The sequence below is a fragment of the Tachypleus tridentatus genome, chromosome 11 (genome assembly GCF_004210375.1).
Source record: "Tachypleus tridentatus isolate NWPU-2018 chromosome 11, ASM421037v1, whole genome shotgun sequence".
Lineage (NCBI taxonomy): Eukaryota > Metazoa > Arthropoda > Merostomata > Xiphosura > Limulidae > Tachypleus > Tachypleus tridentatus.
Genome location: NC_134835.1, coordinates 49,637,013 through 49,781,191, shown reverse-complemented (window position 1 = coordinate 49,781,191; position 144,179 = coordinate 49,637,013). Strand labels below are relative to the sequence as shown.

General features: G+C 32.2%; 1 protein-coding gene and 1 long non-coding RNA gene across 5 annotated transcripts; one reads left to right on the top strand and one right to left on the bottom strand.

Moving 5' to 3' along the window:
* Positions 1-60,115: 60,115 nt before the first annotated feature.
* Positions 60,116-89,068, bottom strand: LOC143232120 (uncharacterized). Of its 3 annotated transcripts, none has more exons than XR_013017382.1 (4): positions 88,773-89,068; positions 87,863-87,963; positions 62,111-62,249; positions 60,116-61,791 (listed from the first exon to the last, which is right to left on the bottom strand). It is a non-coding gene; the product is annotated as an uncharacterized LOC143232120 (long non-coding RNA). The 3 variants fall into 3 exon arrangements; XR_013017384.1 differs by lacking the exon at positions 87,863-87,963 and adding an exon at positions 65,286-65,842; XR_013017383.1 differs by lacking the exon at positions 87,863-87,963.
* A 798-nt stretch (positions 89,069-89,866) lies between these two features.
* LOC143232119 (forkhead box protein F1-A-like) lies at positions 89,867-126,028 on the top strand. 2 transcript variants are annotated; one of them, XR_013017381.1, is made up of 3 exons: positions 89,867-91,907; positions 120,220-122,893; positions 122,944-126,028. XR_013017381.1 is itself a non-coding variant. In XM_076467207.1 (2 exons), the coding sequence occupies exons 1-2, from the start codon at positions 90,671-90,673 to the stop codon at positions 120,360-120,362; spliced, it is 1,380 nt and encodes a 459-aa protein (XP_076323322.1). In that variant the 5' UTR covers positions 89,867-90,670; the 3' UTR covers positions 120,363-126,028. The 2 variants fall into 2 exon arrangements, 1 of the variants encoding a protein (XP_076323322.1); XM_076467207.1 differs by having other exon boundaries at positions 120,220-126,028.
* The last annotated feature ends 18,151 nt before the right edge of the window (positions 126,029-144,179 follow it).

Genomic DNA, 144,179 nt, shown 5'->3' with positions numbered 1-144,179 from the left:
ATGCGCCTGATTAGCGCCTCTGGATTATTAGCCCAAAGATCTCATCAGCGACTCCGACACCGAACAACACAACTGAGGCGGTTTGGATGCCAGAAAACTGCGAGAAACTTAATGGGCCACCTAGAGTGCCTAACACCTCGCACAGACAGCGGCTTGTAACTTCAGTAGATATATGGTCTGAAAGCGCGGCAGAATTGTGTGCGCTTTTGAACAAACACGGTACACAGCGGAAATTCAAACGAAACAAAAATTAAAAACAGATTGAATATGCATATATATGTGCGCTCATATAAATATGTTTTATTTTCTTAACCGTGTGTATACGTTATTCCAAGTTCAAACTTTTGTCAAATTCCATAATGTGAAACAAGGGGGGAACACCTGGATACCAAGGTCAGAGACTTTTAATAATTTTCTGGTTGTACAATAGGAAACTGAATTTATTGTTAAGCTACCAAGGAATTAATTAATCGTCTCAGGACTTAAATAGTTCATACCGATTATTTTTCTATAATATCCCATTTATGTTAATTTATGAAAATACTTCAAAAGTAATGTATTCAGTTTAGCAGCTACATTCGTCAACGTAATTTGTCAGGCTTGGAAATAAAAGTATGGTAAACTTAGTCTGATGTGCCGCAGAAAAAATTCACTTGGTAATATATACAAAAAAAAAAAAGAAAGCTTTTACAATAGGCTTAACACCTCTATCTGTATCAGTATTAATTTGTAACTAAAATGGTATAAAATGAAACTAAGATAAGATACAGTTAAATAGTCGCAGGACATTAGTGTTATTCGTTATAGTTTTCTTATTTCTTCCTTAAATCCATCAAAATACCACGGAACAAATAACAGATATGCTTCAACGCATACACACACAAACATATATACATATATCAATAACAAATTAAGAAACTACATATACCAGCCCTTTCTAAATGTAGATCTTTCTACATTAGGGTCAAACTAAGTCATTATGAAATCAATGTGTGACTTTTAGCCTTACTTATGTTATTTTGACATCATATTGTTCAATAAGCAGACTATTATTTGCGTTTTAGTGGTTACAATTAACGTGTAGATTATTCATTGTTTCACGTACGAATGTATTTTGTCCCTATTGCTGTAATTGTATACTGTTGGGTACGTTATAATGAAACAACTTTGGCGCCTCACCACGCCTTTATAGTCCATGTCGCCACGACCATCATGCTCTGTCTGACGACTGAGCATTTCAAAAATAGCAATAAAATATCATATACATTGTAAAAGGCTCATAGGTCTGGCATGGTTGGGGCACTAAACTCGCAATTTGAGGAGCACAAGTTCGAATCCCTTCACCAAACATTCTTGCCTTTCCATCCTTGAGGGGAGAACAGTATAATGTGACGGTGAATTCCTCTAATTGTCGGTAAAAAACAGCCCAAGAGTTGGCAGTGGATGTTGTTGACTAGCTGATTTCCCTTTAGTCTATCGCTTTAAAATTAGGCATGGTTAACACATAAAGCCCTCTAATAGCTTTGAGTGAAATTCAAAAGTACAACCAAACAAGCAAAAGGCTCTGTGTAAGGCTGTCATTTTCAAAGCACAGCCATCTTTTGCACGTTTTTTTTCAAAATTCATATAGTTTATGAGGACAACGATTTTCAACTGCACTTTTCAACAATATAAACAAATCCATAGGCATCTTGAATAGTATGCCTACGAAAGGAATAGCATGAATACTCATTCATTCCGCCCGGTGCTTGAAGTATGAAATGGTTAAAATAATATGTCATGGAAGTAGTTTGTGTACAAGTGACTTACTTGACCGACTTCCTTCTTCATTATAATGTATAGTGTTGTCTGGGATACGTGGAGCGGCTTTCTCAACTAGCTAACCTTTGTTCGTGGATTTATGCCCAACTTTATTTACCGCATATTAGATACGACTTGTTTGAGTTGTTTTTTTTTGGAGGGGGGTGTTCATGGTACCCCAAGTTGATCTGTATAGCTTTATTTACTAATGTCATTACGTAGTAAAACTATTCCCATCTTGGAAATTCTAAATCTCCAATCCGAATAAGGCCCGGCATGGCCAGGTAGTTAAGGCACTCGACTCGTAATCCGAGGGTCGCGGGTTCGAATTTCCGACACACCAAACATGCTTGCCCTTTCAGCCGTAGGGGCGTTATAATGTTACGATCAATCCCACTATTCGTTTTTAAAAGAGTAACCCAAGAGTTGGCGGTGGGTGGTGGTGACTAGCTGCCTTCCCTATAGTCTTACACTACTAAATTAGGGACGGCTAGAGCAGATAGCTCTCGAGTAGCTTTGCGCGAAATTCAAAAACAAACAATTCCGATACGAAGACATCTTTACGAACTGCGAACATAAATATCTTACTTTGGGAAAGGTTTGTTACATACCTTTTCCCAAAGCAATCAATTATCGATGGTATCACTCCACTTACGTAGGAAACGTAAAATGACGTCAAAACGTATTATTTTTTGTGTAATTTAACTACAATTGCATATTACATGTGGCTGTCATGTAAATTGCTGATTTACATATTCAAACTCGTTTTAATATAACGTACTTCACGTAGTTGCTCTTGAGCACAAATCTGAACAATGAGCCATCTGTGCTTTGCTTATAACGGGTTTCGAAACTAGAATTTTTAGTAACGTTAGTTTGCAGGCTTACTATGTTGTTGTTTTTTCTGTTAATTGTCGTTTTTCCTTTCATTGTTAGTTAGGTTCATTTAGTTTGAAGGTTCTACTAATACACTTGTGTATTAAAGATGAGGGGCCTGGCATGGCCAAGCGCGTAAGGCGTGCGACTCGTAATCCGAGGGTCGCGGGTTCGCGCCCGCTTCGCGCTAAACATGCTCGCCCTCCCCGCCGTGGGGGCGTTATAATGTACGTTCAATCCCACTATTCGTTGGTAAAAGAGTAGCCCAAGAGTTGGCGGTGGGTGGTGATGACTAGCTGCCTTCTCTCTAGTCTTACACTGCTAAATTAGGGACGACTAGCACAGATAGCCTTCGAGTAGCTTTGTGCAAAATTCCAAAACAACAACAACATTAAAGATGATTTTATATGTTTGGTTAGAAATACTCGTCTATCTAAATTTAATCGATTTAACATTTAATATACATATAGCAATCATACAAAATTCAGTACATATTTTATCATAGATATACGAGTTTTGATGCAAGTAGGTAACACTAAATCTGTTTTATTACTACATTTTCACCAGATTTAAGTATATTTTATTTAAGTGTGAAACCTAAAAGTTTCAATTAATTTAGTCCAGCCTGCATTTCGAGTTTAATTGGTTTCTTTTTTGTTTTTGCAGGTTTGACCCAGTTTGGAGTTTTTACTATGAAACTTGTTAAATTCTTAAAGAGAGGTTTGAACAGAGGAAAATACCAAAAAGTTATATAATTAATTCAGCTCTTGTTGTGATATACGAACGGAATGTTTGATTTCGCGCATAGTTACACGAGGTCCATCTGCACTAGTAGTTTAAGACTAGAGGGAAAGCAACTAGTTATCATCACCCACCGCCAACTCTGGGGCTACTATTTTACCAACGAATAGTAGGATTGCATGTCACATTATAAAGCCTTTACGGCCGAGAGGAAAAGCCTGTTTGGTGTGACGGGGTTTCAAGCCCATGACCCTCAGATTTCCAGTGAAAGCTCCAACCACTTGGTCTTGCATAACTTACCAATAGATGAAAATTCATTGAAGCGACGAAGTTACTGGATGTAATTCTCGAGGCTAATCCCTCAAATGTTATAATATATATTTAAATAACAAAGGCCTGCGAATTTAAACTTAATAAAAAGTATTTTGAGTTTAATAACGGATTTTTTATAATTCAACTACACAGATTTTGAAAATGAATTTTTTTCTATAACAGAGGTATTTTTTTAAATCGGGAAAGTAACAATATCTTTAAAAAATATTATTTCGTTTACTACAAAATACATACTTTTATCATTAAGTTTGGGTTCTAGAACGATCGATAAGAATCTCACGTCGCGATTGGTCTATAATGAATGTCAGTGGTTGTCAACATTTTAAGCATAACAAAATGTGATCCGATTTAAATGAAAATTATTCATTTATGTAAAAGTACGTAAGACGTTTTGTGAAAATTTGTACGTGGTGGAGATAAATGGTTATCATTTTCAGATTCAGTGTACTCGGACTACTGTAAAACATGTAAAAAGTTCAAGATAATGAAACAATCCTCAAAATTATAATGTTGACACCTGGAGTTTTCAACTACTCTAACATTCTTCACAATTATAATGTTGACACCGAGAGTTTCCAACTGCTTTAACATTCCTCACAATTATAATGTTGGCACCGAGAGTTTCCAACTGCTCTAACATTCCTCACAATTATAATGTTAACACCGAGAGTTTCCAACTGCTCTAACATTCCTCACAATTACAATGTTGACACCTAGAGTTTCCAACTGCTCTAACATTCCTCACAATTACAATGTTGACACTTAGAGTTTCCAACTGCTCTAACATTCCTCACAATTACAATGTTGACACCTAGAGTTTCCAACTGCTTTAACTTTCCTCAGAACTTTGTTGTTAAGTTTCTTACTTGAGAATACAGTTACATTTGAACCCTATTATTTTTAGGATTGATTGTAGAGAGGTAATAAGTAAGTTACTTTATGACCAATCTATGTAACTTTAAAAACAGGTAACTCAGACTCAAACTAATGCAGAATAAAAATTTAAACGGTAATAACTCACAGTTTATTAGAAAAGACATCAATACACCCATGATCAAGTATAATACATGGCAATAAAACAGCAATATTTCAACTCCTCCTCGTTAAGAATCAACAGGATCCATTAATTACTACTATTACGGTCCTCATTAGTGCTACAGACAAGACATGTTTATTAAAATGTGTAAAATGCGTGTGCTTATTTAGTAAAATGTTTTGTTTATTATTAATTCAGAATATTTTCTGTCAATCAAAACTTTTGAAGTTTCAATTGTGCTAAGTTTATACACGTACAAAATATCAGTAATGTTTAGAAAAATAAAGTTAGTATGAAATAATAAGTTGACCCTAATCCATCATTCACCAGCTCTATCTATTATACTTTTATTAATTAATGTCACATTTGATATTTGGTATTGTTAACATGAGCTAAAAGGTCAGGTCAGTGACTTTGGCAATTTCTAACTTCAATCTCTGAGCAGAAGGAGGAAAACCACAAACTATCCTCACCGCTTACACGGCTACTTCTTTAACTGAATAGTGAGGTGTATTATCTCAATTTTAACATCTTCACACACCAGAAAGTACGAAGCGTGTTTAATAGCGCATTACGGATGGAACGCTAACCACCAGGCTACTTTCTGTCTATTTAAGAAAGAAATGTACAGTTTTAGTTACTTCGTTGTAATATTTCCAATAAAGTTCCTTTTAGGGCCATCAGAAGACGCTATGATCAGATTTAAGAGTGTTCAGTGTTTACATAACAATTGTTGTTAGGAGAGGTAAAGTCACTGGATCTTTAAACAAAAGTCCATAAAATTGTGTGACGTCATAAAGTAAATTGTTCAACTGTTGGACTGATGATGACCAGACGAGTAGTCGAAATGTCATAAAATTAAAATCTGTGTCTTTGGGTTTTTATGGTCACAGTTTATGTATAGGTTGGTTCGCTTGTAATATACTCTCCAGCGCGGATTTAAACATTACAGGTATCAAAACCGATAAACCGTTAGACTTGTCACTGAGCCACCAGGAAGCGTTTGTATAGAACAATTAAGAAATAGAAATTTGAAATGTTAAATGTGGACATAGCATTCGGAATGTGCCAGAGTATATCGTTCTTAAAACACATGTTACAAAAAAAAAGGGTTACATATACATAGTTCTTCCCCAGTGGTAGAGCAGATTTACATTGTAGAATCTGGGTTTTGATACCCGTGGTTGGCAGAGCACATATAACCATTTGTGTAGCTTTGTGGTTAATAACAAACAACAGCACATACATAATAAATAATGATTCTTCATTCCTTTTTAGGTGTAAAACATCTGAATAATTCTCTTTATAAGAAGCTAGTGTTTTTCCTTTCATTATTCTTGATATATTTGTATATTATTTATGAATATTCACTACTGTAATATAACTGTGATTATAAATGTAATCAGGATAAGTGTTTTTATATTTCATCTAAAACTCAGGAGCAAGCAATTGTTATTTGTGTATTTTGTAAATAACGACGTACGTACGATACTTCATTAGTCGCTAGAGTTAATTAATATTGTTGGTTATAATGCTGAAAATAATTTTGAATATTATTACAATAATTACTATTCTACCATTGCTTTTCATATGTACAGATATTATTTTGTATTATTAGTGCCGCCTATTGGCACAGTGGTAAGTCAGCATGCTTACAACACTAAACATCATGTTTCGATACTCGTGGTACACAAAGCACAGATAGCCCATTACATCAACATTGATAGTACTAACGAGGCTATGCAGGTGTTTATTCAGTAGATTCTAATCGTTATTGGAATACGCCTTCTTCTGTCGATACCAATATGTACTTCTTGATAATTTCTTATTGATAATTAGCTTTGATAAAGCGTTCTTTTAGACTTTAATATATACATAGTTCAATTGATTTTGACCAGAAGCTATTAATTATTATTTAAAAAAGTGTTAAAAGCTTTAAGGACTCCTATTTCGGACGTTTTTGAAAATATCAGCAAACATACTTGTGAGGCCCTTATTACAGACAGAAAAACGGAAGGAAAGAAAGTGGAAATTTTAAAATTTCGATTGTTAATTTTTATATCCTATTGATTATATAGTATCAAAAATAGTAAAATATATAAAGCATAGTCAACAAAAAAGCAGACCAAGGAAATAACAGTTTCATCATGTTAACCTAAAAATATGTGTAGGTTATTGTTTTATTATTAAGGTGAATATCCCGATTTCGGAAGCCTATCAAAAGAAAACGCATTTTCTAACACCAGCAAACATACTTTATAAATCAGATTTCAGCAGATAGTTTACGACGATATGTTCACTTTGATTTCCATAGCAACCATCGTTGATAAAGGTGTGTGTTTTCTTATTACAAAGCCTCATCGGGCTATCTGATAAGCCCACCGAGGGGAATCGAACCTATGATTTTAGCGTTGTAAATCCGTAGACATACCGCTTTACTAGCGGGAGGCCGTTGATAAAGGCATGAAGTACATTGCCTTGTAAAAGTGTTTACACCCTGCACAGTTTTTACATTTTGTTGCCGTCTATCAAGTGAGACTTTAAATTTAGTCTATAAAATCTACTCCAGACTGAAAAAAGCCAAAACAACAACAACAACATAGATATTATGTAAGTTACTTAGATTTTCAAATAAAATTAGTATATTCTCAATTGCATAAGTAATCACCTCCTTTGCTTCGGTAATTCTAAGTCAGTTAAACTGCAAAAGATTAGTTTGAATGGTTACAAAATTAATGTAATGGTCTCTGTTCTGTGTGCTCAAAATGGTTTAACTTGACTTCGGAGGAAATACATCTGCTTAAGTCACAGCTCCCAGAGCTAAGTTTGATCATTAGAGTTTTGAATAGAAACAAGTTCATTCACAAAATGTTTACATTATATGTATTTCATCAAAATACGACATTATTGGTAGGAGTGAATACTTTTGCAAGGCATAGCGGCTTTACTCTAACGAGAGGAATTATTAATATGAACAAACAGTTTTCAAATTTTCACTGCTCAGATAATAAATACTATTGGCTTTGATCAAAAATGTGCTGGATATTTCTAATTCTCGCGTACAGCAGAAAGAAAGGTTACTTATAGTTACATAACTTACTGTAACACAATAGAATATATTTGCGTGTAGTTGGTTAAAAGGCCTGTATAGTTGTTTACCTTTGTGAAAACTCTAATAACTGATTAAAACCTAGCTGGCCCAGCATAACCAGGTGGGTTAAGGCGTTCGACTCCTAATATAATGTCGCGGGTTCGAATTCCCGTTACACTAAATAACTTACATCTCTTTCAGCCATCAAGGTGTTATAATAGGATGGTCACTCCTACTGTTCATTGGTAAAGGAGAAGCCCAAGAGGTGGCGGTGGGTAGTGATGACTAGTTGCCTTCCCTCTTTGCTAAATTAGGGACGGCTAGCGCAGATAGCCCTCGTTGACCCTTGCGCGAAAGTTTTATGTGAAGACTTTTCTGTCCTAAATGGTTGGGGCCTGGCATGGCCTAGCGCGTAAGGCGTGCGACTCGTAATTCGCGGGTTCGCGCCCGCGTCGTGCCAAACATGCTCGCCCTCACAGACGTGGGGGCGTTATAATGTGACGGTCAATCCCATTATTCGTTGGTAAAAGAGTAGCCCAAGAGTTGGCGGTGGGTGGTGATGACTAGCTGCCTTCCCTCTAGCCTTACACTGCTAAATTAGGGACGGCTAGCACAGATAGCCCTCGAGTAACTTTGTGCGAAATTCCAAAAAAACAAACAAACAAAACCTAAATGGTTCTTGAAAATCTTATTTGTAATATATATATATTTTTTTTACTTTGTTTATCCTGCATCTAATAAACTAAACACCAAGTAAAATTTACTGCTCATTCTTATTACTGTACCGAGAACTCTACTGTATTTTAAATTACGATCCCCCCTCCTGGAACAGTGATAAATCTACGGATTTATAATGCTAAAATGAAGGATCAGAACATTTTTAATTACATATCGCTATTTAATATAATTTCACATGTTTTCTCTAACTTATTGAACTCATGTTTTCATCAACTTAATTTCATATTTTTTCGCTCGTTATGTTTGAATCCCGGAAGGTCCCAGGTTTGCTTCCTGGCAAGCACACTTTGCCTTTCGTCCCCCAGTGGCTCAGCGGTATGTCTGCAAACTTACGACGTTAAAATCCGTGTTTCGATATTCGTGGTGGACAGAGCACAGATAGCCCATTGTGTAGCCTTGTGCTTAATTCAAAACAACAACTGTTTGAATTCAAGTTACCCTATGTGGCACTATCTAGATTCATAAAACTCATCATGAGCTAAAGTATATTGTTTCTAATAATTTAAAATAGTCTTTATTTTATTTAACTTTATACTATAAATGTATTTAATGCTTATTTTATCTCGTTAGAATTCATTTATCTTGCTCATAAAACTTATTTTATCCGTTTGGCCATTTTCAATTTCAAACTTCAACTGGGTAAAAGTGATGATGTCAGAGATTTCAGCTTATTTGATACTCCTAAACAGCTCATTAAATACACCTAAACATCTTATTAAATACACCTAGAGTACTTTTGATCCTAAAATAAGACAATGACAAGTGTTTTAATACCTGTAGAGCGATATGAAATGCATTAAGCGTGTTTATTTTGGGTGAAGGCAATCTATTAACCAGTAAGGACTACTTCATTCTACGTTATCTCTTAAGGGCCGGGCAAGGCTAATGGTTATTGTGCTTAAACTACGAATCCGGGCATTTTTTATTCGGAATTCGTAGTCGCAAAAACGCAGTTCTCACTTTGGAGTTTTATATGCACTTTTAGCACTTTTCAGACAGAAAGCGTTAGAAATGGGTGCTGCTATTTACATGTCTTCCCTTTAACCTATCAGCGTAAAAATAGTTGTTGAAAAGTTTTGCCTAATCTGAAATAAACAATTAATATATCATTATCGGTATGTTTTATATTGTTACAATTATTTGTTCATGTACTGGTTGTTCAATTTGTATTTGCCATATTTCTCTAATATTGAATTACTGACTGTTTTTAAGATACAAGGAATATCTTATGATACCGCCCGGATTCAAACCCTGTTCACCAACTCAACGTGCTTCCCATTGGCGCTGTGGTATATCCGTGGACTCACACCACTAGAAACTGGATTTCGATACCCGTGGTGAGCAGAGCACAGATAGCCTATTGTGTAGCTTTGTGCTTAATAAGTAACAAACAAACAAACAAACAAACAAAAAACAACTCAAAATCCGACTCACGCCTCAGGTTTTCTAAGCTTAGATAACATTATATTGAGACAGATGTAATTACTTTTCCATAGTACATTATCATTATAACGATAATTGCTATTATGTAAACATAATAAATATCAAACTTATTTTAAACAAGTTCAATTCAATATTTTTTACATTAAGGGTAGCTGGAATCTCCCTCTTGCTGTAAAATGGCAGTCTAAGGTTATTAAGCAGGCCATGGCCAAGTCATTAGCGTGTTTGGCTTCGGATCGAAGGGTCCCAGATTCGAGACGTGATGCTGTTAAACGCTCTTTGTACGTTAAAATGCCTCTTATTTTCAACTTCTACTTAGATACATAAACAATTTATTGTGTCATTAAACGGAATAAAATACAACATATGTGTGTGTGTATGTTAAAGTGTGAATGAAAGAAAGAATACAAATCAATAGGATTTCATTACAATAAAACTACTGAAGTTTCACGTCTTATAAAAGAGAATTATGTATAATTTTAAATCAACTTAACCAAGAGTAATTAGAGTTCCGGTATCAAACGTTTAGAATAAGAGGAAAATAATAAGTTATTATTTATATACTTTGCTATTGTTAACTCAAATTAATTTCATGATTTTGCTTTCGTGATAATTACAGTCCATCTTCATCTCTGAAGAAAATTTCAATCAACTCGTTTAAAATGAAATATATATTTTTTGTTGTGTTTATTTAAAAGTATAAAAAAAAAATAACTTATTCTTTTGAAACCTGCTACTGGATGGCAACACATTCAAATAAACTGGTTTCAATTTGAACTTTTGTGCCCGTAAAGTGCCGCCATCTACTAGGGAACTTTGCTTTTAAAATGCCATACTGCAAAAATATATACCTGTTGTAGTGTTATTTGTTGTTTTTCTCTAGTCACAGATGAAAATCTGTATATGTTTTGATTTATATATATATATATATATTTAGTAAATACTTATCAGGCCAAATAATATAAATCTTAGCTTGTATCATTAGTGCCTCACTACTTTCTAGTATAGTGACGTAACTAATATTATAGGAGTATTAACGTCTTCAGAAGAGTTACTTGAGCACATTCAAACAGTTTCTCAATTCAAAAACTAATTCACTGTTTATAAGTCCTTTGGGTCGTGCGTGCTCTGCTATTTAGTATTTTTTGCCAATGAATTCGACGTTTCGCATCCTTTCCTACCAAAAAGCACTTCATAGGTGCGCTAAAAGAGAATTGCCATAAAATCCATATTGAAACAGACTAGAGTTGGCGATAGGTGCTGTTTTTCTTTTGTTTAGCGTTATGCAAAAGGTCTAATGAAAACAAAGAGAAAATTAAATTCTACTGATGTTTATAGTAATTCCATGTTGTCATTTCTATTAGAATATTTAAACAGATTAATTATTACTTGAACGTTTATGTACATTGCACATTTTTAATTAGAAAAAATTAGAATGTCTCATAAATATTTAAGATTCTTTATAATCAATCTATATCCTTTTTTCTGCAAAACTGTGGCTTTGTACAATACAAAATACTGTGATGGGTTTGGCTTGTTTTGAATTTTGCTCAAAGCTACACGAGGACTATCTGCGCTAGCCATCCCTAATTTAGCAATATAAGACTAGAGGAAAGGCAGCTAGTCATCACAACCCACCGCCAACTCTTGAGCTACTCTTTTACCAACGAATAGTGGGCTTGACCGTCACATTATAGCCCTCGTGTAGCTTTGCGCAAAATTCAAAACGAAGAAATAATCAAAATTAAAATACCAACAAATAAACAAAAACGAACAGAATAATGCAACAGGTTTAACAATATTATACAAGTTATTCAGAACTTATTTTACTGTAGTGAAGCTGTGTTATTATTTAAAGTTGGGAGATGATTTATAATAGATAAACGTTTTTAATTAAGAGCTTAATATTGGATGATCCAAATATGATCACTTTGAAATTCGTAATGAAGGTGTTGCCGTTTCTACTATGGTGTTGTTGGATATTAATACTTTAGAAATGTTTTTACTCTGTTATTATTGGATATTAGAACATTAGAACTGTTTTTAAATAATTAAAAATTATCGTTTTTAATAAATAGACCAATATTAAATACTTACAAATACAGGCCTGGCATGGCCAGATGAGTTAAGGCGTTCGACTCGTCATCTGAGGGTCGCGAGTTCGAATCCCGGTCGCACCAAAACATGCTCGCCCTTTCAGCCGTGGGGGCGTTATAATGTTACGGTCAATTCCATTATTCGTTGGTAAAAGAGTAGCCCAAGAGTTGGCGGTGAGTGGTGATGACTAGCTACCTTCCCTCTAGTCTTACACTACTAAATTAGGGGACGGCTAGCGTAGATAGCCTTCGAGTAGATTTGTGCGAAATTCAAACAAACAAGTTACAAATACTTTTCATATGGGCTCAAACTAAAAGAATAGAAAATTAAACATTTTTTCAACACAAGCGACTTTTAAAAGATTAATTCACAATCTTGTATATACTTATGTGCTAGCTACCGGTATTGTCTTTATTTATTGAAGAAATCCAAGGTAACATGTATCATATCATTACAACAATTTCTGTTTATAAAGTGTTTATTTTATTGACGAAATGCATTAATGCCATCTATGAAGAAAGACTCTGTCATCATCTTCAACATTATCATAAATACCTTAAATGTCATTAGTTGTTAGTTGCGATAACGACGTATTGTTTTAAGTATTTACTCATTACACTTTAGTACCCGCCTTTAAAACAGCAAATTTATTATACACATTTTGATTGGCATTGCATCAATTCAGGGCATTTACAATGTTAAACTTAAGAATCAACCTTTGCATTTTAAGTCGAAATTCTTCCTATCAATGTTGCGATAACCGTCATAAATTCAAATGATCTTTCTGGGGGTAAAATAAAACCTGGTGATTACACTTCCATAAAATGTTTTCGTCATAAGAGAGGGCGTATCTTAATTTATCTTTGATATAAAAAAAACATTACATGAGAAAAAAAATTTATAAAAATGCAATGTAAATACAGAGCGTTTCGTTAACCCTAATTCGACGTATCTTGACATTAAACATGCCTTCATAATATTGTAAAATAAGAAAAAGACAACTAAGACAGTGGACAATAAACATATGAAGTATTGTCAAGAAATTAAGGCAATCTTATTAGCTTCCCTGGAAATATATTTGTGTAATGATTACCGTCTGTCTACCTTCCGTTCTCAAAATATGTTATGTGGAAAATGCCTCAAAAACCACGATTTTGTTCAAAATAGAGGAACTTGGAAATAATAAAATAGCTTCCAATTTACTAAGTTCTTTTCTGTAAACGTGGTCCTAATTGTTACTAACAGCTTAAAACACATCTGTAAAAAAAATAAAGACTATAGTACTATGTTTTAAATTCGTTTTATCTAGACGACCAAGAGAACGTTATCATACCAGCAGATATACAGGAATACAGAAATTCAGTGCCTTGCAAAGGTATTCACTCTTCTAAAACTTTCTACATTTTGTTCCCGTCTGAATCTGTAATCATGAAACTTACAAATGATATTTTATATTTAGAATTTACACAATCTACTACAAACTAAGAAAGCTAGAAAAACTCTGATATTATGTAAGTTAGTTTGATTTTCAAAGAAAAGAAAAGCAGAGAGATTTACAAACAAATCAGGTATAAAGTTGTAAAGAAGCACAGATAAGGTTAGAAGAGAATTTCGAAGTCACTGATGATCTCTTTGAGTGTTGTGAAGTCCATCATTAAGAAGTAGAATATACTTCATACTACCCAGTCACTATCCAGATCAAACAGTTTTTCCAAACTAAGCAGTCGGACAAGCAGAAAACTAGTTAGGGATGTCATTGTAAAGCCAACAATGACTTTGTATCTCAAGACGTATTTAAACTTTTATTAAAATAAAATGGAGAACAACGTTTTGACCTTCTTAGGTCATCTTCAGAATCACCAACAATGACTTTGAAAGACTAGCAAAGATTCATGTTTGAGATGGGAGTCAGAGTTCATACATCGACGATATCTTGGTCGCTACACAAAGCTGACCGGTATAAACAAGTGGCAAGAAAGAAGCCATTACTGAAAGATAATTATGTTAAATCTTGTATGGAGTTTTTGGCAAAATATGTAAATAATATTGCAGATATATGAGAAGATTTTGTGATCAGATGAAAATAAATTGATCACTTTGGTCTACATTCAAAGCACAAGCCCAACAAAGTACGTTACTCAATCAATACCATCTCAACTGTCACGCATGGTGGTGGCAGCACCATATTATAAAAATTCTTCTCATCAGCAGGAACTGGAAAGCTTGTCATGATTGAAAGGAAGATGGATGGTGCATATTACAAGCAAATCCTAGAAGAAAGTCAACTTGAGTCAGCCAAGAATCTAAAACTGGGTCAAAATTTCACATTTAAGCAGAACAAAAACGGAGTACAAGGTCAAAGCTACGCTGGAGTGGTTTATAGAGTGATTCATTTAAAGTCCTGAATTGAATGCAATAGAAACTTCATGGTAAGACTTGAAGATTGTGACCATCAAAGATCATAAAAGAAAATTACAGCACCCATTGTGTAAAGATGGTAGATATTTCTCCAAAATGATTCACAGCAACAATTGTTACTAAAGGCGCTTCCATCAAGTACTAACTTAGACGGCTGAATATTTATTGAAACAGCAAACTTCAATTTATAAATTTTCTTTGCAGGTTTTAATGACATTTAGCCTTTTTACACATAACAGTGTTAACTTTGATTATTAGAGTTTTGAATTAAAACAAGCTCATGAAAAAATGTTTGCATTATTCGAATTTCATCAATATGGGACATCGTTGGTAAGGGCGAACGCATTTGCTAGGCACTGTACTGCTTTACAAAAATTACATTATCATAACAACAAGAGTGTTGGAAAACTGCATGCTTACACCCTTGTGCAAATTAATTGAAACAAGACGGAAAATTACGATTTTTTCAATTTTTTGCTTTTTATTTCTGAGAATCCAAAAATTACTCACAAATGAATACATAATATGACTGCCTTTATTTTTCAGAAGATCATTAATCCGCTTTGGCACAAGTTCACGAGTTGACTGCAATCTTTACTAATTTTTGGATCGCGGTACCACACCTCAATTATGGCCTCAATTAGCTTATCTTTCGTAGTAGTCTTTTCCTCGAAGTCTTTCTTTACAAATCGCCCAAAGATTTTAAATAGAATGTAAGTACGGAGAGTTTCCAGGCCAGTCCAATACCTTTATTCGTGTTGTAGTCATAAGATTCTTCACAAGTTTCGATGTGTGACACGGAGCCAGATCTCGCTGAAAAATACCAGATCCATCTGGAAATCTCTTTTTCAATTCTGGAACGACTCTACTCTGCAAAACGTCAATGTACTGTGACCCTCGCATCATACCTTCTACGATATGTAAGCCTCCGACGCCTTAGTAGCTGAAAAAGCCCCAAAACGTTTTCTTCAAGGGATGTTTTACGAACTGATTGATGTGAGATTCTCGAAGTTTCTCACCTGGAGATCTGCGAACATGCAGACTTCTTTGACCCTGTACGAATAAATGAATCTCGTCACTGAATAACACCTTTCTCCATTGTTCTTGCGTCCAGTTCTTGTATTTCAGACCCCAATGATACCGTTTTTTCTTCACTGAGTTGGTAAGAAGTTGTTTTTTGACTGGTCTCCTTGCCCTTCTAATGCAATTTAGAATGACGTAATATTTCTCGAAATTTCGTCATAAGTCCCAAAAATAGATCGACCGTACTGCAAAACACAGCTAATGACACTGTTTGTGTGAAAAAATGACTGTTAAAGGAAATCAGCGGGTCCAGCGAGACTACACCGGCCGCCATGCTGAAAATATTGTGAAATGACCATTTGTTTCAATTAATTTGCACAAGGGTGTAGGATAACAATATCATATTAACAGGAATACAGGAGTACTGCATGATCAGGATGACGTTATCATACTAGCAGGAATACAGGAAAACTAGATGATAAGGTTAACGTTGTGAAACTAGCAGGAATACAAAAAGACTGCATGAACTTGCGTATTTGTTATTTCTATAAAAGAGAAAGACAATAAAATAAAAGGTTGTGTTTATACTTAAACGTTTTCGCTCATGTGCTCTTGAATCATAACACATAACTTGAACATGTTTGGACTTAATATAGAAATGTGGGAGCAACTGTCATAACAATACAAAACAAACACATAATTTAAATACAAGTCAATAGATGGCGCGATACCCTGTCCAAAAAATTATTTATTTTCAGAATTTCACATAAATAGTAAAACTAATTACGAAAGAGTTATCCTGGCAAACTTAACTTTAAAATGATAAACAAAAGGAAAGAAGCTAGCTATCAGCACCCACCAACAACTCTTGGGTTGCTCTTGTTGAATCGAAAAGTTTAATTTGACTGTCATTCATACATTGCACCAATACCCTAAAGTGCAGAGATGATTTCACCTAACCATGAATCCTGGGCTTCAGAGTTCCTACAGGGTCGGCATACTAACCTTTGGGCCAAGGCCGGCTCTTTTGTTTAAAAATCTTTCATCTAATATTGGCGGCTACACCCCCAGTGGCTCAATGATATATCTACAGACTTGCAACTCAACAAACCGGGTTTCGATACCCGTGGTAGGAAGAGCGCAGATAGCCTCTTGCGTAGTTTTGTGCTTAGTCAAAAAAACGACAATGGAAGGCAATGTAATGAGAAAAATAGTTGAATAAGAAATGGTTTATGAAATATAAATGTAGTTGTTTTTTGTTTTTTTTCAATGAGAAATAATAATTTTTTTTTGCTGTTATGTATTTACCAAAATTTATTTACAATAGTATTTAATTTTTCTATCAAAAACCTTTAACGCAAGTTAACACTACTGAGGTTCATTCTTCTAGATTTTTATGTTGTGTTTATAAGCGAACAACCAGTTTTGCTTTTATTATACTTTAAAGCAATAATTTGTTTCTTTAGAAGAACGATCAAACCTGCTAGCACGGTAGGTAAAAAAGATCTTAAAAATGGACGCTAAGAAAACTAAAACATTTATTTGTTCTAATTATTTTATAACTAGAGTTAAATTAAAAATAAGAACAGTTTTGTAAAACGTTCACAATCATGTACATATTTAATAAAAACCAGAGGAAAGAATTGCTCAACGTTAGTTTCACGAACTTACAACGCTAAAATTGAAGGCTCAGTTCTCCGCTGTGGACGGAGCACAAATGACCCACTCTGTTGCTTTGCATTTAAAAAATGAAATAAATAAACACATTCAAGATTACCCCCGGTGAGCTTGAGGGTTTACATATTTGGGTAAGACACCCAAGGTTTTATAGAACAACGCAGATAGCCCACCTTGTGCTTGAACACATGGTTAAGATCAATATTTTGTTAATGATTATATATTTACGTCTGAAATTTATTTATTAGATATTCTTATGAACCAGAATGACGATAGACTGAATACATTATCTGAAATTGACCTTGGCAGACTATATATTTTAACTGTTGACAGATTAAACCTGGATGTTGACGGACAGGACATTGCCACTGAAATTAGTTGTTTTGTTTGTAATTAAGCACAAATCTACATAATGGGTCATCTGTGCTCTGTCCACCACGTGCATCGAAATCGGTTTCTAGCGTTGTAAATCCGCAGACATACCACTGTTCTACTAGGGGAAAATTAGTTGTTTGGTAAAATGATCAGATTAATAGAACTTGTTTGTCAGTAAACTAAACCTGATTTTGATTGATCGGATATCTTTTGTAGGACACAACTTGTGATGGAATTTGTTTTTTAAAAAATTAGACCTAGTTGTTAATAAAGTAGATAATTCGGTCGAGCAAAACTGATTATAGCCTGAATGACTTAATTAAATCTAGTTGTTAATAGATTAGACAACTAAATCGAACATGATTGTTGGTGAAGTATATAGTTTAATTAAATGTGACTGTTTAGGACGGGATATTTTAATTCGATCTTGATGAAAGTAAGATGAGTATGAATAGTGTAATTAAGCATGATTGTTGATAGCTTGTCATGTCTTTGTTTGATCTGGTTCTTGTAACTTAATTGGACTACTTATTGGAAGACTGAACCTGACTTTTGATGGATAAATATTGTAACTAAAATTGATTGCTTTATGTAATTAATTGTTATAGACTGCAATTGATTTGTTATTTACTTTGAATGAAGAGTCTGTTTTCATATAGAATGTCTTTGCCATATACGTTTTGGACTAATTTACGTTTAAAACCATGTGGAAATAATCCGAAACTTCGCTCAAGAAATTATTTGTCAAAGCTGGTTATCAATAGAACAGATATCTCAATTGGACTTAAATGTTTTGCAGACCGGATTCTTCAAGTAACTCTGCTTGTTAGCCAATTGGATTCCTTACTTGGATTTAGACTAGGCTGTTTACAGATTGGATCCGGTTGTTAGAAAAAATTAAAAAGAAATTTTAAATAAATGACATGTATAGAATATCTTAAATTATAAAGATGTATAGATGTGCACTAGACACAATCTTATTGAGCAGTTGTAATCCTTAGAACTAATATTATAGTTTGGAAAGAAATGTTTTAGATGAAAATGTTAAATAATAAAAGCAAAAAAAAAACGCAATTGAAATCATGTGTTATATGATGAAAGTAAAAATCCATCATTACTCTTTTGAGAAAGTATCCAAAGAAAAAGTATCCGAATTTAATTAACTTATTTGAAAAACTGGAACAAAGAAACATACCAAACACTCTAAATTAGATTCATGTGCTGTAAACATAATTAAAGGTAACTAGTGATGAATAATACTATTTACAAGCAGCAAAAGTGTGTAGTTGTATCAGATTTCTCCGATAGGCTTGACAAACACGTGGAAGATGTTGAGTGCTGACACTATGCTATAGCTGACACTACCTATACCTGTTTTGCTATACAATTTAGGATGGCTAGATGCCCTCGTTTTGCTGTGGCAGCCCCCTTTTTTATAGTTTGTCTCAGTGACCCGAGAAAAGTCGTGGGACGCACAAAGAAGTTTCGATTTTATCACGAAGACATTGAACTGTCAGTCAAATCTAATCACGAATCTAATACGTTTAGTAGATTTGCTTATAGTTGTATTATGTATTTTCCTGCCGCCAAACTATCTAGAAAGTTCTGTCTGTGTGTAGTGAGAAACCCAGATCTGCGCATCTTTTTAAATTAGTAGTACTGTAATTTTGTGTGTGTCTGTGTTTTCTTATAGCAAAGCCACATCGGGCTATCTGCTGAGCCCACCGAGAGGAATCGAATTCTTGATTTTAGCGTCGTAAAACCGTTGACTTACCGCTCTACTAGTGGGGGACACTGTAATAGACCTCTAGCAGTTGGTTAATGTGAGTCTATCACCAGAAAATGTAGTTGAAGTTATTTTATAAACAATGCCAATATTAATGTATTTGGAAATTGTGTGGAAAAGTTCGATAAATTTAAATGAAGTTAAGTAAAAGTTTAATTCAAATTTAAAATTACCATTTTAAAATTATGGGCAGGATCTGGGTTTTCTTGGTTTGTAAATCTGGTCATACTAACCCAGTTAAACGTTCGAATATTAATACTGTTTGTTGGTTGAACCTGGTTCGAATCCCTGTCACGCCAAACATGCCGTGGGAGCGTTATATAGTGCGGTCAATCCCACTATTCGTTGGTAAAAGAGTAGCCCAAGAGTTGGCGGTGGGTGGTGATGACTAGTTGCCTTTCTTCTAGTCTTACACTACTAAATTAGGGACGGCTGGCGCAGATAGCCCTCGTGTAGCTTTGCGTGAAATTCAAAATAAACCAAACGAATAAACAAAATAAACGAAAGGTATATCCTGAATAGTTTGTTTGTAATTAAGCACAAGGCTACACGATGGGCTATTCGTGATTTGCCCCCGAAGGGTATCTAAAACCGATTTCTAGCGTTGTAAGTCTGCAGACATACAGCTTTCATTAAAAAAGGAAATGTGGGAAGACATATGTTGTTCTTGTGGTAAAAATCAAGGTTGTAACGAGAGTCAGGTGAAACATATGCACATATAGATAAACCCTAATTTTAGTAGATGTCATAAGTATACCAAGGTAATATGAGAACAAAGTTAACCATACAGAAAATATAAAATGTTGTTTGATAAAAACAAAAAACAAAATTCATGATCAAACCAGAAGTTCAGACTAAGAGTGACGTACGTCATTCTGTGTGTCTGTGGTTTTTCTTTTTTAAAAGAATTTGTACACAAAGTTAAAGAAAAAGCTATCTGTGCATGGTCGTTTCTAACTCTGAACTCAATTGGTCAACAGTACTCATCGCCAGTTCTTGGAGTTCTCTTATTTATTCTAATTATAGGAGTTGACCATCAATTTTATAATTCACCTAGATACGGCTCCAAAAGTGAAACGAGATATTGTTGCAGTAGATCGCGAAGCGTAAATTATCGAATTCACAGTTCGAGTACGTTAACTGCTATTTCGTACTCGGTCTAAAAGTAATGAAGTAACGTTATGTGAAATTTGAACAAAAAATTCATTGTTCGAAAGTCAAAACTACACTTTATTGATTTATCGTTCTTACAGTACATAAAGAATACAGATCGCCCTCACACTCCTTTAAAACAATATATACTCAGATTGCTTCACTATGTAAAATCACCAATATTTCTGTTGAGTATTCGAATTGAAGGGATATAGCAATATCATTCGTCTTCATTAAATAAGTGTTGAATCCATACGTCATCCACATAGGGATGATATAGTGAGACGTCATCTTCGAAGAAGATTACTAACCATACCATCCCAATAATAATACATAAACTGTCACATAGCAGTTGACAACTAACTCACAAAGCCATGATGTCAAATATAAACAGAAAAGCATGGCTTTAGTACTTCTTAGGGCGCAAACTTTGGCCCACGATTGATCGAAAGCGTGGGATACGGTCTGTTGAGATTGTGTTTTTTTTAATGCATTGACAATATGGTAAAATATCGAGAAAACTATGAGACAACTGATTTTGCTTGTTTTATTTAACAATATGGAAGTGGTTAATGGTATGAGAACAGTTCTCGTGGCTAGGGTTGGGTTCTTTAATTCCTTTAGATAATAATAATAATACCAACTTCGTAGTTCTGCCTTTCCAGTCTGATGGACAAGAACTTTTCCAACCATCCCATGAGTTTGAAGTGTCTGATGCCAATTTGGTAAAAGACAACCATGATTTTTCTCATATTTTTGGGCCACTAGAAACAAGGAATTTGTGTAACACTGTGCAAATATGGGCTGAGCTTGAATGCTGCTGTCGTCTCTTTCATTTTTTGTAGTGAATCAATTCCTTAGTGTGCTCTCTAACAGATGAGCTATTATCAAACAGAATACATTTTGGTATATTGGTGTTCATGGTATTTACTTGCAGACTGTTATCACAGTGGAAGGTGGCTCCACCTTTTATTAGCTATTAAATCTAATAAAATTGACAGTGTAAGTAAAACTGTGCACAATAGCATCCAGTTTATCATTGTTTGTTTTATTCGGGTAAAGAAACAAAATACAGAAAATAATTTTTAAAAATTGTCCATAACTTATAAACGCTTCTTGTACGTTAGTTACAAATAAAAAATAACTATAACAATTTTATAACATTTAGAATCGTGACGGCAAACATAATATTAAACAAACGTTCAAATAAAACATATTCCATTAAGGTTTAAGTTCTTTTCCGGGTCATGAAGTATACACAGATCTTAAATACGTTATATTAAAACTATTTTGGAGCCTTGCCACAAACGGTTATGCAGCTGTCGGATGACGGTACATCTTGTAACAGTTTTGTAGCGCAGTTTCGTTAAAAAATCTCTGTTGCTAGGCTGCCACGTTCAAGCCACACTCCTCCTTCCTGCTAGTATTACATCTTAGAGTTTATCATGGTTTAATTGAGTATTATGAATAAATACACATGCTACCAACTAATAAAAGCTACAGATTTGAGACTTTATTGAGTTTTTACACCCATCTTGAAGCTCAGTTGCACTACCCTCTCGTTCATTCACATTCTTATAAGAAGTGATAAATTTTGTGTACCTCATGAAGGCTGGTATGATTATTAAAACTTTTATTAAAATAAAGTAGAGAATAATGTTCTGATAAATTTTGTGTTTATAAAGTGTCAATAAGTACGTTCAAATAATTTTAAACGGTTGAAAACACTTAAAACTGTGAAAACGCAATACATAACGTTTTCATCGTTTATAACGGTTTTGTTATATGAAATTGAATCAGTTATCCTTGATACTCAAATGATAGGTCATTTGAAAAATTAACATTTGTCCTGAATAATTGTATAATAAATCATTCGTAAATTTAATCGCTTAGTTTAATTACTTCCATAAAAAGTTCTTTAAATATTTAATCTCTTAAACTGGTTATTTGCATGTTAAATCATTTGACGATTTGAGCTTTTATCCTGGTTACTTATATGGTAATCTCTTCCTTTTTACCGTAGGTTTGTCATGGCCAGGTGGTTAAGGCGTTTCAGTCAGCATCGGAGTTTTGTGGACTCGAATCTTCTTAACACCAAACATGTTCATCCTGCCAATTGTGGAAAATGATAATGTGACTGTTACTCCCTCTATTCGTTGGTAAAAAAAGCAGCCCAATAGTTGGCGGTGGGAGTTATGACTACTTGCTTACCTTTTAGTGTTACACTGCAAAATACAAAAAATCTATAATTTTCTTTTCTTTGAAGTTTAACTCGATATCCTGAGTATGCAAATAATACATATTTAAGGATTCAACTCTTTATCCTGGTTATTTAAATACTATTTTTTAAAGATTTAACTATTTACCTGGTTATTTAAATAATAATGTTTTAAAGATGAAACTATTTATCCTGGCTATTTAGATAATAATTTATGAAGACTTATCTATTTATCTGGTTATTTAGATCTGGTTATTTAAGGATGTAGCTATTTATCCTGGTTACTTAAATTACATTTTTTTAAAGATTTAACCCTGATTATTTAAATAAAAGCTTTTTAATGATGTAACTCTTTATCCTAGTAATTTAGATAATATTTTTTTAAAGATTTAACTTTATATGATACTTACATACCTGATATTTTGTAAAAAAAGATTTGTCCTGTGGTGGAATAGAGATAAGTTTGTGCACTTATAACACTAAAATTCTGGGTTCGAATCCTGCTGTGAATACAATAGATAACCTAATGTAGGTTTGTAGAACCATGAGATAAGATATTAAAAAAGTAAACTTATAAAAATTATATGATTAATATTGATTCATAGTCAAAGAAAGTTACTTAGATAGGTAAATCTTATATTCTCCTCTGTGGAAGGTGTGAAAGGCCAATAAAAATTGATATGGTAAAAATTATCACCAGTTTTTATTGTGCTACAATGTCACACAAACTATCAATATACATTTCAAGCTTTGCCAGGAAAAACGTTATATAGCATAAAACAAATACTGTTTACATACAAAGATACAAAACCCTATAAACAGAAGTGTTTTAGGAAAGTAGATATTTTTCCTTTAGAGCCAGATAGTCCCTGAAAAAGGACCAGCTTTCAAAGGCGTCCGGGTTATAGAGTTTCATAACTTTGTATTAAATTTATTTCTTGATCTACGTGTTTTCTTAACGTTATCAGTATTGTTCAAATATATAATTGTCAACGCCAAAACAATCAATAATACATTGTTAGTAAGAATTATAAAGTTTTGTATTTATACTAAACCATTAATAATTGTTAAAAGATTTTTCTATCGACATATTCTAAGACATAACTAATAAAAATCGAAGAACGAATGAGTTTCTTATTATAATTGAGTTTGCGATATGTAGTCCAAAACTCGAATCTCGGAACTATGGTATTCGTTATCACCAATCATAACTGGAAAATATTTTTATAACTAGGCAGTATTTTTAAAGAGCAATAAATAAAGCAATTGAAATTTCCACAAAAATGATATATTTCAGATTTAACCAATAAAAATTACAAGAAAAGAAGCAAATTTTAAATATAAAACAATCAAAAACATGCTTCAAAAATATTTGTTTTTCTTTTGTGAAAATCTCATGAAAATTGCAAAAAGAACATGAAACTTTCACTGATAATTACGTCCACAAAAAATACTTTAATAAAATTTACTCCGTGATTTAATGTTTTTTTTCATGGTGTTTTTTCTTATAGCAAAGCCACATAAGGCTGTCTGTTGTGTCCACCGAGGGGAATCGAGCCCCTGATTTTAAGGTTATAAATCCGAAGACTTACCGTTGTCCCAGCGTTGTCAATGGTGAACATTATTGAATATCAAATATGTGTGTAGTGTTATAAAACTGTTAGACAATTTCATAAAAGGCCGCAGGCCTAATAGCCATCCACAGGAACTAGCAGTTATACCTTCCCGCAGCGTGCTAGTTGATTAATTTAGTATAATGCGGGAAAACTAAGTTACAATCTAGCAATTAATTAATTAACAATTAGCATTATGACAAAATTAGCCGTATTATAGAAACTTCGGTAACAACATACTTTTACCATTTTTAAATTGAAGAGTCTTACCGGAACTTAACTATACAGCTGAAGCATATCCAGCTATATGTGTTAAACCATCAGAAAGTGGGTTGGACATAGACCTAAAAATAATATGTCCAAACCATGAATTCGAGTTTTATCGTCTGTGTCCTTTTAACACAAAAATGTGCTCTTTGCCTTGATATTTTCTTGTTTTATAAGAGTGACAGTAACATTCTATTATTTTGTGAGTTACAATTAGCCGAAGATTTGGGGTTGGATGCTATTAACTAGATGCCTTTCTTTTAGTTTATCAGCTCAAAATTAGGGCCAGGCTATGAAAAAATAGCATTTTATGTAACTTCAAGCGAAAATTATGAAACAAAGAAACACTATAATGAACAGCAAAATTAAAAATACAAATTAAATACACAAATTAGGTGTATTTCAAAAGATATAGGCCAATAATTTGGCGTGTTAAGGCGTGCGACTCGTAATCTGAGGGTCGCGGGTTCGCATCCCCGTCACGCCAAACATGCTCACTCTCCCCGCCGTGGGGGCGTTATAATGTTACGGTCAATCCCACTATTCGTTGGTAAAAGAGTAGCCCAAGAGTTGGCGGTGGGTGGTGATGACTAGCTGCCTTCCTTCTAGTCTTACACTGCTAAATTCGGGACGGCTAGCACAGATAGCCCTCGAGTAGCTTTGTGCGAAATTACAAAACAAACAAACTTTCTTATACGTCACTTTAGATCAGGTTCCACAATGATGTGTCTTTTGTAAGACTTTTCATATCGATAACTTGATATTTGAAAAGTAATTAACAATTTACTGCAAATTATTTTCTTGTCTATGAAACTGTTTTTCTTCAAGAAACAAATATTTGCTTACTGAAGCAATCATATATATCTTAAGATATATTCTGCGTTTAACAAGAATATTTTCACTCATGGTTTGCAGTAATAACTTTCCCATAGCGATAAATAGTCTTAACATTAAAGCTTATAGTTAAGAAAAAGCGTTTATGTTTTCTAGCTGTTTTTAATTTTTAAAATTGAATTTCTGAAAGTCAATACAGAATCATCCTGCAATGAATCAAAATTTAACACAAATATCCCTCTTTTTTTAATTTTTGTTTATACCAAGTTGTATCTATGATGTCATTTACACATTGTCACTTGAATTTCAAAGCACCTTACAAAACACTGCAATGGAAAATAAAAAAAAAACATTTTCTAAATATATATATATATATAGTGTGTGTGTGTTTTTCTTATAACAAAGCCACAGCGGGCTATCTGCTGAGCCCACCGAGAGGAATCGAACCCCTGATTTTAGTGTTGTAAATCCACAGACATATCGCTGTACTAGTGGGGGGGGTATATATAGTGTACCATGGTAACTGTTCGAGCGCTCGTCTGTTTCGCGTTTACAGCGGACGCTTCCTGCGTTGCGAGGCTCAGCATAGCTAGGTGGTTAAGGCACTCGACTCGTAATCCGAGGGTCGCGGGTCCGAATCTCCGTCATACTAAATATGCTTGCCTTTTAAGTCGTGGGGGTGTTATAATGTGACTGGTCAGTCCCACTATTCGTTAGTGAAAGAGTCGCCCAAGAGTTGGCAATGGGTTGTGATGACTAGTTGCCTTTTCTCTAGTCTAATACTGCTAAATTAGGGACGGCTAGCACAGATAGCCCTGGTGTAGGTTTGCGCGAAATTCAAAATAAACCAATCCTGCGTTGCGTTTGAAAAGCCCAACATTCACTTTTGAAATGACGGGAAAAACAGGTACGAATAATGTTAATGCCAAATTACGTTAAACAAGCAGAATATTTTACACCGAATTGTTAGGAAGTTATTACACTATTACTAACATTTCAAAATATGGCATAACTTAAAGAATAATAATGTAGGTTACAGTATGTTATTGTTTAACAGCTTTTGGCATAACTGACATGCTCAACAACTATATTTTGGTGGGCATGCATAAGAAGCTTAGATCTCTGACTGTGAGTCAAACAAAAAACGTAACACAGCTAAAATTTAAAAAAGTCCATGTAATAATTTAAAATGATATATTAACTTAAACTTTTCCCGTCACTGGGTGCGAGAACTTTTGATTACATTCAATAAGTTTATTGCACGGGAAATAATAATAATATTTACATCTGCTTGTTTACTGCTGTAATAAAATATTATGTTTAAAGAAATTAAAATAGCTTAACGTTAGCTTTATCAACTGTTTAGTATATTGTAATGAATATATAAGTATATGTTAAACACTTTTCTTAAACTTTACTAGAATTTATGAGATAGCTATAAATTACTAAACATTAAATAATTCCTTAGTTTTGTACAATTCATGAAATGTAACAAAATCGAGGAAACTATACTAGTTGTTTTAAATAGTGAGTTTTCATTAAATTTCCACTTTGTTTAATTTATACCGTGATATTACATTCCTCATTTTCTACAAGGCCAACATTGCAAATTGTTTTTGTTCCTACGACAGCTATTGACAAAACATAACTTACATTCAATAATGTTTATTTCACGGACAGTTAAACAAAAGATCCGTTAATAAGTAGTTTTCGTTCTAAAATTGCTTTACCAGTCTCCGGTTACGTTTTTTATTTCATATTTATGTAACTTTAACTATTCTGTTAATCTTCAAAGTATTTTTTATAAATTTCTTATAAATTGTTTTATTTTACAAGTAACTGAACATAGCAGTAAGAAAATTCAATGTAATTACTCTTTTAAGAATGTCCCCACCTGATACAGAGGTAAGTCTACGGATTTACAACACTAAAATTCAATTCCCTTCGGTGGACTCAGCAGATAGCCCCATGTGGTTTTGTTATAATAATACACACACATACTTATAAGAATTTTGATGAGACATTAGAATAAATCGCTACCTGTTTTCAATATATTCTCCACTATACGTGTAATATGTTGTTGTATTTCACAGTCATATTTTAATTTTTTCACATTTACAATCTTAAAAATAACAGCATTTACACTCTATCCTCCGTGTTGGTTTATCAAACACCATTTATCGAGACACGCGATAGTATGTAGTAAAACAACCTGCAGGACTCTGTGTTATAAACAGGATAGTTTAACGATTTACATGTTCTGTAGCTCGCACTGTAGTAATCCGAACTACCATATTTTCAGTGTTTGTGCTCTACATGGCCCTTAGTTCATATACTGATATTAAAAGCAATCCATAAAAAATATACGAGATATAAAATCTCAAATTTGAATTAATTTTTTCCATTTGTTTTATTAGCACCGAAAATATGGAAATTGATAGAAAAAGATGAAAACTTTTACAGATTTTTTTTCAAATTTGGTACGCTGATAGATCATTCAAACTTACAAATAGGTGTCAAATTTGATCTATATTCATATGTATGTAAGTTACATGTGCAAAATTATAGAACAAAAAACGTTTACACAAAAAGACACGAGCTATCGGGTTGTTTCAGCTAATGTCAAATTAGATAATTTTTACATTTTTTTGTCATTCAGATCAAAGACGACTCATTTAGAGCAGCAAAACTACACTGTGAAAGCACGTACAGTTATATAAGTATCGGTTAGGTCAAGAACTGGATTGACAGTTTCTTGTTCAAATTTTCAAAATAATCATATGGGTAAACTATTATTATTCATTGCCAACTTTTAGCAAAATTTCGCTAAATGTTATAAAACTATTATAATTAAAGAGGGTTTAGCTTCGTGTCATATTAGCGTAAATAGTGATGATTTATACAACTTTACCGAGTGCATGCGGTGATAACAAGAATCTGTCAATCTAGACTCTATAGCGTTACTAATAAAGATGTTATTATTATTGTTAGTGAAAACTACCATAATATATTTTAAAGGAACTGGTTGGTTGTGTAAGATTAAGGTCTGTTCTGAGTAATTAGGTTGGGATCCTAAAGCCGGTGTTGGTTACTATTGAGTGTCGCTTTCTTGTTGTGGTTTGTTGGTGTGTATTAAAAAAAAAAGTGAAAAAAATTATGCCGCCAAAAAAAGACTAAGCGTGCGATTTATGGACGAATGTATGGTTTACACTTAAAAAGAATAGAAAGTGGCCTGTATCCAAAGATTATTAATTCAGTCATACGTAAGGGCAACTTTACCTAAAATTAGACAGTACAGAGAGAAGAAATGATGAAGAAAAGTAAACTTTGAGACGAGTATGGTGTTGGAACAAGGTTGTTTTAATTTTAGACTAAATATCAAATAAATTCTTATGTTAAAAATAATAATTTATTTTAACATTTTTCCGCACGTAATACAGCTTCAAAAACAAACAATTTTTATTTGACTATGGAGTTTCTCATTAATTTCATCAGGTAATTTCTAACAAAGTCCAACTAAAAGCCTTGTCCCTTATAACTGCTAACAGAAACCATTAGCTTAGATATCCTCAACGTCAAACCTTATAACTACTAACAGAAATCATACAGATTTTACGTTGAGGTTATCTAAGCTAATGAGGTCAAATCTATATGGTTCTGTTAGTAGTTATAAGGTTTGACGTTGAGGATATCTAAGCTAATGGTTTCTGTTAGCAGTTATAAGGGACAAGGCTTTTAGTTGGACTTTGTTAGAAATTACCTGATGAAATTAATGAGAAACTCCTTAGATGAATAAAAATCATTTGTTTATGAAGATGTATTAAGTGCGGAAAAATGTTAAAATAAATCATTATTTTTAACATAAGAATTTATTTGATATTTTGGTACATATAGTGTTAAGGAATAAAGATATTTTCGTTTCAGGTTACAAAAAACAAATTTTGAAGGGATGAGACAATAATTGTCTGCTGTAAATTGAGCAATCAAATTGGGAAGATATGTTTATCAAATTCGAACATTTTAAAAATAAATTCTCATATTTTTAATATAAACATTTTCTTTATAGAGAAAAGGATGGCTGCAAGTAAAAATCCAGGTCGGCTCATAAAGGACATAAAAGATAAAACTAAAGAAAAATATTAGAATTGTAAATTCGGAAATTGGAAGAGTTATAGACTATCACTAGAGTTGGCAAAATAAAAATTTATGGAAAAGATATATGGAAAAAAAGAATATAAAAGTAAATAGAAATAATTCCTTCAAGTACAATAAGGGTCAGCAAAGTTTGGGAATGGTAGTAGAGCCATTGAGGGATGATGCATGAAGATGATTGAAATAAATTAGATAGGTTATTAAGCTTTACTTTTTCCCAATTTTACAAATAACGATTTAAGCAATATTTATCACCTTGAACAAATGTTAAATGGAAGCAAGATGATTACATTAATCTTGAACATGTTAAAAGCAAATACGAAAACGTAAAGAACGATAAAGTTTCTGGACCAGATAATAATTACCCAAGTATTTTGAAAGAAATTATGCATTTAATACGTAAGGTGCATACTATTATTTTTTCTGTCATTGAATAATGGGTAAATTTCAAAACATTTTAAATGGAGGTATTGAAAATTGTCCCAATAATTATAGATCTATTAGTCTCACATCAGTCGTCGGAAAGCTTTGAAAGACGTTTGTCAAAGCTTTTGAACAAAGTTTAAAATATTATTGAATAGTTGATGTGATTTCGCTAGAATAAAATAAATCTTGTTTTAATAATCTTTTGACATTCTTTGAAGAAGATGAGAAGGTAGATGAAGGTAAGGGTGTAGATTTTGTGTACATGAATTTTCAAAAAGCAACTGACAAGGTTCCACATAAAAAGCTTTTTCTTAAAGGTTATCTCTGTAGCTGTAGAAGATAAATTGGTTAATTGGGTAAAAAACTGGCTGGATGGAAGAAATCAGAGGGCTATTATAAATATAATTCAGTAAAAATGGATTAATGTCACATGTGGGTATCTCATGGTTCAGTGTTAAGACCTTTGCTCTTTTTGATTTACATCAATGACATACTTGAAGGAATGGGCAATAGATTATTCGAACTTGCTGAATTAGGTGAAGCTAACTGTTAAAGAAGGTGCTACTGCTTTGTAAAGGATTTGAGTTATTTGGTTGTTTGGGGAACTATATGGCAGACTATTACACTTTGAATTATAATTATAGCTTTAGTGTAAATTACCTTAACACTGTTATGAAAGAAAAATATCTTGGTGATTTGTTTGATAAGTCTCTTAAAACATCCAAGAAATGTGCTCTTTTTAGTGGCAGAGAAATAGGATTTTAGATTGTATCTACAGAAATAAACACAAATCTAAAGAGTTGTATTGTAATTGTACAGGTTGTTTAAAAGGCCACATTTAAAGTATTGTATTCAGTCTTGAGCACTTTACCTTGCATAAAACATTGAACTGTTGAGAAAGATAGACGGGGAAGAATACTTAAATGGAAAGATTGTATACGAGGATAGATTAAGATATCTTAACCGGTTTTATCTTGAAACAAAAATAGCGAGGCACTTATTGAGACATTTGAGATTATTAAGATAACTGATAGTGCTGATGCATATTTGTTTTATATTTAATGGTGATAATGGTAAGACTAGAGGAACATGCATACATTTGGGAATGGAAGAGTCGTCTTCAGCCAAGACAACTTTATTTTTCTAACGTGGTGGTTGGCTTTTGAAACAGGTTGTTTTTGGATAGAGTTAATTTAAGAAAATTTAATGGTAAGTATGGTAAATATTTGAATAGTAATGGTTACCTTTGAATTACTGTTGTTTAATTTAATTTTGTGGATGGGATAACTCAGATGTATGAAAATGTCCTTATAGTCCTTTATTGCTATATTAAAACAAACAGATGTCGTCTATAGCATAAGGCATTATGATATGTGTCAATTACACAACCACATTGACAATTCACAGTAAGGATCAAATATGAATACATTTGTGAATGAATTATGAATTGTTGTTTCTTTCTGTTAATGACGATAGTTTTTGCTTTTCGTTGTTCCCTATCTTATCAGCAGAAACGGTTTAGCACATTGTTGAATTAATATATTTAAAATGGAAAATTCTTTCACGTGTTGTAATATGATAAATGAAAACTACGGTCATATTGTTACGATAAAGTATAGCATTATAAAGTAATACTAATAAACTGTGACTTTGTTTGGTTTTAGAACTTTATGCTAAACTATATGTTGTTACTTGTACGTAACCAACCTTATAATTTTGGACTGATAAACTAGAGTTAATGACACACATAGTCAGCTCTTGGACTACCCTTGTTTGTTTGTATGGAATAAATTGACCTTATCTTTTAGAACGCACCTAAAGCAAAAAAAGTTGTCACGTCATTGGGTTGCGAACGCCGAATTATTGGTTTCTCAATGTAAGATATTAATCACTAGATCACCAGAATTAGTAGATAATATGAAGCTTCATTAAGAATAAATTCTTGAATATGATAGAGAAGCTATTTCATTAAAATAAAAAGAAATAACACCAACTTTCTGAAATAGCATCTTGCAAACAATGTATTTTTATTAAAACCTATTACACTACTGATATGATTAACTGCTGATTCCATTAATATCAATTTAAATAAGAACAAAGTATTGTTTACATTTAAAACCATCTAGAGACATTTAAAAACTGATCTCACCAGCTTGTGCAGGGAAAGTATATATAGAGTATATATAGTTTTATCATATAAATGTACATGTCCAATCTTAATATTTACCAATAGTTATAAATAGATATATATATATATATTTGACAGTTTTTCTAATTATAGATGGTACGACATGGTTTGGTGGTTAGGATTCAAGCTGCGGGTCATTGACATACCACTAGGGGTAACCAAATGTCAAGGAAAACTTTCAGTAATGCAAGATAATATATAAATCTCAAAAAAAAAAAAAATTATTTGGTACCATCCAATGTTTCTGTTTAGATTAATATTTAGTTGAATCTAGTAAAAGTGGTTTTCACAAAAATGACATCAGTCCTGACATCAAATGGAAGAAAATCGAAAGTTTGTGATTTTAGAGATATTAAAGCAATTTCCTTAGATTACATTATGAAATTTTTTATCAAAATCATTGTTACCGGTATGATTTTTTCCACTCTGCATTGTTGCCGGTAACATTACTAACATTTTTGCATGTATAAAATATATTATCACATAAGCGTTATAGTTAAATGTCTTTCTTTGTAAACATTTGTGTGTTTAGTTGATTCACTGTCTTCGTGTAAAGTGTAGAAAAAAAAGACTATTGTTTTGTTAGGTTGTTATCACGAGAAATTTATGTTTCAGAAACTTCTATTTCAATTGCCTTGAACTAAATATCGAAACACGTGCTAGAGTGCATATATCTTTCTTGTACACATACTTGCACTGTACAGTCATTTCAACAAAGCTTAACAATGGCTTGGAGCTTAGTCCTTTGAAGTACAGAAACAAACATTTATTTAAATAAGTGAGTCCTATTTCATCCCAGAATCACTAAGCTGTATACATTTTTATCATTTGCACTCTCGATTCTTTTTTTAACATCCTACTGGATTTCGGCTATTGAAGTTACTAGTTGTCCATTTGTTTCGCACTGTCTTTACAAGTGTCCATGCCGTAACGAGTAGAAACACTCATTCCTTTCGGAGCGACCACCAAGGAAGAGACCACGTGGTCGCCAAAGAACCACCCACAGAACACAACTGTTACCGACTGCATCATCAAGGTCTGTTCTCCCTCTTAAAACAAACTTTGGTTCATCATAAATAAAAATGCACCATTCTTTGACATCCTCCGAAATTCAAAGTAAAAGGAAATGCGTTTACTTCCTTACGGCTAAGCAGCTGGTCTAATGTGTCTAATCCGTTGTGTGTGTGTGTGTGTGTGTGTATAAATTTAGCCCTTCAATGTGAATGGTCTCCTTCTTCTGGTAATGGTCGCGGTAGCATATTAATGTACCCTGTTCCAAGTTCCCTGTGCCGAGGCTTGCGCTGAAAGATAGATGAACACCAGATCACCTCGTCTTTGTTTGTTCTCTGCAAATTCGAGCAAGGAGTTGTGGATGGCTTCGTTGTTCGTGTAACAGTAGCATTTAGGACGTCTTCTTCTCATGGCCTTCTGTTCTTTCAATATTAGATTTCTAGACACATAGTTCTCTGACTTAAATACCTTAAAATTTATAGTAATACCAGAATACCATAACCTTCTTCATAATGTAAATGGTGACACTATTATATAATATTAAATTATTATTTTGAGAATCTATAAATTTATAAAGTTGACATTTTTGTGAAAATCTATCATGTACGTAGTAATGTTTGTAATTGTTACTAAAGATAGTATGTTTAGAGAGACAAGTTCTAGGTTGTGTATGTTGTATTTGAGCTACAGTTGATAAATATAAGATTGACACCCTGAATGATGAACTCTTTACTTGGTACAGGAAACAATCCTCTGTAGAGGAGATATTAAAGTAAAATACCTTTTGCTTTCTAGGTTGGCATTACTATTATCTTTATTAAAGTGATTTATCATTCATGACTAATCTGTGTTCTCAGGACGTACAGTAATTCATATTCCAGTAGAATACAGGTGTAATAGGAACCTTTCTTTTATAGCGGAGTATAATGCAGACTCCTCTTTGAGCAAATGAGCACAGCTTACTAACAGATCTATCCAGGTGTGATTCAAACTAACAGATTCCTCTTTGAGCAAATGAACACAGCTTACTAACAGACCTATCCAGGTGTGATTCAAACTAACAGATTCCTTTTTGTGCAACTGAGTTAAGCTTACTAACAGACCTATCCAGGTATAATTCAAACTAACAGATTCCTTTTTGTGCAACTGAGTTAAGCTTACTAACAGACCTATCCAGGTATAATTCAAACTAGCAAACTTCACACTGTATACCATACTGTCGTATGATGCTTCATTTGTATATTATGATACTATTAAGTTATAGCAGACTCTTGCTTGTATACTATGACGACATTCAGTTGTAATAGAAATAAATCTCTGCGTAACTGAACACAGTCTAGAGGCAACGGCCCCTTTGCAATACATAAAGATATTATTCAGACATTCAAGATTCTTCACTGTGCACTCTACTGTTTTTTGAGTCATAACAAAGTCGTCACTATGTATCGTACTGTTATTTAGTAATAACAGCCTCTTCACCACGTATAAAAGATGAACGTCGAAGGCTTCTCAATTTTAAATGGTTTGCTGCAGGTTTGTAATATCAGTCGCGTATGTTGTTTTTTCCTTAAACAAACTTGAAGGATAAATCCAATAAAACGTTTCGAGGACAAAATTTTGTTCGTTTAGTTAATAACGGCAGCTTAAGCTAGTTTATTTTTGCAATAATTGAGGATACTCTATTATTATTTATTCTTTGATGCAGTAACTTTACGATGAGACACTTTTTCTTAAGTTAATCACAACTAAGCTACTCTAAATGTAAGAAATGTTCCTTTTAGGTTTATAGAGTGGTATGGAAAGTTTTTTCTATTTTTATATGTTTTACCATAGACATTAGTATTGCATCTAGCAAATATTAAGGCCAGAGTTTAGGTTTCAAGTTAACTTTTCTATAAGAAGTGTAATGCTGAAAAAATCCACAGGGAGGAGTCGTATCCATAAGTTTTTTAATTAATATTCACTTCAGCCGGTTGATTTCGCCACCATAACGGAAGGCTAGTTCTCTCATAATACGCTCTTGTTTCATAAGATCGTACTTTACAATTTATTACGTTTATCGGATTACGCTGATAATATCCTCTCGACTGTCAGAACTATCATTTCTCTCTTTCATTCTTTTTCTTATCCACTTTTCTTAGACGGTAGTACTTGTTTTGAGGACACGAGTGTAGACTTACACCTTATGTATACTTACAGATTGCAGGGTTTGTAGCAAGAAAAGTTGCCGTTCCATTATTCATCAGCTGTTCACTTCATCTCTAAAGAGAAGGTGACGACACTAAGATAAAGATATAAACATATGTGGGTGGCTTTAGCATTTAATGGCCCTGCTGCTCGGTATTTTTTTAATTTGTTGTCATTACAATACTTTTGCCCTAGGTGCTTCAGTTGAGCGCCCCATTTCACTCCCTAGTTTCCCCCCACTTTTACTATCGTCTTTGAAACAAATTCCTTAGGGCTAGAGAAAACCCGACAGACAGACAGAGGATATCATGTTTGATATTAACCACATGGCTTTAGCATGCTCACCTCTTACACACTTTGCTTTAAGACAGGAGAAGGGAAAAGAAAATGGCCACGTGACGAGGTCACATTCTTATGTAGGTGATGCGACTCTGCCTGCGTAGTGTGGAATGATAATAGAAATGTCTTGGTTTGTCTCTTTCAAGAAGATCTTTCTTTAAATCAGTTTACATTCCGACATTAGCCATTTTCAAGGGAACATCTGGCGTCATTCGAAAGCCGATTTTCATGGAACAGTGTACGTTTAATACTTTTGTTTTGGTAGTAATTTTCTTAGAAAACTACTCTTGTATGTTTGAGTTTCTATCGGTTGTACATACTAAACGTTTGCTTATTTTATTCGTGACGTTTCACCAAGCTTACGTCGCATTATCAGATGAAATTCATCCAATGAAAACCTGTGTGATTTTTTACAAAAGAAAACATTGTTCTTTCTAATATTTAATTTGTTTTTTTGTATGTGTTGATTTGGACTATAGTGTTAAATTTTAGTTCTTAGACCTTTTTTTAATCTAAAGGTGTATGTAAACAGTCAACCTTTTTCAAAATACTTTGCAAAATAAGTTATTGTAAAAATAACCTCATTTTAATTTATATAATAAACTCAAAGTATGATTATGGAAGCTAAACGTAAGTCAGTATTATATAAAAGAAAAGGAGAAATCAGAACATGTTCACATGATCTATTTCAAGGCGCGACAGACATTTTTTTTTTTTAAATACTAAATCACAAGAAATAAGCAAATAAGCATTGTATTGCGGTACGAGTTTACCGTGATCGAAATAGCAAACGTGTAAATAAAATATCAGAATACTCGCTCAGTTTCAAATATACGTGGTCCGTAAATATTTCAGTTGTTACTATAATTTAGGCCCGGCATGTTAAGGCGTTCAACTCGTAATCTGAGGGTCGCGGGTTCGAATCCTGGTCGCACCAAACATGCTCACCCTTTCAGCCGTGGGGGCATTATAATGTGACAGTCAATCCCATTATTCGTTGGTAAAAGAGTAGTCCAAGAGTTGGCGGTGGGTGGTGATGACTAGTTGCCTTTCTTATAGACTATGAGTAATAAAATCGAATCATGTGTATAGTAAAAATAAAAAAGAGAAAATTCCAAGTGCCGCCGTCATTAAAAATTCCGTATTTTTATCTTTATTCATTTCTACAGTTTTGTGTTTATTTTCACAGAGATTTGTTCGTTTGTTTTGAATTTCGAGCAAAGCTACTCAAGTGTTATCTGCGCTAGCCGTCCATAATTTAGCAGTGTAAGAATAGAGGGAAGGCAGCTAGTCATCACCACCTACCGCCAACTCTTGGGCTACTCTTATACCAAAGAATAGTGAGATTGACCGTCATATTATAATGCGCCCTTAAGAGTTTTGGAAAGACACTTTGAAGAATATATAAAGTATCTTAAAAGGATATTCTGCTACATGACCTCTTCAATCATAGTTTCTTGTATTCACAACATACAGAAAAAACAAAGAATACTGTTAAAATCGTGACATTACATCACTATGACAAAGAACTAAGAATGTGCTTAACAAAATATGGAAATTAAGTTAATGTTGTTTTGTTTACGTTGATGTAAAAATAAAGGTAAATAAGAACTTGGTAGGCGATTTGCTAACGCCATCTATGGGCTTCTAGGCAAAATGCACAATAATAAATATTTTTCTAAATGGTATGCCCATCTTTACCTCAGTAATCAGACAGTTCACAACTCTAAAAAATCGGTTTTAGAAATTCATGGTGGGAAGAATACAGGAAGTCCGTTGTATGACTTTTTCTCACAACAAACAAACAATTCTAAATGAAATAACTAATAAAATGACAAAGTCATGAAAAAAATCATCTTAAATGAAATATATGAGATCTAATGTGCTTTACTGGGATACTCATGTCTCTTCCTACAAAATTGTGAATTTTTTATTACTTTTTATGTGTTATTTACAGTGTAGCTCATAAAGATGTACCGAAACCATATTTTTCATTCATTTTAACTAGATTATGACAGTTTTCTTGTCGTGTCTAAATCTAGGTATTGATGATCTTTGGTAGTTCATAACTCGGTCACATATCCTTTCTTTATCTTCTAAAGCCATAAAGACCCCCACACCATTCTCTGAACCACACGATAATCCGTTCTGATTAATGATACTGCCCTGTTGCATTTGATTAAGAGTCTTTTCTTTAGCCAGTGTTGTTGTTTTTTTCTGCATAATAATTCCTGATTAGGGTGTTTGCTGAATTTTAACGGTCATCATAGTTTAATAAAATTGCTGTTATAGAAACAGGCACGGCATGACTAAATCAGTTTTGTGCAATAGCTTAACTACTACGAGTGTTAAAGTCACACAAATTGTCATAGGTGTATTGAAATTCTTTACATCTTTGTAAGATCAAATCTTTTATTACACATCTAGCCTCATTATCATAAGCATGAAATTACAACTGGGAGAACGTCATTTACGCCATCATGTAGGATAAGTGGTGATTCAAGGTTTTATGCTCATAATTTACTATTACTGTAGCGGTAATTCGGGACACTTTCTAGCGGTAATTCGGGACACCTACTGGTCTAAATAGTGCTCCAACTAAGCTGAGAAATTATTGGATTGTACTTCTTTCTTCTTGATATATTTTACTACGCTCAAGGTCTACTGATGAGTAATAAAATTGAATCATGTATATGCACGTCTCACGCTTGATATCGTTGGCACACAACAACAGAGCTAATAAAAAGTAAAAATAAAAAAGAGAGAATTTCAAGTGCCGCAGCCATTTACAATTCCTTACCTTTATTCATTTCTAGAGTTTTGTGTTTATTTTCACAGAGATATCGGTATGTCTTAGAATGTTGCTTTTTATTTTATTTGCACAATGGACTATTTGTTCTATGCTCACCACGGATACGAAGTCCAGATTTTAGTGTTATAGGCCTTCAGACTTACCGTTGAGCCACCACCGAGGGGCTCTTTTTATTTTGATCATCTACTTGTTTTACTTAACCCTCGTTTCATAGGGACCATTAGCTGAAGTACATTTCCGAAAATCTCGTAAAATATTATTGTGCCAACAATGCGATAACCTTTACGTCTATTCACACCTTAAGCCTTGCGTTAAACTTTCAAGAGCATGGATCACTGCATTTATCATGTTGAGCGGTCTAGTCTCAGAAAAACCTTGAAAAAAGTTCTGAAGACACGACAGAGGAATGGGGAAGCGGAGGTGGGTATAGCACTTTTAAAGAAGTTACTGATAAGTTTTTTCTCAAAACCATCTCGACTGACTTTGAGATAAAATTTGCGCAATAAGAGGAATGGTTTTCACTTGTTTGTCAGTGCTTCAAAAGTCGAACTATAGCAAATTATGGGGGTATAAATTTTCTAATTTATTAACCCATAGTGTTGCTTATCGAGTGATAAATACGAGAATACCTTAGACGTGACCTGTGCAGTATTATCATATGTTGGTAGAAATGTGTTAATGATTATTATGGGGGAGTTTAACGATGCATGTATTAAACCATTTCTAATATTGAGAAGTAAGACAGCTCAGTTACTAAATCATGTCATTTTTGCCATACCCTGTAAAACGCTAGACCATATCATATTCCCTCTGGTGGAGAAATATATATATATATATATATATTGTGGCAGTTCGTACTGAGATACAGAAAATAGTTAGGTATTTTTAAATTCCAAGTCAGACTTGCTTTAAATGTTTAACAATAGCTATTAGAGATCAGTTGTACAGTTGAGCAGTTTAAATTCATTAAGAAATGTAAGATATTTGCACATTATCAAAGAACGAGAGCATCAAATTTTGTATAATGCTTTTTTATTCAAGATGAAAGCAGTTACCATTCGCACAAACAGATACAGCTTCTTTTTTACTCAAGTCATATACAACTAATAGCACATTTGTGTACAAAATGTTGGACGACAGATTATACAACTAATAGTACGTTTGTGTACAAAATGTTGGACGACAGATTTTACATTTTTTCAGTAGAACAAACTTCACATTAGGTTTGGTTTATTAAGTGTAAGGACGGACAGTGGTCAATCTCTGTTATGCGTAGCTTTGGAATCGAGACCCACTTTTAGCGTTACAATCTCTCAGTCTTACTGCTGAACTATGGGGGGTTACAACAGTTCATGTTGGTTCTACGTACAACTATAGTCGAAAGTTTGCAATACAAAAACTTCAAAGGAACACCTAATCAAACATCACAGGAACACCTAATCAAACAGCACACTCAAGAAACAATTTCCATAAAACACGGTTTTTGCACCTACTTATAAACAAAATTCACCAGCTAGCCATGGCGTAATGGAGTTTAGTATTAGAACAAATGTTGTTGAAAATATATAAAAAGTAACGTTTATTTTCCTTTTCAAAATAATGTATTAGACATCCTTAGCATAAATTTTTCAATAATATTTATAGATCTGCATATAAATGAACATTTTTGAAACAGAAAATACCTAGAACCAGGAGGTTTTAAACAGATAAATCAATGCATTCTAGTTGTTTTATATATATATCTTATGACACCGCGTAATGTTAGTTAGAACAGTATATTAAATTATATTAGTTATTAGGTTAATTTTTACCTCCGATTAATGTAACATACATACCTTGTTTTGATTAGAAGTTTGTTAAATATTATATTTTTCTCTGGCTTTAAGCTATACATTCGATCTGTTACTTTATATATATATATAAACATAGAGCAAAAAGATATATAATATTAAGAAGAAATCGTTCAAATGTATATATTATACATGAAATTAATTCTGTAATTCTGTGAAAAGTTTGAAACTATTATTAAACGAAATCCACTGCAATTCATACCTATTGCGTAAGGTGAAGTAAGTTGTAATGTAAATCACGATATATGTTCTAATATATTCATCAAACAGCGTTGTTGATGGATTTTGTTCGATGGACCTTTGGATACTATTTATCACCAAGAGCAATTCAAAGTATCCTTCCATACATAAGGCAAATTAGAAGAGTTACAGGCCCAGAATGACCAGGTGGTTAATTTAATGCACTCGACTCGTAATCTGAGAGTCGCGGGTTCTAATCCCTATCACACCAAACATGCTCACCCTTTCAGCCATGGGGGCGTTATAATGTTATGGTCTATCTCACTTTTCGTTGCTGAAAGAGTAGCCCAAGAGTTGGCGGTGGGTGGGGTTGATTAGCTGCCTTCCCTCTAGTCTTATACTGCAAAATTATGAACGGCTGACGCACATAGCCCTCGTGTAGCTTTGCGCAAAATTCAAAACAAACCAGACGAGTTACACTAACACTTATGTTTAAAAGCTCTTGCTGTTTCTTTACAGAATTATTTTCCTCTTCAATTATTATTTTTTCTTTAACTCTGAGGCAAATGTATGGTGATGATGAAATAGGTTTTCTATTTAAATCAATGTAGCTTTGAATCAAAGTAAACACACAATCCTGTCATAAGAGCCATTGAACCTAACAGTTCTTCTGTTATGTTGAATATCGTATCATTTTGATATATGGCGTATGGAATTATTTTAAAGATTACAGTAATTTCTTTCTGACTATATCTATAAACTAAATGTTTTCTACAGTTTTCATAATTTATTATTTCCTTAAAATTTGAGTTGTTTAAGTAAAAGATATAAATATAAAAATAAGTATATAATAGTAAACCCGTCACATAACGAAGAAATATTTATTATATAGTACAAACAATTTGTAATATATCTTCATATATATTTTCCTTGTATTTTTGAATAGCGTTTTATAAATAACTTTCCACATGTGGACCCGGCATGGACAGGTGGTTAAGGTACTCAGCTCGTAATTTGAGAACCACCAGTTTAATCTCCCTCACACAAAATTGTTCGCCCTTTCAGCCGTGGAGGTGTTATAAAGGTACGATCAATCTCACTATTCGTTGAGAAAGAGTAGCCCAAGAGTTGGTGGTGGGTGGTGATGACTAGCTGCTTTCCTTCCTGTCTTACTCTGCTAAATTAGGGACGACTAGCGCAGATAACCCTCGTGTAGCTTTATGTGACATTCATAAACAAATTCTTTAGGATATGTAATTTACTTTGTTTATTCATCTGTGCGTTTATTTTTAATCTGCAATGTGCCAAAGTGAGCCAGCAAACAGTATTCATTAATTAACTGTTATTGTTCATGGAGTTATATTTATAATTAACTGTTATTGTTCATGGAGTTATATTTATAATTAACTGTTATAACTATTATATCTATAACTGTTTTTGTTTTTATAGTTTAAACTGGTTTTCTAAAGATGTCAAAACACTGGTCTGTTTTATTTCAATATTTGAATAGCCATTAGTGTTAACAAATAGAGAGAAAAGCTACTGGTGAAGTTCCTAATCAGTTTATTAAGAAAAATGAAGTACGTTCCAAGACGTTGAGAATTGTTCATTATACATCTGATGGTGCCAAGATAACTATGTTTTTATCCTCCTAATCTTGGAATATTTTAAGTTGCAGAATATCTCCTTAAAGAAAATAATTATATATCTTTGCAACTTTCATCAAGTCTTCTGGATATTTAAGCTTATTATGACTGTTTAGAGTTTATAGCATAGAGCCAAAAATATTACAAGTTGTTCTGTTAGCAAACTGAAGTTTTTGGTTCCTTGCACTTATTCCAAAACGGCTGAGTAAATATTGTTTAAAAGATATACTTAACAGATGTTTGGTGTTAAAATGGACAACCTACTTAATAAACTAATAATGAGATAGTATTTGGGCTTACTGTTGTAATAATTGTTTATTACAAGCTGTTAAGTATTATGAACTTATTAGGACATTTTTATGAAATCTACTGCTGACTACACTTTGCAATATAAAGTGTCTTAATGATCTTTATCGCGTCTTGGCCGTGAGAATGTGCAACTGCAAAATACTGTTTCGTTTATAGTAAGCATGAATATGCTCTACCAAGTGGTACTTATTGTAAATGTGTGAGTTTGTTATATAGTAAGACTTTAACTCATAATCTTATCTTTAGTAGGTTTATGCACGAGTGTGAACTACTTTTACTTGTAATTCGGCTAATTACAATTTCCTAAATATCGTAGAACCTCTTACAATGTATTGCAATTATAAATAAGTTTTCCAAAGCTGTTAAAAGCAGATAAAGAAAGAATTAATGTAAATCTACTAGTTTGATTTTCTAGAATGTTCCTCGCTGGTACAAAAAATCAATATAGTATACGGATTTACAACGGTAAACTCAGGGGTTTGATTCCCCTTCGTGGACTCAGCAGATATAGTCAGATGTGGCTTTGCCATATGAAAACACACACACACACTCCTGCAAAACAGTAGGGCAGAACAAAGGAATTCTGTTTTTTCTTACTCTCAGCAGGATATCAAATAAGAAACTACTCAATAAAACCTTGTAAGGACAAGTAGAATACGTTTTGTCTCCTAAAGGTTTTATAAAACCTTGTAATAATTAAGAGCATAACTGAATATTTTTACTTACCTTTGACGTTAATACAAACATTACTAGCACAGAATCGAGTGTGTTATATCAGGACGATTTTGGAGCTTCATCATTTCTTTACAGCTCATTTCGCCTGGTTTGGACATACCATATCAGACGACCTTGCACCTTGATAGTAAACTTGAAGATTAGTTTCCATTGTAAAAGGTTTCATCATAAGGCTGTAATGTATAAAGCACACCTTCAAGCTGTGCATAGTTTCCATAAGTCATCTAGCACACAGTAACTATTGTTTCTCAGTGCCTGTTTCAACAGACAAATTGCATCAAAAAGCTATAAGGTGGCCGCTATGTCTTCGTATAGGAAAGCATGAATGTCTGTTTTATTCCCCAGCAACTCTCCGTACGCAACGGTTAAAAATATATACTGGACTTAATTTCTGTACACGTAACTTGTATTGATGTTTCAAGAGATCCTTCTTAAGTACTTTGCGTACTGTTGCCTGGGGCACGCGGATGTTTGCTATTGAACTACGTATTCATGGCTTTGCTTAACACGGTTGGGGTTCTACTTGTTACAGGTATTTTTCTAGGTTGTTCTAGGTCCCCAAGACGATCTTTGTTGGTTTTTTTCGAAGCCTATTAAATATAAGAGATATCTCAATGATAAAAAATCTAAGTGCTCCATCTGAATTCATCTTTATGATCTTAATGTATGATTATTTTGCGATCAATACTTGGTGGTATGACACTACCCACGAAACGTAAAATTACCAAAACGTATTTCTGATACATTTCGTTACATCGCGACTTTACATCGGTTGTGATTGTCAAGTAACTTGTTGACTTAAGTATTCAATACTGTGTTAATATAATATATAAGTACAGGAGAAAGAAAAAATATCCACTAATATAATCCTGACTTCTGTTCTGAAAATATGAAGTTACGGAGAAAGTAATGGAAGTGAAAAGAAATAAAGCCGTAAAATGTTTTGAATTACCGACCGAACTTCGCAACGTAAAACAAAATTTTATTTTGTTTTTGTGTGAAAGTATGTGAACAGAAGACGCTATTGATAATGTTATAAAGAAATTGAATTCCTTGTAATATGATATGCTTCTCCAACTGGTAGTTTAGCTAAGTGTATGTGTGTTTTTTATAGAGTACGATGATAACGTATGAGTAATTTATGTATTCTCTAACTCTTACTAGAAGTAAAATAAGAAAACTAATAAAGAGAACTTTTAATAGTGAGAAATAATAAATGTTGTCTTCTGAAGGTTTTTAAAGTAAGGTTGTTGGAATTGATTTTATAACTAAAGTACTTTCGCTCATTTCTGAACCGGCCCGACATGGCTAAGGCCTTAAGGCACGCGACTCCTAATCCGAAGGTCGCGGGATCGAATCCCCTTTATATCAAACATGCTCGTCATTCCAGCCCGTGGGGCGTTACAACCTACGGTCAATCCCCTTATTCGTTGGTAAAGAGTAGCAAAAGATTTGTTTGTTTGGAATTTCGCACAAAGCTACTCGAGGGCTATCTGTGCTAGCCGTCCCTAATTTAGCAGTGTAAGACTAGAGGGAAGGCAGCTAGTCATCACCACTCACTGCCAACTCTTGGGCTACTCTTTCACCAACGAATAGTGGTATTGACCGTAACAGTAGCTCCCCCACGGCTGAAAAGGTGAGGATATTTGGTGGGATGGGGATTCTAATCCCAGACCCACAGATTGCAAGTAAAGCCCCCTAACCGTCTGGCGATGCCCGGGCCACTCCCTTATCGATCATGTTCGTATTTTCAGCCGTGGGAGCATTATAACGCGACAGTCAATCTCATTTTTAGTTCTTGAAGAGTAGCTCAAGACGTAGCGGTGAGCGGCGTTTGTTAAATGATTTCCCATTAGTCTATCACTTCTAAATGAGGGATGGCTAGCGCGAATAACCCTCGATTAATTCTTTTCGTGAAATTCAGACAACAAACAGACGATCGTAATACATCAACAGTCACTCATTGTAAGCTGGACAGGACCATATCTTGTCTTTGATAAGTGTGTTTACATGTATAAAATTTGCGAACATCTACTCTTGTCCAAAAGACGAGGAGCTAATGTTGACAGCTTGAAAGAATACTTTTAAGAATAAAATCTGTTGAGGTACCTTAACGTTCATTATTTTATTCTAAAAACTAGAACAGGAAATAAGAAAATGTTGTGAAATTAAAATTAATCTAAACATCTGGATGACCAGTTAGTGAGATATAATAAATAATTTGTTATGACAAACCGAGAAAGACTCGCAATCCTTATCACTGGAGCGATGATTAGACGAAACAAAACCTTTTTTCTGCAACCAAAACATGTAAAAGTCTCGTTTCATCTTGCTTTTGGGCGAGTTTGAGACAAGTAATACGGCTCTTGTCACTGGAGTGTTTACTAAACAATATATTATATAATATTATTAGCTACGGTAATACCACGGAGTTGAAAGACATTATTAATTTTAGTGAAAGTTGAAAGACATTATTAATTTTAGTGTTTGAAAGATAAATAGTTTGTTTGTTTGTTTGTTTTGGAATTTCGCACAAAGCTACTCCAGGGCTATCTGTGCTAGCCGTCCCTAATTTAGCAGTGTAAGTGTCATGGAAAGTTGAAGGAGCATTATAATTGTTATTTTTAGCAAAGAGCTTCAATCAATATAGGAATCATAGACCTGAATGAGGCCATGAATGTAAGCATCATTAATAATCCTGGCATTATCAGATAATTTCTAAAATTCAGTAAATTTCATGTAACATCTGTATTATGTACTCTAAGTCTTTTAAATTACCTATCATTTTTTGTTTTTATGTTTGGGCACCAAGTAAACAGAAATTAATAATGTATGTAGTTGATGTAACTTACTTTATACGATCTTGTGTTTGTTTTTGTTTTTTTTTTGAATTTCGCACAAAGCTACTCGAGGGCTATCTGAGCTAGTCGTCCCTAATTTAGCAGTGTAAGACTAGAAGGAAGGCAGCTAGTCATTATCACCCACCGCCAACTCTTGGGCTACTCTTTTACCAACGAATAGTGGGATTGGCCGTCACATTATAACGTCCCCACGGCTGAAAGGGCGAGCATGTTTGGCGCGACGGGGATGCGAACCCGCGACCCTCAGATGACGAGTCGCACGCCTTAACACGCTTGGCCATGCCGGGCTTACGATCTTGTGCTTTACACACTTTATACGATCTTGTGCTTTACATGCTATAGTTGTTGTAAGCTACTTTATACGATCTTGTGTTTTACATGCTATAGTTGTTGTAAGCTACATTATACGATCTTGTGTTTTACATGCTATAGTTGTTGTAAGCTACTTTATACGATCTTGTGTTTTACATGCTATAGTTGTTGTAAGCTACTTTATACGATCTTGTGTTTTACATGCCATAGTTGTTGTAAGCTACATCATACGATCTTGTGCTTTACATGCGAAAGTAGTTGTAAGCTATTTCATACGATCTTGTGCTTTACATGCTATAGTTGTTGTAAGCTACTTTATACGATCTTGTGCTTTACATGCTATAGTTGTTGTACGCTACTTTATATGATCTTGTGTTTTTCATGCTATAGTTGTTGTAAGCTACTTTATTCGATCTTGTGTTTACATGCGATAGTTGTTGTAAGCTACTTTATACGATCTTGTGTTTTACATGCCATAGTTGTTGTAAGCTACATCATACGATCTTGTGCTTTACATGCCATAGTTGTTGTAAGCTACTTTATACGATCTTGTGCTTTACATGCTATAGTTGTTGTACGCTACTTTATACGATCTTGTGTTTTTCATGCTATAGTTGTTGTAAGCTACTTTATTCGATCTTGTGTTTACATGCGATAGTTGTTGTAAGCTACTTTATACGATCTTGTGTTTTACATGCCATAGTTGTTGTAAGCTACTTAATACGATCTTGTGCTTTACATGCTATATTTGTTGTAAGCTACTTTATACGATCTTGTGTTTTACATGCTATAGTTGTAAGCTACTTTATACGATCTTGTGTTTACATGCTATAGTTGTTGTACGCTACTTTATACGATCTTGTGTTTTACATGGTATAGTTGTTGTTCGCTACTTTATACGATCTTGTGTTTTACATGCCATAGTTGTTGTAAGCTACTTTATACGATCTTGTGCTTTACATGCTATAGTTGTTGTAAGCTACTTTATACGATCTTGTGTTTTACATGCTATAGTTGTAAGCTACTTTATGCGATCTTGTGTTTTACATGCTATAGTTGCTGTAAGCTACTTTACACGATCATGTGTTTTACATGCTATAGTTGTTGTAAGCTACTTTATACGATCTTCTGCTTTACATGCTATAGTTGTTGTACGCTACTTTATACGATCTTGTGTTTTTCATGCTATAGTTGTTGTACGCTACTTTATGCGATCTTGTGTTTTACATGCTATAGTTGCTGTAAGCTACTTTACACGATCATGTGTTTTACATGCTATAGTTGTTGTAAGCTACTTTATACGATCTTCTGCTTTACATGCTATAGTTGTTGTTCGCTACTTTATACGATCTTGTGTTTTTCATGCTATAGTTGTTGTAAGCTACTTTATTCGATCTTGTGTTTACATGCGATAGTTGTTGTAAGCTACTTATACGATCTTGTGCTTTACATGCTATAGTTTTTGTAAGCTACTTTATACGATCTTGTGTTTTACATGCTATAGTTGTTGTAAGCTACTTTATACGATCTTGTGCTTTACATGCTATAGTTGTTGTAAGCTACTTTATACGATCTTGTGTTTTACATGCTATAGTTGTAAGCTACTTTATACGATCTTGTGCTTTACATGCTATTGTTGTTGTACGCTACTTTATACGATCTTGTGTTTTACATGCTATAGTTGTTGTACGCTACTTTATACGATCTTGTGTTTTACATGCTATGGTTTTTGTACGCTACTTTATTTAATCTTGTGTTTTACATGCTATAGTTGTTGTAAGCTACTTTATACGATCTTGTGTTGTACATGCTGTAGTTGTTGTAAGCTACTTTATGCGATCTTGTGTTTTACATGCTATAGTTGCTGTAAGCTACTTTACACGATCTTGTGTTTTACATGCTATAGTTGTTGTAAGCTACTTTATACGATCTTATGCTTGACATGCGAAAGTTGTTGTAAGCTACTTCATACGATCTTGTGCTTTACATGCTATAGTTGTTGTAAGGTACTTAATACGATCTTGTGTTTTACATGCTATAGTTGTAAGCTACTTTATGCGATCTTGTGTTTTACATGCTATAGTTGCTGTAAGCTACTTTACACGATCATGTGTTTTACATGCTATAGTTGTTGTAAGCTACTTTATACGATCTTCTGCTTTACATGCTATAGTTGTTGTACGCTACTTTATACGATCTTGTGTTTTTCATGCTATAGTTGTTGTACGCTACTTTATGCGATCTTGTGTTTTACATGCTATAGTTGCTGTAAGCTACTTTACACGATCATGTGTTTTACATGCTATAGTTGTTGTAAGCTACTTTATACGATCTTCTGCTTTACATGCTATAGTTGTTGTACGCTACTTTATACGATCTTGTGTTTTTCATGCTATAGTTGTTGTAAGCTACTTTATTCGATCTTGTGTTTACATGCGATAGTTGTTGTAAGCTACTTTATACGATCTTGTGCTTTACATGCTATAGTTTTTGTAAGCTACTTTATACGATTTTATGTTTTACATGCTATAGTTGTTGTAAGCTACTTTATACGATCTTGTGCTTTACATGCTATAGTTGTTGTAAGCTACTTTATACGATCTTGTGTTTTACATGCTATAGTTGTAAGCTACTTTATACGATCTTGTGCTTTACATGCTATTGTTGTTGTACGCTACTTTATACGATCTTGTGTTTTACATGCTATGGTTTTTGTACGCTACTTTATTTAATCTTGTGTTTTACATGCTATAGTTGTTGTAAGCTACTTTATACGATCTTGTGTTTTACATGCTGTAGTTGTTGTAAGCTACTTTATGCGATCTTGTGTTTTACATGCTATAGTTGCTGTAAGCTACTTTACACGATCTTGTGTTTTACATGCTATAGTTGTTGTAAGCTACTTTATACGATCTTATGCTTGACATGCGAAAGTTGTTGTAAGCTACTTCATACGATCTTGTGCTTTACATGCTATAGTTGTTGTAAGCTACTTTATACGATCTTGTGTTTTACATTCTATAGTTGTTGTAAGCTACTTTATACGATCTTGTGTTTTACATGCTATAGTTGTTGTAAGCTACTTTATACGATCTTGTGCTTTACATGCTATAGTTGTTGTACGCTACTTTATGCGATCTTGTGTTTTTCATGCTATAGTTGTTGTAAGCTACTTTATTCGATCTTGTGTTTACATGCGATAGTTGTTGTAAGCTACTTTATACGATCTTGTGCTTTACATGCTATAGGTTTTGTAAGCTACTTTATACGATCTTGTGTTTTACATGCTATAGTTGTTGTAAGGTACTTAATACGATCTTGTGTTTTACATGCCATAGTTGTTGTAAGCTACTTTATACGATCTTGTGCTTTACATGCTATAGTTGTTGTACGCTACTCTATACGATCTTGTGTTTTACATGCTATAGTTGTTGTACGCTACTTTATATGATCTTGTGTTTTACATGCTGTAGTTGTTGTGAACCAGTTTATACGATATTGTGCTTTACATGCTAACTGCTAGGTTGTCAACTTTAGATGATATTTCTTATCATTTTTCTTTAATATGTTTTAACCTATTGACCATTTTCAGAATTTTTTGAAATTTTTGCGGAATCTCTTAATATTTTTAAAATTTTACATGTTAAAAGGGAAGTGTTTATTATCTTGTTACATTGAGCATCGTTTATCAATAATAAGTTATAATTCTATTACTTGTTTTTGATATGAAGTCAGTATAGATTTTGCTTAGTTACAAATAGCATTGCTGAAACATTGGTTGTTAAGAAAGCGAATATGATATTGAACATTAGAGTTTTTCTTACTTCTTCTGTTTTCCTCTAAAACTGGTTTTACTTCGACATAATTTCGATCCATAATCAAAATGCTTTATTACAATTGTAATAATAGAAAAAGTAAGAGCTTTGTTATATATTAAACGAAATATAACGTTTGCTGAAAAAAAAAAACACGAAAAATGTAAAACAGTTGGAATGTTTTCGGCTATCTAGTAGAAAATTTTATTTTTAAGAGATATTTAAGACAATTCGATTATCCGGAAGGAGACAAAAGTTTTGTTCAGAAACATATTTCTATAGTATACTGAGGAATAGTGTACTTTAGGGCATTGGCTTTATTCGACTCCTAAAAAAATGTTTGTTTGGACGACTGTAAAAGTTTGTTTGTTTGTTTATAGCGCAAAGCTAAACAATGCACTATTTACTGTTTATCCACTGTGGGGGATCCCGTATTTTAGCGGTGTAAGTCCACAAACTCTTACCACTATCTCAACAATTGGTGTTGTGGTACAGTAAGTACCTGAAGAAAAGTAGTTTATACCACTTATGAACGTTTGGCATGTCTTTCAATCTCTCTTTATTTTTAAGAACTAAATAATATGATTGGAACATACAACATAAGTGTTAGGTAGTGTTAATGAATAAAGCAAATATTGAAGGGTCGAGCATTTAAAGTATGAGAAAATAGTTGGCTGAGCCTAGTCTTCAAAAATATAAGAAACTAAATATTCATATCTTCAGGTTCTTTAAAATATCTATGGAATGTTATCGATGCTAAAACAAATTCGTTCAACAATAATGTCACTAAAATTACTTCAACATAAATAAAAAATATTAAAATTCCGGTTTAGGATTTTCAAGACAATGAACAGAAAATGGTCGCAGTCAGCTGTTTTTTTTCCTTGTGTTTTTTAATGTAATGTATCACTTACTCCATCTTTCATTATATATTATTGGCTATAACGTTGAAAATAATTTTGAATAATATTATAATATATTATTGTTATTAGTTTGTATGTTTATGAAGGTTATTGTGGATTGTTAGATTAGTATATATATTTCAGACAAACCAAACCTTGCGATACATTACTAGGATTCTTGTCTAATTATTCAAATCATTATCAATGTTAGTTTTGTTGCATTTTACCCTATAGTAATCAGACATTTTGTTCTATAAAATTAGCGTCTTTATTTTATAGTTCAGTTTTAGTTATGATCTATATAATGTGTTGTTAAAAATTGCTAATGAATATCATAATAATACTCGTGCTGTATTTACTTGTATATTGTTGAAAATGTTACTTTTTACAGTCAGCTCTTCTCTGCTTATCGAACAACATAGATTGAACTGTTATCGAGTTTTAGATGTCTGTCCCATTTAATTTATCATATTTTATTACAAGTAACACGTGGTAGTACATAACACAAAAATTTCCCTCCCAACAGTATTTCGCACACCATAAATAGAAAATGGAAACCGATCTGTTTAATGAGTAGTACCATTTTCATACCAAATTTGTGTGTACTTAAGCTGCATTGGCGATTATCGTAAGGTTACAAACATTTGCTAACACACAGCATCACAAAGTACAGCACTAACTTGTCTAGTAACACAGAAGTGCTTATTATAAGAATACATAAATCTTAATCTTCGTTCAAGTCGTTAGTAAGTGCTGTTGTATTGTATATAGTTGTGTAGGTATAGACACTGTAATTCTTCAAAATGAGTTCTAAGGAGTATTCACTCTTTCAACGTTATGACTGGATTATGTGAAAACTATAATTGCTCTATATGTATGTTTACAAAATCGTATCCGCACTATTCATTTACACATGTTTTCAGTCATTTAATTTTTGTTCGTTGAAGGTTTATTAGGAAATCTTAACACATATAATCTAAAATCTGTATTAGGTTAAGTTATGGAGTTGACTAGGTTATAAAAATTTTAGCGAAGAAACATTTCCATAACTTATCGATACTTTTCGAAAATACTGACAACTAAAGATATTTAATTGTATTACTTGAAGGAGTAGTTGTCTAGAATATCTTAAAACATGTTTTACTCATTTTTCTTTTGATTTGAGGTATATCAGTTACACGTCCGTGATATGCTCTTCAGTTCAATACTTAACATTGCTTTGGTTTGTGAGAGGAGGTTGTGAAAAACTTAATACAACTGAACGGATTTGCAAGTTTTCCGTAAGAAAACCCTAAACGTTATGCAGTACTAAAGTAATTGGCCTCCAGTTTTCTTCACTTTAATAATTTAACTTCGAAAATATAGTGGCCCGATTAATTAATTAAGCAACACAGTATAATTACACTGACATCATATTGCCAACTAAAGACTTAGACAGTGAGGAATAAACGTAATTTAAGTTATTGAAACGTTATAGAAACGACACTGAAGAAAGTTGTCGAGTAGTTCTTATTCACGCCATCTACTGTTTTTTTGCGAGATTAATTTCTCATTCCGCTGATAACATATAGTTGTAACAGTTTTTGTTGCTGAATGAACTATTTTAAATCATTCATTATAAAAGTTCAGTACATTTAATGATAGCGAAAGTGTTTTATTTCTTCAACTATAGGTTTTGTAAGTGGCTTAGTTACTGTTCATTAATGTTCATTCATTTACTGTGCAAATTATTTAAGAATTTATAACTTTCATCGTGCATTTCCTCATAATAAATTGTTTTTTTTTTATGGACATGCTTGCCCTTTCAGCCACGGTTACGTTTCAGTCTAACGGTGAATCGTACTTTTCTTTGGTAAAGTTTGGTTTGTTTTGTTTTGAATTTCGCGCAAAGCTACACGACGGCTATCTGCATTAACCGTCCCTAATTTAGCAGTGTAAGACTAGAGGGAAGACAGCTAGTCATTACCATCCACAGCCAACTCTTGGACTACTCTTTTATCAATGAATAGTGGGATTTATTATCACATTATAAAGCTGCAATGGCTGAAAGAGCGAGCATGTTTGGTGTGACGGAGATTTTAACTCGCGATTCTCGGTTTACGAGTCGAGTGCCTTAACCCCCTGACCATGCCGGGCCTCTATGGTAAAATGTAGCCCAAGAGCTGGAGGTGGGTGATGTTAATGAATTGTCTTTTCTCTAGTTTACGAATTCAATATTAGGAACAGATAGCTCTGTTATAGCTTTGTACAAAATTCAACAAACAGACAAAACAATGCCACTGACAGAGTTAAGTTCCGAGTAAACACTAACACAATACTTTTATCTAAAGCCAATTTTCTCTTACATACTTACTTCTTGTATCTCTGATTCTTTGAAGAAAGATAAACTCAGTATTCATAAAATAGAACTAACTGACTCACTGGCTGACATTTATAGACAAACAAACTAAAAGATTAACCAATTTGATAACTATTCATCACTTACTCTATCTTGACCATGATTGAAGAAAATTCCAGACATTTAGCTACGCTTTCATCACGTGATGTGAAACTTGCCTTTAAGTTAACACTTAGACTAAAATCCAGTTTAAAACAATATAAGTCATCAGTTTTAATTATTAAAGAAACACCTTTTCCATATTAAGTTTTGAAATGTTCTGATCAATTCAGGAACATGTCTTATTATGGCTTATTTCATAATCTACCTCTCCTTAGAATATCGGTTTTCAGACTTAGACTTGTGTCACTGAACGTTTTTTTAATTAAGAGTGTTTTAGTTTGAATAAGATTAATATTCATTTTAGAAACGTTCGAGTTTTTCCACTTTAATTTTAATTTTTATTCCAGGCTTAATTTCAGAGATGTTTAAACATTTTGTGTTTTACTGCCTAGGAGACCTTTTACCCAGTGCCTCTACGCTCCCGGGGAATAGCGAAAGCTTTTTATATACGCGTCACAAAAGCTTTAAAATTAAGTTGAACGACGTAAGTTGATGAAACATTGAAAAACAAATAGGACTTTAAGAATAAGAATATATAAGCCATGCTTAAGTTATTTCATGCTCTCAAAACTATGAAACTTATAATAAGAAAGAATGAACTAAGATCTAGCAACCATGAAACTGTCCTATCAAATGTTAAGTTAATTCTTTTTAAAACAGTTAAGTAAACTATTTTTTTAGAAACAAAGCACTACTTTTGGCACTTAATACTCAGAGTAGTGTAACATTTCGAACATATAATTGTTTAAACTCATAACGTATACTAAATTATCTTTGATACAACCAGGCTATGGCTCTAGGGGTTGCTAAACAAGTGTGTGTATAATAGCGACATACGAAACAATGAAATGCAAGGACCTTTGAAAGCAATATTATATCTCTGTATGTTTCAAATAAACATACGTAGATTGAGTCGTTAACATTTTTGGTGGTAAGTTTTATGTGAGAAACAAAAGCATTCGCAACATCTTGAAAAGTGGTGGTAGCAAACCAAAGCACTGAAAGTGAAAATAAATAAACATCACATGAGAGATTACTACACTTGAAGTAAAAGTTCGTGTAGAAGTAAATAATTAGTTAACACACTCAAAGACTGCTTTATCTTTATTAGGTCTGTTTGATGTATTAAAAAGAAATGTAATGACAAAATTTAAATTGAATTATCACCAGTAGCGTTGACTTCTACACCTACATATAGTCAGATAAAAGTGTACGGAGTGTAACCCTAAAGACTTGTGAATGTTGTTTGCCTGCGAACGGACACGCTTAAAATAATAAAAAACTAAAAGGGAAGTAGATGGCTTATCCATAAACATTGTTGATAATAAAAAATATTAAATAAAGGTTTCTCGTAACATCATGTTAATTATACATCAGCGAAGCTACTAAATTTGGTTTGGCTAAATAAAAGATTCCAAATTCGAAAGTTATTCGGTTTCAATATCCTGTTATATTCAGATTTTCAACTTCAAAACAGTATTAAAAATGACAAAAAAATCCGTGACACTGTGTTAATCAGTAATTTTGCTGATTACTAAAAATAATAAAATTGTGTAAACAAAGCAACTATATATAAATATGTAAAGCGTTATGTTGAACAGGCATTATATAGACATTTTAAACAAAACTATATATAAATATGTAAAGCATTATGTTGAACAGGCATTATATAGACATTTTAAACAAAACTATATATAAATATGTAAAACGTTATGTTGAACAGGCATTATATAGACATTTTAAACAAAACTATATATAAATATGTAAAGCATTATGTTGAACAGGCATTATATAGACATTTTAAACAAAACAACTATATATAAATATGTGAAGAATCTTGTGGAACAGTCGTTATGCAAACACTTTAAACAAAACAACTATATATATATATATATATGACTATGTAAAGCGTCATATAGCAACTATATATAAATATGTAAAGCTTCGTGAGTGATGAAAAATCATCGTATAAACATCTTAAACATAAGAACTATACATAAGTATGTGAACGCCATGTTCAACAGGCATCAAATAAGCATTTTAAACAAATCAACTATATATAAATGTCATGTTGAACGGTCGTTATATAAACAGCTTAACCACAGTAACTACATACAAATATGTAAAATGTCATGTTGAACAGGCGTTATATAAACATCTTAATTAATGATATATTTATCATTAGAAAGAATATCTATATCATTTATCAGATACTACTTTCTTTGCTGAAACAAGCATTGATAGGCGGGTTGAAGAGATGGCAAAGAACGTTAGAATGTTGCTAAAATTAATAAACAATAATAATTAAAATAATGGATTCATATCATAATACAAAGTGCGCTTACTACTAGTTCATTATGTGTAAAAGTAGATAAATCAATATATCTCAATAATTTCTCCCTGGAATCAATTACATGACCATAATTTTCAATCAAAACAATAGTAAAATTCCAATACTCTGTTTATGTGTTAAATTAAAATGTAACAATCTGTTAACGTAATTTTGAATTATTAAGTGATGACGACAACCATTCTTGGAGAATTATCTTCATTGTTTTCGTTAACTAATATTCAGAGACACTAAAGTACAACTATCGACATATTTAATAGAGATTTAATCATGAGTTCATACGTAATGTCGCATTTGGTCCGCCATCCTTCGACCTTACCATCCTTAAAATCATCTTCTGTCATGCTATTAATTTTTCAGCACTGAGACGGTCACTGTAAGGGAAACTTTCCCACGAGTACAAAGATAAGATGGCAAAAACAGGGAGATGTCTCAAAGGAGATTCTAATAGTGTCCACAGATGTCAAGAGCTGTTAGCAGTCAATAAAAATGTTACCATTACCCATAAAAGACTGCATAGACTTATAGCTTCAGCCAACATCTTGAAAAGAAAAAAAAATTCTTATAGCGCCGACATGACCTTTCTGCCCTAGGGTGTAGAGTTATGGAGACGAAAAAATGCGCAAGTCATCAAACTTATCTGAAACTCTAGAATCCAGGATAGTGATACCGATAATATCTGAAACTCTAAGAATCCAGGATACCGATAATAAAATAGAATATTGCAGCTCACAGAAATAATGCAAAATAAATATCTCGTTTTTACTCAGGTGGCCTTGATAAACGTGTTTAAAATGTTAAGTATTTATTATGCAGATGGACTGATAAGTAGACAAGAAATAAGTTAATAACGGCTCTACCCAATAACTGTTTTTATCACTCTCAATGGATGTGTATTTTGTTTTCGTTTGTGTAAGCCTATTATTACTTTTTACTTTTATGCAATGAATTAATGTTATATAATATATAAGGTAAGTGAAATACGTTGTCTATGTGTAATATAACATGGTATATAATGTACGTGAAATGGATTGTTTATGTATAATATCATATGATATATAATATGAATGAAATAGACTGTTTATCTGTAACTGATTCACATTTTTTTGTGATTTCATTTTAAACATTTCAATAGTAACAATGCTTGGGTAGAACTTTTTACAGTAAGACACCAAATGCACTCCTTAAAGTAAATTTTTATTGTGATATCGAATTACTTTACGTGATTCTGATTTAAGGTATTATTTTTGTTCGTCGTCTTGTTTAAAAACAAACATTCTGTAGACAGATGTTTACTTTTGGAATTTTTAATATTAACGGTCTGATGTAAGTTTTGTTATAGCATAAGTTGCAAACAGCTATAAAAATGATAAAGAAAAGAAACTATAAGAACAAATACCGTTTTGTGTCTGATAAATAAAAGTAAAACTTCTTTACATTTAGTCGAAATCTAAGATATTTCATTATGCGTGTGTTTTCATATATCAAAGACACATCAGGTTTTCTGCTATCTTTAACGAGGGGAAATGAAACCCCGACTTCAGCGTTGGAAGTCTGAAAACTTAAAGCCCTCCTCTCAGGAGAGTAAAACGTGTTTCAGAGTAATACGGAAATATTTTAACATTAATGATGTGATGATATATATATATACATGCGCTTGCACAAGGTGTTTGCTGATATCCGTGGTGACCCATAATAATAACATCCTGAGATAAAATCGGTTGAAATAGCGTTAATTAATAGTCTGTGTAGGAAAAATATATATGTAAAAACAGCTCGTTTGGGTTGAGAAAATATTTTACGTAGAGGAGCGAACAACGTTTCGACCTTCTTCGGTTATCGTCAGGTTCACAAGTTATGCTAGTTCAGACATAATAAAGAGTGTATGTCTAGATTTTGATGTAAGAACATCTCATCTGTTTTACTTTAGTCCAATTAAAAACATCCATCAGAAAGCAGAGTTGATCATTCTTTTATGGAAAAGAAGTACATTGTTTCGAAAATAATATCCATCGCATGATAACCAATATAAAGTTATCACTTTTTAGGTCCAGAAATTATTTTTGGATTATTTTCAAGGAATGAAATTAACAATTCAGAAAATTTTAAACTTTCCTTAACGAATTTTCTCACACTTAAAATGTTAAACCTGCATTAGAAATCTATCAATATAATTTCACTTTTCACACTGAGCTCAGATATTCATTTGAATTGTTAAGAGATTTTTCTTCTACTTTACTAGAACTTGCCTATACCAGTATAAAACCTGAACTTCTTAATGAAGTGTATGTGCTAAATTCAATCTTACCTGACAGAAATATTTAACTCCTAAGACGTTAAAAAAGTGTTGCACATAAAGCAGAAGACAGTAAATGACATAAAGTTCATTTAACATTAATAGTTGTAAATGCTACTTGCTTTTTACTCAACACATCTGATTATAATAACATGCTTATAACCGGTCAACGCTTTTTCAACTAGTCTTTCATATTATTATGCAACTTAAACTACTTTATCAACAATTCACATTGTTTACTGTTGTATTACATTTTCAGACCTATAGTTTTTCTTTAAAAGCAGCATTGAGAGTTTGATTGTTTGTTTGTAATTAAGCAAAAAGCTAAACAATGGGCTATCTATACTTTGTCACCGCGGGCATCGAAACCCGGATTCTAGCGTTGTGAGTCCGAAAGACATGCCGCTGTACCACTAGGGGCAGCTTTGAAAGAGATACGTACCGTTTATTGTGCTGTACAATACTTAATGGTAAAGCACGATAACAACACAATATATTTACAAGATATGTAATCTGAGTTTGCAAAATTGCACCGAACACCAGTTGAAGCACTTGTATGAAAGTATCATTTGAATGGGATACTTTCGTAGGCAACGATCAAGAATGGTTTACAAGTGCTTAATAAGTTTCATACCTGATAATTCTCCTGGGCACAGAAGAAAGGCAATGTCCTGACTTTTAAACCACCATTTTGTAATTCAAACTCAATGAGTAAAATCCACATCCTGCACCAAAATACTGCACCGTATTCTGTGGTAAGCTGATTATTGGTGTAGAAGATCTTACTCGAGAACAGTATTCTATCAAGTAGTAGTATCCCTTCCTTCGCATACCGCTAGTTGTGACCGTCCAATTAATTCCCCAAATTAAATCTACACCATAACATCAACTCTTTCTTATTTTGCGATGACTTGCAAACGGTTCAGTAAAAATTACTGGGAAAATAGTCATGAAATTCAGCTGCGTCTACTGTCCAAGAATTATGCAAATCTGGATTCGTAGGTGAAATAAAAAAAGGCGAAGTGTATGCTCGCATCTATGATGCCCACTAATTTTGCATGCGATACCGTGTTGAGTGAATTCCATATTTACTCTGCCATTGCAGCCCATCTTGTGAAAGTAGCTTTTGATAGTATTGTATCACTCTTACACATGCCCTACCTAGTTCATTCTCTACATTTCATTACGTAGAGTCTGATAAACACTGAAGTTACAACAAGCACTCTATTGACTGTAGACAGTAGTATTTATTGCAAGAAACTATAAATTCCTGCCTCTCGTTTGTGGCGTGACTGTTTGTATTTTGTAGTATTTGTTGGGTTATTTGCAAGTGATATCATAGAAATGATTGATTTATGTTATCGATGTGTACATTTATTTACGGATAATAATAATAATAATAATAAATTTATTAAGCAATAAATTAGACACAAAAAATCAAATATCAATATAAAACCATCAACAAAGAGTTAACTCGTCCTGTGATGGTTAAACACATAATAATGTAAAATCAAAACTTACAAAATCAATATAAAGTTCCCAGAATATTATCATCAGTATTTAAGATCCATTGTTTTAAGTATTTCTTTTGATTAACACGATTAATAGAAGATCTTATACTATAAGGAATAAAATTATGAATACGAGGTGCCAAATAAAGATATTGATGAAGTGTAACTGTTTTACGTGGTGTGGGTACATTAATTGGAAAAAAAGCGTGTTTTTTGTCTGCTTTTTGAAATTTGCGCAAAGCTACACGAGGACTATCTGTGCTAACCGTCTTAACTTTAGTAGTGTAAGACTAGAGAGAAGGAAGCTAATTATCACCATCCACCGCCAGCTCTTAGACTACTCTTTTAACAACGAATAGCGGGATTGACCCTCACTTTATAACGCCTACACGGCTTAAAGAGCGAGCATGTTTGTTATGACGGAGATTTGAACCACCTAGCTATGCCGGGCATGCGGGTAACCTTCTCTATAAATACACATATGAGGTTATGTAAGCTTCCGAAATCCTCGTAGCACCAAACATGCTTGCCCTTTCAGCCGTATAGGCGTTATAATGTTACGGTCAATCCCACTATTCGTTGGTAAAAGAGTAACCCAAGAGTTGGCGGTGGGTGGTGATAACTAGGTACCTTCCCTCTAGTCTTACACTGCTAAATTAGGGACGGCTGAGTAGCTTTGCGTGAAATTCAAAATAAACCAAAAATAAAAGCTTCCGAATTTTACTCTGGTGTAGAATTACAAGAAACAAAGAACTTTCAACTATCTTATAAATCTGATAACAAAATACAGTACGGACTCCAAATTACGCATAGAAACAAATGAAGACGCCTAACTTAGTAATTCGAAACAAATATCTTAATTTTTCCTAAAGTATCTAAATTTATAATTCATAATTAAATTACTTACTTTTGTTAATCACTTTACGTGTTAATGTATTACAGAATATGTTTACTGAATGTAAGCTTTAACCGATTGTTATTAGTTGCTCTATTTTATACAACATAGAATGTTAAACATTAATTTTATAAGCATGGAACTATACTAAATAATCGTCGTGATCTCATTTGATAAGTATAGCTTTACAGTACGTCCGAAATATTTTTATGTATTCCTATTTAGAACATAAAAAACCTGATAAAGGGTTCTTTGTTTTTTGTTGTTAAGCTCAAAGCTGCACGATGAGCTGGCTGTCTGTGCTGTGCCCACCACGGGCAACGAAACCCAATTTTTAGCGCTATAAACTCAGACGACTCACTATTTAGCAAGTGGGAGACTGTTCAGGGTACATAAAGATAGCAAATCCTTCTTACTAGATCAATTTTTATTATTTAAGTTCTCGTTTATTTTGTTAGAGTTTATCGGATTGTTGGATGTGTAGTTATTCAAGGTTTTCTAAAGTTAGATTTTGTATAAATTGTCGTAAATTTAATTATAATAAGTGAAATAATTCTAGCCTGATTCCAATCTTCTTCACAGTGTATTACTGATATGATTTACTAAATACCGGTTGAAGTAGTTCTAAGAAATTACCAATGACATAGGCATATTATGGATGACAATACACTCTTGTAAAATATTTAAGGCACGATGTATACACAAATTCATTTATATATATGTATATATGCACAGTGTACATACACTTTTATCCGTACATGGAAGCATAACCTATCATGTTCCTTGTAAATCTGTCGAAATTACCAGAACTCGATATGATGAAGTAAAATTGTGAAACACGTGACCTGGATATTTCCAACTCATTCGTATCTTTCACGATGTCACGGAACGACGTGGGTGGGCTCTTTTGACTCACGAGGATGCGATCTCATCATTCACGATCTGTGGGATGTAACTATTCATTTTGGTTCCACCCTACTCTCTGATTGGACACTCCTACAGGAAAAGAAGAAAGGACTTGAAAAAAATCCTGGACCTGTTCTTGAGAATGACAGAGAACTCTACAGCTTATATAATATCAAAGCGACATATCTTATTACTTTAACATGATGAATACATTTATGTATTTTTAAAATGAAGAAAATGAATATGATATTTTGTTGGATATCAAAGAACCCAATATCTTGTTAAATTGTGCAAATGAAAAAATAACTATATTTTAGAGTAATTATTTATCTAAAATTGTTACTTACAAAATATTAAAAGAAAAGTTGTAGCACTTGTATTAGCTTTTTCGCTAATTTTAATAACTTACACAGTGCAGAGTTGTTCCCCATTGTTACTTCGACCTCAGTAATATTCTTTCTAGACTAACCAATGGACCAACCCATTGGAATTCGTTTCTTACTTTAAGCCTATGTATTTGACACGCTCTGTGTTGTTTCTCAGGCTATCTAGGTGAAAAACAAGAACAAATAAGCTAAATACGGAAATTTTCATTTCATTTTCAAACTAGGATTAATTTCCACTTGGAAATATATACAGTGGAGCCCCTCACTAACGACCCCCTTACTAACGACTTCCCCTGTCATACGACCGGAAAATTTTTGACGGTACCCTGTTTGCATTAAATTGACCCCTCGTGGACGACTTCCCCTCAAATGCGACTAACGACCTACCAAATTGAACAATTTTGATTATTTTTTTTGGATGAAAATTCCCATATTTACCGAATGGGCCAAAAAATTTAACAACAAAATGAAACTTCAGAAACGCAATGTTCTGCTTTTTATCGACAACTGCACTGCCCATGTTGCAATTCTTCTATCTAATGTAAAAATAGTTTTACTTCCTCCTAATGAAACTTCTAAGCTACAGGCTTGTGACGCCGGAGTTATACAGACCGTCAAACTGCTGTATCGCAAAACATTCTGGAGACAACTTTTGTTTCACATGGATAACGACCAGACGGTTACAGGTCCCGAGTTGTGCAAAAAAAATCACTCTTCTGAACGCAATTGTGTGGTTACGCGTCGCTTGGCTTCGAGTTAAGACTTCCACAATTCAAAAGTGTTTCTTGAAATGCGGCTTTAACTTCTGTTTAGGCGAAGTGTCAAACGAAAGTGAAGACAATGTTTCAGAAAACCAATCTGACCCCGACTTCAGGCCTGTCTTGAATGGTGTATCTCTTGGCGAATATGTCAACTTCGACAACGAAACTCCAGTTTGTGATGATTCAGTTTCTGACAATATTATCGCGTGTCCTGAAGAAATCGAGAGTGATGATGGTGAAGAATGTGACGACACAACTGTAGAGTCTTTCGAGCCAATTGACTGTGCCACTGCAATGTCATATGCAGAAAAACTTTTATAGTTTGGTCTCAAACATGGCAAAATGGACATTGTAGATTGCATGGTAGCAGTGAGCAAAGACATTGAAACTGTACAATTTTCGAAGAAAAAACAAACAAAAATTAGTGATTTCTTTAAGAAAATGTAGTTTCTTATCGTATTTTAAGTCTGTATTTGATCATTTTTGTGCGTGTGTAGCATTTCTTCTACAGTGATTTCTTTATAAAAATGTATTTTATCATCGCATTTTAAGTCTGCATGAGCATTAGTGATTTAAGAAAATGTCTTTTATGATCGTATTTTAAGTCTGCATGAACGTTAGTGATTTCTTTAGTTTACGATCGTATATCCAGTCAGTATTTGAACACTTTTGCGTGTAACATTTTACAGTGATTTTTTTTAAGAAATGTATTTTAGGATCGTATTTTAAACCTGCATTTGAACATTTTTTGTGTACAGAATGGTGAATAGACTTGTGTTTAAACATTTAATAGCCTCATAAAATCAAGGTAAAGTAGTGAGAACTAGTGAAAATATATTTTGCATTACATATTACCGCATTTTTTATTTCGTTTTTAAATACTCCATACCCTTAAAATGAACAGAGACCGATTGCCTATTATAAAAACGTACATAATTTAAATCTTGGTAACGAATTGGGTATCCACCCCTCACTAACGACTCCCCCTCATTAAGGACCTTTTTGTCGAGGCATTTTTGAAGTTGTTAGTGAGGGGCTCCACTGTAGTTGCATAGTTAAAAAGGCAAGTGCCTCCCAGTGATAGCCCACTGCGTAACTTTATGATTAGCTTCAAACAAATAAAAGGTAAATAAACATTGCTTCATTACAATTTCTTTCCTTATATATATTTATATTAGAAAAGGAAAGATATTTAGCCAAAAACACCGCTAAGATCCCAACTGATTTCGTCCAGTGACACAGTGATATATCTGCGTATTTAAAACGCTAGAAACTGGGTTTCGATACCCATGATGGGCAGGGTACAGATAGCCCATTACGTAACTTTGTGCTTGATTACCAACAAACTAACCCAAATGATAGTTCAAAGTCGAGTGGCTATAGAGGTTTTGTGGTTTGCCTGCTACTCATAACTAAGCCTAATTATTGTTAATTGTAATGTTTATTGAATACGTTTAATAATTCTTCTTGTATAAGTTGTTGCATAATGCTTTATATACTTTTCTGTAATGGTAACAATTTTATGATACAGAGCCAGAGATTTATTTACTTTTGTCGGACAATAAGTAATGTAGATGTATTAAAACTTCCTATTTTACTCTAATCTGCTCTTAGTTCTGAACCAAGTTTTAATTTGAGGACCACACTAAGTTAAGTTTGAGGATTCGTAGTTTTCAGAAATCTTAAACATTTCACCAATTTGGTGCTATATGCTACTAACTTAAGGAATCACGTAAACAGCCAGAAAGTGATGTTTTAACTAAGACTTCAGTTGTTCGTTGTCGAGACTAATGAAAGAATGAAATGCCCAATCAGTAGTGTCCCTCATGGAATTATTCTTCCAGCAAAACAAATAACAGAAACTTAACATCAAAATATTACAAACTATTTGTATTCTTAGTTTTGCTTAATCACCCAGTAAAAGAAAATGTTGTATAAGTTACAAAATACGTTGTTATTATGGCTGCTAAAATATACGTCCTTGTGTAGAATAACACAACGGTATAGTACCCGTATTAGGTAATAGATAAACTCATAAATAATGATATTTCTTGAAAAATAAAGCTACACATTGTCAGCGTTGTATGCATTAAAATGAATTTACAAGTAAAATAAATGATCAAAAGTAGCTATTACAGATTTCAAATTTTTCAAGTCTTATATAAATTACGTTATCATACTAATATAAATACATAGTGAAGAATATAACTTTTTGTATTGTATCAGGCTCATCCTTCTTTCTTAATTGCGTACTCTGGTTTTCATGCTTTTATATCAAACCAAACAATTAATTTTTAATTAATTATACACAAATGTAGCAATTACAAATTGAAAAAAAAATTCTGTACGTGATTAAAAGTAAAGCTCTTAAAACATAATATATTCCAAAATGTTATAAATAAAAATAATGATCTTAAAACTTCATATATTTACCAACCTTTAACGGGCGTTCAGCAAGAAGTGTGAATTACTGGCATTTTAACTACTGTTAGTATAGCCTTTATTCAATACTTTCCTTGTGTCTTTACAAGCGAGTATTTCTTTATAAATAAGAGGAAAGCAACTGGAGAACAACAGGCTTACAGTTAAGCTTATTTATTCTTGAATATAAGACAAAAAAGTTTAACTATATTTTTCATGCTTTGAATTTGATAACATAATGTTTACACCTTCCACTTCATATAAAAAATGTAATATCTGTTTAATAGAATTATCTTATTGCTCTCCCTAAAACATAACAACGTCTTGAAACTATCCGTCAGTCTTTAATCAATTCTTCTGAACGAAACATCCCAGAGGTATGTTGATCAGGCGCCACCAAACTCTCTCCGAACTTCTAACAGATTTGTCCTCTGACATGTTCGGGGCAACTCGATGACGCGGCGGCGGTAACAAGGTTTTGGATCGAAACAAGGGTCGACGTGCCACTTCTGGATGTACCAGATTAACAGTCCTTTAGATTCTCTTCATCAGTGTCAGCTGTCTGGATCTCATCTGTCGACATTTCATTATTTTGTCCAGCGCAGGCGCAAAGAAAATTATTGGAAGGTTATAATTAATATCTGTTAGTGTAGGCCTTTATATATATATATAATTTTTTCAACAGTCACGAAAATCTACAAGAAAAAAATTCAATCATAAAGAATCATACATCAAATTATAATTGGTCCACTTGAGAATCAAACGTTGAAAATACGTGTAACAGTGATGCACACATATATTTTCATAAAAGTTAAATTTCCTAGTATTACTGAATTTAGATGTATAAAAATCAAGCTGAGTGTCTAGAGTTTGACAAATACATAATAACTCTTAACACGTCTTTAATTATCCTACCAGAATTTCAAGCAAATGACATAGTGATTAACTAAGCGCAAAAGTCAAAACGAGCATTAAAATATGTTATATGTTTGTTGTATTTAAATTTTATAAAGAATATTTGTTTTGTAAATAGATAAAAGAAAGATACCTCGAATATCAAATAACATAACGAATTAGAAACGTTTAAAAAGAGAAATTTGAAAAAAGTGAAACTAGGCTTATGAGGCATTACTGTTTTAGGAATTGTTAAATGACGTATCCCCAGTATGTCAGCAGTAATTTTACAAATCCATTACGCTAAAATCTTGGTTGCAGAAGCTTTTTTTGAAATCTAGTAGAACGAAGCTGTTTTTCACAAAGATTCATTTAGACGCCTAATTTATAATTTATCTATTTTAGAAGCACATGATCTGTACAAAAATTGAATTTGTAAATCTGGCTCTAAGTTGCTTTATGATTTTATAATTTTTCAATGTTGAGAAAGTGGAGATTTTTTTTATAACGTGTAACAAACGAAACAAACGTTCAATGTGGGATTCTTTTAACATATGTGAGAAACAAGGCGTTAACAGTTTTGCAAATTCCCACCAATGGTTAACCACACGTCCGCTTGCAACATATCGTGTGGTCTGTTTCTCAAAAAAACTCTATCCCGGAACCACATTACATGCACAAAATACTGAAAGTATTCCAAGAACTGATCAGCAAACATTTCTCCATTGAAACGTGACGTGTAAAACAGTTGAATTCTGAAATTTCCTGTGTTACTAGCAATACACGTATTTGAGATATACCATTATCATTTACCAGAATAATTACAATAGAATGGCAATCATAACAACTTAACGTGTTTGTCACAACAATACAACATGTGTATACGCAAATTACCATCAGCAGGAACATTTATTTCTATTAGTAAGACTATTAGCGCTCTCTGTACATGAGTGTTTATAATTACAAAGCTCTCTATACCTGTGGTTTCCTTAAACGTACTATAAATAATCTATGACGAACTCTTGATCTCTAATAACTCTAAAAAAGATGTATGAATAGTTTAAACACAATTATTAACACATTAATTTCGAACCCAATTGCAAATGCAAAAATATATATCATTTCTATATTTTCTCTAGAAAAATGTCAATTTGTTTAGTTTACTAGGATATAAAAATACTTTATTACGTATTCAGAAAGTAGTTGACAGAATCTGATTATTTAATTTCAGATAAAAAGTTTCAATTTGCATTTTTCTGTTTTTACTCGGACCGTCTCTTTCCTGTATGTTCATTATTTTCATAAAGATTCATAACACCATAAAGAGGAGTTTTCACCACACTAAACCACATTGGAAAAGTTTTATTTAAAAATAATACGTTTTGTAAAGAAATGCTATTATACATGTATAAAACTAATTTATATGCGTTAATAATGTTAGTATTGTAATATGAAAAGTACGATTGTTAGTAACACGATGTTAGAAAATATGTTTACAAATATGGTTTGTATCGGGTTTATGATTTTATAGGATTAACTGAACAACATAATTTTATGTATTCTTCTCTGCAACTAAACATATAAATGAAAAAGCTGATTATTACGTATGAAATTAGATGTGAGAGGGAAAACTATCATATCTTGTGGACAAAAACTAAGTGAAATGATCCTGATTGAAAGTGAGGAATTGCAGTTCGGATTAAGCTAGTGAAATCTACAAAACTGTTTATACTTCTATACTAAGATAAAAAATAAGAAGTTCTATGTTATAAGCGATAGTCTCATATGATTGCTCTACTCTCTCTCGTTTTATATATAAATGAAAGATAAAATTAATTTTAACTTTCTATAAACAACATATGCATATTTCTCTATATCTTACATGTGATAAGCATACTAGAATTTCACAACCGTATGTAGTGTATTTTGCTATTTTAAATCGTAAAACTGAATAGTTTGAACATAAAAATGTAAAACTTGTGTTTCACATCAAGCACTTTAAACATATTATTTCAAGTCAACACGAAGAAAATCGGTATAATTTAGTATTGGCAAAAGTTTTCTTTCCCTTCGTTTGCTAACTTCACGCAAAGTCAGTACATGGACTTTCCGCGATGTGTTTATTACGGGAAATCAAACCGTATTTTAGCGCTAGAAATTCACGAACTTATCGCTGATCTACCGGTGGGCATGAGAATTTTAATGAAAGCCTGTTGTTAAGATTTTATGGTTACAAACTAAATAATAGTAATAAATGTATAATAATAATAGCTCCAATATATGTTATCTGGCATCTTTCAACCTGAATGTCATCTCATATGATTCATGAGCCACATCTCATACTCAAAGACATAATATTACCGTCCCTGGTGATCAAAGGGAGAACAACTAGTCAACAACACTCGCTTTCTGTATGGCTGCTCTTAATCGAAAGGGGGAAGGATTCTATAAAGCACCCACGTTTAAAAATTGCAGCACTTTCTAAGATATTTCGCAGACTAGAATTATCTCTTATCCACAACCATATCTAGCCTTCATACAGTATGAATAGAAATCTTGATGTGATAAATGAAAAGGGAACTGTGTTATTTGAATATAAGCTGATTTGTGTTTCGTACGCACTACAACATTCGAAAACAAATAATTATAAGATAGAAAGTTTAAAGTCATCTGTGGTTTCAGAATGTTAAGATTTTGTTGGCGTGATGCTAAAGTTTAACACTGGAACTGGCAGAAAAAAATAATATGACTGAACATGCCGAGAAAAGTTAACATTACACATTCACGGATAGAACTAATAATAGGAGACTAAAGAATCATAGAGATAAATGTATCTCATGCGTTTAAACATATTGAAAGTAAAGTATATATATATATAAATATATATGTAAAAACCGCTGGTATGGGTTGAGAAATTTTTGTTATGTAGGGAGCGAACAACGTTTTGACCTTCTTCGGTCGTAAAAATACTTAATAAATAACTAAACATCATACATTAATAACTAAATATATTTTTGTATGAATCAAAAGTTGATTGTGGAACTCAAAAGGGTTTTTAATCACATTTCTATGGACTAGGTATACCTGGTAGTTAGTTTGTATGGACTGTAAATACGAGGGCTCAATGCTGCTGTAAAACAGCAGTTGGCTACAAGAATGACGATCTTGTACCAAGACAACGCTGACCAAAGATTTTGTGAGGGGTGTTGTAGACTAAAATCCCTCTGTATAGTTTAGGAGTACAACATTATTAATAGTCATGCGTAGATAGCAATTGTGTCAATTTGCGTAAAATTCCTATACACAATTGCACACTGTACTTGAATTTGTAATCTGATTTCTGAAGCGTTAACAAATTTTGTTTAGTGAATTGTATACGATAAGATTTAGGACGTAATGGTAAACTGTTAAACACAATACACTAATAAATTATTATTTATGCTGGCATAACACATCATACCGCATGTTGTTGTGAATAAGTTGCATTTTAAATGTGAGTAGCAGATACAATTGGAATATCTCAACAACAAGTAACTAATACAGCACATCTTAAGAAATATCATACGCGTATAATAATAAACACTTAAAATACATTTCAACTAATGAATATTGCAATTCTATAATAAAACAAGCGTCATTTGTTAGACAAATCGTATTCTCAAGAATAACAACAGAATATAATCGTAGCTTTACTACGTTAAATGTTATCGTTCTAAGCATTACCAAACTATTACGGTTAAACTCTGCTTTAAATATTACACAATTAACAAGAAAAGTGCGAATAAACATTGTATGATATCCTTATTAAAACGTTTAGGGATATTACACATTTATTTTATAAACAAAGATAATATTTTAGTGCCAGATATTGTAGTGCTATATTTATTGCTTTTATTTGATAAAGAATATTATATATCTGGGGTTGAAGCGAAACCTGGTGTTATTTTTGAATACTAAAAAGCAGTTAATGCAGGAAGGAAAATAATGTTATATTACGTTTACTTCTTATAATGAAACTGTACCGACGAATATAGTATTACAAAAATTATTTAAGACAGTTTTCTCATTGATTTAGTACCAGAACTCAAAGAATCTCTGTATGATATCACTGCTCTGTGTTATTAAGTTCAGAAGATTATATAAATCAATGGTTTTTCAACATTGTAACGTCTATAATGTTTCTATCATCTTTTATCAAAATATTATAACAATTTGAGTAATCTTAAATGCTCCTTAATAAAAAATATACTGTTTTGGATAACTTTTATAATTAAAATGAAATTTACTTTAATACATATTTCCATAATTTTCTTACAAGATATTCATTTTAACTTTTTACAAATCGTCTATAAAGTGAAACTATCTGTATTTTACTTTCTTTCGACGTTGTTTCAGCCTTTAAGTTATGGTTGTGTTTTGTCGAGTAAATGTTTTTGGATTATTACTGTTGTTAAATTCTGCCATTAAAACTATTCTCCAGTGGCTCATTGACAAGGCTGAGAGCTCATAATATAACACAAAAATGAAGTTTCGATACCTGTGGGGCGCAGAGCACAGACAGCACTTTGTGCAGCTTTGTGCTAAACAACAAACAAATAAACCCTTCCTTCCTTCGTAGACATTTAATTGATACCGTCATTTACAGTTGCTTTATGACATGTAACATTGTAAATACAACATAATAATTTCAGTATATGAATGTATATATACATACATATAAAATATAAGTTATGATTATATATATAAAATATAAGATCTGAATATATATATATATAATATAAGATCTGAATATATATATATATAATGAGGTATGAGGTATGAATATATATATATATTATATGTATATAATATAAGATATGAATATATATCTATAAATTTCAATGAGTCGTAAGTATACTGGGATATTTCATAGCTATGAATACGGGCAAATTCAAACAAAAAGACGAAAAGCTTTTTTAACGATATACTTACTATGATCCCACGATGTAGATACTCCAAAAACAAATTAAAATGTGAACCGTTTTCATCATTAGAGACTTATCAGTAATAAATCACTGGTAATACAAATTCCTGTTAATATTATGACCTTAAAACAAAATTACGTTCATCTAATATTTATACTTGTTGTTGAATAGCAATTATCTTCATAAACTATAATTTTTGCACCATACAAGGTTTATACAGAACTTTCGTGGAACATTTAACGAGTTATCTACAAGAGAGAACATAATCCTAGTCAATATATCCATTACCGTGATTGGTCTTTCTGAGAAAACGTAATTTTGGTAGAATAATATTAATATAGAATTACGAAATAATAAAAATAAAGAAAATTCATTGTGCTAAACAACAAACAGAAAAGAAATGTTATGGCTGTTAAAGCAAAACTGACTTCCAACACATTTCGTTCAACTTCAGGTATGTAAATTTAATTATAAGTTTAACTCTTCTAAAGAAAATTATTGATGAGTTTCATATCATTTGTTATGAGTTCATTTAAAAATGGCCCCGCATGGCCAGGTGGTTAAGGCACTCACTCGACTCGTTACCGCACCAAACATGTTCGCCCTTTTAGTCGTGGAGACTTTATGATGTTATGGTCAATCCCACTATTCGTTGGTAAAAAAGAAGCCCAAGAGTTGACAGTGGGTGGTGATAACTAGCTGCCTTCCCTCCAGTCTTACACTGCTAAATTAGGGACGGCTAGCGCAGACAGCCCTTGTGTAGCTTTGCTCGAAATTAAAAAACAAACAAACAATCATTTGGTAACATTTAAAACTGAATGATAGTAGTTAATTTATTTGCTCGGTTTTCATTACATTTAACCATATAGTTGAAAAAATTATATGCAATGAAAAATATATATTTGTCTCTAGTGTGTTTTGTTGAGATTTCTTGAAGATCCATATAACTTTTTGTTGTTTTTGAATTAAGCACAAAGCTACACAATGGGCTATCTGTGCTCTGCCTACCACGGGTATCGAAACCCGGTTTCTAGCGTTTTAAGTCCCCAGACATACCTCTGAACCACTGAGGGGCCCGTATAACAATCTTGTGATCAGTAAGGATTTCTTTAAGATATATATATATATATGTGCTTTCTTTAGTGGAATATGTTATAATAGCTGCAACCATAAGGAATAACATTCGTTGTTTTTACAGTCTCTATGTGTAAGAAGTAGGTTATTCCAGTGACAGAAATATTCTGGGTATTATCAGTTAGTAAATTTTTCTAGCACATTTGAAACTTTTCACACAATGTGAATGTTTCACACAACATATGCTTGTATTAAACATTATTGATTATCCTTAAAAGGTGCAGGAAATACAAAATTTTATGTTCGTATACCTTATTGTTTGTATGGTGGTTTGGATATCATCGAAGACTTTTATCGAGCGCCATTTTGAACGTTGTTTGAAAGCAGCATTTCAGTCTTAAGCGCATATTCAGATACTCAATACTCATGCAACCCTGCACTAGTAAACCTAATATCTCGTGTGGTTCAATGAAATGTTGAAGATTTTTAAATGGTTATAACTTATAAACATAACTTGTTAAACTAAAGTTTGATAAAAAAATATTCTTAATGACTGGTTAAACTTCTGCGAATTATTGCATTACTAAGTAAATTCACTAAAATGGTAAATAGTGTTTACAGGAATATTCTATAATCTAAATAGTAGATACCGAATATTATTAAAATATTGAGTCATTTTAACCAGTAAGTATATTTAATACTGATAATCTTCAATGAATGCTGCGCTGGTGCACATAAGTGTAAAATAACTAATCAGATTTATAAACAAATACACAGAATTACACTTACCAGTTGATTAAAAAATTAAATGGTATATAATATATATATATTATATATATATATATATATATAATAACTTAACACAACACGTTTTATAGTTTGAATAATTACATACGAGTTATCTGTAAATCAGGCTCACTACGTTCGTTAAAATCAGAGTTATGTTAAATGTGTTAACTTTGTATTAATGATTCAGTTCGATGGTTAATTACAGGAAAAATTTGAGAGAATTATTGAGATATTTAACGTCTTCCTTGACACTAAGTTTTAACTCATATTCACATCTTTCCTGGTGTTGTAAGCCTTACATATTTTAATAACTACGTTATGTAATAACCTTTCTGACGACTTTGTGAAACATTTTTATGGGTCGAATTCACCTACAAGTCTGTGCTTCCTTATATGGATGAAACAACAATAATCGAGCTACATATATTTATATATGTTCAATAGTATAAGAGATCACTTATGCTGCAGATTAAGCTATTAAGCTGCAAGTTATTGTGGAATTATCATAAATAAAGGTAGAAGGTGAGATTAATTGGTGCATTTTATAAGTTCTAAACGACCAATGTTTTCTTTAAATTCATAATGTAAATTTAAGTTAAAAAGAATGAAAAAAAATTGTATAAGGAAAACGTCCTAAAAGTTTATTCACAATATTTTTAGTTCTCTTGCTGCTGTACTCTTAGCATCTCATTGGTTATATTCAAGACTAATAACACTCAAACTTAGAGTTCGATTCCTGTAGTGAGCACAGTGCAACTTGTCCATTATTGAGATTTATAACACTAAGTAAAGAAGACAAAATCCTTGTAACTGTGCAAATTTATGTAATGATTATTTCGTTTCATTATCTCAAAGTATAAAAAGTATTATGTACAATACACAATTTGATGTTTGATAAATCAAAGAGTGTGAAGAGATGTTGCCTTGAACGGCCTCAGGCGTGAACCAAGAATGCAGTCTAAACAATAGAACTCTAACAATCAGGTTATTATTGTATTTCTATGCGTAACCGAGCTTCGTATCTCTGAACTTGATAAACAACAAAAACTAAAATATTGTTTTCAAGATCTTAAATCAAATATTTAAGATTTCGACATTTCTATTTTTAGGGCAAACTGTTTTTTAGAATTTTGTTAGTCCTTATTTCTATTTTTTATTATTATTTCAAATAAATTATGCGGTTGTCTGTAATACTCACTCTTTCTTCAGTTTTTCAACTAACTCATGTAATTTATATTGCTTTATAAACGCTGAACTATCTGAGGTGTGAGATCTTATCTGTATAAACCATTTTATCAATTTCTCTCCAATAGCATCATCTTTAAAAGTCTACGGATCGGTCAGTTACTTGTTTAGAAGAATATATGTCTAAAATATTGTTGTTGGCTTTTAAGTAGTTAGTAGTGACGTTCATGACGTTAATACGTCAGTAAATTAGCAAACAGTCATTTGTGAACGCCAACATGTTTCGACAGTCTGCCTTCTTCAGGTACAATTAAGGATCGAATGTAGTATATATATGTCTGTCACGTTTGCGATATACAACGGCATGGAAAAACGTAAATAAATATTTTTTTGATAAAAGTGCAATCAGTCCTGCATTGCATTAAAAGTAAAAAATGTGGGCTTATGGACGTATTTATCACATATTCTTCCACTCGAATGAATAATGGCCCTTAATTCATACTTATTTATTTAAAAAGAAGAACCTGAAGCTGGTACAGTTTTGTTTTAGATTAAGAAAGTTCTTAAAATTTCATAATATTCTACATCATATTAGCTACTCCTTTTTCAACTTAACGTTCTTTGTTAACATTAGTCACGTAAGCAGTTAAGTTTAGTATATACATATATATATATATGTAATGCATTTCCATGTGTCTAATACTTAAGTGTTAGGTCAAAACAGTTGAACTCTGAAAAACTTATTTGGTGCATTTAAGGACCATTACAGCCAACAGTCTAATGACAAACAAAGAATGAAGATTATTCTTTATAAGTTCTCTTCGTGAATTTACATAAGAAATTAAAAAATAAACAATTTCATAATGATAATACCAGATCAATGAAAATCTTCATTATCAGTCAACAAAATAAATAAACAAATATCTAGTATCTACATTAGTTGTTTTTCAGAAAGCGGAAAGATTGTTTGTTGACGTCAAACATACCCACTTAATCACATTGCAATTTATCAGTAATCTTTGTACGCTGTTAAGTTGGAAGACCTTAACCCTGCCTAGCTGTGATTATAGTCTGCATTTCATGTTTTGATATCATTATAATCCATTAGTGATTGGTCATCTGCATGCTATACTGGTTGTGAATGATACACGTATATATTTGAATAAATGACATGGCATCAACCGAATTTATAAAAAAATGAATTTAATTAAAGGATCAATTATTCGTTTCATTTAAAACAGGATATCTGTTCAGAAAGTAGCGATTTCTCTTTATCAGTCATACATTTAGGATCATAGCTGTTTCCAGATAACATATTTAAAGAAATGATTATGATGAAGCTTAAATGTTTGTCTTTGTCTTTTAAAAAGTTACAAAATTACTTCTTCTCTTTAGTTATTTTAAGAAACTAAATTTTATATTCGTCAATTTAATTATGGATTTTTATACAATTAAAAAAGACGTTATCCCGAAATAGGAGAGTTATATTCAAATTTACACACAATCTTTAGGTATTTCATTTCATTTTTACAGGATTTTACATCAAAATATCAGAAACATAAAAATAATAATATCTTCGAATCCTTTCTTTTTTGTAACAGAAACTACTTCTAATGAACACATTTTCAAAGGACAAACAATTTCTTTGTTTGACTTTTCTCATTCCTCTAGCAAATTAAGAGCAGAAACTAATATACGGTTATCAGCTACTACTGAGCAGCTAACAGTATCATAAAAACTCTCAAAATAAAAATTGTTTCCTGAAATAAACACAATGCGGTCAAGTAGCTTTCCTTTTCTTTCAGTTTCATGATTGTAGTTAGTTTTTATGTCTATACACATATATATCTGAGCAGCATGTCTTCACTCAATGCAGGATCATTTCCATAAGGAAAAGGAAAATTTTGTGTTGCAACATTGTTTATCTGATAGGTAAAAATTAAAACAAAAACACATACGTACATTTTCATCGATGGACTTTTAAAACATCTGAAAAACTGATGTTCAATTAAGTTTTATTTTTTGTGATATAATACATTTGTCTAAGATCTTGTGGTGTGGGTGACTCATTTCCCATCGATGAATTTTAGGTAAAATAAGAAACCAATATTTTCTAAAAAAAAATCATAGATGTGTATCAGTTTTATATAACTGAAGTTAAGGACAAAGCAACACAATGTGTAATCTGTGCTCTGACCACCACGATATCGAAACCCGGTTTCTAGCGTACCGCTGTGTCATTGAGAGCAACTTTATTAATTAATAGTTTTCGCCAAATACATTATTCACATCTAATCATGTTTATTTATCATTATGTTGATATTTTTAAAATATACTTTTCAAATTTAATTACTTTTATTTATCATTATGTTGACTATTACTAATGATCAAATTATTTTGATTTTACTAAAACATGTAATAACAAGTAGTTTGTAGTGTACCACAACATCATAAAAAATGTCAAATCATTTGAAACAATGATAAAATATTTTACTAATCCACCTATAGTTGCTACTCATAACATTCTCTTTAATAACTTTTGAAGGCCCGGAATGGCTAGGTGGTTAAGGCACTCGACTTATAATCCGAGGGTTGCGGGTTCGAATTCCCATCACACCAAACATAGTCGCCTTTCCAGCCGTGTGAGCGCTACAATGTGACGGTCAATCCCGCTATTCGTTGGTAAAAGAACAGCCCAAGAGTTGGCGGTGGGTGGTGATGACTAGCTGTCTTTCCTCCAGTTTTACACTGCTAAATTAGGGACGACTAGCGCAGATAGCCCTTGTGTAGCTTTGTGCAAAAGTTAAAACAAACCAGTAAACCATGAAAAAAATGATCAAACATTTTTTTCAACAAACTGATTGCTGGTTCTTTATATACACGCTAACAAAATATGGTCGACTTTATAATTTTGTTTACAGAATCCTTTACAAAATATAGTTAGTTGTCCCGAATTGCTTGGATGTTTCAGAATTAGTATCGAACTACACCAATACTGTTAGTGATTGAAGTAGAACTAAATTAATTCTTTAAAATAGAATTATTTTTCTATCCCACCATCTTGGCACAGGAAAAAGGTTTCCATTAAATGAAAAATAAAATTTGTTTTTTATCATTAATTTGTTGACTTATTGCAACAGAAATGTCTCTGATTGGAATCAAAAGCTGAAGAGAAGTATATATGAAATTATTACCACACATATTAAAAATTTATATTCGTGTCAAGGTTTTTTTTTCAGAACACCGCATCAGTTTCAAACCAAATGTACAATTATGCACTTGCCCGCCATGCCCAGGTGATTAGAAGCGCTCGACTTTAAACTTTAATGGTCGTGGGTTCGAATCTTACTAAACATGCTTGTCCTTTCAATCGTAGACATTATAATGTGACGGTCAATCCCGCTATTCGTTGGTAAAAGAGTATCCCAAAAGTTGGCGGTGGGTGATGATGACTAGTTGCCATCCTTCTTATGTTACACTGCTACATTACGGACGGCCTCCGCAGATAGCCCTCGAGTAGCTTTACGTAAAATTCAAAACCAAAACACATACAAACTATTATTCAGCGGCATTTTTTGTTAAACTATTATAGCTTTATTATTTTCTGGTGAATTCAGTAAAGTTATTAAACGTTTCAATAGAGCATGAGTAAATAGTTTAGACAGAAGATTCCAAACTTTAAGATTACACTATCTGGAATCAAAGAATAAAGTTCCGAATGTTTAGAACAGAAAGACTACAAATATCAATAATTTATTTGATAAAGGTTAAAATATTAATCTCTACGTAGTAGAATTTCATCTTTCAAAAAACAATAACAAATCTTCAACGATCGTAGTATTTTCATTTGTTTGTTAATTAATATTCAAGAAGTCTTTTTTTCTTTTTGAGCTTTTTCTCTTAAATTTAATACGTAAACATATGTATTCTGCCAAGGCTTTCCATTGTATATACGTATTTTTCCTAATATTATTTTTACCTGTACGGGTATTGTTGATCTTTTCAATATAGTTAAAACATCACTGTGTTATATAATAAGTGCATGTATATTTTCTTATAGCGAAGCCACATTGGACTAACTCCTGTGTTTGTCGAGGCGTAATAGCTCATGTGCACGAGGGAAGATTACATACAAATAACATAAATGCGTTATGTAATATGTGTCCGTAGCTTGACAGCCCATGTGTACCAGGGAAGATTACATACTAATAACATAACTGTGTTATGTAACGAGCCTGTTACTTGATGGCCCACGTGAAAGAGGGAAGATTATATACTAATAACATCACTGTGTTATGTAATGTGTCTATTGACTTGAGGGTTCACGTGAACGAGGGAAGATTACAAAACTGTGCTGCTCCAACAGAACATGTAGTTTATGTTTTAGAAGTTCCATTACTCAGCACTGTTCTTTGTTCAACCAAAACCGATGAGACGTTCTTCATCGTTCTGTGAGCAATCTAAAGTAAATCGTCCTACCACTACAGCAAGCTTCGGCATCAAGTGTTGCTTTCCCAAGGGAAGTGACGGACAGCCTGTGGTTCATTAATAAAGACAGACCTAATCTTGTCAAGAACGATTACTCTGTTACCATTTAATTAATCTTGACATTCTCAGCAATCTGGCTATCTATAAACTCACATATTTTTCATGTCAATGACCAAAAGTATACGTACTGTCAGTAAGACCCACATTTTAGTAACTGCCTCAATAATACAATAAAAAAAATTAAGGTAACTGTATTCATACATGTATATACACACACATGTGCATACGATGCGAACAAAAGTTTCACGTAACGTTATACACATTCTCGTTTTTTAAATGTGTTATTGAACTAAAAATGTCACTTATTGAGAAAAAGGTTAGACAAGATACGTATATCTATATGAATATAAAACACACCACTTTCAAAAGAGAAACTAGAATGAAATTACATACAAGTACACATTTTCACAAACCATAAATATAACTTTTCTAACAAGGCTACCAGCTTCGAAAACTTTGCGTTTAATAAGTGCAACCCATGGTTATGTGTTAAGTCCAATGGCCTAAAACGCTAAAAATGGAGTTCAAAACTCGCGTTGGACAGAGCACATAAAACTAATTATGTGACTTTGTGCTTAATAACAAAAACAAATCTTAATACGTTTAATTACAATTGAGCGTATTGTTATTTACAGTCTGCATAATAAATTAGCGAACGACTCGAAGTTGGTTAATTACATGCCTTATCCGTTTATGATGATATTTTAAGGGCAACAGAATAATTCAAAACCAACAATACCTAAACAATTTATATATATTTTATAACACAGAATAGAGATAGAAAATGATAAAATGACAACTTAAGTGTATTTGTTTAGTAAATTTTGCGAAGGACCTGGAATGATGCAAATGGAGTGAAGAAATACATTCTGCACAATAGCTTAAGTTTGAGAGTCTCAATGAGGGACTTTGATAAAGATATCGATATGGAAAGGTATTAAAGCTAGTTGAGTTAGTATCAAAGAGTTAGTATTTCTGGTTTCTCTCTGCTAAAATTAATGTCTGTTTGCTTTAGAGGAAAGCCACATTGGGCTATCTGCTGCGTCCAGCGTAGGAAATTGAACTCCAAATTTTAGCAATGTAGACTTACTGCTGACTTTTCAAGTGTCTCTACAGCTACAGCAATAAAGATAAACACCATTTTTATATACTTAGATAGCTTCGTGAACATGTTGTATAAGTCAATGGGCTGAATATCCATCTTTTGTTTGCATATTTTTTTACCACAACATAACGGTAAAATAAAGTTTTCAGCAAACCTAGGAGCGGTTAGTCAAGAGGAATCATCAATTATTTACACTGATTGCATAGCCACACTTATTCACGAAGTGAAGTTTGTTTTCTGCAAATATCGTGGATTGAGGGTGAAAGGTTAACCTGCAGATAACCTAAGAAGGTCAAACATTATTCTGTGCTTTATTTTAATTAAAGTTTTAATACTCATACAAGCCGTCTTTAGAATACTATAGTTTTCCAATAATTTTATATAATTTATTGAACACCTATAAAAATTAAAAGTTGCACAATTAATGCATTTGTTTACATGCTGTTCATAAGTATGTTGGCTATTCTAAAATTAATTTTAGAATAAAATTTTAAATTAGGATATTTATAAATGCTGGTCAATTGAAGTATTAAAAGTATAAATAAAGAAAATTCTTATAACTTATATTAGTATATTGTTAACACATTGACTTATTTGTCGGCATTGCCGTGAGATCGTTTGATTAGGCTTAAACAATACATGTGTTATAATGCAAATAATACCAATTTTTCATCTATTGTCAATTTTAAGAAGTTACAAAAGTAGTGGGATAAACTTCAAACATTTAAGCCTAAGAATCTCTAAACTTTCGGTTGGCATATTCAATCCAGATATTATTAGATTTGGTTTTAACTAATGTCTGTAAACTCCAATCACATAAAATAGAACCAACAATAGCATCATAACTAGAAAAATGCCTACGAACTTCCAACACTTAGTTTAATATTAAATAGTTCAGATCGCTATTTATCAAATAATCTTCTACAAATCACCGGGTTTCATTGTATTTAGTTTAGTTAATTCAAACTGTAATGCCTGCATCGACCCTCACTTGAAATTGTTGAATTTAGGTTAACAAGATAAGAAATATTTCACGATACATAAGACAGCGCCGCCTACATTTATTCCATAAAACCTGAATATATATACATATACAGAAACATAAATTGTTATGTTAGTTACTGTTGAACATAGCTTGAATCCGAGCTGATAAGTAAATATTTAAATCGGTTAAATTTTACACGTCGAGGTTTTGGTCTTCTATAGCAAATGGATTATTTTATTACCTCTTGAATAGTTAATGATTGGCATTCTGGAAAGCTTTTAGAGACGTGTCGCCACATTGAAACGTCAATAACCCTGTGACCCATCTGAAAAATGGAGATATAGTAGCACTATATAACGAATATTTGATATAGTACGATTTTTTTTGTGATGAAAAAAATGCTACTTAGTTGAATACAAAACACGCTTTCTTCGTTGGCACTTAACAAAATGTTTATAATAATTTATTATTTCTGCGAAATAGTTTAATGTTAACGTGTGGTGGTGTTGGCTTGGCTTCCATTAAAGTTCCCAATCTTGCTAGTCAGACACAAGATTAAAGTTTCGTATAGCACAATAATAAGATAAGAAATCCATTGAAAAGCATATGATGCCGAGGAATGTAGAAAATTGGTACTGAACAACTATAGAAGTATGATATTCAATTCACAATATTTCAAGTTTCTTCGGGTATAATAATAAGATATACAACTGATTACCAAGTTATGTTTACTTAGAATCTAAGCATGCAGCAGCGAATATATACCGAAGAAGGTGTAAAGTTCTCTGTAAGGCTCTGTTTTATTTAAGATTTAATCAGAAGTAACCATGTAAACTAAAAAGCAAGTAACAACAACAAAATGTGAAAAGAAATTATTGGATTAACGTTAATTAATGTAACAGCATAAATAAACAGATTTGTAAAAATACAAAAAAAAAGATAGTTACTTAAATGAAGCTGTGAAATGTCACAGATTAGTAAGTATTCCATTATACTGAAAATCACGAAAATCTCAACCAAGGTATAGAAACGGCATACTATTATTTATGTATTATTAATGTATGGATGTGTGATTAGAGCGAAGGTGTGTAAGAAAGAAATACCAGGTTTTCTCCAGAGATTAAAAAGTATTCAGTCAGCCTGATGTTTTTATCTTCCTACTCATTCTTAGGTACCTCCAGAGTGAGGGGAAGTATTTTGGTCGTTACAACCTTTGTTATCGCAACACAAAGCATTATTACAAATAACTTTTACAACTGGAAATGAATTTTATACCAAAACATAAACCTATTTAGTTGATATTTGTCAATATAGTAAATATCTTGTAAACATACCGGCTGTGACTTTTCCTAGTTTGTATAAGTTGGACTCTCTTTTTCGAATATTTTCTCTAAATAGTTTTTGTTAATATAATTTATGTTTACAAGATTTTAGTGCTATTACTTAAATACAATCGTATTTGTTGTCGAAAAGATTACAGTTAAGTGGAATGCTAGTTTTTAAGAAGTAGTCAGTGGTTGTGCTTGTTGCTGTGGATTGTCGTGGTACAATAGCGCTGAAAAATATTTGATGATTTTGTGAAACGTTTCGTTCCAATACTTATGTTGGACCTTCACCATTAAAATAAGCAGTTATCACAACTAAGCTGGAAAACAAAAATTACGATGAAGAACATTGAGCTTTTGTTGGTTGTCGTGTAGTAACATTTGTCATATCTGCTTAACTTCAGAAAAAAAAAACATTATCTCTACGTTTAAATATGATACAGTTGTTATCTAGACTGTCTCTTCTCATTATTTGTCACTATTAATTAAACTGCTAGTGTTATATTTAAAAATATCACTAATAACAAAACTTTACACCAGATTGGGATTAAAACAGTTCTGAGGTTTATACTATTTTTATGCAATACATCAGTTAAAAAGTGAATTTTCTCAAGATTATGTAGGGTTAGAATAGCCACGACTACTCATAAATATCAAACACTTGAAAATAATTTCAACTCATTTCTCGAAATATTTTTAATTTTCTATATCGATATATAGTTTAAGATATATTTAGTTATTTTTTATGAATTTCTTTTATATTAAAGAACTACATAATCATTCGGTTTGACACACACACATACACGTACATGCTGAGATCATATATCATGATTTCAAGCTGTATGTACATACATAAACACATGTTTATTACATTTTAATGAAAGGATATGTGGTGCTAAGAAAAGATATATATCGAAAAGAAATGTTAGTTTCTTATACGTATACACATATACTTAAATGTAGTTATTCTATTTGGTTACACTGAAGTAACAAAACTGTATACAGTCACACTTTTCCACAAATAACGCTCTATTCCAAAAAGAACATGAACCAATCAGATAACAAAAACATCATAGAATAAGAATGTGTGTTCATGTTGCTGTTATTCTTCAATACAATAGAACGAAATTGGCGTTTTCATTTTGAGTTTGGCTCTTTACATAAAGTATTTTGAAGAAGACATCAACTAAAAATATGTTGTATGGAAATGGTTAAACGCTACTGATAAGAACTTCGTTTGATTACATCATTATTCAATGACAAAATTAGCTAATTATAGAAAATCTAAGTATATTGTTTCGTCAACATAATCCTAAAAAATATATTTAAATTCTATTTATAAGTTGTCACCGTTTGAGCTTAATTATTAAAAATTACGATCGAGCGTAGCCTTGTAGTTCATGTTCTGACTTGTGAATCCGAGGTTCTGTGGTTTGGGTCCCGTTGCCGCAACATTGTCCTTCGCATTTTGTGGTCGTGCGTGCATTATGAAAGCGACGGTTAAGTCTCCTTATTTAATAATACTAGCCCAAAAACTTGCTGTTGACTAACTGCCATCACTCAAGCCTTTCACTTCAAAATTCAGGACGTGCACCACAAACAACGAAACATTCCTTCAAATAATGATTAGTATTTGTTTGTTTTGAATTTTCGCGCAAAGCTACACAAGGGCTATTTTCGTTAGTTGTCCCTAATTTAGCAGTATAAGACCATAGGAATGGATGGCAGCTAGTCATCTTCACCACCGCCAACTCTTGAGCTACTGTTTTATCAAGGAATAGTGGGATTAAATATCTCATCATAACGCACCCACAGCTGAAAAATCGAGCATATCTGGTGTGATGGGGGTTCGAACCCGCGACCCTCGGATTACGAATTGAACGCCATAATCAACTGTCTATGCCAGGTCTAACGGTTTGTAATATACACGCATATTTTGGAATGTATGAAGTGTATTAAAACACCAAACTGTATAATATTTTGTGTGTTCTTCACATATTAAACCACTAAATTTCATAAAGAAGAACCAGGAATGTTGGGATCAGCTGTATCAAAATATCATCAGTCTCTAAACTTAGACATGAAAAGTTTATGTTTGACACAACTGGAGCGCAACGGTTTTTACTTTTTGTGAGAAGTAGTTTTAATGGCAATAAACTGTCTTTAGTTTAACTCCACATAAAGCTTTTTGTCATGCAGACTGTGAAGAATTCTACACTAGCCAAGCAGACCTCCTTCAGGCGAGGAACAAAAATTGACAGATTATAAACTAAACCTTACACTAACCTAGGTAATAACAATCATCAAATCGGGTTCAAGTTGAGATGTTCACTATCTGGCTGATAGAAAATTTCCAGACAAACAAAGTATTAAACCCTTTCCAAATTCTGTGATACGCTTCATGTGGTGAACCTCTCTGGTAAGGAAAACACAAACAGATTTCAAATTGTGTTGTAGAAATAGTTGTATTGTAAATTAACACAAGCTTTGTGTTATTTCAGAACAGCATAAATTGTGTTACTCAACTACAGACGTATGTGATTCATAATCAGTCTATTATTGTGCAATATAAACACAAGTTATATATATATTTTTAATATCACCAACGATGTGCAGTTTTTATTCAAAATATGTCTATTTAAATAAATTGTTATATTGTGCTGTCAATTTTTTTTCATATATAATGTATACGATAAAAATGAAAGATTGACCATCAACCAACAAAACTGTGATTAGTTTGTTAGACCCCAGTAAATGTGTCATTTTTTAATAGTGTTACTTTAAATAAACGTTTTCTTTACAATTTGAGATATTCACTACATCGCTAATGGAGAACTCCTTAAGTTATAAAAGAAAAATTATTATTCCAAATTCAAGTTTACATGTTAAGGGATCCACAAACAAGGAAAAATTAAACTTATGAGAAAATGTTTTTTTGTTTTTGTTTTTATTACTTATATGAGCTTGACAGAGTTTTACAGTCGTAGAGAGTTTGCTATTAAACAAATTGTAGATGAAACCCTCCACCAAGCTACTAATATAAAATAAAAATACGGTTTCACATTTTCTTTTATTCTACCAATTACTTACTACTGGTCGATTACGCTGTTTTGGTTATTAGCTGCTTAATTCCTTTTAGTATAAATCAACTTCATATTAAGCTTTTACTATATGTAGTAGCTCTTTATAAAATTACACTTTTAACTACCAGAACCAGTTTTGCATTTACTTGTAGAAATAACATTTGGAGGAACATAATTATGTTAGCCTCTCTCACCGGACAAAATACTGATAATAGTAGAAATTGAAACTCTAACTGTAACCGGATATCCTTGTTTGATGTATTTTGCGAAATGTTTCTATGCTTTTGAGAGTTTCAATGCAATTAGAGCTATAAACCTAAATTTCAATGAATATAAACAATGATATACCGTGAGTTACTATTTTCGCAACTAGTATTCTGAATGTGCCAAACTTTCAGTGTTACAAGAGTAGTGTCCGTTTTTTGTACTTTTACCATAATAACACCAAACTTTGGGATTGCTCTAGAAGGCTACCTTGTGCCTTGAACTAGGAACGTACGTACACGTATGTCCTTTTCCATGTTTATCTTAAGTTACATAAATTCCATCCTATATGTTGTATACACCAGAACACAAGCGCTTTCTGAGATGCAGTTTATTCGTGTTCCAGATATTATTTTTGTTCATCGATGCTCGTACATTATTTTGTTTTACTGTTTGTTAGTACAAGTGACAATCTCGTGTTTTCCAGAGATACCATCAGATGAATGAGTGTCTTTAAACGGAGTGTAGTCTGTCAGTTTGTTGTGGCACGTGCAGGCCGCTCGTGACAGCCTTATGCTGTATCAAGTCTTGGGACGCCGGAAACTCTTTCTCCTTTTTTTTACATTTTCTGTCAGAGTACAAAATTTGAGGAGACAGTAAAGAGATTCGTGAACCTGGGCAACGTCCTGCGCGTGACGTGTCTGTGCTCTCTAACCTCCTTTGCTCCTAAATCTAAAACTCTTTTGCCCTTAAAATGCCGGAAAGAAATATGGAACATTAGATATAAAACTTACATTAGATGTAAACGTGCAAGTCAATGCGTACTATAAACGTTTATACAAGTATATGTTACTTTTGAAATTCTATACAGTATTGAATACAAAAAAAACAAACTTTACGTTATAACGCATAAGGTTTAATTTGACATCTTCCATTGGTTAACATAGAAAACACGATATTCCTCTATATCTGCCTACTGATTGTAGTAATAGAAGCTTCTGGAAGAAAATTCCGAAGCATCAATCATAAAACTCCTTTATATTCTGAAAACTATCTAAGCATTACGCTTTAGCAATGAAATATAAATTTTATGTAGATTTTTTTTTTCGAATCTTTAGTTCATGTTAATAGACAGCTATACTATAGAATATTGCCTGAAGAAATTTACGCTAGCACATTGAAATAAAAGGTTAAAACATTTACTTCAATAACACTTGAAACATTTTATAACAAAAAACTCGTGAAGAAAACTGAAAAAAACTTGTTTCAATCTAGAATGATCAGTAATAACAAAAATATAAATCCACTTCTAACCCCGTTGAAATTAAGATTACTTTAATCACATATGAGTACTACTGGAATTAACACGAGTTGTAAAAAGCATAACAGGGCACATAAAACTTGTCGTGAAATGACTGTACTCATTTCTGAGGTATCCTAAGCTCGTCTGATATTCACCATCACTGTCGGTTTTTATACAATGTTATACTTATGAGGTTAGTGTAAATTCATTCAGTAAATGGTTTCAGGTATATTTGGTTGCAAAATCACAATACGTGCAAACAGCTTGCTGTTATATGTATTCATGATCGATACACGGCACTTCCTACAAATTATTTACATGGTTACTCATAAAGTTCTACGTGCGAAAGTGAACTCTTTGGAAAGCAATTCTTACACTAGAAAAATTAATTCAAGAACATTATGTTGGCTACTTATCCGTTTTAGAAGCTACTATAACAAGGACACACATAGCTGTAATCAATATTTTGCCAAGAAGGTTATAATGGTATATCTACGTTATAATAAGTTACTGTAACGATAACATACAATATCATAAAGTTGTAATAACTCCCATATATATGTGTTTACGTTATTACCGTGATGACTGTAAAGTCATATTTAAAGTGACTCTAACACAAGTTTCGTAATTTCTTCATTAACAAGTGAAGTCCAAAACTTTTACAAATACGAAAAAAAGTTGTTTCTTTCCTGTATACTTTCTTCAGATTTCTTGCATGTTTCATATCTGCAGATATATGCACATATTGCTGGGTCTACAAACAACTATTTCATGAATGTCTTAACGAACGTTTTAATGTTCATGATGCGAGATGATTTATACATGTAAACCAGACCAAGCTTGGTAACTAATAAGAGACTGGATAAAAAGTCAGTATTAGCGAAAAACTTAACCTGCCTAGTTTGAGATAATCGAGTAAAATACTGCAACTAACTATGAGATTTTTACAGGCTATATCACATCTAAAACAGTGTTACAAAAACATTATCAAGCTAATGTTAAGTTTTAAACCCCCCTCTGTACCGACATTATTAATGTGCTAAAACGTTTTTCTGGATTTGTAATTTGACAAGAATAATCAACTGTATCTTGCTCGTCAGCTTATAAAAGGTGTTTACACTATAACAAAATTACTTGAAAGGTGTTTTGGACGATGTTTCCAGCAGCTGTCACATATCTTCATCAGGTTCAATCCCAATAATAAATCCCAATTTATTGTCCTACTCCAAACTCTTCTGTAAAAATAAAAAGTGCACCACTGGAACTGAATGTTTTCAGTTCATTCTTTCTTAAGTGGAGAAAAGTTTATAAAAATTGATGTCTTACATTTTTACTGGTGAAATAGCATAAAACGTTTGACATAAGAAAAGTAGCAACGACAGTGAAGGATATCTAGGAGCATTATAACTTTTTAGGACTAAACGATTATTCTTTCATTCTATAGCACTTAGTGAAATAACCGTGGTACTAAAGATTTTTAACAAAAACTCAACCTGCTTAGTTTGAGATTATGAAGTAAAATAGTGTAACTGATTGACTAACTATAAGATTTTTACATGGTACACCACACTCAAAACAGTGTTACAGAAACATTATCAAACTAATGTTAAGTTTTAACCCCCACTCTGTACCTGTATTATTAGTGTGCTAAAACGTTTTTTTTTGATTTGTAATATCGTGGTACTGATATCCTTCTACATCCAGGTGATAAGAACGTAACCTAAACAATCTGATAACAGAAAGGTGACCATAACATATATATGCATTGAAAATATTCTGACGCTAAAACGCTTTTTTATATTAGCATCATCACAGTATTAAAAATCCCTGATCCATTCTCGAAACTTTATGCCTAAGTAGAAGACATTTGCTACTGATATAGTTAAGATGTCTTACAAAGAAAACTACTTTTATGTATGGTTAATTGATGGCATACATACTTCACGAAAATTTTTAGAACTGTTATAATTTATAAACTCACGTGAAAAACGTATCATCTTTCATCTTATAGAAAACAAATCACTAAGCTCCAAGATTTACTTACAGTCGTTTAGGTGCATCAGCTAAATCAGTTAATGTGCTGTACAACAGTGTTGGCTAACACGATGTAAACTTGTTGCATAGAACACCGTTACCTTGAAAGTTTAGCTTTCAGGTTATATCCTGACTTCAGCGAGAAATACTTTGAACAAAAGGATGAAAACACATGTAATCGCTCTGAATGCGCATGGGTACTGGTGAGTATACCCATAGAGAAGGCATATATTTACATATCCAGGAGTTCGTTTACTAAGAAACGTCAGCGACTAGGCCTGACCGCGATCCTCCAAAGTTCAAACTCGCGTTTCATCTACAGCGCTTGAACGTATACACGTCATCCAAATATAATCAATTACTACATATTTCGTCTGTTTGAAGCTGAATACTGTACTTATTTTTGTCAATCCCATAAAAAGGGAACTGTAAATACAATAAAATTTTAAATAATTAAAATAAACTTAATGGGTCGGCAATGTGGTTTTGAACTGAGAAAAAAAACAACACATAAGGTTTGTTTAATGAACGCTAGTTTTGTGTCGTAACTATACCGAAATAGAATTATACCATGCTTATTTAAAATGATAAATTGGGAAAAATGTGAAGATACAACTGTAAAAATTTTTGTGTCCACAACTAGCTAGTTGTCAATTTTAGGAAACTTAGAATAACAGATTAATAATTTCTAAACAATGGCTTTAATACTTGCAAAACAATGTCTAGTTCAACACTAATATGACGTCACTGAAACGTATTTTGTGACGTTTAACAACTTAATTTAAAATCCAATCAAACATCGAGAGAAGCCACATCTAATTTGTTAAAATACACATGACGAAGAACGTGATATATTAAAACTTGATAAGTAGAAAGAATTTCGTTTCTTTTCATCTGAAGCTACTTGTGTCTACCATGATTGTTACGGACACGTTGCAGGTCTAATAAAGATAGATTGATAAGTAAACTTTACGGCCTAATTAACTTGCTCAGTTAGAAATCATTAAGTTACCGAGACACAAAATGTTAATTAGGATATTCGTCTATTGCTTAGACGCCATGATGTTTCGTTGCCCCTCAACCTCCCACCCCACCTTGCCTAGGTTGTCAACACAAATTTTTCGCGTGGCAAAAGCAACATCGGATGGTTGGTCCTGTAGGAGGGCAGGACATAGGAGGGTTCAAATATGACACATCCCACTGCTACACTGTGATTGGAAGAGTAGAACAGAGCAGTGTTTGACACAAATCCTGTTCCCAGGCTATACATTTCTCGTGTAAATATAGTCGTTGAGCAAGTTTAAGAAAGATCTACGAATTTCCTTTTCCGTTCACTGGATAGAGTGCAAAGAAATCAATGTTGAACACAAGTAAATTTAATGAGATGATAATGTCGGGTTAAGAGACCGTCCGAAAAATTGTGTCGTCATTGCACTGAAACGCTGAACTTAAGAAAGTGGGTGGGACGCAAACGTAGGTAGGTGATTTATTAAGAGCACGCACGGAGATTGGAACTGATCGCAACCGGTAGAGGTAGATTGGAGGAGATAGCATGAACGCAACAGGACCCTCGGCTACTGGAAACAGCTGGCTTTTCACAGAACCTTGTTATGGTCAAGGAGGGTATTTAGAAACGCACGGCTCCGTGTGTTATGTTATGGTTTAGGAACATGTGATATTGAAAGTAGCGCAAGCTTCTGACGAGGAAGGTTCTACTGCCATTAGCTCTCTTGTCTGTTACTGTATAACATTGTAAGTACAGTCTGTGCCTTGTTCGTGAGAGTGTGAAAGAAATCTTGTGGATTACTTTTATGTTTGACAAACAGCTAAATATTTATATTCGTGCGTATTATCAAAAAAGTTAATTTGTTGTATTTAATAGTCGAGTCTAGTCACTTTCTGTTCAACATGAAGATGGAATCTACTGATGGTCAACCTCAGATAGTGACGCAGGAAACACATTATAATGATCAACTTGGGTCAGCAACGCTAACTCCTGTGTCTTCTTCGGCAAATATTTACGAAAATGGATTGAACAGCAACCTGTCCACCTCACCTACGTCTGGTCCTGATAACGATTCCGGAGACAAAGTGGTGTCGACCACAAAGAGAAGTGGAGCTGGTATCAGGAGACAGGAGAAACCTCCTTACTCTTACATTGCTCTCATTGTTATGGCGATTCAAAACTCGCCAAACAAGCGACTAACGCTGAGTGAAATCTATAGTTTTTTACAACAGCGTTTTACTTTTTTTCGGGGCTCATATCAAGGTTGGAAAAACTCGGTTCGACACAACCTTTCGTTAAATGAATGTTTTATTAAGCTTCCTAAGGGCTTAGGTCGTCCTGGAAAAGGTCATTACTGGACGATTGACCCAGCTAGTGAATATATGTTTGAAGAGGGATCTTTCCGTAGACGACCTAGAGGGTTTCGAAGAAAATGCCAAACTTTAAAACAATATACAGCTTCTTATCAAAATCCTTCTCAAGGAATGCTTGCTGCTCACTACGATATGCTTGCACAACAAACCCCGCATTATCCATGCAGTACGGTCATGGGCCCATTTTCGGGCCAAGACCCTTCGGTTATAGTGCCAGCCACCCAGGGTATCATACCTGGTACGGAAAACCAGACCATGATACACAGCTCTTCAGCTCCTATAGCGTCTTCCCCACCGAGTGGATATAATATTGCAGCTCAAGGCGCCAACATAAATATGGGTATGGGAGGGATGAACATGGGTATGACCAATGGTCACTATCAATCTAGCTGCTCATTTTCAAGTAACGGAACACTTTCAGCTTTGGCAGCAACTTCGCCTCCGTCAGATTACGGTCCCATGGCAACTAACCTACAAAGTCAGAATTCTAATTATGGGCACATCCCTGGTTTAATGCCAATTAATATGGAGCCATACCCCTCATGGACAACACCATGTTCCATAAACAGCGTCCCATATATGAAACAGCAGCCTTTAAGTCCTAACGGAAGTCCAGGAGCTTCTTCAATCCAAAATATGTCTCCCAGCTCTCTGACAGCGCCAAGTGAGTCTTCGCATTATTCTGGGAGTCCAGCCCATCTAGGTTATCCGATGCTGTCTGGACCTCCTTGCTCTCTCGAATCCATTGAATTTGGTATTAATGGCGGTAAGTCAATATCAATGATAATATTGTTGTTTAAGCATAGACCTCAATGCCAATTCGTAATGTTGCTCAAATATTTGTGAACATTTTTGCGAATTTTTTTCTGATGACTATGTTGTCCACTGAGCGAATGCTGTCACTTTCCAGGTGACTAAGTTCAGGTATTAATGTGGATTTCTATACAATAACATGCATGCATAATATGGGCGATGAATAATAAAAGACTGCTGACTGAGATTTACAAGGCGAAATATTTATAACAATCCATTGGCAACAAAGTTTTTTCTTCTACTGCTTCTAATAATTTAAATGATTTAATGTACATTGGTTTTCGTGTTGAACTAAAAATACATCATAGGTTTAAAGTTTGTATACTAATTCAGTACAAGTTTTCCGAATGATAATAAAAATATCTGAAGTTTGTCTTTAATATTTAAAAGGCAAATATTAATATTTTAATTACTGGTAACGGTTAAAAATAATACAATATTCAACAAGAGGTTATCTGTTATTTGTGCTTGCTAATAATGTAAATAAAAAATGTCTTAGTTACAAGCATTTGGAAAGGTAAGATCTTATTTATTTAAATGTATTATTTGAGTCATCCTTGAAGACATGTTCAGTTTGCGTTGTAAAGCAGTAGTTAGGCCTCTAACTCCTTTACGTTCACCACGAGGTAACCATCTCTAATTGCTATATAAAATCATAATGATGTGTGCAACTTTTTAAAACAGAATTTCTTTCTTTTAGAATGTCAAAAGTATCATCTTAGCATTCTATGTAAATGCTAATTGTGTATGCAGTGACTCCTTTTCATACCAAAAATTATAACTCATTTTAGGGTCAACATAAAACACCAGGTTTATCTTTTCAGAACCCATATATAAAAAGTGTTTTGTGTACGAAATACATACATATATATATATATATCTATATATATACATATTATTTATTAACTTTAATCATCGTATGATTACTTTTTAAAATAATTCTAAGGTTTCTTTGTACTTTGATTTTAGTGTATAAAATGCTAGTATTGTTTGAATTTTTCTATAATGTATTGTGCGACTTCTCTAACTATCCAGACAATTTACACTATGAAGATACTGATATTAATATTTTTGTAGAAGTATTACATTCATTATATATATATATATGTATTCAAAACGAATCAGACGTTTCATGTGTTACTCCGTTCAGCACCAGATCCATAAGAAGTTAAAACAACGAGTTGTATTTTCTCGTAAGAATTCTAATCATTGTTGCTGCGTTCATAAGGAACTGAATGGTTGTAATCAACGTTCATTTACAAGCACAGTTTTTTACTGTTATTACAATGTACTATTGCATCTATCAGTGTAATTGTGACAACGAGTGAAGGACAAAACTGTTACATTGATCGTCCAGTACGACTTGACATATTTTTAATACTTTAGTATTCACTTTCGTAGCCTAATTTTAGACATTTTTGATTATTTAAGATTAGAACAATTAATATGCTATTTTCCCATTGTAGTTTTTATATCTCTTACAGTTTAAGATAATTTTTCCGTCCAGTTTATACATCTTTAGCAATTTAGTATGATGCCTTTATGTTTTACTTACCAGTAAAATTTTGTAAATCTATGACATTTTAAGGCGCAATTCATCATTTCCTACACTTGCCAGTGTAGTTGTAAACATCCTTGGCATCACTTATCCAGGTTATATAATACATTTGATAGTTTGTGGTGAGAGCATTACGTATCATTTCCCAGTTCAGTTTGTAACAATTGTTACATCTCTAGCAGTTTTAGGTGAGGTTATTTTATCTATTTTTATTTCCATCTTTTTACATCTGGAGGTTACGTATAAGGCGATTTTAATAATTTAACGTTACAACTTCATAGTCTTTCACGATTTAATGCAATACTAGTATTACATTTCATCTGTCGCTCCAATTTTCTATTTCACTGAATCTTTGTTTCCAGATAACTGATCTAATTTTTGTATTTTTACCTCTTTAACAAAGTTATTATTACATTTCTTTAGCAGTGTAACTTCATATAGCTCTAACCATTACAGGGCATTTCTCAGTTTTGACTTCATTTTTAAATTTAGAATATTTCATTTTAAATTTAGAATATTTCAAACACAGTCAAGGAATAATATTTGTATCATTTGTACATACTTTGCTGATGAAAATATTCGAATATATTTTTATACAGTTTTGGGAGATTTAGAAAAAGCAAGATGATAAACTATAATAATTTTATGTAGGTAAGCAAATTATATTTTGGGAACTCAGTCAATATTGTAGCTTGAGGATGGTTTAGTGTTTAGCTTTCCTGGACTATGAAACAAGGATTGACGTAACTGCACTTTTGATGTGTTGTAAAAGTGACGGTTAACCCCCCACTATTCAATTAGAGCAGACTAAGAGTTGGCTGTAGGTGCTGTTGACTAACTGTTTTTTCTGTAATCTGCAACTTCAAAATTAAGATGACTTTTGTGTAGCTTTACGCTAAAATTAGAAAATAACTCAACATTGTCAATTTTTTATTATTTTTCACATTTTGAGCAATCTGGTACATAAATGATCTAGAAAAATATGTATAAAAAGTCGATGAATACGGATCCTACTTGTAATGATTAATATATCAAATACTTAACCCTCTGCCATACGTATAATATACGTCATAATATAATAAAATTTATATATTATTATATTATATTAAAATGTTCTATCTTATGATAGAGTAAAAAATAAATAAAATTGAAACAAAGTTTAAAAATCTTGCTCTAATTTAAACATTTTATGTCAAACCTTGCGCTACTGTTAAAATCAGAAGTCCAAATTGCTTTCACCTTAAATGACCAACAACGTATGAAAAATAATACAATTACCGCGACCTCGGTTTCTATTCAAATTATTAGCTTGAAAAATATAATTACATTAATATCCTTTACTTTGTACACACTTCCACAATAGTAATGACTTAAACCTCCTATGTCTAGCATGATGACTATCAGGTGATTTCACTTGTCAGTTATATTTAAAATATAACTAATTGGGAAGTTATAAAATTTTAATAATTCACACTTTTTACCATATACTACATTATCATTAATCGTTACGTAATTCTAAATCGCTCAGAAACAAGCAGTTGGTCTTGAACGGACAAATTTACTTGATAATTGTCACAACTACTTATCACCCTGAAACCCTAATGGAGAGACGAAGTTAATCACTGATCAAAAGTCTAACAAAGTGATTACATAATTTAATGATAACAAGGAACATCCAAACCATTTTAAATTTACTGCTTCCACCAGTGATGGATTTTACTTACTGGTAGCTCATTGCTCAAAGTAACAGCTTTCGTATAGGAAACGAATATAATTGATTTCAGGTATTAAAGAGCATGCGTACACACATACAGCCAAAATCATTACATTTATTTCAGTTTATAAAGTCTTTCGTTTTACTTAACTTGGATCTTCTCATTTGATTACGATTACTTTGTTTTCAGAAAAAAAAGGACCGAAGTTGTTATTTTATTATTATTAAATTATTATTTAATAATATTATTATTAGTGTATTATTAGTTATTTTATACTTGTATAATTCTTGAATAAACCGAGTAACCTTTATATAACTATGATAAATAAATTTGATAGAATGGATACAACAAAAAAAGACACTGGATGAATATCAGATGATGCATATTTTTTTTTATGTTCCCACAGTTTGTTTACATGTTCTCTTCTTATTTTTTCTATTCAACAGTTTAGTACAGCATGTAACTTATGGAATACTCTGTTTGCACATTATAAACATATTAAACAATACAAAGGACATATCATGTTTTAGATCCAATTAACATACATTTTAATTCGTAAATTATAATTTGAAAGTTGTATATTTTGCATTTTAGAACTATAATACGGTTTTTTATAGTAATACAGTATCATAGTATTATGCAAGTACGAGATTTACTCCTCTGAAAAATTTATAACGATTGATATAATTCACGAAGAAAATATTTTCGAAAATTACCTATAGAATTTTCAGCTATGGTGCTATTATATGTATCTAAGTTCGGAAGAAAAATATTCTAAGCATAACTATAGGTTACTTAAATTGAAAACCGTTCCAACATCCAAAGTTTAAGAGCATAAACACTTTTCTCTGGCAAGTCGAGCTGAGCATACTTTCCAAACTCACTCAATATATAGACAGTTTATTCTTGCATGAAGGGTTTATTTCGCCTAAAACCAATGATAAAACGTCTAATAGTTAATTATTTTTCAATTCCCAAAGAGCCCAAAAACCGTGATTACACATGTTTGACCACATAGGAACATCCAGGCTGCTTCACTGTTTACACATTCTATCAAGAGAGAACGTCAAATGTGATAACCATCAGGAAGAGATTTGTTTTGGCTTTTAAATATACACTCACAGCTTTAGAGGGCGTTTTACAAAGCGTAAACTTATATGTTTTCTAAATGAAATATATATAAATAGTTGTTGCTTTTTCTTCTACGATTTGGAAAACTTGGTGCATTTTTTAAAACTATACATTAAGTTTTATTTGCAAATGACATTTATTGCAATAAAGTCGAAAACAAAAACCGTAGGCCCAGCATAGCCAGGTGGTTAAGGCACTCGACTCGTAATCCGAGGGTCGCGGGTTCCGATCCCCGTCACACCAAACATGCTCGCTCTTTCAGCTGTAGAAACGTTATAATGTGATAGTCAATACCACTATTCGTTGGTAAAAGAGTAGCCCAAGAGTTGGAGGTGGGTGGTAATGACTACCTGCCTTCCTTCTAGTCTTATGCTGCTAAATTAGGGACAGTTAGCGTAGATATCCCTCGAGTAACTTTGCGCGAAATTCAAACCAAACAAAAAGCGTGTGTAGCACATTAAAGACCAACTAACACTTCAGTGTAAATTACAACATGGAAAGTGGAGTAAGGTACAAACAGTAGTAGCAATACAACTACGCCAACCATCAGATTGTTGCCTTGTATCCGGAACAACAAGTAAAGGAATATAAGAACACTTAAAGCATAGAATAACTGATAAGATTCACTTCGTCATACATATAGGACTACACTTCATCATCTCTACTAAGTTATTAAAAAGAAGCTCTTTCTAATAAAACCGGAGCTATACAGCGGGGGAAAAAGTTATCTTCAATCCCCTTAATGGTTGCATACTTGTATGACAAGACCTAAGATGCTTAGACTAACTTTACAGATATCATTGGAAATATGAATGGAATTATGTCGCCAAAACTCCAAACACTTAGCAATAACAGAATCAACATCTTAATTACTATCAAATTACGTTTAACTACCCATTAAGGTTTCTGGAATGCTAAGAGTTTCACTTTTGATCACGAGCATCATGAGGTACTTACGTAACATAATAATCTTGAACGACCTTGTTGGAATTTTGAATTTTTTGATCGATTCGTTTATCAATACACTAACAAAACTGCCTGATTTAAAAACACTTTATAATAACGTATAAAACATTTTCCTCGTTCCTGCATTTGAAATTTGAATATTTTTATATTCATAAAAATTTTATAATACTTACAAATTGTTCTAATAATTTTGAAAGTTTAAATAAGTATATATACATGTGTGTGTATGTGTATGTTGCATGAAAATTTCTTTTTGAAGATTTTCTTCAACTCAAATGTATTTATTTTTACTTTCGGTTAAATAGATTATCTAGTTAATTTAAATAACTAAAGAGTGGTCGTATTACTATAGCATGTTTTGCTGAATTTAAGATATAAAATATTACAAAATCTAACACGCAAACATGCTACCTACATTTATACATAAAATTAAAGAGTTCAGTTCAAATAAGTATTGTGACAAGTTCGAGAACAGTTTATATGAAGTTATGTTTTTTATTCTCTTAAGAGTACCATTATTTTGTTTCTAAGCAAAATATCATAATTCATTTTTACAGAATTTGTAATAAAACGAATAGTTGTTTTCTAATGTGTACCACGTGGTTGCAAAAGTTAGCATAATGAATTCAACATAAAAAATTAAAAAAAACAACAACAAATGTTTATATAGGTCACACTGATCTGTTTTGACGCACTACTAGATTTTGTAATCAACATATGCATGCCAACTATAAAACATGGGTAATTACGTTCTTTCGTCGAGATGGGAGCACATTTTAGCAGCGTATTGATTAGAATGGACAGCTGGATGAGTTCTTTCTTGGAACTTTTGTCACTGTTTGAATTTTAATTAGTGAATATAAAAATAACAAAAGAACTATACTATATCGTTACTTTGATCTACATACACAAATATAAATGTATATATATTCTTATTTTACATTTACTGGGCTAAGTCTCAAACTGAGAATCTGAACGCATGCCCACGACTCTGTTAACAAGACGAATAAACTTGATCATCATCTGAACGGCAACGACATCATTTATTCTGATTCTCTTTATTCGAACACTATAGTTTTTGTTATTTCATTTGAAGAGCAGGTTCTGATTTTCATTAATCTAATTATAACAGTTTCCAACCGAGCTTTCTGAGAGCTTATTAAGTTGTAGCACCTTTTTCGTTATTTTGTGTGACTTACTATTTCACACGCTTTTCTTACTAAAGTAAGGGAGTTGTTAGGTAAGAATTGTATGCAGAAAAGTAGATATCGTGGGATGAGAAAATGGTTAGTTTTATCCAAGTATATGCACATCAATGTATTCTACTAGAGAAATTGTATTATCTTCTGTGCACATTGATGAATATCATTAAAGAACTATTATATGGACAACATTCTATATACATAAATAGAAGTTTGTAAAAGTGAGAATATAATATCAGAAAATTGTTAATAATAACATTTATCTGATCTAAAGTTAAAAAACACCATATTTTAAACACAGTATTAAATGCTCTTAGACATTTAAGATTGCCATATTCTGTTCTTCGTGTGTTATTAAAGCCTGTTAAGTAATATTCAGATGAATATATTCAGAGTAAGAGAACTGATATCACTAGAGAAATATTAGAAGGGATATATCCAGTTGAACAAGTTTTTATCACCAGACTAATAACTACTTTTTAATCATTAATTATTCTACTTTCTTTCAGATGTTTTCGAACTGATTTTGTTTTATTTGCTTTTAAATCACTTGTAAATAATTTGCATTCTTAAACTTATTAATCTCTTTATATGTGTATATGTTGTTTCACAATAAATTAAAGTTAGAAAAAATCCGTATGTTTATTTCCATTTATTTTCCCGAAACATTTAAAAATGATTTTGTAATGCACTTTTTATTAGTAGTGGTGAAACTAATCTATAGCACTTTATAAAATCAATTTGCTGAAATGTATTTTAATATTACTTTTAAAGTTTGAAATTCCGTGGTTTTTGTCTTATAGAACAGCAAGTTTTCAGCTACATAACAGCAAAATGAGGTTAATTGTGGTAATGAGTAAAATCAATTTAATTAAAATGTATGCTTTTTAAAAATAAATAAAATCGCTATATATTTAGTCGTAATGTTAGCGTCATAACCAAAAGAAAACACATTTTTACGTATCTTCGTAAAGTAAAGATCACACTGAAGTCACGTGATTTACAACAATGGAAAATACTTCAACTCTTACAAAAGAAACACAAATGATACATACATACATACATATATACATAAATATAACTCTTTTATTTTTTTAGCCAGTCTTAAATCGATTAATCACATACGTCTTTAATTAAGTCAGTGTGTTTATACATGTAATTTAAGACTAAATTATTCTTATCTTATTCTTTAGGTATCAATATTTATTTTGAGGCACATAAAAAATGTATCTATTAATGAAGACCTATAATGAGATTAAATTAATTTAATTATAAATTAACCCACTTTTTATCTGAGGCGAGTTTCAGCCGTTGCTTTTCTAATATGATGTAGTGTTATAAGATATTGTAATTTGTCCTATGTAGCTATAACTAATATAATTAATAGGTGGAGATCGTAGAGACTTGTTGCTAAAATATTAGCATATTTAATAAAAAATGTTGAATATAGATCATAGAGATGTTTCAATAAAAATAATCATAAGTAACTCGAATAATGATATACATTATGTTGGATAACAAGTTAAATATCAGAATTTTTATTTAACGTTTATTAAATTAATTAATTGTCACATGCTTTTCAAACTTTAAACTGTCTGTTCCTAATTAACCAGAAATGGTTAGAACTATCTTTCTTAAGTTATAAAAAAATAGATGCACTAAAAAATAACGTTTGTTGCAGTTGTAAGATATCCATTGTATCTTTAAATAAATAGTGCAATTAATTTTCCTTACCTAGTTTTGTAACACGAAAGAAAATTTTGCAAAGAAAACAGTCCTGTAATGTTGGGACTAAATATATAATTCTTAAGGTTAAAAAGTGCTTTTAATGCTTATTTGCTAGTGACGTTTAACACAGAGTTTTCGATTTATAATTACACCTGTTCCAAAGATGGGATTATCAAGTAGCTTGTGGGTTCAGTATTTATCAAATAACTTCTTGGTTCAGTATTTATATGTTGGCAGTTCACTTCTGCAAAATATAGGCCTACCTTCTGAAAGCGCTAGAGTTATCAGGTTTCTTAATTTGCGATTCATCTAAATGTTTATTTAGCTCGATATCGTAGTACCACGAACATATAGCACTTGAGTGTAATTAAACATCGTAGCCACTAGACAAAGATATAAGTGTTGCATTGGCCTAAGAATGTTATGTGCGAAATGATAGTGGTAAACATTGTAAGGGTATTATAGATATTATTGAAACTCTCATAACAGAACTGAACTTATTAGGTCGAATTGTTATAATCGTTAAAACACAAACAATGACTTAGTAAGATAAAATTATGATTGACAAAACTATAAGATGTGTTAATTTATTATTACAAATAAACAATAATTAGTATCTTATTTAAAATAGAATAATTAGCCTTAGTAGATATTTTCAAACTCATGATATGACTTCGTTTTCAAGGAATATTTCAACCTTTAAAATATTTTTACTGGTTGAAATTACGAAAAAATATTTATATCCTATCAATCACTAATTGTTTATATATATTTCAACGTTTTCTGTAATAATAATAACTTTCTGTTTATGAAGAATTTTAAATAACGTTCTAATTGTACTAGTAATATTGGGTACAATTATTAGTTACATATATCTTATTTTTATATTACTTGGACGCCTTCATAATTATTTCAAGTTTCAAACTGTAAAACTGTATTATGATGTGTAAAAGAGAGTAAACTATGGTTACTGTAGATTAAGGTTTTTGAACACATTTTAAAATTACAATATATGTACGTAAATACGTAATACAGTGAACTGCAGGTTGTACTGCATTTTTCTTAATGCATAATATAGAACTATTTAGAAATGTTATTGAACAATACTTGAAGTTTCTAATGCAAGAATTGCATGTACTTCAAATATTTCTAATATCTTTCAACCATAGCTTTATGTTGCGAATGTTAATTAATCCATTGTTAATTTGAACAAGTTCTTTTGAAGACTACTGCCCTCACCCCTCAGTTGTTCAGCGGTAGATTTGTAAGATCATAACGCAGGTTTCGATCCCCCTGGTAGGCAACAACACAGATAGCGCAATGTTTGGGTTGGTACTTCACAATAACAAACAAATAAATTTGAGGCCACTATTTCTATAACCACTTATGTGAATAATATTATATCTATTGTGTGCCCCGGTCACACATTAGGCACTTTAGAAATACTTAATGAATTGGTAGTTCTAATGTTCCCCGTTAGTACAACGGTAAGTCTACGGATTTACAACGCTGAAATTAGGGGTTAGATTACCTTCAGTGGGTTTTACAGATATCACGCTTTAGCTTTGCTATAAGAAAAACACACACGTGTAGTCGTAAAAACATAATAAAATAAGATGATGCATAGTTAAAATAATTCGACTCCTTCGTAAGTTATACTTTTATTTTCGACGATGTAATATGATTCATTTCTATATCTCGCCATGCATGGACTACAGAAGTAATATAGAAATATCACTGCTACCTCTTATTCATTAGTTGACTTTTCAGATTAATTAACATTGTTGTATGAAATAGACATCTTTAGATATATATGAAATATTCCCTAATGTTCCCAGTCGGAGTAAAAGGGGAGAAAATTGCTGGATTGCCATTAAAATAATTTTTTATTAAACATCGTGCGTAGGAATCAGCTATGAGTAAACTGGTTAACTGTCCACACAAGTGTTATGAATTACACGTTACAAATTTTATAGTCAAGAAAATCAATTTAGAAGGAAAATGATACAATATAAAGAATATTCGACAAAATGGAAAAACAATAATATGTTATAAATTAAAAAACAGTTAAAATTTCAAGAATGGTCAATAAAAACAACAACATGAAAAACCAAAGAGTTAAAAGGGAAGATGTGTCGGAATATTATGTTACAAGGAAATGAATATCTTTTAATATATTTGTTTGTAGTCCCGTTCGTTTCTATTGATAAAAAATGTTACAGAGAAGTGTTCTGGAGAATGGCCGGGGGTTTTACATACCTTGCCTTAGATTTATCCTGATTAGACAGTCTAGTTTTTTGACACGTTCTCGGGCTCTCTTAGGTAGTATTGTTACATCTGTGCACAGATTGATACAGTTTTCATAGATGACATAATATACTATTAATTATGAAGGACAATGAGGTTCTTGGTCCATGTACTAAAGGTCTTTGTCAGTTTAAAAACAGGTAAAGCAACGTCGTTTACTCTACAAGATGGTCAGCGCCTAAACAGACTTTCAATAGGTGATGATTTACTAAAGTAAGTCCCTGGTAAATACTGTTGAACTGTCAGAAAGAGGTTTGCAGTATTAAGTAGAGAATGATACTAAACAGGTTATGGGTACATATCTAGGAGATGGTTAAACCGCAGGGGGAAGAGATTTATCAAAGCAAAAAACAAGAATTAAAGCACATTGAATACCGAAATAAATATGGAAAGAATAAAATAATTCAATGAAATACAAAGGTAAACAAAGAACAATATACACAGTTCAATGAAGATTTTCATATAAACATTTTAATAAGAAGAAACAGTATATTTACGAAAGTGCATAGAATTGACATATAAGTTTAGTTCAAGAATTTGTGTAATAAAAAAGAAAAATGAGAAGATATCGAAAAAGACTATAGACATTAAAAAAGGGTGAAGGATTAATGTGAAGATATATATAAATCTCCAAACAGAAAAGTAAAAGAGTTTGAGAAGAAATAAAAAGTGATTGAACCACTAAATAACATTGGAATCACAAGACACTAACAACATACATAATAGTAAAAGCATCTGAAGAGACAAGATTTAATATGACACACACAGCTATGAATAGGATACGGGGAACATATTAACGGCCGGAAGATTACAGGTAGAAGTTTATTTGTACTAATATCGTAAAAGGAGAAAATAAAAAATTGTGGAAGTTGACTTAGTTTTGCATACAAGTAAAATATTACTAAACATACTGCAGAATATATTGGCAAATAAAATGAAGACCCTCAAGAAACATTAGGAAGGAAGAAGATTTTTAGGAATGAAAAGAAGACAGGGACCAAATTTTCGACCTGACGCTGGTTATAGAAATGTGTAAAGATAATAGAATGCTATTATACATGTGTTTCATTGATCCTACGTTCGGCTGTGTCTAACGTAAGAAAATGTGGAAGATGACGGAAAGATAGAATTTCTCAGACATACAGGGTGTTCGGAAAGTCACTGTGCACTCATATATTTATTAACAGACATGTTTCAATATAGAATATAGGAGGTAAATATGAATGGCAATTATAAACAATGTTGAAAGTGACCCCCGTTGGCATCAATACAGGCTTGTATTCTTCTTATTTTGTTTTTAAACACCGCTATCAGTACTGGCTTGAAATAGACTGAATAGACATATGATTACAAAACTGCACAGTGACTTTCCGAACACCCTGTATTATCAGTATCTTAGCAATTTACGCAAAGAGTGTGAAATAGTGGTAAGAAATATAAATGGTATTACAAATTGTTTTAAAATTGCCAGAAAAATACGTTAGTCAGGGATATGAGAGATTTAGAAGAGTTTGATGTGGGAAGCAAATATGACGTGAAACTAATAACAGAGTTAAATTATGTGGATGCTACTGAAACAAACAGTGAACAATAAGAGTACAGATTAAACTTTAATGATAAATTGAAAAAAAGAGGTTTTGTTGATGATTAAAGAAGACAGAGAAGAAATCGAAGAAGAAATGAAACTGTAATATTTAGGATCCACGGTTAACGACATGGGAGACTGTTGCCTATAGAATATGGAAAGCTTAAATAATAAAGGCAAGTCAGAGTATACTAAAGACGATGTCTATGTACAAAGGTCAAAAGTTTCTAATATCATTAAACTTTTGTTTGGTTAGATTAGCTGTTTCACCATTAGCTAATTATGGCTGTTGAAGGTGCGAGGAACACAAAAAGTTTTAAATTGGGATGGTATAAGAGAGCGCTGAGGTTACCATAATCTGAGAAAAAAACGAATAAAGGTGTTCAGGAGGGTGTAAAAGAAGATACCATAAAAAATCTATTATATTTTAAACATATTTAAAGAAGAGATTGAATGTACCTGGATAAAACCATCATAAAAGAAATATTTCAAGAAAACAAAATAACATTTGCTATAAAATAGAGTGATACATTAATAAGGTAACTTGGAATGTTGATGATAGAAACTGTAAGAAGATCAGGATGGTTGAAACTCCAAGGCAGTTGTAAATACTGGTTGCTTTTCGGCTACTGTGCACTAGTAAATTTTAAGTGTTAATCATTCCCGCCCCACTTTATTTGAAAGCATCGCCCCAAGAGACTTGTTTTCTTTAACTCTCTTACCATGAAAGGATTTTGCTGACAGACCCTTTTTTTTCACTTTCACGTTGAAATTGGATAATTGTGTAACGAAAAAACATAATTATAGATTTGTTTGGTTTGTTTTTGAATTTCGCGCAAATTTATACGAGGGCCATCTGCGCTAACCGTCCCTAATTTAGCAGTGTAAGACTAGAGGGAGGAAATGCAGCTATTCATCACCACCCACCGCCAACTTTTGGGATGCTATTTTACCAACGAATAATGGGATTGGTCGCACATTTTAAGGCCTCTATGGCTGAAAGGGCGAGCATGTTTGATGTGATGGAGAATCGATCACGCGACCCTCAGATTACGAGTTGAGTGCTTTAACCACATGGCTATGCCGGACCACACAGTTATAGAAATCACTCATTCTGCATTAACGTAAAAATTAAGAATAATTAACTGCCAATTTATTTCAGTCAGCCTTAATGTCATTTTTGTATTAAGAAAAGATAGTAGGAAAAGATGTTCCTGCTTTGGATCATATGGAAATTTCTAGAATTATGTCAATAATTTTGACGCTTTATGAATGTCAGGCGATTTTAAATGTGTTTTTTTGTACTTTAAAAGATACTTGTATAGAACTCATTGAATGTAATAACGATTTGTAACGTATTTAGTACAGCCACACTTAAAGGAATAGGTTTTTATGTCATTAGTTTTCAGAATTGTAATCATCTTTATTGAGGCCTAGTTGGCATAAACAGGATTATCACGTTTTACATGAATTAGGCGATTTGACCATAGTTTAGTTTGATAATCTGTATGCTATCAAATGAAATATTAGTTCGAAAAAATCACACAAGAGGTAGATGCATGATATGTACTTAAGCCCAGTGTAAAACTAATTTAAGAACTTGATGAGATGAGGTTTATCAACCACACTGCATCAGGTACGTAGCGTTCATTTATGAAGAAAAGGCTTAGTGTTAGGAAAACGTATTCCCAAAACACGTTGAAACTCACTCTTTACTGGTAAAACAGATTATTTAAAGAAATTCTCCGAGTTTAATAAGGATCAAAGGTTTGTTACGGAAACGACTCAGTAACAGTACACATAGTGGTATTTCGGGCTCTAATCTCCTGTGTAACTGTAGCTAGTAATAATCAATCGTGAGATGATTTAAAGTTTATAAAGCACGATACTTGTCTATGAAGTAAGTTGGAAAGTTTTCAGCAAACGAAACTATGATGTCTATATAAGATGAAATAGTTTAAATGAGGCCATTGCAAGTAGAGACAGCAGCTCCAATAAGAAACTTAATTTGTGAACTTCGAGTACAAAAATGAATATTACTAGTTTTCATATCAAAGTTTGTTGCTATTAAGTTTATAGCAGATAAAGCAAACTGATCTGCGTCAACTGGTCAATATTCAAGGTGTCTCTAATGGTGTTTTGATATCGAAATAACAATTCGTATTCGACTGGCAGGTAAGCTGTGGTAGCTAAGTTTGTGTGCACCAGACTGCAAAGACAGAACCTTTGAGTATTGGTCTGGTAATATCATCTTCAAGTTTTTACTACAACAATGGTCAATGAGATAATATTTCGTTAGTCAATGTATCTCTGGTGGTGCATTGGCTAAAATCAATTGTAATTGTTTCATTGTCACATATGGTGTGAAGATAACATTTGGTGACGCTTACTAACTATTTTGTGCTAAAATTTAAAGAAAATATGGGTATGATCTATTTCATTTGTTGTGCATTCAAACTTACTGTTTTGGGTTTCGTCCTGTTATTCTTAGTTTTTAAGATTTTCCTAGACCTACTGAAATGTACATGAAGCCTTGGGCGTCTGCGAAATAGTTGAGTGTCATGTTTGGTGTCAAATTCGCTTAACCTTACGTGCATGGGTGGAGTCAAACTACATAAGCCATGACCTTTTACAGAGTCCCATTAAATTTGGTATGATGTATTTGATGTCAGAGTTATCAACTATTCATTTTCCCCTACATTTCTAATTTAGGGACAGAATAAGTACCATATATGATATATATATATATATATAGGGATACTAAAATAACTGTTTATGTGCAATTTTAAGGTTTTAAGGGTTATGAAAATGCAGTGTGCAAAGTGTATCACGGAAAAAGATATTTTTATTATTTGCATGAATATTACCTTCATGGCAGCATGTTAGAGTTTGAGTCAGACTGATGTGATTAATTCACAGACATATCGTAAGTAGAAATACCTCTGTAATTCGATTGATTTTTCAGACACACAAGAATATTACATTTTAATAAACATCTGCCATTTTTCGTGTAGGTACACTAAGTAAATTTGCAATTATAGTCAATATTCCTTTTCCAATACAGGATCGATCCACTGAAACGATTCTGTGCCCATTAGATTAATGTCAAATGTGTAATACAAACTTTAAGCCTTTTCTCAGAAAGATTTTGAGTTATAAGGAGAAGGAAGATCAGCAAGATAGTGAAGATATATAATGGTGGTGATTTTCGACTTAAACTCTTTAGTTGTTCTGTGAATATTTTTAGCGACATAAGAGACCAGTTGATGTATAAAATTTATACCTAAAATATCCCATGTAGCTCAGAGGTAAGTCTCAAGATTCATAAGGCTAAAATCAGGTTTCGATACCAGTGGTTGGTGTATTGCAGATAACCCACTACTTATTTTGCTTCTGAGCAACAAACAAACTTCTGAAAATGGAGTGGTGGCGACAAAAGAAATGTCTTAACACCCGTTCTAAATGTGTTTAGGTGTACAGATAACCCGTTCTAAATGTGTTTAGGTGTACAGATAAAATATAAAAGAACTATTTTGATTTGCTTGTGTGCTTCTCTTTCACCATTTTCAAAATTCATGTATCAATTGCAAATTGTCTGTTTCTAGGAGACGTTGTACAAATAAAAAATAAATGATATGTTTTTGAATGGTTTCAAATGGACTACTCCTGCCTTCTGGTTAATATTGAAGACGACGCTTTGGACTGTTTGTACATGAGAAACACAGCAAAGGCAGCGTCAGTCTTCATGATATTTTTCAAGTCAATACACTCTGTAAAACGTTCGTGAGATATGTCACTACATAAGAAAGTATTATTATATAGATTTTAATGATAATTAGGTAAGTGTTCTTAATGGGAATGTAATGATGATTAATATACGTTCTTCTTTCTTAGGCGGAAATTTGTGAATTGAAATTCCTGAACATATTTTGACTATAAATGAGCCAGTAATAAAACGACACAGATGATTGTTCTGTTGAATTCCACTTAAACACAAAATACCAATGTTTAACAGTTTAAACTTATCTGCAACCGTATCATAAGTTGCAAACTCAATATGAATTTTGGCATATGTAATTTTTCATGCTTTTTATTAAGTGACTCAGAAAAGACTGTGACACCCACTGTGATACTCCAGTTATTGTAATTATTATGTGCTAAAACATTGTGAGTTTATGGAGAAATAACTGAAAGTTATTCACCTTAATATCTAATCTACTTCCCAAGAATGTGCCATACGTTTACACTATAGACATAGGAAAATTAAGCCTATCATTGAGCTTTAAATTTTATCATGTCATTAAGACACAAATAAATCTATGTAAAAACCACAATAACTGTGAGATAAACTATTTCATTAATCTACATTTTTCAAGAATATTTTGTTAAATACAGAAAAGATATATGTAATTTTAATAACTATCTACATGTACCCAGAGTTTGAAAATAAGGCAAGCATACTATTGAAATAGCCTTAATTGGGTAGTGAGTAACAAATATAGTATTAATGTTTTTCATAGTCGTATATAACAATAAAACTAGTTAAGTATCTGTAATAGTGACAAACGGTTTCCTCTTAACGCTTGCTCTTTCTTTTCATATTATAAATAATAAATGAAACATTAATTGTTTTTTATTAAATCACATTACTTTACAACTCCCGACTTTTTCCAATAGCGATACAGAAAAAATAGGTAGTTTTTGGTTGGGTAATAAGCTCAGTTTATGTAGCAGCTTATACTTTATTCTAGTTTATTTGAAACTTTAATTAGTAACTTTAGTGAATGTTATTTAGTTTACTTCGGCACAAATACAACATCATTATTCCACGTTGCTTTAGTTTTGAATAACGTGGACGAAAGTATAAAGAAGAGTTGAAATAGGTGGCTGAAAACACTAATATATATAAAAAATTAAAAACTTTGCACAAGTGATACAATTACTTCACTTTGAAATACATGTGGCAGTTTTAAAGCAAACCCTTGAAAAACCACCCAAGGTTTTCAAAACTTCGGTTTCTCCAAGAACTTTTTTACTTACAGATGATACAAAGTGATTCATCGTTTTCATTTCCATAGTAACGAAACATGTTTCTTCTGTAACGTGACTCATGAAGAACTTGAGTTATCTGCAGATGTAGAGAAATACGATTTAGATGTGTTTTCTTGAAAGTGTAGTGTAAATATACACCCAGTTTAATATTCGAAAAAGTGTGCCAAAATAAATAATTCTCGCGTTTTTACGCATATGAATTAATTATATGTTTTAAAGTAAAACACAAACCAAGTTTGCTCTATATTTTGACTAAGAAGGCTTCTGGCTACACAATTAATAAAACAAAAGTGAATTATGTACATATATATATATACTGGAGGGATATGTTATTTAATTCTTTATTAGTTTAAAATGTGTACAAGATAAAGGTGGTGTATGTTATGTAATTGATTCTGCAATTCAGTTTCTTCCAACAGCAAAAATCTGAATACATTTAACATTTATTCTGAGTCAGTTTCTTGCCTTAGTTATTACGTATAAGAACGACTTCGTGATGTATTTAAAGCGTATTACAGTTAAAAGTCTGTTAATTACATGACTAAGGAGAAAATAGTCAGTTCTCTAATTTATTTTATCCCTCCTTGAACAGTATTCTCCTGTAATCTATAAAATGTCAATTTAAATTTATTCATATTCTAATAAATAATGGTTGAAGGTGTGAAACTGATAAGGAATGCCCTGATGGCGCCGTTAATAGTTTGCGATGAAAATGTCGAATTATTTAATAATGATATGCGTGTTTAAAACTTCTACACTTGTTAGTTATCCGTACAAAATGTAGAGCCTGTAAATTAAGGTTTAAATATTAAGTTTATTTTTTTTTCATTTAATTTTAATTCTTCAAAACCTTCAGCTCGAATTAATTTCTCTGTATCTGAAACATTCAATAAAAGTTTGCTATCTTGTATGGGAAGAAAATGTTAATATATTTTTAAAAATTAAAACTAACTTTTCTCATTTGATAGTTACCTACAGTTTCAGTCGATAATTATTTTTATAGATTTAATGCAAATAATGAGATGTGTTTAAGTAGGGAAAATGTAATAAGTGGGTGTCGTTAATGGGAATATTGCAGAATATTGTACAGTCCAGTTACAAAGTTAATTGTAAATGATACTAAGAAAGTTGGTTATCCGTTAATTTTCTGCAAACGATGCTATAAAGTTATTATTTTTATGTGTAAATGAAGAATTATTCTTTATTAGCGGATGTTATTTTTTAGTAGGGATTTAAAAATTTTCTATTACATAGGTTATGCTCGTATTATAACTTCTAGAGGTTTGCATCGAAAATTTTGTGGACTTACACAAATATATCTCTTATTTTATTTTATTCAAATTATTTTTAAACAGAAATTGCTTTTTAAAAATTAAAAATAAGTTGGTTTAGTTAGAAAATAAACAATCTAGTTTTTGTTAAAGCTTGTGATCAGATGCAATTAAAGACAATGTGTGGTTACGCTAAAAGTCTTTATATCTGGATATAATTCAATTAATTTTAACCCATTCTTCTGTATATAAATATTGAAGTCAACGAGATTGAAGTTGCTTAACAAGTTCAAAGTGTCCATATGAAAACCCTCATTTAACATTTCGGTAACACAAATCTCTGCACAAAAGCGCTTCTGAACGTGAAACTTCAGATTTAATTCGTATAAACAACTTTTGCTTTTAATTGGTTATGTTGTTCGTTGGTTAACTATTTCATAACAATGTTGTTATAGTCGTGAAACGTGTTTGTCAATACGTACTATTTGTTACGAGTGTTTATCACGCAAACCATGTTCACCACAATAAAAGAAGTAATTAGGTTTGACCTTACCAATTCTTTTTGAGTCGTTAGACAAGTTGTAGACTTTATTTTAGAGTTTTAATGATTAATTAATTCCTTTAAGCTACTACACGTTTAAGACAACAGATTTGGTTTCTTACGAAGTTTTTTTTTACAATTTTTGAAACCTTATAAATGTATTACTTCTGTTATTAATGTTTTTATTGATATAATAATTGCAATATTTTATAGCATAACAATAAATGTTATCCCCACCAAAAAAAAGATAGCGTTTTCTTAATAACTAAACTGTACAAAACTCTGAGAATGATCAATGAAGTAAATAATGTAACATCACAAACATACAAATCGCTCTTTGTCCTTTGAGACTTTTTTAAAAAAATATAATTCAAATTGTTTTATCGTGGTTTGAAAGATGCCAGCAGTTCGGAAGAGGTTATGTTTGTCGCCGAAACATTCAAACACTTTTGAAGCATTCTGCGTCCTCGTCGAGCACGAGGGTCTGTCGCTAGCTTGTCCTAAACAAATAAAATATAGCTTTTAAATTTATTGCTGCTCTTCTGTGTTTGAAACTGTGATAAGTGTAAAAAAACAACACTTTAAAAAAGGAATAGGTTTCGGAGAGACAGTTCGTTGGAATTAAGGGTCTTTTATCTGGATGCTGACCCCTAGGGACGGATCCTTTTTCAAATATGAAGTGTAAACTTGATTTAGCTGTTCGATAGTGCTGTTGCATAAGAATTTATGGTCATTGTGGTGGGGAAGAAAATAGTTGAACCCGTAGGACCTTGTAGGAACATGTTATGGTTCCCTTTATTAATTGTTATGTTTCAAGACTTTATTGTATATACAGCACGAAACGTTAGCTTTAATTAACTTACTTGCAAATTCTACTTATTTTTCAAATAATCTTTAACCTATGTACATTATTCATCATTCCTCAGGTTTGTTTCAGAAATTTTTCAACGTTTAGGATACTTTTACACTAATATATATTATATATGTTGAAACAAAGGAAATGTTATTAAATCATGTCATAGGATGACTAGAAAAAGGGCAAATCGAGGTTTTTTATAACAATCGGAACGGACTAAACTCAATAGCACTGGAATTTATAATGTTATTTGCAAACGATACTTTTAAAACATACATTATTTTTTTCTTAAAACTGTAGTCATGTATAAGTTAATTTTCAACACAGTAATCATATTATTAGAAGACAATGCTGTTAATGAAAAAAATAATTATTTTAAAAACTTCATTATATTTATATGTGTGTATGTATATTGTATTAAATATGTATTAAAGCAGGAAATTAGCATTTTAAAAAGAAATCAAAATCGATATTAACGAAACAATAAGAAAAGAGCTACGTAAGTCTAACCAGCCGATTATTCATCACTTAGTTTGTTTATTTTTTAATCTATAAAATAATAATTGGGGAATCATATAGGCACTTAGAAAATTGCATAGTTTTCAGAGAAAAAGTTTGATATGTTATTAAGATATATTTAAATATTTATAAATAAGTGGTGTGCTTATAAACTACAAGACTATTTTACTTTTAAAATATTTTCATCCCTAAACTGACAAAATCTGGTAAGGTATTAATGCCGAAGAAACTTTTATTAATTAGAGTAAGTGATGAATAATGTATTCTAATGATTATACGTTGTATGATATTAACACTTCTAATTATGCTGGAACATCGAATTATCTACAGTATTTACTGTCTTAGTGTTCAGATGTATATAGATAACTTTCTTTGATAAGAAATTTATGATAACTAATACAAAAATACTATTACATCTCAACACACTGTATAGTTTCTGTTACTGATTGTGGACGCCAAATAATGCAATGTTTTCTGTAAAACGTCAACACAAATAGAAAGCTGGTTTATTAATCATATTTGAAGGTTAAGTAGGTGTTGAAACAATGATTATAATAATTTAAGGTTTTAAATTACTGCAGTAATCATACCTTCATTATTGTTAAATTCGTCTCTGATCCATTTTATTTCTTGAAAGAAATTCTGAGATTACATCAATTTGGTTGTTCATCAACAGTACCTGTGTAACAATATCCTAGACTCGTTACCTCAACTGCCATTAATGCCCTATTCTAATTAAAACTATATCATAACTATGAATAAATATCATATTAACTTCAAGCTTAAGAGATAAATGTTTTATCTTTAAATATTTAGTTCTAATAACGTTTGGTTAAATACACATTTTTCAAAATAGAAACTGCAATTCCCTAATTTACAAAATGAGAAAATCATATTTTTTCTTTTTTTGGCTATATCATTTACTTCAATGAATGGATACTTTAATCTATTACTTCTAATGTGTAATACACTGTAAAACGTGGACTTAAAAAGCTACAGTTGAACTTCGTGAGATTTGATAGAAATTGCTACATAACTATTCAACTGAATATTGATTTCATTATAATAGTTATAAGCTTTCAGTTTCCCATCAGTTGATTACACACTATGAATTTCAAGTCAGTTTCATTCAAAGTTAGTTTATTAATTCTGACCTATATAGCTAGTATATTTTTGATCACTAGTTATCAATAACTGCTGAAAGGGTCAATCCTTTTTGATATATAAGCTTTCTTTTCATGTTAATTGGATTGAAAAAGAAGGCTCGGTGATGTCCCACTGCGATGGTGCATTACAATGTCTTTGAATTGAGTCCAAAATCTTTTCAACACTAAAGTGTAGCTTCCCTAGACAACACTTAGCGTGTTCTACTTGGCATCGTTGGTGGCAAGGCCAGGGATTTTTACCTCTCAGCCCTCACCGGGCCTTATCGTAGCCTGGGCTCCCCTGCTGTTGAGAGTATATGGCGTTTCTAGTGGTAGGATCAAATTTACCCAGAAAAGTATTCGGTAGTGATTATTTCAGTGACATTTTAAAGTAAAATAATCCTGAAAACGTGTCTGACTGTGGTGTTTAAATAAGCAGAATACTTACTCATTCACAAATAGTGCAGTTTTGGGTTTATTGGTTACGTTTTAAATCAGATTCTCAAGAAAAAAACATTTTTACACCTGTGTATTCCAAACAGGAAGGATATTCTGTATTGTTATTTTTTGACAATGTTTTAACTTCTATGAGCTTATGAAAACTTAGTTCTGCATATTATTTTAAAACAGTAAGTAAAATATCTTATTAGGTTATATCAAACTTAGCAATTTCACAATTATCTTAGGCTATCTTGACATTGACAAGAATTGAGAAATAATTCGTATGTACAATATTAATACAGTAGTTAGATACACAATTGTATACTTTCTTATTTTTTGCATTAGTTGTTTTATCTTGAAGCGCACACAGAATCAACAGTTTAGATACATCGTTCGTACTGGAACTGCCTTGTTTAGTCTCTATAGAAGTGTTCTTGACGTAAATTTTGTTCTTCGATGAAACAAAAGCAAATAACAAGATTCTTTACTACGTTGTTGTTAAACCAGAATAATTGTTAAGAGAAACTTTAAACACAAGGTTTGTTACTACGTTGTCATTAAACCGAAATAATTGTTGAGAAAAACTTTAAACACAAGGTTTGTTACTACGTTGTCATTAAACCAGAATAATTGTTAAGAGAAACTTTAAACACAAGGTTTGTTACTACGTTGTCATTAAACCAGAATAATTGTTGAGAAAAACTTTAAACACAAGGTTTGTTACTACGTTGTCATTAAACCAGAATAATTGTTGAGAGAAACTTTAAACAAGGTTTTCCCTGATGCGTTGCGTAGTTCGCTTTTTAAAATTAATATTATTTCAGAAACTCTAAAAGATAGTAGCACTCTATTTCTTTAAAATACTTTCGTTCTTCTTAAAGCGTTGTAAGTTTTAAAAATATAAAATATTTTTACAACAAATCAAACTCCTTACTGAGTCACGCTGTATTCTTCCCTGCAACAGCTGGAGTGAAAGTTTATGTACCATGCTTCTAGAATTGCATTGATTAATAAAAAACATGTGGGAAGGTTGGAAAAAAATCTGTGCTAAAATGTATAGTAAAAAAAACAACAACAACGTGAACAAGATTTCTCCCATAATCGGAGAGCTCAGTGATTTCTTTAACCAGCATGTTGTAGATGTTTAACATCTATACTACACACTAACGTTAACATATGAAAAAGTAAGCAACGAAAAAAACAGTTTATATGTTTTTGAAACAACTGGATTGAAGTGACTCTCTTAATTAGAAAGTTTACCTATGAAAATAGGTTGAAAGTGACATAAATCACCAATGTTGTTTAAAATTTCGGATAACAATATGACTTATAAATCTCTACTGATATAATTAAGCAGTTATTTATTGCTAAAGAAAAATGAAGTTGCGAAACATTTGAGAAGTGCCTCGTAGCAATAGTTATATCTTTACACCTATCACACCTAGGTACCAGACATGCGTTACAAATAAAGCTCCATTATTTGACCAAGTTGAACTCCATTTCGTGTGCTCGAATCCAGACAACCGCTTAAAGTTAAAACTTGAAAACTGTGTGGGCGGGAATGCCAGTCTGTTTTGAATGACTAAGTTACGCGCTCGACCCTCGCTTCCCGGGTGACTAATTACTGCTCAAGTTGATAAAGTATAGCTTTAACTGATTATGACGTGTCGACGACCAATTGAAAGTAAGGGAGACCGTTTAGCCAAGACTGTTTTCAAATCATCAATTCCCTGTGGGGGTCTCCCCCTAATTTCTGAAGACTGATTTTGCAGTCTTGTTACAGCTCTCTTTAAATGGTTCTTTTCGTCTCCTTATTTTCGATGTTTTTATCCAAGTTATTTTGTAAATGAAATCTATGACTAAAACTGAAGTAGGGTCTGTTTGTGGAAAAGAAGTCTTCTCAAATGATCTGTGACATCTTCTCTCCCACCAAAAACTTCGAGTTGATACACACAATGTAAACAAACTACGTTTTGATTTACTAAGACGATTTAGGGTGAATAATTTTTGTTGTAACAAAACAGCTACTGGTAGTACGTTTATAAAACCGAAATGATAGGCATCTACCAACGTAATATAAACAAAGGCCGCTAACAAGCTTTTATAACACAATTTGGAGAACTTCTTACACAAACTTAAATCAAATTTATTTAGAAGTTTTAGCGTTGAATAAATGTCAGTACAATATTTGAGCGTTTTGGTAACAATAGTCATTACACTTGCTTGAAACATTATTAGCTAAAATAATCTTGAAACATGTAACAATATTTTGTAGATATATTTTTGTTATATGACTGTGTTGTGTATGAGATGTTCTATATAAAGAACATTGTTAACACACTATTAGCGTTACTATAAATAGTACTGTATAAAATCTTGGCAACTAAGTTTCAAAGCCTTAATGATTTAATGGTTTTTAACAACATATTATCAGTCAACAATGCATTATAGTGGCTGAACGTATCTCGTAACATAAACGGTAGCTTTTTGCTTCATTACAGAAAGTATAATAACTTCCTCATTAATTTAAAGACATTCTATTTACAGTTGATATGTGTTTCTCGAATAAACTAGTTGTATTTTTATCTTTTTCTGTGGAGATTAACCCTATATACATTATATCAATAAATTATACTACACAAATAAAATCAGTTTAACATCCACTTGATCAGAAGGTTAGAACAAATAGATATTTAAGCTTAACGTCCATACAACATTTCAGCTCTTATTCATGTCATGAATTTCATTAACTAAAACTTTTAAAAATAATTGCAGAAGAAAACAGTTCTGGTGGTTAATGTACAACTGCTTAATGACTTGAAGTCTGAGTATTGTTTCGTTTTGTTTATATAGAAAATCTACCAAACCTCTGTTTAGGAACGATGTTGTTTGTGCGCAAATTAAACCAATATATATAGATACACAACTGGCCTAAATCTTAAGACCAATGAACATAAAGAAAAATATGCATTTTGCGTTGTTAGACTCAACCACTTATTTGAGTAGAGCATCGAAAGATGAAAATAAGAAAAGGGAAAATAGAAATAAAAAAACACTTTTATAGTATATAATAGGGAATATCAACAAAAGATTAGCAATAGATTGCATTTTTGAAACGTTTTTCTATTTTTTTTAAAGGCCTCTCTTGGCCAGGTGGTGAGGGCGCTCAACCCGTAATCTAAGGGTCGCGGTTTCGAATCCTCGTCACACCAATCATGTTCGCCCTTTCAGCCGTGGGGGCGTTATAATGTTAGTAAAAAAGTAGCTCAAAATTTGGCGGTGGATGGTGATGGCTAGCTGCCTTTCCTCTAGTCTTACACTCCTCAACTGAGGATAGCTAGCGCAGATAGCCCTCGTTTAGCTCAGCGCAAAATTAATAAAACAAGCAATTTAATAAGAGTGTTAATGTATCAGAAATCATATATACATGTTATAAACGAAAGTTATTATACTTTTTGTAATGAGAAATAATAATTTAGATAACTCTAATTAATATATTCAGTAGCCCTTTTCATTCAGTGTGAAACATAATTTTATGTTGTTGGTGATAGATAATTTACCATATTAGTTAGTAAATGGTAGCTTTCTATTTTTTATGATACAAATTTGCATTTACGTTTGTTGCATATCCTGTTAAAGAAATTAGGGAACCTAACTTTTTTATTTTGATATATACATTACACATATTTTAAATTCTGAAAGGCTTACACAAATGGCTTCGTTTGATTTTCAAGCAACATTATTCAAGATAAAACGAAATGTTTTTATAAAAGCTTCGCATCATGACATAAACATTACTTGTTTGTTTTTAATTTCGCTCAAAGTTACACGAGGGCTATATGCGCCAGCCGTCTTTAAGTTAGCAGTGTAAGACTAGAGGGAAAGCAGCTAGTCATCACCACCCATCCACCAACTCTTGGGCTACTCTTTCACCAACGAATAATGGGATTGACCGCATATTATAACGCATCCACGGCTGAAAGAGCGGGCATGTGTGGTGTGACGGGGATTCGAACTCGTAACTCCCAGATTACGAGTCGGGCCTCTTAACCACCTGGCAATTCTGAGCCAACATTACTTGAAAAGATGTGTTTTAGTTGCTACATAAATAATAATATTGTGGCCATTTTTGTACAAACTCGCACAAATAAAATAAAAGAATAATTTTACGAAAATGAATTGTTCTTAGAGAATCTGAAATATTCTTTAATATGATTGTTTAAATATGGAAACCTAAACATTTACAGCAAAGAATTAAGCTCACTGATGAAATATGCATTATCTTAGAAATACTCTTCACTTCCATCAAGACCAAATGCGAAGAAAATCTTTCTCTATAAAACCCAAAGCGAAGCATTATCACTAAACAAACAGAGGGTAATAGTAATGTTAGTGTCATAGGAAGAGACATAGAAAAGAACATGATTTAACCACGTGGTGTGGTCGGGCTGCTTCTTAAATCACACGTTTTACGCCATAAAGACCAAGACGGTTCTTCTCAAGCTTCAACGAAATGTTTTGGTATTGGATTTCTTTAGCCCTTAACGGAGAATTTAATGCATTTCAGCCAGTTACCGACAAGACAGTACCGCTGTCTTCGCTTCTCCTGCCGCTATTTTATAGGTCGCACGTTACACGTTGTACCAGGACCGACCAGAAACAGACTACAATAGCCATGTTATGGTCGAAAAGAAGCATTGCAATGTGTGTGGCCTGATACACGTTTTGGGATTTTCGTTTCTCTTTAGATCTTCCCGCCGCCCTGGGAAATGTACCATACTAGTCGCCCAGCACTTTAGGAAACACATGTTTTGTCTTCACAGCTGTACAACATCGAAGAAACCACACGGATTCTCTTTGCAACGCAACGTAACGCTTCCAAAACTATACACACCTTTTGGCAAATTACTTCAGTTTTTCAGAGAATCATGCGTGGGCCATGGTCTAGAAGAAAATCTCGCGTGTTCCGTCAGGTGATTTCAACCGCAACTGGTAACTAAAGTACTCTGGACGAACAGTCAGTAGATTTACCATGAAACTGATTTTGCATTTGCCCAAAATTACTGGTTGTTTCAACTGTTACTTTGTTTACTCTTTTAGAACCTTTAATATACTTTTATGACCATTATCCAATTTAAAATAGCTCTTTTTTTTATTCAAGTTATTTATTTATTTGTGGCTTTTGAAACTATTTGTAGAAAACTACATTTTGTTCTTGAAAATTATAGAAATAATGTACAACTCCACTGATGTCATAATTGTTTCATATTCCAAAACTGAGAGGCAGATTTATTGCGCCTGTTCGTATCTCAGTTGTTAAAAGAAAATACCACATTTTAATGGTACACAATAAGTACTTGAAAATGGAGCTGTCTCCATTTTCAGTCATTTATCGTACAAAGATAAAGACATTGAGAATGAGCCCTCACGCCCACCCGTGTCTTAGCAGCACGTTTTGAGGCATATAACGGTAAAAACCGGGTTTCATTTCCCTGGTGGGCACATTACAGATAGCCCATAGTGTACTTCTGTGTTTAGTAACAAATAAATAACAGCAAAAAACAAACATCGAGACTGGGAACTTGTGTTGATGAAGCAAAACATAAAAACATATGGAGTGAACAAGACAGTTCTCATGCATGTTCTTTATATAGCAAATTACTGAGTAAATGTTTTATTGTATTTTCAGATTGAGGACAGTGATTTAAAAATATTGATTATCATTAAACGTTGTTTTTTTCTTTTAACAGCAGTGTTATTTAAAATTTGCACATATGTAATCTTACTCTTAATAGTACGTATTCCTGTTGTATTTTTCAGTTTATGTTAAATTATATAAAGGTGTCATTAAGATTATATGTAACAAACTCACTCTTAGAAAGATATAATATTTAATTATTATAAATGCATAGCTATCCTAACTTTGTCTTAATTACCTTTGCCAAACAATGAATGACTACAACCTCACTATTAAGAAGTGGCTCGATTATAAATACATTCTACAGTTTAATAGGACTATCACGGAAGGATAATTAGCATATATGTGAATGTGCGTGGCTTCTTAAGCAAATCCACTTTTTTGAATGATAGCGTGAGATATAGATTTTTTTCCTTAATCTTTCGATATACGTAAATCAATAGAAGTTAATGTTGACACAGTACACTTTGTAAAAAGAAATGTATTTTTATCGCATTTTAAAAACCTTTACATCCATATCTTATATTCTATTTATACTTATATCTTTTAGGTATCAGATTCCCTGGTGGACCATGTGACAGAAAGCCAAATTACTCCACCATGTCTATGCCTTCCACAATATCGCCACCTACTGGTAACCTCCCATCTATGACACACCTGAACTCTTCTGCTTCTACTGGATCATATTTGTGAAAGCAAATACAGAGTCTGAGAAAAAAGGGAAAAAAATGGAAAGATTTTAAAGACACTTATATCAACGCACACGTGTGTGCATAGAACAGTGGTCTCAGTAGTATGGTTGAATTTCTATTGCTTTACAAGTGTTTGTTTTCTAATTGCATTAGAAAAAATCTTAGTTCCTTCAACGTTGGGGATATAGCATTAAGTTTTTACGTTCATTTTTGTCGGATATATAGCTTATTTAACATGATCATTTCATTTTTTTTCATATATTGTTTCATTGCATTAAGCAGGCTTTTAATTTTATTACATTACAGTTCGACTCCAAATATTATTAAATGAAAGAAAAGGTCTATTGTATGTCATAGATTTAACTGTGTTTTGTAGGTCAATTTTTGTAAAAAAAAAACAATAACACCAATATATCATAAATGTAACATTACAGGTTTCATATTAGTTTTTAACTCAAGCTATTTGACAGGGTAATGAAGAGCACAGTATATATCATGAAATATACCACACTTCGGAAATACCAGGTAATATTAAGCTATTTTGTATAGCGCAAAAATAATTACTGGTACTTCGTATATACCATTTATAATTCCAAAGAACCTTTAAATTTAAAGTGTTTTCTGATTCACGGCTAAGCCTGTCCATTTTTGTTAAAGTTCGAAGAAACATAAATTTGTTTAAATGAGACAGCCAGGTTTGTCCGTATTTTATTATTCAAGATGATAGTTTCTGAGTGAAGTGATGACCTTTTAAGAGCTCTCATGGTAAGTTATAACACTGCTGAATAGATTTTCCTGCACTTTAGATAAGCGAAGCACGTGAGAGCTACATTGTTCTGTAAGTAGTACTGGTGATGCCTTTGTCAACGCTAAAGTAATCATAATAAAAAAATATATTAAACAAAGAGGGATCAGGCTACGTAATACAAACAAAACGGAGACATTACAGTAATTTCGTAGACTGGTCCATTAGATGTAGGTTGAATTGGCGGCACTAGGAAATATTTTCTACAGCCGAATTATTCAAATGAACGCTTATAATTTGGAATGTCCTGATGGTAGCATATTAAACATCACTAAGTAAGTGGTAAACCTTAGACATCTGTTGACTTCCGCACATTTGTTTTTACAATAAACTTCTCTTAGAAAAAAAACCTATTATTAGCAACCATAAAATATTTTCACAGTATTATTTTGACATTAAAGACGGATTAGAGATAGTATAATAAGTTCTCCTTTCACGATCCACGTGCGTGTTTATTTGCTTATCCATTGCAAGTCAAAAGTCAAATTTAAGCAAGTTATGGTACACATTACCAATGATCTACATTTACTGATCGTTGTGGAAATAGCGACAGCTATATCATATGAAGAATAATGATCATGCAACCTTTGTACTAACTGGTATAAAGAATAATTGTCATTTTCTCTTCAGCACTTTCACTTAGCTGTAATTCTTGTATAAATCATATAACGACATAGGCGTAGAGCCAGTTAAGTCTAAAATGAATGTATTATATAATAACAATAACTGCGACTGTTTGAAATAACATAAATCTAGGCTTAGAGATCTTCGTAATTAACTTTGTAACGTAAAATAGGTGATACCAAGCAGTGGACTTTACCAAAAGGTCTTAATTCTCACGTTGTTTAGACACAGTGATAAACGCTTGCATAAGTTTCGATCAAATAAATTATCGTTTTTAAGAATTTAAAAGGAAGTAATCGTGCCGCGTTGTAATCTATTTGTATTTTGTATTTTTTTTTTCTTTTACGACAAGGCGAATTTATATTCCTGCTCGCAGAATTAGATCAAAATATATTTTCTGCTTGTCGGCTTTCTGGGGATCTACTTAGCTTACGATAATGTATCATCTTTTTATAATTTTCCTCTAGTCATCATAAATCAATATTTCATCAGATTGTTCTCTTATGGGCAGGACCCAGAGAAAAGCATAAAAAAAGTGAAATAATTTTTAATTCACAAAGACCCGTTTATTTCTTTAAATCATAGCATATATACATGACAATAGTTTGAAGAAAGTTTTCTATTAGTTCAGCACTATCAAACTCCAGGTTCTTTATACCACATCTTCATTTCTTCATCAAAACATAACCTGAAACTACAGATCAAGTACTCTCTAAAGTTTTTAAATGGTAGTATTCAGCTATTTTTACAACACTTTTTTCTGATAAGTCATTATATTAAAAACGGTCAAAGCAGGTTAATACGATTTTTTGAATACTGGAAAATATTTTTATAGTGAAATTTTGATCGAAAAATTTAGTACATTTTGGTAGAAAATAAGTGTGTTATAGGTAAACAGACATATTAACAAACTGTAATGGTGTACCTAACAGTTTAGTGAGATAAATAACTGAAAATATTACATTCATTGCCAGGTTATCACAGTGGATTTGAGCGTTTTTTAATAAGTTTAGTAGCATAGATAAGTGATTATTGACTGGTAAATTAACATATGTGTTTATTGACTTATAACAGCAGAAGTTAACATTTTTAACATTTTAAAGGTGTTTATTGACTTATAACAGCAGAAGTTAACATTTTTAACATTTTAAAGGTGTTTATTGACATTACACATATTACAGAAATATGTTTATTGATAGCTTATACCAGACACTGTAGATAAAAGTTTACAAACAAGTTATAATGAATCTGTCTTGCACTGTTTGTTTTTATATGATGGTACAAAATTAAGCATTTTGCAGATGTATGAATAAAACACTATAATAGCAGTAACACTTCAAGGTAATAATTATGAAAGAATAGTTCAAACAATTATCTTTTTTGTGTATAATTAAACTGTGTATTAATGCTTTAGTTTTAAATATATATATCTATGCAGTAGGGATACCCGTTACTTGCTTATAGCTTTTAGTTCTAACAGAAAACACACCATATATATGTATATCGTTTTGTAGTTTATTAAAACTACCTTCGGGAAAATGAACGTGGAAAGTATCTAAGGGAATTTTACTATTCACTTCTGTGGTGGATTAAACTTCTTAATTTATTGTTGTTTCTTTACTATAGTGCAACTTTGAACTTCCTTTGATTTGAGAAATCTATGAGAAACTACTGCTGATCTCATGAAAACTATTAATGACAGTAATAGGGTTTTGGCTAAAATCATCGAAAACTGAACGTTCACTATAACTATTAAAACTAATTTGTGTAAAAGAAACTCCTACTTAACTTTAACACATACCGAATATTGAATCTACTCTCGCTGGTTTTCACATACCGAATATAGCATTAAATAGCTAAATCGAAAGATTAAAATTTATGTTTACGACCTCATTATCAAAATATTACCTTTAAGCCATAATTTTCCTAAATATTTAAACGCGAATTCAAAACTGAACTCATGAAGAGATATAAGTAATTATTTTAAATTAGAACTTTTATATTTCACAGTTGTGCCAAATAAATTATGATGCAATGACGAACCAAAGGTGTTTTTTAAGAATAAAACTTCATATGGATATATATATATATATATTTATACATATTTTATGTACTGTGTTAAATAATATTTCAGATAACAGTGTTACGTCTGTTCTTATTATATGTTTATTCAGTGTATTACTTGATAATTAAGTAACTACTATTTTAGATTTTAGCAAATAGTTCCTTTGTTCACGCTGGATGTAAGAGTCAACGCCAAGATAACTGTCATTTACACCAGCGTTTATGTTCAAACAATAATACCCATTTATGTGTGCTTAATTAATCAACTTCTTATGCTACGTTTAGAACTTGCGTTACTATGTTTATGTGCAGTGAACAATACAGTAATGAACGAGATATTGAAGTTCCTTTTATCTTATTTTAGTGTATTGAGAAAATAAGTAAAACTACGCGTACTTTAAACATGATGATGTAGTTTTCTTTAACTTTTCATCTTTTATTTTTGTAAATAGTATTGACATACTTAATCTAAATAGTATCTCTGTGAATTGTACTGATTGTATCAATTTAGATACATATAAAACTTTGATAGTTAACCAAAAATGTCTAAAGTGTATATAATGAAAAATACATGACTGCGATTTTTCAAAATCAATTTCAGTTATTCACGTATATTATAATACATAGATAATACAAATAACATTAATAACTAGGAAGCACAACAACTTTCAGGCGAAATTTATATTTTTTTATCTAATTACTATTAATATAATGTTTTAGTTTCAGACTTTAATTCCATAAAATATGACGTTCTAATGATAAATTTTAAACATTTCAAGGGTGTAATCAAATTATGTAATAAGAACAAGTTCTTATTATACTACAATAATAATTTTGTGGTTAACATCTACAAGCAGATTTTGGAAAATCCTAACTATCGTAACTGTCAAAGAAACGAATGAAATGTCTTAAGGTAATTGAAATTTAGTTGTTTTGATTGGCTATCAGCTCCTATACTTTACAGTCGATTCTTGTTGGTTAAAATGAACAGAAATTAGACTATCATTTTAGTTTATAAATATCTATTTTTAATGATATAATGAGGTAATATGAACAGATTTGAGTAGCAATGTTAAGGTCGTGAATAAGCATTTGAAATCATAATTGTGATTTTTAAATAACATGTTTAATAAATCAGATTATAGTATACGTAGTAGTTTAAAATGTTCTCTATTTTTTTAATATCAACCTCATATGTATAGATTATTATTAAATATTGCAAATAATTTGAATTAGTTACCAAAGTTGCTGCTGTGTACAACTGCTAACTTTATAATGTACAACTTTTATAATTTTACTCAAATAGTTTTTATACAACCTTTATAGAAAGACGAGAATAAATGTATAGTGGAGAAATTCCTTAACTCAAATCATTGCTTGCTCAAGTTACAACGTTTCGTTTTCGTTACTTTTAGGTTATCTGTCTGCTATCAATATGTTGCGAAGTATGTGCTTATTTTCACAGACGATGCTAAAAAATCGTCACAGCATTATCGTGTGTATGGTAGATTATTATTATAATGGTAAACATATTAGTATTTCGTTACTAATAAAGCTGTTATTTTAATTTTTTGTTTAGCATATGGGTTATTTTCAATACAAAATACTGGTAACGTTCCATATCATTTTTTGTATCGCTTATACTTTCTGAGAATATGGCCTTTCGTTACATGTTTTTGTCGAACATAAATAAGGCTTTATACCATATTACTCAGTGAAGTTTCGAAAGAGAAAGACAATACTCTTGCTAATTACTCTTTCAGTGCTATTTAAAGGACATAACTGGCTGGAAAGTGTGCTGGTACGTTCTTTTAATTTAACATGACAGAAATAATGCTAAAAAACTCGAATTTTTATGTGTTTCAACTGCTTTTCTGAGTTAAACTGATTTCATAGAATATTCGCCTCTTACTCTTGGCTAATCTCAAGCAAGTAACGTTTTAAATTAATTTATCACCCTAAATTGTTTTCTAATCTAATTACAATCTGGGCGAAGTCAACAAAATTTTAATGAGTGGCTCATTTGTCTACTCAAAATAGCGCACCACTTTCTGAAAGCCAAAAATGTCTTGGTATGTTACACACTAGCCGCACTGAGTTTCACTCTCGTCCTTGTAACTGTATATGTCTCTTAGTGTATGCTAACTTTTTATACTGCACTTAAGTCTTAGAAAAGAAAAATAGCGATTCTGCTTATATTTTCACAAAACGAGACGATACAAAATTTTAAATGTTTCTTTCCTCAGTTCTATAAATGCGACACATCTTTGAAAGCATAATCACTATATAATAACATAAAAGTTTGCGTATTTGTGATTAAGTTTATAAGCTGTTGCAGAATTTTCACCTTTTTTGTAATCATTTTGCTTTTAATTCAAAATTAAAATTAACGAAGAAAGGTTGCATAATTCAGTAATAGTATTGACTGTTTTCTTATAGCAAAGCCACATCGGGCTATCTGCTGAGTCCACCGAAGGGAAGCGATCCCCTGATTTTAGCGTTGTAAGTACGTAGACTTACCGCTGTGCCAGCGGGGGACTCAGTGATAGTATTTGTTTGTTTGTTTGTTTTTTTTTAATTTTGCACAAAGCTACTCGAGGGCTATCTGTGCTAGCCGTCCCTAATTTAGCAGTGTAAGACTAGAGGGAAGGCAGCTAGTCATCACCACTCACCGCCAACTTTTGGGCTACTCTTTTACCAACGAATAGTGGTATTGACCGTCACATTATAACGCCCCCACGGCTGAAAGGGCGAGCATGTTTGGCGCGACGGGGATGCAAACCCGCGACCCTCAGATTACGAGTCGCACGCCTTAACGCGTTTGGTTATGTCGGGCCCAGTGATAGTAAGGCTTGTGAAATACTACGGAATGTAAAATTGTTTGAACAAATTTACAATCTTTACGGAAACGAAAACATAAAAGTGTGAGTTAATATCATGGGTAAGCAAAAACTTTACCATCTAAGATGCTAAACGTCTAAACGTTTTTACAGGTTCTTGCACAAACTAAAGCAAAATATATGAATATTGATTATAGGTGCCATAAGGTAAAGAAAGCTCGCTTTTAATTAGTAGGAAACCACATTTCTATTGAGTTGGTTATTTACTGAAAAACTATCAAAACTAAATTTCATTCAGATGGTTATTTTAATGACAAAGTATTAAAAACTATTCGTATAGTTTTTACTTTATTTTACTTTTCAAAGTAACATTATAAAAATTCTCATTAAAACCAATATCCCAAGATCATTTTGTAAAGTTTCACAATACATAAAGTATTACGTATAGTTTGCTTTAATATTTCTTACACTCTAAAAAACATTTTACTATTCTAATGTATTTTGTTCTGTTAACTTAACATACTTCGATACTTTACTAATGAGTCCCCTAGTCATGTTTCAGCTGTGTGTTTATACATATACAAAGCGAAGGGGTTCGATTTCCTGCGGTGGGCACAGCAGGTAGCTTTCTTCTGTGACAAACTAGTACATGTGCACAGTCTGAAGGAAATTTTTTTTAATTTTCCGTTGCGTATAACAACATTCTAAATAATTCTTTTTTAGTTATTTATTTGTTCCTTGGAGCCCATAATAATTTGAATGACTTAGTGCGTAATATTAATGTGAGCTAAAAGATATTAGTAGTTATCTAAGAAAGTCTATGTCAACTAAATTCTTCATTATGAACCTATATAAAACTTTAACGGTTGATATTACTTCTACTAAACCTTAAAAACAGTTTATTTCGGCTAAGGATAAAGTATAAAGATAATGCTCAGCGGTTGTTTGTTGTAATACGATCCAAATTACCGAGTCGGTTGAAGAAGGAAACTACCAACTGTTTTATAACCGCAATAATCATTTCAAGTTATGAAGTGAATGTTTTAATAATTCAAATATGTGAAAACAAATCCATGTACAAAAGTCTCATAATACAGCAAATATATAAGCTTCACAAGATAAGATAAAACAAATGTACAAGTTTCACAACATACTTCACACGATGCTGGAACTAACACACAAAATCCAGAAAAAAGGACGGACAAAAGTTAAAACAAGTTTTACAAGATGCTTGAACTAATATACAAGATCCACAAGAAAGGACGGACTAAGGTAAAACAAGCTTCACTAGACGCTTGAACTAATATACAAGATCTACAAGAAAGTGTGTATATTGTCTTATAGTAAAGCCACATCAGGCTGTCTGCTTAGATTACCAAAAAGCACGGATTAAAGTTAAAACAAGCTTCACTAGACGCTTGAACTAATATTAGATCCACAAGAAAGGACGAACTAAAGTTAAAACAAGCTTCACTAGACGCTTGAACTAATATACAAGATCCACAAGAAAGTGTGTATGTTGTCTTATAGTAAAGCCACATCAGGTTACCTGCTTAGTTCACCAGAAAGCACCGACTAAAGTTAAAAAAAAACAAAACAAAATTAATATATAAGATATATTAAAAAGGACGAACTGGAGTTGAAATAAGCTTCACAAGACGCTTGAGCTAATATACAAGATCCACAAGAAAGGACGAATTGAAGATGAAATAGGACTGGTATTCAAACTTCATAAAATTCGATTAATCTGAATTCTTCCTGAATAAATTAATGGAAGTAACTAAGCTTTACAGCTTCAAAACCAAACTGCAAGTTGGATTGGTTTTTTTAGTCAGAATGTTAGGATATTACTGTTACCCTTATAAAGTACCTATGCATTCAAAGCGCGAAGCAAGATTTTTTTGTTGATGTTGTTGTGCAAGCAGGAGGTGAACCACACAATCTCAGTTCCAAAGCTCGACTCGCTTATCACTGGGATCCGCTTGGCCTCTCTCGATATTGAGATCTTTATTATAAAATATTCAACATATGGAAATCTGTAGCATTTGCTAACTGTGAAAACTTATTAAGAGTTCTTCTATTATTGATAATATAAAACAAGCCGTGAAAATGAGCTGATATCTATTTCTATTAATTTTCTTTGTTTTTTTATGAAATACGATTAATTTCTACAAATTATTGTGTTAGGATAAATTACACGATTAAATAAGATGTATATATGTTTTAAACATTTTTATTTTTAGATTGTTATTTCCGCTTTTCTATTAAAGTAATTTCTATGTCTTAAAAAAGACGAAGTTAAAATTATTTATAGTGGAAATTTTGGCAATTCCACACTTAACTTCAAAGAAAATATTTAAATTCAATAAAAATCAGCATTCTTAAAATGAGAATACAGGTAGTTTTCTTGAACTTTGATTGTACTTTTGTTGAATTTCCGGCAAAGCTACTCTAGTGCTACCTACCTGCGTCAGCTGTCCCTAATTGAAAAGTAATAACGTGGAGGGAAGATTAGGTAAACCCAATCAACTGACAATATTCTGGCTACTCCAATCAAATAGTGGGATTGACCCTTATATTACTAAGCCCTCACGGCTGAGAAAACGAGCATGTTCGACAATACGATTCGAACCGGTAACATTCAGATTACGAGTCGAACGCCTTATGTCCAATAGTCGAAGCCAGGACAAAGGTGTTTGAGCCTGGTCTGAAAAACAAAATGACGACGAGGTCAGTATCTGAAATCTCTATAGTAATTAATATCATTGTATATAAACTATTGTCTGCTATATTTTCTTCTAGATAAAATAAGAGCAGCTATTTTGTTCAGTAGAAGGATATAAATATTGGGACATGTATACACTGACATTCAGCACCTTTTGATGAATTTTATTTTCTAAGTGTAGGTTTACTGTCTTCATAACTTAAATCAAACGCATATAAACGTGATGTTTTGCAGAGAGATATAAAACTGAAATTTCGCTAAATGAAATCGCTTGTTTCTAGAAAGAATTTAAGTAACACATTAATAACACCAGGCCCATGCGGATTAGAAAACGTTTAATATTCATGACGCTAATATTTGTGTGGAAAACACTGGAGAACCAATTACGCTTCGGAAAACATAATTTACTCAACACAGACACTTACAAATCTTGATTAATAGATAATTTCCGTTGTCAAATCCGTGTGTAACTAACGTCATAACAGTACAAATTACAACAGTAAATGGCCCTTATATAATGTCATTTTAGCGTCTACTGAAAGAAAACACACTACTGTAATGCGGTGTGAATGATTAAAACAAGTGTTCCCTCCAGACAAACTTTGTCCCCTTTCGGGTAATTACCTCAACATGTCAATGTAGTGAGTAACATGGTTGTATTATGCAAAACAATTTATCTTACACAATTCATAGTCTTTGACATTTATTAAATAGAGACAGTATAACATTTAGACTACTAAAATACTAAGTAAGGTAGAAAAATAATTTTTACATACAATAAGATGTAGCCATCAGAGTTGTATTATTATTGTAGGATTTCTATTGTTAATGATACATCAGGATGTGTTGAAAGTGTAACACTAGCATAAATCATACAGTCAGTCATCGATAAGTGAGAAAAGTTAAGTACATTAACAACACTGTTACAACACTACTAGAAAAACGTAATAAAGAAAGTTAATTTCTTCAGGAAGTACTTTGTTTTTTTGGGTTTGTCTTAAGCGCAACATTTCGCAATGCGCTATATACGCTGTGCTAACTAAAGAGATGAAATCCTGAATCTTATGGCTGAGCTACCAGAAAGGTTTGACCGAGTGCTACGTTCATGCCGTTATGTTTTTGTTCTGTTTTAACTGTACTTTGGTATGAAAAACGGAACATACCAGGGATGTAGCCTAAGCTGTTTGAATCTTTCAATGAAACCCTTTAAAAATAACAAGTGTACACAGCTTTTTATGCAGCAGTTATAAGTAAAAAGGTATAACACAAGCTAATTAAAAATGAGACAAAAATTTTATTTAGCCCGTAACTTTAAGGGATTATCCAGTGTAATGTTTATTCGAAAATATAAATTTTATTTATTCACAGGTTGTATCTTATAACTGTAGCCTAATTATATTTGGGGCCCAGCATGGGCAGTGAGTTTGGGTTAGTGTTCGAATCCCTATTCCACAAAACATTCTTGCCCTTTCAACCGTGTGGGCCTTAAACGAGTGGTCAGTCCCACTATTCGTTGTTGAAAGAGTTACCCAAGTATTAGCGGTTGGTCCTTCACTGTTACAATAAGAACTGCTCACACGGATGACGCTCGTATAGCTTTGCGCGAAATTCAAATTAACTCCAATTTGGAGTACATCGATTTTCTTGGCAGAAGTGACATCACTCGATAATTTTTATTGGAAATAATTTTAGCGAAGACATACTTATAACTTTCTAGATATGTACAACTAGTTCTGAAAGAAACAAACAACAACAGGAATACAGAAGCTTTCCGTATGTTGTTTATATTCTAATAAATAGGTCAAATGACTGATAATTGCACATACTTCGTAATAAGCGACCTTAAGACTTCAGGCTATTAAAATGACCAAGCTGTATAAATATTCTATCGTTGTTACACTCTGAGATTCAAAGTTTTGTTTCTGAATTTTGATTTTCCAAAATCGAATTATAGGACATAAATTAATTTAGGGATTGGTTTTTATGGAAAGTTCGAAAAAATAGCTGTAAAGCCAGAACAAGAAAGAACAGGCACCTACTAGAGTTTAAGATCACAATCTTAAAAAAATGTTAACTACAAGTTGACTTTCAAACTAACAGAATTCAACTGAATAGTGCACTTTTTGTTAAAAATAATATTATCATCACGTAAGGACAACTTAAAGTTTCAAAGTAAAAATAAAAATGTAATTAATATTTTAGGAAGTACAAGTAACAAAATACATTTTCTTGAAAATATGATAAACTGATTTCCATTTTCTCTGCCGTTTGATTTCATGTTATTTAATACCTGTTCATAATTAGAATTAGATCACAAGATTCAATGATATTGATCATAAAAAAATCAAATTAAAATTAATATTATAATTTAAAAGTAAGCAGATCATGTTTATTTGAATATGTTAGAAATAAAATATTAAGTTCACCAAATTCTCAACAAAACTGAAGAACTAAGTCTGCAGATATACGACGCTAAATATCGGGTTTCAATACCTGTAGTGGGCAGAACACAGATATATTCGTTGTGTGGCTTTGTGCATATGAAAATATAAATATCTCCACTGTTGTTAGGCTGGACCCAAGAAAGTTGTTACTTTATTAATTCCATAATTAGACGTTATTTCGTACATGATAAAGAAGAATATTACTAACAAACTATATCCACAGTCTCAGTTAAATGTGTCTTTAAGAGTTGTAGAGTTAATGTTGTAGAGTTCTACAACATTAAACATAAAAAATATCCAGTGAATATCTCGCTAGTGGTATTGGAATTCACGTGTTAGATGTAAGTAGAAGAACACTGTAATATTAAAAATTATAACACCTTCAGTTTTGTTCGTGTCATTCTCTGTTCCCGAGAATAACAACACCTTAGAATGGTAGAATCTCTTATTATTAAGTCAAGAAAACCTCTTCTTAACCAAAGGATGAGAACAATGACACTGCAATTGTGAAAAAAAAAGACCAGAACTTGAGTTTCGATTGTTATAACTAAATGGTTTCAAATTCTAAATTATTTCTTACAATTCAACAAAGGTGATTAAGCCGTTTGAGTGAATAAAATATAAAAATTGAAAATCTTAAAGACAACCATAATCAAGTTCTTAAACTTCATACAAAATATGTTTATATTTATAAAGACTGCAATTCTTAAAGATAGTCATTTGTTTAGAAGAAGATGTGCACATGCTTAAACTTCTAAACATTCAAATATTCTAGAGTTTCTTAAATTAGAAAACAAAAGGCAATAACATTATAAACAATGTATAATACTGATGTTAATAATTTACATATTAATTCACTGTAGTTGTCGCACTGACTTTTTTGTATAATAATATATATATATATATATATATATATAGAAGACAATTTAACCAGATGTTATAAATGTTTCTCACATTATATTTCTTATACATTTAACAACTACTTTTATTTATTCAAACAGAACTTTCAATTAGGTATCACTAATATATTTCTACACACTCACTTTTCCTGTAAGAACACACTAAAAATATCATAAACAGTTTGTATGTCTATTTTTATTGAACCAAATAACCTCGTGTACGGTAAAAAAAACTCGTTTTCTTTATCCAAACATGCCCTTCGACGTTGCTTTAACCGTTTCATGCCTACTTAAAAAATATGATGGCGCCAATTTGTAATCTCTGGAGTCAAGAACTGCCATTGTTCCATAGTGAGGAGAAGGTTTGTGAAGTATCACATTACAGTCCATGCGTGCTCGCCTTAGCAACGTAGACCTTACTGGAGGCTAGGAGATTTAATTGTTAACGATAGCGACCACTTCGCTTCTCTTTGCTGCCTTATCACTGATTGCACAAACTGAGTCAAGCTAAAGCTGACGGGCTTGAGTGTCAGATTGCTGTCTCAAAATTGACCCATAGTGACCTACCAGACAGGAAAATGTAGGCAATAGCAATAGAAAAATAATAAAGGATAAAAAGGGATACGGTGCTTGGTCAGAGTTGTTAGAAAGAATAACTTATATCTGAGAGAAAGCGGCAACAAATAAACGAGTTTCTCAGAGGTCAAATAAACGGCGACTTATGACAAATCACTGAGGCACGTGCATTAATGGCACGATGAGATAATAATCTTGATAAACGATTGAAGGTAATAACAAGCAGGAAATGGAGCAGCAAACAAATAAAATAAAAAGATCCGACTCTTTGGCGGGATCGCGGATGAATGGTTAACAAGTTGACGGCGTTGATTTGGAACGATGCACGATCTTAGTGTAGGAAACATAAATTAGGAGCCTAAATATGGTCTAACGAATTGCAGACAAAATATGCAAGAGTAAAATTGATGATTTGGACAACTCGTGTAGTAAAACGTCATTTGTTTTATGTCCTTCAATATATGCCTATATTATTTTCGTGCGGCATCTACAGTTTCTTATTTGTTGTCAAAATACGCCCAACAACGGAAATGTTACCCAAGTGTTAAAATGGTTATTTCCCATCGACAGTTGGCATTTTGTTCGTTTGATTTTTAAACAATCTTCTCTTGATTTTTAAGTCTTTTTATTTGTTACTAAGTGGACCTCATATCACTGAATTATATCTATTACTTTGCTTCATAGCTCAAAGCCGAGTTAAAATTAAATTATGATGCCGTTTAGTTTGCTATTTTATTAAAACTATACGTTACAACGTTTGGTTCAGCAACGCGTCCGATGAATATGTCGCATTGTAATCACACTTATTTGGGATAATAAATACTTTTAGTCCTGTAATTTCACTATCACTTGCTAAGTTCGGTAAATTCAAAACAGAGAGTATCTTTCTAAACTATCAAATATTACAGGTCTATAATATAATGTGACGCAAAAATGAATTCGTAAAAACTTTCAGTCAGAAAGTATTAATAAAATATAAAATATTAATTTTGAAGTATATCAGACTTTTCTTTCTAACAATGGAAAGCCAAAACACGTGTAAACAGCTGTATTGCCTACGGTAACGGAAAAATTACAATTAAGAAAAAAAGGAATAATTAATTCAAAACAATTTCTAGATCCAAAACGATGAAATTAATTTATTTTAAAAGTTATTGAGCACTTTATGTAAAAACGTTTTGTATATATTTTTTTGGGTAAACATTTTCTTAATTTTCGTGTTGATTAATGCTTGGACAGTTGCTTATATTACATTACGTATATAATTTGAGTACAAGCAACTGCTGCAGTTAACTTGTTTTTCCTGATTTTTTGCAATTTTTTTTTGGAAAGCAATTGGTAAAAAAACTTTTACATTTACCGAAGCAAGAGAAGAATATATATTTGAATATATGTATATGTATGGTTTTGTCTGAGGAGAAAGAACAGAAGAGTCACTGAATCTATAAGAGTGACAGAGAAATTTATTTCCAAGCTCATGTCTCAAGATAGGAGTAACAAGCATTTAATGCTCTTATAACAATTCAACTGTTTTTCTTGTAAATATATTTGCTAATACAATCTTATTGTATCTAAGTAAAGGCAGTTAAGAAAAATCTCAAACTATCATGTTCTAAAAAAATCCTTTCGTTTGGAAGACAAGAATGTATTATCTCACAAGAGTTTCTCTAAGTAGTTATTGTATGTTATAGTTACTAATACACCAATTACGCAATAATTTTATAAAATACATATTTCTCTAGGAATAATAAGTTTAGGAAACTGTAATAAAAAAAGAAGTGAGAGGAAAATATTTTTGATAATTCTACCTGCTGAGCAATAGATGCCCCTTGAAGTAGATTAACAATTATTATTAACCACTGAATAAAGCAGCTGTATAAATACTTTTAAATAGATTAACAACAAATAACAATTAATCATTAAATAAAGCAGCTTTACAGATACCTTTGTGTTTATTTTTTAGGAACAAATAAATATTAATCACCGAATAAATCAGCTGTATAAATACTTTTAAATAGATTAACAAGAAATTATTAGTAATCACCAAATAATGCAGCTTATAAATACTTTTAAATAGATTAATAACAAATTATTAGTTATAATCAAATAAAACAGTTTTATAAATATTTTTAAATAGACTAAAAACAAATAGTTATTTATCATCAAATGAAGCAACTTTATATAGATTATTTTTATCGAGTGATTTCCATTATTCATTTCTCGTATTAGTAATATTATGTTCCGATGAGAGCAAGTTACCAATTCTAATATTCTGAAAACATCTAAAATGAAACAGAAAAAAGTTTATCGAATAAAAACAACATTTATACCACTGTTAATGTGACATCATTACGTATTTTCAAGACGGCTGGTATGGGTATTAAAACTTTAATTAAAATAAAGTACAGAACAATGTTTCGATTTACTTAGGTCATCTTCAGGTAAAATATATTTATACTTGAGAATCGATTTTTACTTCAAGTGGGTTTCTCGTCATCGCGAATGTCATCATCATAATGTAGAGTGTAGGGTATCTCCACCATCTGTTTCTCAGATACCAAATTAAAATGAGGTAGGCTTGTTCTAATTCGTAATGTGCATTTTCATGAATATATCAGGCACTAAGAAAGATTTCGCTTGGTGTTACCATAGCATTTAACACACTTTAGAACTTCGCCAGTAGTAAGAGTCTACAATGGACCCATTTCAGTGCAAATACTGACTGCCCTTGACAAATAGGTAAGCATGTTTCATTTCACTTTGTGCGTAAGAGATAACCTCTGTACGTATACCTCTTTTGGCTCGTGCGTCCTGCCAGAAAATGATGATGTTAAGTCAGGTCTGGTAAAAGTACCCAGCCTTGACCTTTCTAGTACTGGACGATTTACAGCGGTTGCCAGGAAAAACATCTGTATTATTTTGGCTACTTTTCATCCAGGAACTGGACTTTATCGAACATAAACTAGGCTTTCAGTCCTGGCTGAAGCTGTCAACTCTTATCTATCTTGATTACAGTTAACAAGAGACGGTTGCCAAACTTCTGTTCAGACTATCATGAATATTCTGACTCGATAGATACGGATGATTTTAGATTAGCCACAAGTTAAGAGAAGACTGGTTAGAATGAGCGCATGAGTAAATCTCCTTACCATTCATACTCATGTTTGATAGAGCAAAATTTTAAGAAATACACTCGCAAAATATAGCAGCTAGGAGACACCCTCACATTCGGACTAGAACCCCCACTGGTTGAAGATAGATTTTGCTTCTCATGTTGATGTTGTCCAGATTCCTAACCTCAGACGGCTTAGATTCCCCACAGCTGACCCGACCGCCGGCATCGAAACTCATCCCTAACACGCAACACCCTTTGCTCTGGTCTATTTTACACAACGTTTGGGTGTTTTTTTATTTTTATTTTTGTAGATCATTGTATTGTTTGGTGTAAGTCTTGTTTTTGCTGTTTTCTAGTTATAAATAAATCATCATATTTCATTTCAAAACCTAGTGGTGGAAATAATTTTTTATAATTAGCTCTTAGAAAAAAATGTCCCGAAGTTATTACTTCTTACATTGGAAAAATATCCTAACTTATTAATTCTTATATTAGAAAAGGTCCTAAATTATTACTTGAGTAGATCAACATTATTTTGAAAAATATATTAATTATCTAATTATTGTTAAATAAAAAAGTTAATTTTTTTATAGATACAATAAATATTAAGTTTATTTACTTACACTCACCGCTAGTACAGCGGTATGTTTTCGGATTTACAACGCTACAATCAGGGGTACGATTCCACTCGGTGGGCTGAGCAGATAGCCCGATGTGGTTTTGTTATAAAAAAAACACACATTATTCACTTTTCTCCACAAATCTGTTCTGCAGGACAGTAACAACCCTTTCGATTTGAATTTTACTTTAATTCTTTTTTCTCAGAATCTGTATAATATTTACACCACTATGAAAACAAGTGAATACCAGTAAGAAAATATCGATAAATAATATACGATTTTAGTTGATGTTATAGTCCCAAAAATTGTTTAGAAAAAATTATACAAACCAACAGAAAAGGTTGCTTTATAATTTATGAATTTTTCATTTTTCGAAGTTGATGTAGGGATATCTAATTTTATTTGTAATTTTTCTTCTACTATGACAGAGAAATAACCATTTACTCCAGCCTTTGTTTATACATAAACAAAAGGAGCTAAAACTTGCCAGATAATTTACTAAAAATATATATTTGTGCTTTGCTATGTTTCCTACCTCTAATAACAATAAAACAGTTTAAAACGCAAGTGTTTTAAGGATTTAGTACAGAAAGTGCTAGTAATCTTCACAACGAATTGCAAACACTTTTATTCAGAGTGCCTGGATATAGATTTAAAATATTAACCGTCATTCTATCTTAATATGTATTTACTTTTTATTACTATCATATGTATTATCGTATCTTGCTGGTTAAACGCAATCGCATCAGACAGCTCTTTAGAACTGATAATATTATAACCGTGTAACATTGATACCAGTTTCAATGGTGTATTTTCGACAAAATTTTACTGATAATTTTAAAACTTTAAAACTTTATCTAATGATAAATGATCCTTTCTATCTGAATCTCTCTTTAAAACATAATCGAATATAATAAGATTTTATGTGTGTTCTCGCTCTCTACCATAAGTTTCTTTCGTTGTACGATTATGGGGTTACTGTATACCTTAAGGTAAGCTTAATTAATATATTTCTAGAGTTGTTCTTCTTCTTAGGTACAAAGCTATGTGTTCTGCTCAGCGCGATTATTGAAACCAGATTTTTATCGTTATAAACTCAGAAACGTACCACTTAACCACCAAGAAGCTATTGTTAGAGTTTACCTGTTTAAGAGATTACCTTTAATATAAAATCAAGTTTAACTATCAGAACTATAAGGTCTCACAGCTGAAAGTGTGGTGCGTGTTCAGTGTCAAATCATGTCTCGAAATTTGGACCCTCAATAATACAGCTAACACGAGAACTTCTAGGGCACTCTCTTTTGAATTCTATTTAATTTTATAAAATAGTATTTAGTACTGAAACTTTGTCTGGGACACTGTTAACATTCTGAGACGAAAGGCATATAGCATATTATGTTTCTCCGTCACACCAAATCGTGCTAGTTCTTTCAGCCGTGGAAGCGTTATAATGTCAAGGACAATCATAATATTCGTTGGTAAAAGAGTAGCCAAAGAGTGAGGAATGGCTAGAGCAGATAGCCTTCGTATAACTTTGTACGAAATTCAGAATATATACTCTGTTAATAGAAAAAATACGATTAGACTCAACTAAAATATTCTTAGAGAATTTTCCAAGGGAATTTTGAGTTTTTCAGAATCGTTGGAAGAAATGTTTGTTAATACCTAATCCAAATTATAAATTTTTGTTTTGCTTATTTTAGCTTAGTTTAGAAGATGGAACAACAGAGGTAGACCAATAGCTTGTATGTGATTCCACAACATTATGTTATATTACAATTTGTCTGATTTTATTTTGCGGGTAAGTATAACAGGTCAGTAACAACAGAACACATTAAAATTAATCTATTAGTAATTAATTACTCAAGAAACATCGATTTTATTCCGAAACTTGAATAATATGATCTCACCTCATCACTCATAATAACAACATTGATTTATGGAGCAAAATTTGTTCACCTAACAAACATTATTGGATGAGATTAAACAACTGGAATACTTTGTTTCACATTTGCATATTTTATATCTAGATGATTTTTTGTTTTAGCAATGGGTTAGCTAAGATACTAAGTTAAAAGAAACTAAACAATTATCATATTCCAAACAGATTAAACCCATCAGCAGGGTAGTGACACAGAGAATCATAACTACAGTAATGGTTTAATGAAACGAACAGGAATTGTCTTCTCACTAAAATAAAATATAGGATTTATATTAGTTCTTTTGCTAGGCATGATAATAACATTAATTATATATAAATCATATCAGCACGCAGTTGATGCTTTAATTTAATGCTATAATGTTTGCAAGAAATGAAAAGGTTTCTCGCTAGTTACTATATAATGCCATCAGGCTTCTAGCCCCGCTGTTTCTGTTGGAGGCAATGAGGTCACAAGAACTTTCACGTCCTTCAAGCATCACTAGAGGTCTCTAGTAATTGACGCGCCCCCTGCTGGCAGTCACAACGGGTGACCTCTAACGTGGAACGTGAGACAGATTGTGACGACAGCCTGTCACACAAAAGTATTTTTAAGTTTATTGCATTTAACGTAGATTGATTTATGTTGTGAATAGAAAAATCGGACTAAAATTTTGATACTAGATTAATATTTTCTTTAAAGATGCTGCTTTGAACAAATACATATATACTGTAATTGGCGAGTTATATATGTACTTAAGCATATCCCTTGTATTTGAATATAATGCTCCTCGACTGATGTCTCCACTTGCCTGATAAAAGCGTCAATTGGTTTAAACGACAAAGACGATAGCTTGTTATGCCAGTACGTAGACCATTTGAATATGTTTGAAGTCATTTTTTTTATATTATAAATCTTGATCCACGTCAGCGATATTTTGATGTCACATGATCTGGCAAGTGACTGTTTTTGTCTTTCGGTTGTTTCTTCAAAGATGCGATAGGCTTTTATTCAAATGTTTGTGGCTTCAGTATAATTTTATGGAATTAAAGCTATAAAGTTAAAACTGGCTTATCAAATGGCTTACTAAAAGGTTTATTAACGCAATAACTGTTATCGTACAAACAGTGATAAAGCTTTCACAAGTACTTATTTATTCTAACGTATTCAAAAGGAAAACAAAAATAAGCTGTACTGTCTCGTGAAGAACTTTAGCTTTCTGTACCCAATGCAATGAGCAAATCAACAAGTCGAAAAGCGTATATTATTAAAGCTTCTAAGTAGCACACTCTATTAGTATAAGACATGTAAGAAAAACGATAAAAAAAGTTAAAAGATTCGTAGCTGTTTTTGGGGTTTTGTGGGTGTGTGTGCGTGTGTTTCAGTGTTCACTTGGGCAAAATTAGGGTTAGTTTGTTTTAAATTTTCGCATGAACCCAGCTCTAATTTTGAACTAAGGGACTAATAAGAGAAGACAGCTAATCAACACCACCTACTGTCAACCCTTGGGCTATTCCTGTATGGCCAAGGGTATTTGATAGTTGCTCTTGTAACGTACTCGTAGTCCCAAAATGCGGAGTCCGTTTTTTAGGCATGGTTATGCGTATCATGAACTTTTAAATTCTCATTCTAGGTATAACTAACCTCGCCCGGCAAACAATATTTGAATCATAGGGTCTTGAAATAAGCATATCTTTACCATTTTACTATTACACACTAAAGCTAAACTGACATGTCAATAGGGCGGTTCATAAGGGAAATTCTATAAAATCACAATTGTGACTTTTTGCGTATTTAAATGGTCCCAAAGTACCATTCACTCAGAAAAATCTTCTTCGTTCTTTGCTCTCATTCTGTTTCGTCGTTTTCAATTTGACTCTCTTTATCTTTCTTGAAATTATAGTTATTTTAAAACAACAAAATATAAGGTAAAGCCAAGAGATTTGTTCAAAAAACATGTAGGTTCCAAACGAAAATGATCCCAAAATTGAAATCTACGAGGCTCTTTTTTAAGTATATTTTCTGCTGTTCATTTAATTTTTATTCTTATTTTCTATTTATTTGTATAAAGCGAAGTTACAAAACAGACCTTCTGCGTTCCGTCAACCGCAGGAAATCGAAACTCGATTTTAGCGTTTTAAGTCTAAACCAACACACATAAGAAAAGATTAATTTGTTTATTTCTTTAATTTCGTCCAAAGTTGCACGAGGGCTATCTGCGCTAGCCGTCCCTAATTTAGCAGTGTAAGACTAGAGGGAAGGCAGCTAGTCATCACCACTCACCGCCAACTGTTGGGCTACTCTTTTACCAACGAATAGTGGGATTGACTGTCACATTATGATGCCCCCACGGATGAAAGGGCGAGCATATTTAGTGTGACTTGGATTCGAACCTGCGACCCTCAGATTACAAGTCGAATGCCTTAACCCACCTGGCCATGCCCCATAAGAAAAGAACGCTTGTTTAACTAGCAACGCGCTTTAGACCGGTAGCGTTTTTGGGTGGCTCTGTTTGCTCAGTTCTAGAATAAAAATTTGAAATAATAAACTTTAAGTAAACGTAGTGTTCTATGCTATATAACTTTAAAGTCTTATAAAAAGTAGTAAATTACAAATCACACAAAAAAGTTCTGCAGTTGATAACATAAACTAAGATATATAAAGTGAAATGACATCTATCATATATATTCAAGACAACTTACTTCAAGACAAGCAATCAGTTCTTGAAATCATTAATTTTTTATATGTAACATACATATTCGTGAAGTTCAGTTTCATATTCAATTAACCAAAGACATGTTAGTATTTTTCTTAAATACTTAATGGACAAAAAAATCTCAAGTTAATACGTTGATTAAACGTGACTGTTATATCACCATCTTCCATAATCAGTTTTACTATGTTGAAAACTTACATCTAAGATTTATCTATGGCGGCTTTTATGTTACTGCCCCGTTATAACTGGGAGATTTTGTCGCCAGTATTATGCGAATTCGAGAATGAGCTGATAGATTATTAACAGCATAAAAATACTCTTGTATCCAGGAAAGAATTTCTAGAAATAGTGCGTCTATATTTAAAACTGACTGCTACATTGATTTTAATAAACAGCAGAAAAAAACAGTACTGCTGTTTAAAATGTAATATATAACGAACGTCTATGACTTGTTGACTAATCAACATAAGAACTTTGAAAGAAACCAGAATCTTAACTTATTATTGATGAAGTTAAAATAGCGTTTACGAAATTACTAAAGTATCATATTAGATATCATAAAATTTAACGAAAGGTTTTTTGTTTTGTAGTTATATAGAACAAAGCCGTCTTTGGAGAAAACCACTTAAAAAAGAGGGACTTTCTATAAAACTACAATGAACAGAAAATTTACAAAATTAGTACCTAATAAACTTTTAACAAAGGTAACATAAATGACTTATTGGATAGGATTCAAAATCGTGTGTTAATAAATGTTTTGAGAATATCAATTAATTTATAACCTATAATACTTCTTAAACTTAATGTTCATAAGTGTTCGAATGAAATAAGGTGTTCAGCTCAGCATCCTTGAACACTATTGTTTAAGTTAAGTGTTGCTGTTACCCACGGTATTTCCAATTTGTATATCCATAAGAAACAAGTGTACTTACACATACGTGTATTCGTATTATTATGTAATTGGATAATATAGGCTAACTAAAATTATATCTCAACTGAGGTTATTACCTAATTATTTTAAACCACATTGAAATGAACGAAGTATTATAAATATTTTATTGTTTCAAGTTGCTTGTATCAGTTTGTTAACGAATTATTACTTGATCATGACGTTCGAATTTACTCGCACGAACCTATAGGAATCTATAGAATTCAGGGCAAAGGAGTGGTTAAGAGTTAGTGTTATAGGTTGCATATGAAGGTTCAGTGTGTTATTGCACACGCTCCGCGCTTCAGCTGTGGGGCGCTATAACAAAAACAGTCAACTTCTTTAAGAATAGCTTCGTACTGAATACTGTTTTTAATTTGTGATGGATCTGTACAAGCATTTAAAATTTTTGTATATCGACAGGTGCTGTTCATGTTACAAATATTAATAGTTAAAGAGCATTAATTAGCTGTTTATTTGACTTCTCTCTTTTACAGGCAATAGAAAACGGTTCGTTTCTGTATTATTTGGAAACCTGTTTTTTTTATTGGACAGTTTTTTTAATTCTAGTAAATCAGGTAAAGGTTTTGGGAGCAGAAAACTTATCACCCCAGTTTCTCAGAATAAGGCTTACAAAATGATAACTCTAAAATCCAAGGCTCGATTCTCTACGTTTAACAGAGCGCAGATAATCCATTGTGTAACTTTGTGTTAAAGAAACAACTACATACCCTTAAAACATTTCAGATTACCTCTAAGATTTCAATAAACTAATTAAAATAAGTGTTATTTATGGAAATTATACATCGTTAATATTTGTGTTTAATAGATATTATTTGATTTATTGAAAAAGCTGTTGTTGAGAAAAGTTTTCTATGTATAAGGATGAACTTATGACTACGGTGGATTTGATAATGTAAGTGTCTGCATACAAAATACTAAAAAAGAGTTAGTTTTTTTTCGTGTATCAGTTTGTGGCGAACTTAATCGTCATATAACTTTGAATTCATGTGAAAAAACGAATAGTTTTTCTGATGATATCATACACGTTTTCAGTAAAAAAATAACGTAATATTTTACACTTTATGGGCTATAAATGATGCCGAAGAGAAGTTTTGCTCATTACCAGAACTCGAGAAGTATTTGAGGTTCATAATGTAGATGTAGAACTAATGAATACACATTAAGTCAATAATCTCTGCTTGTTTGTTGGTGTTGTTCAACATTTTACAAAATTTCAGTTATAACACAGCAGCTGAAGATTTTTAAATTTTTTGTTTATGTTCTTAATAAAGCTTGGGTTTAGCTTACTATCTGTCTGATCAACGTGGCATACAACGCAGAAAATCTTATTCAAAATTGCGTTTGTACAGCACAGTAATTTATAATAGTTCAGTAATTATGGTAAAGGTTTGTACAGTGATCAGATAGTGTGTGTAAAATGGCATTACAAAAATACAGATAACAGCTCTTTCTTCACATACTAAAGACGGGTTTATAGTAAATATGACTAAACAGCACCTTGCGTCACATAAAACTATTC

Excerpts from the sequence above, each read along its gene's own strand:
- LOC143232119 (XM_076467207.1), top strand. The coding sequence starts at position 90,671 with ATGAAGATGGAATCTACTGATGGTCAACCTCAGATAGTGACGCAGGAA. Across the intron at positions 91,908-120,219 it reads TGAATTTGGTATTAATGGCG|GTATCAGATTCCCTGGTGGA; the intron begins GTAAGTCAATAT and ends TATATCTTTTAG.